The 120,145-nt window shown below is 44.3% G+C and overlaps 2 protein-coding genes across 10 annotated transcripts; both read right to left on the bottom strand.

The window, feature by feature from the left end:
- Positions 1-5,436: 5,436 nt before the first annotated feature.
- On the bottom strand, positions 5,437-38,786 carry MCM10 (minichromosome maintenance 10 replication initiation factor). Its single transcript, XM_038417929.2, has 20 exons — positions 38,637-38,786; positions 35,533-35,587; positions 32,837-33,163; positions 31,747-31,851; positions 30,900-31,034; positions 30,329-30,503; positions 29,092-29,257; positions 27,495-27,662; positions 26,360-26,476; positions 24,013-24,212; positions 22,849-22,949; positions 21,703-21,813; positions 21,499-21,616; positions 20,798-21,014; positions 17,235-17,376; positions 15,120-15,238; positions 11,264-11,377; positions 10,227-10,372; positions 9,696-9,738; positions 5,437-7,870 (listed from the first exon to the last, which is right to left on the bottom strand). The coding sequence occupies exons 2-20, from the start codon at positions 35,537-35,539 to the stop codon at positions 7,787-7,789; spliced, it is 2,595 nt and encodes an 864-aa protein (XP_038273857.1). The 5' UTR covers positions 35,540-35,587; positions 38,637-38,786; the 3' UTR covers positions 5,437-7,786.
- A 15,334-nt stretch (positions 38,787-54,120) lies between these two features.
- Positions 54,121-96,858, bottom strand: OPTN (optineurin). 9 transcript variants are annotated; one of them, XM_038378799.2, is made up of 14 exons: positions 96,575-96,858; positions 86,406-86,582; positions 84,068-84,255; positions 80,408-80,578; positions 78,931-79,010; positions 77,711-77,842; positions 75,878-75,968; positions 70,395-70,510; positions 69,411-69,560; positions 66,603-66,696; positions 65,710-65,868; positions 64,820-64,950; positions 55,415-55,497; positions 54,121-55,107 (listed from the first exon to the last, which is right to left on the bottom strand). In XM_038378799.2, exons 2-14 carry the CDS (start codon positions 86,569-86,571, stop codon positions 54,989-54,991), a joined length of 1,680 nt encoding a protein of 559 aa, XP_038234727.1. In that variant the 5' UTR covers positions 86,572-86,582; positions 96,575-96,858; the 3' UTR covers positions 54,121-54,988. The 9 variants fall into 9 exon arrangements, with proteins under 9 accessions (XP_038234727.1, XP_043354347.1, XP_043354350.1 ...); XM_043498412.1 differs by having other exon boundaries at positions 77,711-77,845; positions 84,053-84,255; positions 96,575-96,738; XM_043498415.1 differs by having other exon boundaries at positions 84,053-84,255; positions 96,575-96,736.
- Between the last annotated feature and the right edge of the window lie 23,287 nt (positions 96,859-120,145).

Raw genomic sequence — 120,145 nt, forward strand, 5'->3', positions numbered from 1 at the left:
TTAAATGCATCCTAGAATACTCAAGGAGTGACTGAGAAGATATCTGAGGCATTTAGCGATTATCTTCAAAACATCACGGAAGATGGGAGAGATTCTAGAGGATTGGAAAGGGCAAATATAGTGCCAATCTATAAATAGGGGACTAATGATAATCCTTCAGTACCTGGAAAGATAATAGAGCAAATAATTAAGCAATCAATTTGCAGACACCTAGAAGATAATAAGGTGATAAGTAACAGTCAGCATGGATTTGTGAGGAATAAATCATGACAAATCAACCTAATAGCTTTATTTGACAGGGTAACAAGGCTTGTGGATGGGGGAAGCGGTAGATGTGGTATATCTTGACTTTAGTAAGGCTTTTGATACTGTCTTGCATGATCTTCTCATAAACAAACTAGGGAAATACAACCTAAATGAAGCTATTAAAGGTGGGTGCATAACTGGTTGGAAAACCATTCCCAGAGAGTAGTTATCAGTAGCTCACACACAAGCTGGAAGGGCATATTAGGTGGGGTCCTGCAGGGATCCAGTTCTGTTCAATATCATTGTTGGTGATTTAGATAATGGCATAGAGAGTACACTTATAAAGTTTGTGGATGATACCAAGCTGGGAGGGGTTGCAAGTGCTTTGGAGGATAGGATTAAAATTCAAAATGATCTGGACAAACTGAAGAAATGGGTCTGAAATAAATAGGATGAACTTCAATAATGACAAATGCAAAGTACTTCATTTAGGAAGGAATAATCAGTTGCACACATACAAATGGGAAATGACCACCTAGGAAGGAGTACTGCACAAAGGGATCTGGGGGTCATAATGGATCACAAGCAAAATATGAGTCAACCGTGTAACACTGTTGCAAAAAAAGCAAACATCATTCTGGGATGTATTAGCTGCAGTGTTGTAAGCAAGATACAAGAAGTAATTCTTCCACTCTACTTGGCAATGATTAGGCCTCAACTGGAGTATTGTGTCCAGTTCTGGGCACCACATTTCAGGAAAGATGTGGACAAATTGGAGGAAAGTCCTGAGGAGATCAACAAAAATGATTAAAGGTCTAGAAAACATGACCTATGACAGAAAATTGAGTTTGTTTAGTCCGGAGAAGAGAAGACTAAGAGTACATGATAACAATTTTCAAGTACATAAAAGGTTGTTACAAGGAGGAGGAAGGTAAATTGTTCTCATTAGCATATGAGCATAGGACAAGCAAAGGTCTTAAACTGCAGCAAGGGCGGTTTAGGTTGGACATTAGAAAAAACTTCCTGTCAGAGCAGTAAGCACTGGAATAAATTGCCTAGAGAGGTTGTGGATTCTCCATCACTGAAGCGTTTGAAAAGCAGGTTAGACAAACACCTGTCAGGGATGGTCTAGATCAGGGGTTCTCAAACTGTGGGTTGGGACCCAAAAATGGGTCCCATCCCCATTTTAATGAGGTTGCCATGGCTGGAGTTAGACTTGCTAAGGCCCAAGGCTGAAGCCGAAGCCTGAGCCCCACTGCCTGGGGCTAAAGCTGAAGCCAAAGGGTTTCAGTCCTGAACATCAGGGCTCTGGCTTCTGTTTCAGTCCTCGGTGGCGGGGCCGAACTTACAGGCTCCCCTGCCTGGAGCTGAAGCCCTTGGGCTTTGGCTTTGGCCCACCTGCCCGAGGTGGTGTGGCTTGAGCAGGCTCAGGCTTTGGTCCCTCATCCTGGGGTTTTGTAGTAATTTTTGTTGTCAGAAGGGGGGTCACAGTGCAATGAGAACCACTGGTTCACGCAATTCTGAGTCCTGCCATGAGTTCAGAGGACTGGACTAGATGACCTCATGAGGCCCCTCCTCCAGTAACTTATCTAGTTCTTTTTTAAATTTAATTATACTTTTGGCCTTCACAACAGCCCTGGCAATGAGTTCCACAGGTTAATTGTGTGTTGTATAAAAAAGTACTTCCTCTTGTTTGTATTAAAACGTCTGCCTATTAATGTCATTCAATGAGCCCAGTGTTTGTATTGTGGAAAAGGTAAATAATACATCTTTTGTCACTTTTTGCATACCCTTCATGATTTTGTAGACCTCATTCATATCCTCCCCTATGTCATACCCCTGGTAATCTTTCTTGCCCTTCTCTGAACCTTTTCCAGTTCTACTATAGCCTTTTTGAGCTGGGGATGACCAGAACTGGACACCAGATTCAAGGTGTAGGTGCACCGTGGCTTCATAGAGTGGCATTATGATATTTTCCTGTCTTATTTTCTATCCCATTCCAAATAGTGCCTAATATATTGTTATCCTTTTTGACTGCAGCTGTGCATTGAGCGGATGTTTTCAGAGATTATGCACGGTGACTCCAAGATCTCTTTCTTGAGTGGTAACAGCTAATTTAAGAACCCATCATTGTATATGTATACTTGGGATTTTTTCCAATGTGTTTTATTTTGCACTTATCAATGTCATAGTTCATCTGCCATTTTGTTGCCCAATCAGCCAGTTTCGTGAGACCCCTTTGTAACTCTTCACAGTCAGCTTTGGACGTAACTATCGAGTAATTTTTTATCAGGTGCAAACTTTGCCACTACACTGTTAACTCACTTTTCTAGATCATTAATGAGTATGTTGAACAACACAGATCCCAGTAAAGATCCTTGGACACCGCTGTTTACCTCTCTCCATTATAAAAACTGACCCTTTGTGCCTACCCTTTGTTTCTTATCTTTTAACCAATTACTGATCCACGAGAAGACCCTCTCTCTTATCCCATGACTACCTAGTTTCCTTAAGAGCCTTTAGTGATGGGCATTGTCAAAGGCTTGTCTACACTATGTCAGCTACTAGATCACCCTTCTCCACATGCTTATTGACACCCTCAGAGAATTCTAGTGGATTAGTGAGGTCTGATTTCCCCTTACAAAAGCCGTGTTGACTCTTCCCCAACATACTGCATTCATCTATGTGCCTGACAATTCTGTTCTTTACTATAGTTTCACGCAATTTGCCCAGTACTGAAGTTGGGCGTACCAGCCTGTAATTTCCAGGATCTCCTAGAAGCATTTTCTATGGAGTGCTCAGTTATTGCATTTCTTACCCCTTTTGGTGCAGATCGTTTAGGGCCTGATCCAAAGGCTGTTGAAGTCAATGGGAGTCTTAGTCCTTTTACTATGAAGGATACCACTAGATGAATGTTTATAATTATTACCAAGCAGATTTAACAGGACTTATCAGTTGAATATCTGATAACATGTTCAAACAAAGAAATCTCTGTGCTTGCAGATATTAATTAATCCCTGACACAACCCTAGGATTGAGGTATGTTATCCTCCAGAGAGAGGGGAAGACAGAGGTTAAGCAACTTGGAGTCAGCCACACAGCAAGGTGAATTAGAACCAAGGAGTTCATGTCTGCCAGGTCCCACTCATTCCACTAGAGCCAGGTTTTCTAACTCCTTTCTCACCCAGACCAAATTGCCAGTTGTCATTTCTTGCTGTGAACCACAATCCTTTGCAGCCACAAAGGATTGCAGGATCTGGGTCGTTACAAACTGATCCTCTAACCCAGTGGATGGCCTGTTGCGAGTGGACCCAGTTGCTGGGTCCCACATGCTTCCAAGCCAACTGGATCTAGGCAACTAGTTCTAGCTCTGGGACTCGAGGTCACTTCTTGTCTGATGCCTCCCTTGAGACATGGGATGTTACCACCCAAACCCTGAAACCAGTGCCTAAGACCTCCTGATCCTTCATGCTCCCCACCTCGTCCATTGCTTCTGCAGCCTAAGCATGGCACTGTGCCACGTACCTATCACATTTGTACACAGGGAATTAACATTAGCGCTCCGAGCTGAGGAAATTAAATGCTCCTGTCTGGGATATTTCATTTTTGGCTCTCTTGAAAGAGTGATATCTAGGTATGTGCCTACCATGGTGACAGCAACACTAGACATTTGGAGAGGGAATTCTGTTTCCCCAAGCGTAAAAAAGTGCATCCACCTTTGTGATGGGCTAGACCCCCTGGGATGACACCTGGGATGCTGGGACACCACTGAGGCAAACTATTCTGCCAGCCTGGGCCCCCTTGTACCTGTCTTACTGGGCTAGGCTCCCCAGGCTCTTCCAGCCAAGCACACAGGCAGGGCCACACCCAGCTGCACAGAGAGACAGAGATCCACTCTGAGAAGGCTCAGCTAAAGGGGCCTACCATAGCACACAGATGTCCACCCCCCCCCCCTTGGAGTACAATCCCAAAATTATATGAAATTCACCCCCTCCCTCAATGTGGAGAGAGGAGTGCACACTTCTTGCCACCCCAGTTAGAAATTACAGAAACTGGGTTTAATAATAAACAAAACAAATGTTATTAGCTATAAAAGGCAGATTTTAAGTGGTAAAAGGGGCAACAAACAGAACAAAGCAGATGACTGAGCAAATGAAATCAAACATGCAAACTAAGCTAGTTTTACTTAAGAAATTGGTTACAAATAGTATTTCTCACCCTAGATATTGTTGCAGGCGGTTTGCAACCTTCTGTGGTTCAGAGTTCCAGTTATATTTCTTTTCAGAATAGACCCCTGTCTCAGTCTAGATTCCCCCCTTGCCTTCAGTTTTTCTTCTTGGGCAGACAGGCCATGGAGAGGAGGAGTCCTATTGCCTTCCTCCCCACCCCTAAATAGGATTTACATAAGACGGGACTCCTTTGTTTCCAAAAACTTGACCCCCCTTCCCTTCCAGTGGAAAGTTACAAGATGTCCCAGGAAATGTTTAGTATCAGGTGACAAGACCACCTGACTCTGTAGTATCACAGAGTCCATGAGTCAGTGGCAATATGGAGAGTCCACAGGAAGGCCAAGCTTTTCACTGTCTATTGTCCTCGCTGATGGGCCATCTGCCCTGTCTGGCTTTTCCATTGTTGTACCTGAAGTGTTAGTAGTGGGCATCACTCAAAGTAACACAGCTGAAATACAGATACATAGTCAATATTCCTAATTTCAGATACAGAAATGATACAGGCATACAAACATGATAATCGCATTCAGTAAATCACAACCTTTCCCATGACATCTCACATGAGCTATTTTGTATAAAGTATATCTCAGTTATGCCATATTCATATCATAAGCAAATTTTCATAAAGAATATGGAATGACACATCACAACCTTACTGATGGAATTTACAGACAAGCCAGAGATCTTTAACATCAGAAACCCAGTGCACCCAGAAACCCAGTTCTGGTTTTGGAATTTCATTAGAAACATTTTTTGCAAGGACAACTCTTCTTCCTTCAGTGCTTTACCTTGGCTGAAGAATGAAAGCCCAGAGCTCTTTCCAGTTCCCTAGCTGTACAGTGAGGGAAGCTATTAATGAATCTGGGCACATCTACACTATTGGGTGCTACAATGGACGGGGTTTTGCCATCACTGTAGGTAATCCACCTCCCCGACCAGCAGTAGCTATGTCAACAGAAGAATTCTTGCAAAGACTAGTCAGATCTACACCTGGAGATAGGTTGGCTTAACTACAGAGCTCAGGAATACGAATTTTTCATACCCCCGAGCAACACAGCTAGACAGATCTACATTTGTAGACCACGGCCTAGTGTTAATTCTTGTAGTGATAGATTTTGTGCACTGGCAGTGAACTCCTACCAGTCTGAGGCCATGTCCACACATAGGGCTCATCACTGATGTAGGAATTCCACATCCCAGAGCAACTTCCAAGAATGATGGAAGCATTCTTCTGTTGACATAGCTATGTCTATACTGGGAGCGAGGTTGGCATAGTTACAGCACTCAGAGGTGTGGATTTGTCACACGCCTGAGCTCATAGCTATGTCGACCTAAATTTTAAGCTCAGGTCTGGAAGAGAGAACGTTGTCTAGCAACTAGGGCCAGAGGCTGCGAGCCAGGTCACCAGTCAAGTGTATACTTAGGCAAACCAAGCTACTTTAGCTCCTTGTTTCTGTCAACCTGCCTAAAAGAACTGATCAAAAAAAAAAAAAAAGCTCTTCAGGAGTTATCATTTATTGTAATACAAACTGTAACATTTAAACCCCTGGAGCTCTTTATTGTGCAAAGTATTTACAAAATTCTGAGTGACCCCAAATATTTACAATCGTCAATAAATGGCAGTACCCATTTGTCAACTGTCCACACAGTGGATTAAAGGCAATGATTCTGAACCTCTTAGGATGGACAAGACTGAAGGCGACAGCATCAACTGAGGACACTAATTGTTGCGTAGTGTACAGATACGTCTTTACAATTCAAATTACTTACTCCTCATCTACATAGCTTGTGCAAAAAGGGTAACATGAGAGTTTTCGAGCTAGAAGTCCGCTGGATACGTTAGGATATGTCTATATGACGGAGCCTATGTTGGCATAGGTATGTCAGTATAGCTCCCTAGCATAGATACAGCTTTTACATCAACAGATTTTCTGTTGATGAAGGACCACCAACGCCCTGAACAATAACAGCTACATAGACAGAAGCGCTTTTCCTTTAACGTAGCTGCATCAGCACTAGGGGGTTTGGCGACACAGCTGTTAGTCTGGGAATGTTTTTTTCAGACCCCTGACCAACGTAGTTCCACTGACATAACTTTTAAGTGTAAACCAAACCTTATGTTGGTCTCTGGGAGTTTGGTCTGAGCGCCTATAAATATATTCATGGTTTTAGGAACCTGATGCCACAAACCAGGGCTGCTTCCAAGGAGATTGTCAAATAGGGTATCGTTTGCCAATCACAGCCAGTATTTCTAGGGAAACTATAGGAGACCTGGCATTCAAGAGCTCATGCTGCTCAATGTGAAGCAGATAATATCTCACAAATGGTTACTTCACACATTCAGGCCCTAGAGGGTCCTTAAGACTGTGGTATTTGTATCCATTAAAAAAAAAATAAAACGCTAGAGAAAGGGTTAAAAACTATCTAAAATAATCTGTTATTTGTCTGCTCATTAAAGCTAATGACAAAATTTTGGCTGATTCATTAAAAGAATTTAAATACCATTTTATAAGTGGCACGTTCTAGGTGTGCAGTTGTAAAGATAACAAGTCATTAGTTGACACCGGGCAGTTGGAAGGCGGGGTGCCACTTTCAAAAGCTCCTGAGTGGCTTAGATGAAACTCAAGTGCCTGTGCCACTCAGGAGCTTTTGAAAACTTTACACATGAAGAACTTCCACAAACAGCTTGAAATTTCCTCTGTGGATTTCTGGAAACAATGGAAAGTGTCATGCCACATCATGTACCTCTCTATAAGTTCAACCTGCTATAGGCTGCTGCTTATGTACCCTTATGTGAGGTAATCCTAGGGCTGGAATAGCTGAATTAAGACACCATGATGAATGTGTTCCCCATGATGGACCACTATATGAACCACAGAAATGCTATAAGTACTTGCAGACTGTTTCAAAGGTGCCTCCAAGATTATAATCGTTTACGTCTTACGAGTAAGCTGGGGTAGTTCTAATGAAATGTTCCACACACACTTCAGGATCCAGAGGAAACCACTTCTTGGTTCAGATTCCATGATACTAGATGTCTCTTCCCTAAATTAAATACTGTGAACAGCACGTTCCTAAAAATGAAGGGCATGAACAAGAAATTCACATGAGGTTTCTTCAATCAGTTTAAAAAGTTCAAAGCTGGACATCCAATCCACATACCGGAGGAAAGATTATGGGACGACCTTGTCCCAAGAAATCGATTGCCCTGCTAGTTTGTTGCAAAACCCAGCACCCACTTGCTTTATGATAAACAAGTGATTCATTCGGAGACAAAAAATGAGGAGTATGTTGTGAAAATCAGTGGTGGATTACTTAAGGCTAGTAAGAAATTTGGGTTGCTCTTCCCCTCTTGGTAAAAGCGTTTCTCCACCAATCTTCGGACCTTTCTTCTCCTAGAAATATTAACATACAAAGAAAGATTTAAATCCAAGCTAAGGCAGCTGCAAAGGAGCTATCATCATCAAAGGAGCCATGGGTGGGCTAAATTATCTGAATATGTATCTACATAAACCATAAAAATCATGACAATGTTTCAAGAGTTCCTACAGACAATCCTGCAAATGCAACCTCCCACCATGCCAGTTAAAATAAGGAACCTACACAACAAAAAGCAAAGAATAAACTAAGTATGCTAAAAAAAATACAGAAACATACAATACTGAGACATTAAAGTGGAGGTTTGGTAGTCCCATACCACGATTTTACACATGCACACTACAATGCCTAACGAAAACTGGGTGAGTTAAAGGGAAACTGTCTAGTTAACATTCTCCCTGCTTTTTCAACCCAAACACATCACCACCATGTTAATTCAAGAAAAAATGAAATTGACTAGAAACTGGCTGTGAAACACAAAAGTGAAACTGATCAGTGTGTTTTCACCATCAGAACTGTTCCCTTCTTACATTTCTCCAAAACAACATGTATAGTGAAATGTTAAAACAGAAAAACCTTAAGTATCTAAAAATCTAATGTGTTATTTGTAAGCAAGGTAGCAATATATTTTTTATTTACAACAGTATCATTTTTAAACTGTCAGTGACCTTCCAGAACAGGACAGCAGTCTGAATTCTCTGGCTTTTGTTGGTTTAAGTCAGTGGGTTTCAATCAATGGACCTCTGGGGATCCACAGACTATGTCTAAAGGATCCATAAAAGGGGACTACAAAAAAAAATTTCAGATCCCAGAAAAGGCATTCCATTTTTCTGATCAATCAAAAGTACGCGAATACCCCACCTACAGGTCAAAACCTGGAAGTGTTGTTGTTACCATAGAAGCCCACAGTTTAATGCCCTTTCTGATGCATCAAATGCTGTGCTGAGCGCATGCAACATTTGTAGCTGAATTCTGTTCAGTCGGTTTTCAGTCCAAGACTTCTAAGGTAGGAGCCTGTAGACCACAGGTTGAATTTCCAAAGGGGCCTGTACCTGTGTTCGAAATGTTTTAGGGTTCCACAAATGACAAAAGGTTGAAAACCACTGGTTTAAGGTACATCTTGGAAAAACAAAGTCGTCATTGTAAGTTTGCATTAATGTCTACACGGAATGTACTACCCCTTTAAGAAACAGGCAGGAGCTCACAACCAAAGCAGCCTGGGTGTAATCAGGGGGGCTTGCCCTTGGGCTGGCCTCTTTAAACACTATAAGGAAGCTGAACAGGGGTGAGAGGACTAGACGCATTGTAGGCTGCAATGGGTGGTAGTCGTGCTCTCTCTCAGGGTCCAGGAAACCAGCCTGACCAAGCTCAGAGACTGCTTTGTGGACTTGCAATTTGGGAGCTCTGAGCCTGCATCCTGAGGTTGGCCGTATGATCTGCTGTTACAAGTGCTCCATCCATTTTGTTAGCTTGTGTTTGGCTTCCCCTCGCCCATGAATTTACTGACACCCATCAGAGAAAGTAAGGCTGGGCACATCCGCAGCACCACACCCGGACATAATGGGGCGTACAGTGACATCACAGGCCTTTTACTAGTTAACATATGGACAATTCAGCCGCCACATCATTCCACCACAGAGACTTCAGTAGGAGTGGAAGACTTTACATCTTACCGTAGCGTGTGGTGGTTTGGGCCCTGACTAACCATGGCTATTTTTTAAATAGAGAAGCTGTCCCCTTCTCAGACAGCTCATATTAGTGCCAAAACAAAGCTTGGGGAAACCCATTCACAGAAGCAGCCCAGTTCCCACCGTGCAACAGAAAGCTTTGGCCCAGGCTTACCTTGAGCATTCCATCACGTTCCCATTTGAAGAGGCCACAGGCGCTGAAAGAGGAAGATGGAGAGTTAGGGCTTGTCTTCACGTACAGCGGTGCAGCTGTGCCGCTGTCGCCGTTTAATGAAAACGCTACTACACCGACAGGAGAGAGTCTCCCGTCAGCATAGTTAATCCACCTCCACGAGAGGTGGTAGCTATGTCGGTGGGAGAAGCCTTCCTGTGGACACAGTGCTGTCTACACCAGGGGTTTGGGTGGGGATAACTGCCTTGCTCAGAGTTGTAGATTTTTCACACCCCTGAGCGATGTAGTTATACCGATATAAGTTTGTAGCGTAGACTTGGCCTTAGACTTGGGGTTCGCTTGGTGCCCTGTACAGAGGATCTCTAGCAAACCCAAATCCCTTTCATAATGCTTATCAGCAGGGAGTGACAGTTTTGGGCATTAGCACATGTTAATGTTACTGGGATAAAGCGTCCTCAGATTTTTGGTTGGTGCAACTGAACCTGTCAACATGTTCCCGAGAGCCTCTCCTACCTGCAGGTCTTTTTTGGTAGCTTGTCAAGAGATAGGGCTCTGTTTCCACAGGGACACTTGAAGAATCGCTTGACACCATCATGCCAGTGGTATTCATGATTCTCTTTCACACATGTCTCTCGGAGCTTGAAATAGGTGTATTTACACTGCAAGGAGAGAGAGAGAGAGAGAGGACACAATGAGACAGCAGAGACACTATAAGTGAAAGAAGTGTTATTCTGCTGTCCAAAGAGAACTGAGTGTTCATTCGGGATTAGCAGAATGCCACCCCTCCCCCTCATTCTTGCATGCCCAGAGAATGGCCCACTTGATAAGATCACTGCCTCTAAACCCTTCCCATTCTGCCCCTTCCCCTTCTTCACTACCACCTTTTGTCATGTTTGGCCCAATTCCCAGCGAAGTGCAGAGTACAGATAGCCTTCTGTGCAGCCATAGACAGATAGGAGGGAAAGTATGTCAGTGGTTCAAACTATTCAGGCAGAAAGAAACTTCCTTCTGTTCCATGGCATTTTAAATTATGGTAAAACACCACCTCTGCCATTCCAAATGGAGCCACTGAAATGCAGATTAAAAAAATCTAGTCATTAGGATGCCTTTTGCTATGTTCCAAGGCATCTGAGCTCATTCTTCACCCAGTCCTAGAATACTCCAGATTCCAGTACAAAGTTTCAGACTGGCAAGAATTATGAGAGACTATCGAGTCTGATCTAAGTGAAACAACCTGGTAATCAGTTGCTGGGAAGCAGATCTTCCCCAGAATGACTTAGGCACTGGGAACCCACAAAGGGGCACTTAACTTTTCTTCCGAAAATCTTAAATACAATACTAAAATCTGTGCTATTTCACCAAAGCTCTAACTTCTTCAATATCACTCACTGTTCCAGCTGGTATAATCAAGAACCTTCATAAGAATCAAGTGGTTTTCTCTCTAATCACCAATCCAGGCTTCAGCAGAGATAGCGGCTGAAGGCCTCACTCAAATCCAGTTCAAACCAGTCTGCATGCTCCACACACCTGCCTGCTCCAATGTCACTCACCGTTTTACACGTCACAATCCGACACTTCACTTCTTTAATGTTCTTCATCGTCTCTTCCAGTTGTTCTTTTTTCACCAGAGGTTCAAAGTACCGTTCCTGCAGTTCAGCCTCAGCCTGCCAGAGCACAAGAGAGGCACTGTCGTCTGATATACACACAGCACACCTAGAAACAGTGCGAGCAGCTCCGCATCTAGTGGGTTGGCCAGGACTGCTACATACAGTCCCGGAGAGACTGAAATCTCTGAACAACAGATGAATGTTCAGAAACTCCGAATAATCCATTTTGTGTGCGTTCCTTGTTTGAAAGAGTACAGTATGTAACGCACATGCTGCACTTCACCCACCGCTGAAGTGCAGCCATCACCCAGGCAGATCTCAGATGCTGATTAACAGCTAACGCACAACTTGGTTACACTCACTTCTGTACTGAAGTGTAAAGTGCAGGGAGGCAGGCAGAATGACCTGAACTGGGATTTGCCCAGGCTGCCATAGTCAGCATTCAGACACTTATGAAAAGTGCCGTGAGATCTTTACTGATTAGTATCTTAGGTTTACGCATCTCATCTCCAGCCGCACAGTGCCCCTCACATCATCCTGGGGAATTGTTACAGTACTGTTACCTAGGGAGGTGGTAGAATCTCCATCCTTAGAGGTTTTTAAGGCTCAGCTGGGATGATTGACAAAGCCCTGGTTGGGATGATTTAGTTGGGGATTGGTCCTGCTTTGAGCAGGGGGTTGGACTAGACGACCTCCTGAGTTCTTTTCCAACCCTACTCTTCTATGATTCTATGACACTGACTCAAAGGCAAGAGCGCCATCTACTGGTTCGCCTGTACCACTGCCCACATTTTAGTCAAAAGCTTGGGCTCTGCAACCCCTCTGCCCACAGCCATGGTTACAACACAGAAGTGGAACGAAATAGGCATGTGTCCATTTTCTTGCAAGCAAAGTGACTCCATAGATATGAATATTTGCAATAGCTGGCCCGCTATAAAACAACTGCTTAGATTTAAGCTCTTTGGGACAGGGACTGTCTTGTTCTGTTTGAACAGCATCTAGCACAATGGGGTCCTGGCCCATGACTGGGACTCCTGGCACTGATAACTGGCACTCTCAGTTGTGCACAGGGGAGAACTAGATTCCAGAGAAACCTCAGTCCACTTATGGTTTCTAGAAAGGGAGAGCATGGAGGCCACATGGATGGAGCGTGTGTGGGGAGCGAACCATCCTGGAGGAAGAGGAAGAGGGTCACAAGCTGATGTTGTTAGGACAGAGTGCATGTCAGGCAGGAGGGGACAGACAGGGTGCTAGATGGCAGCTAACTGCAGAAGAGTGAGTAAAGGGAAACAGTGACTGAGACTGACATGGTGTAAATGCCCTCGTACCAGGAACTAGTCCAGCTTTGATGTTTCAAGTCTGTGGCTCTGACTTCAGATCAAATTTGATCAGTTTAGCAGTAAAATGACAGGGAGTGGGTCAAATGCTCCTCTCTGGGTAAATCTACACTGCTGCTAGAGGTGTGATCAAAGCTAGCAGGAGAATGTCTACCTGAGCTGGAAGTTACAGCTCCAGCTGCAGTGGAGACACACCCACAGTAAAAGCAGTGTAGACCCAAAGTTCAGTGGAGATATTCCAGATTTACACCAGTAGCAGAGCAGAATCTGGAGCTATGCAAAGTCAACCTGGGCTCTCAAAAGCCTTGTCAGCCACACCAGAGAATCACATAATTGCAACCAGCACTGCTGTGACTGAACCAGTGCAAACTGCAATACTGAGTAGTGATCACACTAGCCATTCTATGTCATGCATACTGCCTCTTACAACGCTCCCTGCTGGAGCTTTAGGGCACAGGGGCATTGCACCTGTCCCACGACACCTAGGCCAGCACCCTGGAAGAGATTCATGATCGTTTGTTCCAGTGGGTGCCTCAATTGCTTTGTCTCGCATAATAATGCGCTGGTTTTAGTCACTCCTCAGAGCAAAGCTGCATTTCAGGGTGTGTCTAAGCATGTATGCTACAGGGGGGCACAGTACATTCAGTATCTCAGAAACACCCGCAGGATTGTGCTTGGGCCAACAAAGGGAAATGAGAATTCTTATTCAAAAAGCTTTTATTAGGTGCCACAGCAGTTACTAGCCTTTAACAGTAAATTAAAAAAATCAGGACTTGTAGGTTCACCTTGAGACTAAACTGGTCTTTAGAACAGATGTCAATTTTACAAAATAAATAGGAAGTAAAGCATTCTGAGCTCCTCCCATGAAAAGTGCTATAAATACGCTAAGAATTATAACCAATGTGAGCATCTCCCTTATTACGCACACCCACACACCGTTGGAACTGTGTCTAAAGGGACACTGTCAAGTTAAAAATTTAAAGTCTTGGTGTTATCACCCCATCTAATATTAAACCCGACAGTATAATTTAGATATTCAATAGCTGTGTTTTCACTGGCTCTTTGCACCTCATGCACCTTGAACAATGATGCTAGACTAGTCAGTTTCACCTCCTAGTTTTCATACATTATACTCCTGGGGGAATTCTGCACCAAAATATTAAAAATTCTGTACACAATATTTTAAAATTCTGCACATTTTGTCAAAATAACACAATATAATCATATCAGTTTCAATTACTTTGGTAATTTTATTTCAAAATACCTGTCAGCAACTATGTCAGACACAAAAAATCATTCTTCCAGGAGTAGAGAGTTAAAGAAACTCCTAGGTCAACCTAGTTCCTGTTTCTCAGCTCCCTTCCCTCCCTAGCCCAGCCGCGGGCAACCCCCCAGCCCAGACACCTGCACCCCCTCCTCCCAGAACCCAGCAGTGACACCTCCCTCCAAGCCCAGACACTCGCACCCCTTCCTCCCACAACTCAGCTGCACGCCCCCACCAGCCCAGACACCCTCATCCACTACCCCCCAGCCCAGTCGCAGGGCACCTCCCCAGCCTAGACACTCACACCCCTTTGCCCCCAGAACCCAGCCATGCCCCCCCCCCCCCCCCCGACACCTGCACCGGCTCTTCCCCAGAGCCCAGCCGCAGGTTGCCCCCGGCTTCCCCGCTCCACCCCCCAAGAATCCAGCCACATCCCAGACACCTGCACTCCCTCCGTCCCCAGAGCCCAGACACGGGGCACCCCCCAGCCCAGAAACTCGCACCCCCAATCCCCAGAGCTCAGCCACAGGGCACCCTCCAGCACAGACACCTGCACCTCCTCTCCCCCAGAGCCCAGCCACAGGGCCCACCACCAGCCCAGACAACCTCACCCACTACCCTCCAGAGCCCAGCCCCAGCCATCCAGCCCAGACACTTGCACCCTCCCCTCTCCCCCAAGAGCCCAGGGATCCAGAGAGAGAAACAACCTGATGCTGGGTTGTTTCCTACACGTAGTGTCCTTCCTTCAGCCAGGAACTGTAGCTGCTGGGATCCCTCCAGCTCCCTCCCCCTCCCCTTAGCACTGTCTTCTTTATGTGAGCTGGGCTGTGCCAGGTCAAGCGGCCCCCTAGTGGCGGCCAGCAGCTCTGCAGCCCATTTCTGTAAGGGATGGGGGGGAGGGGAGACAAAATTCTGTGCAGAACATTAATTTCTGCACACATTCTGCATTGTGCAGTGGTGCAGAATTCCCCCAGAAGTAATATTAGCACAATGCTGCAGTGTCTAAAAGAGAATGTGGAAATTCAAACAAACGAATTTCACTGGAATTTTTTTAAATTGTGGAAACATTTCTAGCAAATGCATATTTTGTAAAAGCTCATGTACACAACACCTAGGTTTGGATGTTAGAGAGTGTCTAATTATTTGTAATGATCCTGAACTTTCATTCTCAGTGCAATTATATGTACAAAGCAATTACCTCCTTAAGGACGCCCAGGTGCTTGGACTTGGCATTCAGGATTTTCTGGAACTCTTCAGACTCCAGATATGCCAGCTGTTCTCGATGTTTCTTTTGGGCAGGTTCTAGTTCATCTGCAGCTAGAGAAACAAGACAGGGTTGCCGTTTATGCCGGTGGGTAAGTTTAAAATCATGCTCTGCTTTCTAAGCATAACCATCATTTTGTACTTTACAAACAACAAGCACTCGAAGCGATGTCTCAAGTCATATGAAATAACATTTGTAAAGAAGTGAGTGAGAATAGGGTGTGTAATTAGTGCAGTAGCTACAGACCTTAGGCCAAATTCCAATCCAGTCATCACAAGAGAAAATAAAATGCTACTAACAATGTCAGCTTCCTCTTCTGCAGATCTCAAAGCACTTTACAAACAATTAAGTTTCATAACACTTTTATGAGATTGGTTTTATTCCTGTCATGCAGAGGGGAAAACTCAACCAGAGGTTAAGTGACTTACCAGAATACACATGGCAAGTCAGTAGCAGAGCTGGAAGGAGAAGCTATGTCACTCTCGCGCTGTAGCCACTAAATCCCTTTCCTTGATGAGATTTAGCCAAGTATGTAATTTGTGTACAATTACAAATACTATAATACCTTGAGGCAACGGGAGGAAAACAGGCCTAGAATAGTAGGTATCGTACACACTGAGTGAGGTTCCTTGCCAGAGCAGGATCAAAGCCCAGTGGATTCTGTAGCAAGCTGGACCTACATTCTGCAGCATTATCCCTGGATTCTGGAGACTAGAAATTCTGCAGCAGCCTCATTAAAATGAAGAGGCTTCAAGATTTGTGCATACCCTATTCATCATGATGAAGTGTTAACTCTGAAAATTAAGGATGACATTTCAGGATGGGATTAGGAGATTTAGAAAAAGAAGCCTCTCAGGGTCTGTGGGACTCCTGCTCCTACATCAGTTGGGCACAATTAGAATTCCCACCCTAAATTGTCATCTCTTGGTTTCAGAGTTAACAATCCATTGTGACAAACGGAGCAGTGTGCACTTCAGGGAAACGGGGAGAACATTTATCTCACAGGACAACTGTGAGGCATTATACAATGCTTTGCTCTGCTTGAACATCTTCCAGCCAGCAGTAGCAATATGCTTGATGTGTTCATGAATAAACATGTTGATGTTTTTACCATGCTCTCAGCTCTTGCATCATATATGATCCAGGAGCACTTAGTAACAATACACATTAAAAAAAAATCACGACTAGAGATCATGACTAGGTTTAAAGATTTAAAACCAGAATTACAAATTTTGTGTTTCTATTCCTTCCAACAGCAGAAAATCCAATAGCACTCATCTTATTTTTCATTTTTTTAAAAAATCTGGGCATGATCTCTGACAGATTAAATCTAACAGAATGCGGAGTATTTAAAGGTAGTGATCCAGTACCATTTCAGCTATATCATGTTCCATCATGCAACAACAGGACAACTGGAAAGATAATATTGATATCTATTTTAATAGTCCATTCCAAGCGGAATTTCCACTATTAGGTTAAAAGGGAAATCATTGAGCTACTGTTCCACATTATGCAAAATGAGCAAACCCAACTCAGAAGAAAAGAGCACTGCTTTTATACAGAAACCCAGTTATTTGCTGCTTTATTATTATTTAGATTGCATAATATCGGGCAAGTCCTTTAGTATCAGTTCCCTATCTGTGAAATTGAGCTCAGACTTCCCTCCCTCGGGGGAGTGTTGGGAGGATAAATTCATGAATGTTTGGGAGGTGCTAAGGTACTGTGGTGATGGGAGCCATAGATGATAAATATTTGAGGCTGGAGCTATTAAAGCCTAGAGCTTTCAGGCTCTGTTTCCATAGCAGCAGGATATCCCACCTTCTTCACCAGATCCATCATGGAATTAGGCCTTTTATAATCAGGTTGAAAACCTGTTTTAGTTCCAAATCTCTTTGACACAGTCTATGATTTCAGTTACAAAAGTACTTTTGTAATTCATCAGCAACTGCTGAGCTGAACATGGTTGGTCATCAGGCACCTGGTGATACTTGGAGGGTATTGTATTGTACAACGCACTCACTTTTTAAAGTCAGGTCTGTGCTTTCATACCTTGTGATGAGGGGATGTTTTTCTCAACTCTCTCTGTGATCTCCAGAACTTCGGCAAGATCAGATCGTTTCCGTTTAACACTGTTTGGGTTGGTTTTATTGAGGATTTGGCCTTTTGCTCGCAGTTTCCTTATAGCAGCCAACTAGAAGATGGGAACTAAATGTTAATGTTGAACACAAGTATCCAAGGTCACACATTCCTAATTCCAAGGCAGATGGGAAAATGTCAACTGGAAGAAGCAATAAGGTGTTCTAGACTTAGCATGGGCATCCCAACCAAATTCTAATTCCAACTCTGCATTTCCTAGTAGTGTAGCCTTTGCCAAAACACCCAACCTCTGACTCAGTTTCCCAATCTGTAAAATGAGGCTGATAATTCTCACTGGTGTGTTACGGGGCTACGTGTCTGAGATCCAGACGAAAGTGCTGGACATGATAGAGAGGAGCTAGAACAAAGAAAATTGCATTTTCAAGGCAGAAAGGAAACATCATTGGAGATTTCCATATAAATCACTCTAATAACTGGGCACTAAAAGAAACTTGCAGATAACCCTCCAAATCTATCCAAAAATGTTAGATTCCTCTCTTCTATCTCACTAGTGAGGAGTTGATTTTCTCTTACAGACAAGAAATTAAACCCCTGCAAAGGAAAGATGTACCTATTCTCTGCTGGCTGGGAACCAGACTACTAAAGCTCATGGTAGTGAGGATGGAAAAATACAGATTACAATGAATCCTCTGTGCTGCTGAATGTACAAGGTACATCCTAGCACTCCAAAGATTTCACTTGGATGTTAACTGACTGAGGCAAAGGATCCAGCCACGAAGGGGTTACATTTAATAAAATAATCAAGAGCTAAGTTCCCTCTAAGCTGCACAGCCACGCAGCTGCCTATTAAACCCCCCGCTGGGGCTCAGGGCTGCGGCAGGGAGAGATGCCTCTCCCCCGTGCAGACCTGCAGCAGCCGGGGGAGAGGCAACCCTCCCCAGGCCTCAATATGGACCTGCCCCAGATCTGCTGTGGCCAGGGGAGAGGAGCCCCTCCCTCGGCCCAGCCCAGCCCCGCTAGAACTGCCGCAGCCGGGGAGGGGCGCCTCTCCCCCGGCCCCGAGATGCTGCGGCGAGAGAGGGTTGGGGAGAGTCCTCTCTCCTCACCACAGGCCTGCAGCCCAAACCCCTCATCCCTGGCCCCACCCCAGAGCCCACACCCCTGTACCCCAACCCTCTACCCAAGGCCTGAAGCCCTCATCCCTAGCCCCACCCCAGAGCCTGCACCCCCAGTCAGAGCCCTCATCCCCCCAAACCCTAACCTTCTGCCCCAGCCCTGAGCCCTCTCCCGCACCCCAAACCCCTCATCCCCAACCCTACCCCAGAGCCCACATCCCCAGCCAGAGCCCTCACTTCCCTCCCACACCCCAACCCTCTGCCCCCTCCCACACTCCGAACCCCTCGGCCCCACCCCCACCACATTAATTTTGTTATGTGCACCAATATGAAAGTGATATGTCACACATCACCTCCATATTGGTGCACATAAAATTCATTCCGTACATGGACGTAAAAAATTAGAGGGAACACTGATATTTTTATAACATTTCTGAGGAGCTTAAAACTCAAAACATCTCTCAAATAAAATAATAATAATAAAACAGGAAAATAAAACAGGCTTTAGTAAACAGAGTGCAGATAACACTCTTGCTTTCTGTGCAGAAACTGCAGATCTCCCAAGTTTGTCTCAGAAACCAGGGCAAACAAGAATTTATGTTTGCACAGTGCACAATATGAGCTTTCAGGGAAAGCCTTTGGCCTCTGGGAGTGAATGTGCTTATGCACCCCATCCTGGTACATATACTGAGCTTGTTTTCTGGTGCTGACGTTTTAAATCCCTGCTGTGTACTGTCCTAGAAACGCACAAGTACGTCTCCTTCAAAGCAATCTCCAAAGAATGGCCACTTGTTGAAGGGGGAGTCAATCCCACCTTCAGATCAAAGGAAACTAAAGTTCAGCAGGTTTGTGACTCAGCTTCTTTTTTAAAGTCAATTTCACAGTGTGAGGTGCCAGACTGACGATCAGACACAGTGAAGTGCTAGGGGGTGCAAGCTCCCCCTACGCAAGGCAGTGGGCCTCAATCCTGACCTGGAGCGGACCACCCCCAGGAGTAGGAAGTACCCAATCCATGCCCACTCAGTCCTTGGCTAAGACTGACAGCAAGGGTGCCAGTTGGAACGATGGCTTCTGTGATGCTGATACTTGTGCCTTAGGATTTAGACTGAGAGCAAATCATTTCTCATAGGCCAGTCAGTAATAACTCACTCAGGACTGACTCAGGCAGGATTTCAGCCAGCAAGAGAATCATAGAATCATAGAATATCAGGGTTGGAAGGGACCCCAGAAGGTCATCTAGTCCAACCCCCTGCTCAAAGCAGGACCAAGTCCCAGTTAAATCATCCTAGCCAGGGCTTTGTCAAGCCTGACCTTAAAAACCTCTAAGGAAGGAGATTCTACCACCTCCCTAGGTAACGCATTCCAGTGTTTCACCACCCTCTTAGTGAAAAAGTTTTTCCTAATATCCAATCTAAACCTCCCCCATTGCAACTTGAGACCATTACTCCTCGTTCTGTCATCTGCTACCATTGAGAACAGTCTAGAGCCATCCTCTTTGAAACCCCCTTTCAGGTAGTTGAAAGCAGCTATCAAATCCCCCCTCATTCTTCTCTTCTGCAGACTAAACAATCCCAGCTCCCTCAGCCTCTCCTCATAAGTCATGTGCTCTAGACCCCTAATCATTTTTGTTGCCCTTCGCTGTACTCTTTCCAATTTATCCACATCCTTCTTGTAGTGTGGGGCCCAAAACTGGATACAGTACTCCAGATGAGGCCTCACCAGTGTCGAATAGAGGGGAACGATCACGTCCCTCGATCTGCTCGCTATGCCCCTACTTATACATCCCAAAATGCCATTGGCCTTCTTGGCAACAAGGGCACACTGCTGACTCATATCCAGCTTCTCGTCCACTGTCACCCCTAGGTCCTTTTCCGCAGAACTGCTGCCGAGCCATTCGGTCCCTAGTCTGTAGCGATGCATTGGATTCTTCCATCCTAAGTGCAGGACCCTGCACTTATCCTTATTGAACCTCATTAGATTTCTTTTGGCCCAATCTTCCAATTTGTCTAGGTCCTTCTGTATCCTATCCCTCCCCTCCAGCGTATCTACCACTCCTCCCAGTTTAGTATCATCCGCAAATTTGCTGAGAGTGCAATCCACACCATCCTCCAGATCATTTATGAAGATATTGAACAAAACGGGTGAAGAGGTGAGACTCCAAATCCCAAGTGCCAGAAGTTTGCATAGCAGAGATTTTCTTTAGCAGATATCCTACTACTTTGAATACTTACTAAAGACAAACTAGTAGCATGTGTCTTGGACACGAACAGCTAATCGGAATTAGAAGCTTATAATGGGGCACAACAGAGCTTAACACGTTGATCTCGGAAGTAAAGGCTGCATGTTGCAATATGACCCATGTCAAGAGCTCAAAGTCCAACTGTTCAAAGGGATTGTTACCTTTTTAGCTTCTGCTAAATCATTCAGTTTTGGTACTGGAGGTGGAGAATCAAAGAAGAGGACGTCATCGCCCTCAGAGAAGCCTATCCCCAGCCTGGGTGTTTGAGGGGTTGACATTTTTGCAGCTTTGGGAAATTCAGCTCCTGGGGTTGGAGAGCGGAGCCCTGAGGAGGATGGTAAAGCTGGGTTATTGGTTTTTGCTGTCTTCTGAAGAAACCTAAAAGAGGCCAAAAACACTGAAGTATAGTCATGATTCATCTTGGCAAATCAAAAAGCTCGAAAATAGTACAATTGACTTTAGAAGACATGTTGTAAGCCATTGTTCAATGAGAGAGGCCTTGCCTGTATTGCTATTAAAGCATTCTGCATGTCACCCAGTTGGATAGTGCAGTTAAGCCCGTCAGTTTCCTTTTAATCAGACTCAAACCACTCTGCAAACATTAAGGCTCACCGCAATCCTGTGAGGTGAGTAAGTCAGTCACAGAGTAGGCGGATCCCAGGAATCCCCTAGCCTCCTGCTCTAACACTCTCCCTACATTATCCTTTCTGGTTCTCAGGCACAATGATGCGGCATTTGGCTGTTCACTGAAATAAGCCTCATGATATTCCTAGTTAGATTAGGTTTCATAAAACTTTAAACCCTCCCATCCTACAGGACATTCTGTCTGTAAAACATCAGCAAATGCTGGAGAGTGTTTTACCGCCTCTGTATATCTTCTGATCGCTTTTTTCTGGCCTCCAGCATTTGCTGTTTCTGTTGTTTGAGCAGTGCTGACGCGGAGATAGACTGGAAAGCAGATCCTTGCTTCCCTTGAGCATCTGAAATAAATATACAAACACTGAGACTTGCAAGGAACAAGACAAGGCTCAGTGAAGGGGAGTGTCACGGGAGTACCTGGACATACCTGCTGCATCTGCTTTGGCCAAGTGTTTGCAGAGGTTTCGTGCTCCAAAGGTTGGCATTGCCAACAATTCTTTGAACTCATCAGTACATGGCATGGGTCTTTTCACCATACCTGGAGCAGCGTACAAAAAACCCAAGACTCAGAACCAGGAAGGGAAATGTAGGTCTGGCTTCAGCACTCACACTTAATGCATCAAACACTTCTAACACGAGAATGGCTATGAAACATAATATTCAGTGCTCACATAGTACTCTCATCTTAACAGAGATCACAAACTAGCTTCACAACATCCCATCTCTTTATTTCGGTACTTAGATGGCTCCATTACTCTAGTATCTGAGCACTTCACTATCTTTAATGTATTTATCCTCACAACACCCCTGAAAGGTAGGAACGTGTTTTACAAAGGGATAATTGAAGCAGAGAGATACTAAGTGACTTGTACAGCATCACACAGAAATACATCAATTGAACCAAATCTCCCAAGTCCCACACTAGTGTCCTAACCACTAGACCAGCCTCCCTCTCTCCCCTTTGAGGCCCAACAAGGGCTATCCTATTTACAGAAAGGGAAATGGAGGCAGAGAGATTAAGTGACTTGTTCAATGCCATGAAAGAAGTGTGTCAGAGCCAGGATTAGCACTCTTGAGATCCCCACCTCCCAGGACTGTGCTGGGACCGCCCCAGCATGCCTCTTTCTTCGGGGCATATTCAATATCCACAGAAATCATGAAAACCTTCTTCCAATGGTTCAAGTCATTTGTTTTCAGCCCAGTGATTCACAATTGGAGATCTTAGAATTACCAGTGCTTCCTCGTCTAGCAGTAACTTTTTCATGCTGGCCAAGGACTGGATGGAGCAAGTTCCAGACTTTGGCCAGTAATTTTCTATCCCAGAGGTATGTGCGTGCAGGAGGTTGTATAATAAAAGAGAGGTACAAAACATACTCTGAAGAGAGCTGGACATTCTCTGTGCAGCTGTGATACCAGTGGGAGGAGTTTAGATCATTTGGGGAAGTGAATTCAAACTGGCCATCTTTGTAACTACAGAATTTCCCAGAGGCTCTAAACTAACTCACACATCATGGGCTCCACAGACATGTCATATAGCAGGCGGAAAGCACATGATGGGAAAAAAGAAAGTTACCTATTTTCTTTCTAGTTTCCTGTACAATTGTGTCGGTTCCCTTTACGACCAGATTCGTGAGAGTGGTTTGTATCTTCTTCTTAGGGCCTGCAGCTGCTGCACTACAGAGACAAAACCCCATAAAAAATGAGTGCTGCTCCAAGATGTGCAGCAGTAAAGGGTGAGGAACAGTACTGGAGTTTGAGTACCAGCTCAGCGACTCCCCAAATGCTCCAATTACCCATCATTCACTCTGAGCAGGTGCTTCCTTCACAAGTAGGGACATTGTGCTGTAATCTTTTGTATCTCAAAGACTTGGGCTTCCCATTTCTGCCTAGATTTAGATACGCATTTCTGAGTATTAAGGAGACACAGAGACTTTGATGAAATCTGGCTAATTTTAGCTCAAGAAAAAGACAGGAGAGATTGCTACATACAGCCACACATGTCATTTAACGAGGTAATCAGGTAGCATTGTTAGGAGAATCCTAAAAGTGATTTGCAAGCATTGGGCATGATCCAGCTTCCACTCAAGTCAATGGGAGTCTTTCCACTGCTGACTTCACTGGGATTTGGAAAGGGTCCAGTTAAGTCTCAGAACCCATGTGAAGTAGAGACCTGATACATACAGCTCACTTCACCCACCACTCCCAGGTGGGAGGCAGTAGCTATTTAATAACACACAGCATCATCATATCATTTAAGTTAGGAAGTGAAGAAATACAAGATCCAGGGATATGTCATCAGAATGTAATGACCCAAGATAGCATTTGGCCAGGACACAGTGGTTAAAAGTGCCCAGGGATCTTTAATGACCTTAAGTGCTCAGGACTTAAACTTACCCCTCCTTTGAAAGAGGGCAGCACAGCATCCCCATCCTCACAATGCGGTATTGTTGTGGTACAGATTCTGAGGTAAGAACATCACATACCAACTCACCAACACCACCTCAAGGATAGGAAGATGTTTTCCATCCAAGCACTGACTGCTTACCTTGGATGGCCATGCAGGCTCCCTGCCAAATGTGGTGTGGCTCAGAGCAGTTTATTCCTGTTTGGTTAATTTAGTTAACCCAAAGGAATGCTGGTCTCTTTAAAGGTAACTTGAGGCACACTTATAAGTGGTCAGAAAGTGAATTCTGTCCAAGAGCCAAGGGCTGCAAGGAAATTAAGCAGTTTCTCTTACACTGAGGCTGCATAGGCTGCCGAAGAAACACCTCCATAGTAAAACCCATCCTGACAGAGCCTCTCCTTCAAGCTGGGATTTTTGCGAGCTATCCTTTTTGGAGCACGGCCACTGGAGAAGCTAGACTGCAAATCTGCCCGCTTCGAGCTGAGCCTCTTGTACTGGGATTGTACATGGTACTGGCAATATTCACAGTCATTCTGAAGGAAAGAAATAAGGGAGATCTGTAATTGATGACTAACTGGAGATTGATAGATAACATTTCCCCTGAGAAAAACAATATCTTTTTGTAACTAAGCTGTGCTCATACAGACATGATGAGTCACCAGCAAGTATTGAGCTTGACCAACACACACACACAGGCCTCTACCACTGTGGGTTGAAGGCTGGTATAGTGCAGGGACCAGTCACTAGAGGGAGACAAGATCCCACACACTAATGTCTTACATATTCCCTGTTAGAATAGCTCATTCTCAAAGTCTGCAGGTCCAAGGTTTCACCTCACTGACACCTGGGTCATCAGTATGTATGTGGCCATGGCTCATGACCTTCTGTTACACGGCCTCTTTACAAGCACAGACATGGAAGAAAAGCAACACTAAAAATGAGATGTTTCCTGCAGCCAGTTTAAAAAGTTTACAGACATGTTTCAATATAAACCCAAGAGAGAATAGAGATTAAAATCAGTGATTGTCCTAGTTTGTCTGTTGGGAGGGATCAATATTGTGAACAGCACCCTCCACTCATGGTGTTCATTAACTTTCCATCAAAACTGAAATAACATCATTATCTATATAGTTCTATGTACAGGGTTTCTAGTAGCAATAACTTCCAGATCAGGCACGTTGTGCCTGTTAGCCAAGAACCAGTCACCTCCTCCAGCCAGGTTAGCCGCCAGGAAATGTCCTCCCCACGGCTCATTATTGCTGGCTCTAGATGTTTATTGGTGCAGTTGAGGTTTAGGATACTGCACATCCATGTCTCCATGTGCTGACGTGTAAGCACGTTCCAATGTTGTTGCAAATGTCTTATACAATTACTGTCTTCCTCCTCCATCTCCAAATGCTTCTATCCCACTTCCAATCCTCCCCCATTCTGCTGGTATCCTTCAAGGTTCTGTACTAAGCCTGTACTCTTTTCCTTCTACACCTACCTGTGGGTGCTCGGCTCTGCTCTTACTGGGATGATTCCCCTCTCTGCTCATCCCCACATCTGTCTGATCTCTCAGCCTGGATGAACTACCACCAACTCAGATGCCAGTGGAAACTAGAATATTCCCCACACCCAAACCCTCCCTTCTTCACAACTCTATACTCTTGATACGTGGTCTTGACATCAGAGCTGTGAGCATGTACTGAGTCTTAGTCACATGGGAACAGATTTCAAAATGCATTTGCTTGTGTATTTATCTGGGTAGAACTGAACCCAAAGATTATCAGAGGGGCTCCTCTCTCATAGGGTCCCTTGCAGAGATGGCAAAGCTCACATCTTAACATAGCATATGGTGACCAAAGGATATTTAGATTAGATTAAGATTTAATTTACTCCTTCTTGACCTTCCCACTTTTAATGGAGTGGCCTGCCCCTAAAGGCCGCAGGCCTGGAGCAGCCAAGTATCATACCATTAGCCCTGACTGCCACACCGAAGATGAGGTGTGGGGTTTAGTTAGTAGAACCAGCTGGGTTAAGAGCAGGTGAGACAAACACCTGTCAGGGATGGTCTAGATAATACTTAGTTCTGCCATGAGTGCACAGGATTGGACTAGATGATCTCTTGGGCTCTCTTCCAGTCCTACCATTCTATAATTCTCCTATAAAGAGCAGCAGGAAGCTGCTGAGAAGGGGGGATGCTCAGGGAGAGAGAGACTGCAGAGTCTTTGGGCATAAGATGCTTCAGCAGAGGCCTGAGACAGCAGGGAATGGCTGCAGGGAGTAAGTAGACTCCAGCAGGGAGCCTTGAGTTTTTGAGTAAAAGGCTAGAGGCAGGGAAGGCCTGGGAGACCCCAAGCAGGGAGATGAGGAGTCAAGATTTGATGGGGATTTGAGAAAGTTTATTTTGAATATTCTGTTAATAAATCCTGCGCCAGGGAGGTGCGTTTCTGGACTTGAGAAGAGTTTTAGCAATTTGATTGAGAGAGCCCTAAAAATGGGGAAACTGAGGCAGAGCACCAGGTGAAGGCCTGCCCATTGACACAACTAATGACACACACATTAGTTATAAATTACGACCCAATAATAAGGCACAGAATCAGAGCACTGGCTCAAAGGCACCAGCCAGATGATCCATAAGTGATCATCAGTGATCCATAAAAAAAAACCAACAGCCTAGAGACTAACAGATACATACCAGGTTAACAGTCTGTGTACATGGGTCACCATTCTTCTTCCTAGCTTTGCAGGTTCCCAGGTCCAGAGCTTCACCCAAAAGTAAGATCTTTTGGGGGTGATCAACAGACAAACATATCTAAAAAGAAACAGCACAAAGAGTAAACCCAAGGCTCAATAAACAGACTTCTGGAGAGGGGCTGGATGGGTCACAGGATGGTAATGAAACAGAGCCCTTGATCTCCAGGTCATTGGTTCAGTTCTTGTCTAGGTCAGTAGTGACCAAATGTAATTTACCACAGGACAGCAAATTGATGGATTATGAGCCAGTAGATGGTCTCAGTCCAAATTTCTAGTGAACATTGTGTTCGCAGGACAAAAAGCTACCATCAAGTGGTCCGGCTGCTGGAAGTCTCCACAGAGAAGCCAAAGACTGAACAGGCATGGAGATCAAATACCTGCTCAGCCCTGAACATGGTCATCCTTGGAACAGAGCTTAGCTATATTGGATGAATAGGCTGCATTGCTATGGACCATGCTGTATGCATTCTGTGGATAGACAGATGGCTTCAGATGTCATTACTGGAAGTTAGCACCTTTTACAGTTCACTTTAATTGAAAGATTTATACCAGGCTAGCCCACTGTACACAAGGGTTCAGACTAGCTCACTGTCCACCGCAGTTCAAGGCACCGCCTGTACCAGAAGGGGTGTTGGCGTTCCTCAGAAGCGGATTGGCAGTCATAGGACAAGGGGTCAAATATCACTATATGCCCATAAATGAGGTACAGGGAGAATTACTGAAAGACAGGGGCTCTAATGGAAAAGAGGAGGTAAAAACTCCTAGCCTTTTGGAAAAAGAAAGAAAAGAAAGGGGAAAAACAAGAGACTCTCTCGACATATAATCTGTTTATTGTCAAGTGAGGAAAAGGAAATCCCAGCTTTATATGCTCAGGGTTCCAGGGAAACAAGACAAGGAGCTGTGGTAAGGCTGGAGGTATTTTATAGAATGCATTGCAAGGTGGGATATGAATTTCCGAGCACTTTTCCTTCTGAGGGCACTGTGAACTACAACATCAGTTGGGCAAAGTGTTTTGAAACATTTCCCAGTGACAGCCCAATAAAATTATGAGTCCAAGAGAATAAGAACACTCTTACCTCATCCGAGCCCTCTTTAGGTTTCATGGGATTAGCATTGAGCAGCCCAATGACCATGCCTTGGTCTGTCTTCCAGTGTTCTTTGTGGACATCACCGAACAAAAACAACGAGACACAGCTGTTCAGATCACGCAGGTCGTTCAGCCGCCAGATACTGAAAGTTTTGCCCTGGAACAGACATTGGTTTTCCCTTTAAGATCTTAAAAAGAAAACCACTGATATTGCCCAGGCTTACAGCAATCTGCACGAAACTTGTTACTCTTTTGCCTTTGTTCTCTATACTTAGTACAGGCTAGGGAATACTATGACAACGTTATTTACTTACAAAGGTAATTGTTAAACATGTAATTGTGACCGCAGTTCTTGCTCCTGTTACCAATACTTAATAGCTATACAGCACTTCACACAGACTCTTATTAATCCATAATAATCTTGTACAATGCATGTTAACCCATTTTACAGATGATGAAATTGAGGCAGAGTTTTGCCTAAGGCCACCTATCTCAATCTAGAACACAGACCTTGTGTTCAGCTCTGTGTCTAGCCATTAAACTTTTGCTGATAAAATACTAGCCTGTAGAATAACCACAAGTGAACTGGTAGAAGCCCCATGACTTGGTACTTTTAGAACAAGATTGAACAAAGCCCTAGTAAGTGTATGATAAGTAGGCTTGGAAGGATTGAATTTTAATTGGTAAATGTCAACAAACATCTATTTCACCTTACACAGAAACCAACAAAAAATATTTCCAATAATGATAACCGAAATTTACAAATGCGCAAAGAAAGAAAAATTCTGCTTGGGAACTTAGAGTTTTACGGCTATGTACTTTGTATATTTTGACACGGGATGTTGACAATTTGTTTTTTTAACAGTTATAACCCTTTAACTTTTTGAATCTCAACATCTATTGTCATTAGTTATTGCTTGTCCCCTCCATAATTTCCTGCAACTGTGAAAATTTAAATGGATAAAAATAGGAAAAAAAATGCTTAAAAATTAATATTGATATCTGTCAAAATTATAAATAATAAAAATTGAATTCTGCCAAGCCTTCATTGGAAGGAAAAACGAGTGAGTGACCTAATAGATCTTTTCTATCTTGTGATTTCACGAGCTAGACATCAACTCACCTTTTGGGACTGCAGGACCATGTGATTGAAATTTGGAGGATAAAGAATGAAAATGAAGTTTGGAGGTTTTATTTTTTTTGGTGCTATTTAATATTGTGACTTCTGCTTTCATAGAGGTAGCTGCTCTTCTGGGGGCCAAAACTAGTGAATTTAGCAATTCATAACAATGTAAGTCAGAATAAAGATGAAATAATCCTACAGAATGCATGTACCACAACAGAATGAGCAGATTTATACATCATTCTGTAGGTGACAATCTTATGCCATGCATCCAGGTTCTCATATGAGAGCTGTCACTAGCAGCATTGAATTAACCTAGACTACCTAGAATATTCAAACATAATATAGTAGCTTGTTTTAATTAAAACAAGAATGTGGAGTTGGCTGACAAAATTTGCAAAATCTAATCAGCCTGTCAGTGAAAATACCCTCATTTAATTGAGAATAGAACAAAACTGCTTACGTTATTTGAGCTCTGAGGGGTGATTTTCTTTATTATGACTCCAAATGTTACCCAGTCTGTTTCCTCCAGATTCCCCCCAGCCAGCTTGCCTTGAAGTTGAGACAGTCTGATCAGTTTCCGTCCAGCCATTTTCCTGTCTATTTCCATTGATGACACACGGGGTTTTCTACATTAAGAAGTAGAGCATATAGAGACCACTAACATTAGCACCAATACATGGAGATGACCAATAGCTTTTACATTCATGAAGTTACAGCAAGAGACCTATTAGACTGTCTAGCCCATCCCCAACCACCATCATTGCAGGACTGTTCTTGGGAGTACAGTATGTAGTACTCTGTTCTTAAAGAACCCAGCATCCCCCCGGTAGATCACTCCACCGTCTAATAGGAGTCAATGAAAAGTATGTTCTGCACCTGATTTCATCCCATTCCTCCTAGCTGTACAACCTTAGATCACCTGAAACAATTCCTGTCAGTTACTGGTGTTAAACATACAAATATTGAAGGCTGCTGATGTAATTAGTTCTGTCCAAATACCAACACAGCAAGTTAAACTTGTATCTGTGGTTAATTCTATTCATTTCAGCAAGGACTGAACAATATTGCTGCCCAAGCATGAGTGCGGGTTTGAAATTCACTGCTCTTTCCAATGAGGAAAGCCATTTCAAGTAAAAGAGACCTTTTGTGGTCACAAGTATTGGGAATATGGGGTCAACTCCTGAGAGCCCTCTCGTGCTCATGCTGAAGTCCATAGCAAGACACCCATTCATTTTGGTTGGAGCAGGAGCAGACTCCATCATGTCTCCCTTGCCTCCCCACCATCTCTGAACATATTATGACAGAAGCAGTTCTAAGCACACTGCCTAATAAAATGACTGCTACATTGTTAGAAATGGACTCTAGGAGAGAACAGCACGGTTAGCATCTGTAGAAGAGGACAAAAAATGGTAAATAAGCCAGCAGAGATGTTGCTGTCTAATTATTAACTACTGACCAGTGCTGCTGCTAGATTATTAACATTCCACCCTGATCAGAGAATATTCATTCTGGGATGGGAAAGCTATTTATAAAATACAGCCAACCACAAATTTCACCCTGGTCTGACAGCCCGAGATCCCCATTCACAATACATTTGACAAAGGAAGAATCTTTGGGACAGTCCATTAGAAGGATCACATCTCTCCCATTATTTAAAAATGTTCCCTTGACATCCAGAACAGCTTTGGGTCACTGACCTTAATCTGAGTCCAGAGAAGGTTTCCACAGAGACTGGCTGATCAGTCACACTGGAACTCTCTTGCACGTGAGGAGTCCAGTCTCTGGTGGCCATTTTGGGCCTGTTCCCAGGAGTAGATCTGAGTGGTTGAAATGATGAACTTGATATTGGCCTTGGAAGAGGACTCTTATTCTCTGTAAACAACAGGTGGGGAAAAAGAAGGAAAATCTGCATAACGAACAAAAAACAATATTCTCAGTTATAAAATTCAGCAACTTAAAAACTTAACAAGAGACACCAATCTAAGACCATATTACCCACAGTAGCGATGGAAAAAAAACTTATTCAGCTAGTCAGCTGTGCCTCCTAAGTACAGGATTGTTCCCTGTAGTGGAATCTCAAGGACTAACTCCTGCTCACTTGTAAATGACTCAAGTGATGCAGTTTCCTTTAAGAGACTAAGCCAGTGCCTCAGATCTACAGTGTAACTTTCATATTCTCAGATGAGAGCCCAAACTAATATTTACCAGACAGCAGCATAGCGCTAAGGCAGCTTAACTGCACCAGAACCTAGTTACTAAGAACTATACCTGATGGTGAATGTTTTGGTTTCTGGGCTCCCTGTTTGGTTATTGATAAAGGGCTGTTGAGCTGAGCAGAGAAACATGGTGACTCCTGGAGTTTCGGAGTTTTCCTTTCCTTGAAGGGAATACAGGGTGATTTACCTGGTCAGCAAAAACAAAGAATATTAATGAGACCTCATTGGCTGGACACAAACTCTAATAACTGCTCCAACTAAACACATCCTAGTATAAATTAAATACAGGACTCAATGTGGAACCTTTCCAACAGCTGTCAGCTCCTAAAGCCTGCATTTGAAATGTAACAGCTGGGTAGAAACCAGCCATTCATCCTCCAGTGACTCAAGACAGCAGGTACAAATGAATCATTGAGCTGTATTAAGCTGGAGCACTGGCAACACACACTTTGCTAGCCCTAAATATGACCCTCTTCCCTTTTATCCCTACCACATTCACCACACAGCTGTATCACTCACAGTAACACCACAAAGCAATGTGATCTGTATGTTGTGTGAAACGTACCACTGCCTACCAACAATGGGCTCCAATGTAGCGCCTTCCATCAGAGGACCTCAAAGAGCTTTATTTACACGAGTCAGTACAACACCCTCCAGAGCATCATCCCCATTTTACAGATGGGAAAACCGAGGGTCAGTGATTTAGTGACTTGCCCAAGGTGACAAGAAATTTGTAACAGCAAAGAACAGAACCCAGGCCTGTGTTCTCTCAACCGCCCCCTTCTACTAGTTGACAGCTTTTGCCTAGTTGCCTAGACACCTAGTTGTCTGCAAGACTTTCAACATCCAAACTTGTATTTATAGTAGACATGAGAAATGTATTTAATTAACCCAGTTACCAAGGGTTTTTTTCAGAGGTCCTGAGCTGGATGGCTGCCCAATTGCAGTCATTTGTAACTGCTCCTGTAACTTCTTCATCTGCTCTTGCAATTTCCTCAGCTCATCTAGGAGTGAAAAAAAAAAAAAAAAAGAAGCTAGCAGGAAACCAGCACGGATTAAGATTTACAAGATTACTGGAAGCTTAGTGGCTTTACTAAATCATGGGAATTTAGAAGTGATTCTAAGCGGAGAGAGAAAAAGGACTGACGCCATGATAAAAAGGAAGCTCAAGTTCTGTAAGGCTCACAGGGAGCACAGACTTTCCCAATAGCCCCACTGGAGCTGAATTTTTCTTTAACAAAGGTATTTCTTTATACAATCAACACTACTTAGGTGAAGCTATCCCATGTGCATTAATATTTCCTCTCAATACAAGCAATGAAGTGAGTACTCAGTACCAGTTTCAAAAGTACCAGCACTGGATCGTACACCTGCAATTGGTAACAGGTGTGTGTCTCCAAGGCTCAATTTAGCATAGTCACAATAGCATTGATACTACCCCTTTAAATTACTCTGATGCTCATTTTTATATTAAGACTTTAACCAGTGCAATCAGATTCAGCCCCAAAGATCAATAAACACACAAGAAGCAGTTCTGATGAACTGCCTGTTGTTGAAGTTTAAGTGTGTGATTATTTTTTTTGTACTGGTGAAAGGTGCCAGAGTGACAGCCCTAGAGGGTGAAGAACTCTTTATCCATAGAACGGGCTCATTCAGTCCTTGGTCTCTCTGTTGACAAAGATGGCATTTGGGATGGTAAATTTTGCCATGTGGACATTTAAAACTGTACTAAACCCTATATACTTATTTAATCCAGGCCACTCAAGAGTCTTCATGAGCGCTTTCAACCACTTCCCAACAGGGTTGGAGTTGAATTGGAGACTTGAGAGGAAGAGCTCTATATCCCTAACCAATCACGTGAGCCCTCTGGTACGCCCCAATCAGCTCTCTAGTGATCCCCTCAGCTTGTAAAGAGACTATATATATATATTTGAAGGTCATGAGCTTGAAGGGCATGACAAATCAGACAAAAATTGCCGTTTAGCAAACCTTGCAAATCTTGATTGTTTTTTTCCTTCTCCTGATTGAGAGCTGGAGAACAGGGTATTTCCTGTACAGTTTCTTCCTCTTCCTCTGTCAGGTCATCCACATCGCCAAACAACGCAGATGCATTTTCCTTCTGCTCATTGGCTTCACTCTCCTCAGCATCAACCTCCTCGGTGTAGGATGCATCATCCTCTGCGTCAAACAGCTCATCATACTCATCTGGTTCTCCAGCCTCATCTGAGTGAGCTGTGGTCTCTTCAGGAGTCTTCTCATCCTCAGCTGCCTCATTCTCTTCTAACAGGGAAGCCAACAGCTCCAAGTCTTCATCACCTGGAACAAACCAATTAAACCAAGAGTCACCACAGCCCAATTAAAGGAAAACTGCAATGTGATATGTGTCCAAGATATTGCAATCACATCTAATTACAAAGAAAAGTAGATCGCTAATTAGATGTAATCAGAGTACTGATTTTTTTTATAAAACCATAAGTTAGCCCCAAGCAAATCTGCTGTTGGTAAAAGGAAGACAACAATGGAATACAGAATAGCTTCCAATCTCTTTGTCTAATGTAAAACAATGTGTCTTAGACACTATTTCTTTAAAATTCACTATGTATAAAAAAAATTACATGGGAAACAACGAACCAAGGAGCAGAAATTGTCAGCTATGTTGATCAAGAAAGGTAGACTGGAGCTGCAGGCAGAAACACAGGGAATGACAGGAGATTTCTACAGCTTGTTAGGTATGCTCTATATTATTTTAGTTCTAGATTAATTTTTGTTTTATTGCCCAGGCTTCCAAACCGTAGGTCCATCAATGGCCCGCAGAAAGCTGGCAGGCCCCAATTTGCTAGCATTTCCTTGTTGGCAGCCTCATTACAAAGAAGAGCCTGGAGGTCTGAAAAAGTAGAAACAGGAGCTGTCCAAAAGGATTAGAGCCACTAGTGGGGGTGGAACTGCCAGTCATCAGCAGGAAATATCAATGGGATCAAAGGAGAAGGAGAGCATATCCAGGAGAGCATGAGGACCAAGCAGATGGGCAGCAGGTCTGGGGAAGAAGGGAATCAAGCACCAAGGAAATATGTGCAGGGCCAGAAAGGACCAGGCAGTAAAGAAACATGAGTAGAGAGAGAGGAACGAAACAGACTGAGGGGAGATGAAATTCAGAGGAAAGAACAATCACGTGATTTAGCCTTTGATGCTGAAGACTGTTGGATCATATTAAAGAAGTTCTGTATTAAAATCACAAATGAGTTTGATTCCCCATAATTAGTAATACCCTGGAATTTAAACTAAGAGGTCTCTTGGTTTTTGGTACTGTTTCTCTCCCTCTATGTGTGAAACTTGCAAGCTGCTAATTGCGTTAGTACATTCTAAGACAGAGTCTGTTCTCAAAGCAATTCTTTGTAACAACAACTACTCACACAGAGAGAGACTCAAAGCAATACTCTGTAACAACAGAAACAGCACCCAGAGACTCCCCATCCTTTTGTTGTATTCATCTAGCTTTGTTAACAATTGTGATTAAAATAGAGATAGAGGCTGTATGTGGATGGATGCTTGGTGTGGATAATAACTGAATGATCAGGGAGGTGCCAGTCTAAGAATCCAGTGTCCATCGGCTGAAGAAGGCGTCAAGTGGAAATAACCAGAGGACCCCCAGAAGGCAGACTGGAATCCACCCAACAGCCTCAAGAATGGGAGAACCAAAGAACAAGATAACATCTGGCAGCACAGAGCCATCAGGAATGTGCCATCTGCTGATTGATTCAGCAACAGCATGATGAAGCAATTCCCATAGACTGGCATAGGAAGAAACTCCAATAAAAATGGACTCTAGAAAGTGAGAACTTTGGGGTCTGATTCTGCAAACCAACTTCCAGGAGCGTCAGATGAGCATCTGACAAGGCCCTGCTCCCTCCTCATGTCCAGGCCACCTGGCAAGTGGCTTGGCATGAGCAATTCTAAGGCTGGTAACTATAACAACAACCTTGCAGAACCTGTGTGTGTGTGTGTGTATGAATGAATGGTGTGAATAAATATGAAATTGAATGGAATGTTATAGCTATAACTAACTGCTTACTATGATTCTTTTTGTATTCACGATAAATGTGGCATTTTGCCTTTTCCCCTTTAATAAGATCCTGCTGGTTTTTATTTTATTGGTATAACAAGATGTGCCAAAGCAGCCCAATTGAAGATGATTTTGATGGAGGCATTTTGTATAGATTGGTAGGGGATTTAGGATACGTCTACACTACAGACCTTATAGCAGCACAGCTGTACTGTTGGAGCTGTGCCACTGTAAGGTCTCCTGTGTAGCCGCTCTATGATGGCAGGAGAGAGCTCTCCGGCCGGCATAATTAAACCACCCCCGACGAGCGGCAGTTACTATGTCGATGGGAGAGTGTCTCCCACCAACATAATGATGTCCACACTGACACTTTTGTTGGTGAAACTTTTGTCAGTCAGGGGTGTGTTTTTTCTACACCCGATCGACAAAAGTTTCAACGACAAAAGTGCTAGGGTAGACATAGCCTTAGTCTCTGGACCTCAAAGGCATCTGCTAATAAACAATTACTGTGATTTAATTTTACACTAGTTAAATGCAGTTTACAACCACGAACTCATTAACTCCACTCATTTATTGGCCCTAGGTGTAAAAGGAAGGCAGGGGGAAGGAAAACTGCATTTCTCACCATCCATGATTTCAACAGGACTTCTTCAGCAGAGTCCCCAAAGGAAGAATCTCACCTGTTAGGGAGAGAAAAGCAGCAATATTGTTAACTTGCATGACAAATAAAACAAGGATTCAATGCATAAACTGGGGACACAAATCCAAAGATTTCTTAATGTGTTTAACTATTTAGAACTGCAGTGGTTGCAGTCTTGGCCACTTTCTTATTTCACCAACCCTCTATGCACAGATGATAATAATCCTCTCAAAGCTTCCAACTGAAATAGTTTACACTTCTATACCACCATTAATGGCAGAGCAGGGATGAGAATCCAATCCCATGATTTAACCATTAGACAACACAGCCTCCCTCAGCATGGTAATCTTATCTCCTCTACTTTGCATGTACATATGATTTCTTAGTCCATAAGCTATGGACACATTGGTTTCTTATTGTAGGGACACTAAATTAGACACTGAATTACAGGCTCACATTTATACCAAAGTAACTCAGAAGTAACTTACAAACCATGCCCACCTCCCTTTAGTAAGTGTTTCTTCCCCCAGTTCCTCTATTTACTATGCTTACTTTTTGTGTCTCATCTTATGTGAACTCTAATTTTTGGTTTAAGATCTCTATAATGTTGCATTTCATTTTTCTGCATTTAGATTCTGATCCTGCAGTGAGCTACATGCAGGCCCAAGGTCAACAACTGAAGTCAATTGGGCTCCATGCTGAGCTCTTTGCAGCATCAGAACATTAGGTTCCTTATTTAAAAAACAAACCACCCAAACACTTTAATAGATTCATAGATTTTAAGGCCTGAAGGGACCAATGGCTCTCCTATTTGGACCTCCTGTGTAACACAACCCATAGAGTTTCATCCACTTACTCCTGTATTGAACCAAATAACTTGTGTTTTATTATAGAGTATCTTCCAGAAAGGCATCCAGTGTTAATTTGAAAGCTTCAAGAGATGGAGAATCCACCACTTCCTTTGATAGTTTGTTCTAATGGTTAATCACTCTCATTCTTATAAACCTGTGTCTTACTTCTAGGTTTCTTGTGCTTCTTTCAACACACAGTCATTAAAATAGATGGACCTGTTTTCATTTCAGTATATGATGATCCAAACAGATGGACACTTCCCTAGAAATCTGGAGTACCAAACTTTGATATTATTAATTAGACAGGAAACAAGTGGTGGTGCATGGAAAGAACTCAGTTTCTCCTATCGCTTATTATAGGTTACTGGACAAGCAGATTTCTTCAAAGACATTGAACATTGCTTTAGAGATCATCAAACAATAATCTGGAAAGTTTATTTCCTGGGGAAAACATCATTTGGTCCGCACTAAAGAGTCAAGTGGATAAATGAAATTGGGCGAGGCACCCAAAAGCGTGCCAGGAGTATTACTGAGAAAAACAAATATGGTCCCATGCCCCAAAGAGTTTAACTCCTGAAGTCAGAAAATAAGATACAAGGGACAGCAAAAACGGAGTGGGTGATGGGAGAACAAGAACTACTAATATCAAGTAGCACAGTTTCTTATACACACACACAGAGATGTATGGTTATGTAGCGCTTCAGTGTAGACATCACCTATATCTGCTGGTGTAGGTATTCCATCCGCCTTCCTGAAAGGGGTTGATGGAAAAATTCTTCTGTTGACCTAGTGTTGTCTACACCAGGGGTTAGGCTGGTATATGTACATCTCTCAGGGGGGTGGAATTTTCACACCCCTGAGAGATGTACTAAACCCATGTAAGCTCCTAGTGTAAACCACCCCTAAGAAATGTTTGCTGTAAACTGTAAAGGTGCTTGAGAAGTTTCAGCCAAAGTGATAATGCTTAAGGCTGCAAGTTTGTCAAGGAGGTCACGGATCCCGTGCCCTCCGTGACTTCTGCAGCGGCCGGTGCGCCTGGCTCAGGGGCAGCTCAGGCAGCCCCTGCCTACAACAGATGCACTGGCCACTGCTGGGGCAGTCTCGGGTCACCATGCCACACCCCACCCCCGTGTGGGAGGGAGCAGGGGCTTGGGGCACCGGAGGGGGTGAGGCAGGCTCTGGGAGGTGCTTACCGGGGCGGCTCCCCAGAAGTGGCGACACCCCCCCCCGCTCAGCTGCTAGGCAGAGGCACGGCCACTGCATCGCTGCGGGCTGCCTCCACGCAGAGCTCTAGCTTCACAGCTCCCATTGGCCAGGAACCGCAGCCAACAGGAGCTGCGGGGGAGGCCTCCGCAGGCGGAGGCAGCCCGCAGAGCTGCCCGGCCGTGCCTCCGCCTAGCAGCTGAGCAAGGGGGATGTCACCTCTTCCGGGAAGCCCACCAGGTAAGCACCGCCCAGAGCCCGCCTCACCCCATCTGGTGCCCCAACCTCCTGCCCCCTCCCACATCCAAACAATGCTGAGGTCCATCCTGGCACACAGCCACCCCCAGCAAGGCAAAGGGAGCTGGAGCCATAACATTTTATTCATCATCCCCTGTACAGGGAGCACATCAGGAGATCGGGTGCAGCGTGGGGCCCCCTGGTGACCGTGCAGGGTGTGCGGGGAGGAGTCAGGGAGGAGCTGGTTTCATTTCTGACCCACTCCCCATCTCTCTGAATCACCTGCGAGATGCTTCACAGCGGTGACCGGCCTCGTGAGCATTCAGACAGAGACACCCCCCCAGAACTATCCATGACTCTTCCCCCCCCCCCCGCCCCTTCCCTGGGCGCCGCCAGAGCCACCCTCGCACCCCCACTCCACATCCCCCAGCCCCGAACCTGCCCCCCACTGGACTCCCCCTCCCGCCCCCAGCCATCCCCAACCCCCTTCTCCCACCCAGGGAATCCACAGCCCGGATCTCCGCTCCGCTCCTCCCCGACCCGACCCGACCCGAGCCTTCCCCCCGCGGGACTCCTCCCTCAGCGACCCTCCTGAGATGACCAGGGGATCCCGCCCCCTCCGAGAGCCCCGATCCTTCCCCACCTGGGACCCCTCCCCCCAGCACAGACCCCGTGTCCCCCTCGGAGACCCCTGCCCAGGGAGCCGCCTCCCCGATCTCCTCCCCCGCGCCGGGACTCCCCCAGATCCCCGACTCTAACGGCCCCAGAGCCCCTGCTGCCGGCAGGCCCCGCACTTACCGCGCCCAGCTCCGCTCCCCTCCGCCGGCTCACCCGCCAAAATTCTAACTAGGCCCCGCCCCCCCTCGGGGCACACGCAGGCGCAGCTGCCGCCCCGGCCATGGGACGGAAGACGGAGTGCTGCGCATGCGTACAGCGTCTCTGGCCCGCTAAACGGCGAGCCGTGGGAATCTGCGCCATCTTTATTAAGGGCGGCACAGTCCCGCGTATGGTAGAGTACTGTTGTGAAGCCAGTGGTGCCATCTTGCTTAGGGGCAGGCCTGCACGCTGCTCGAGGCCTAGCTCTTTGGCACTAATGTTGGTTAAATGCCTGCCTTGAGCTCCTCGTTCGTTCACCTGCAAGCCTTGGCACAACCTTCCCCCGGCAAAAACCACTAAAGCACTGGCCGCTGACCAAGCACCATAATGATGATGTCATGGGAAACTGCCTGCCGCTGTCACAGAAAGCAGGGTGATGACATCAGACCAATAGGTCACGCTGCAGACTGCCGCATGTCACCAAGTGCAGTAGTGGTGCTACACAAAAGGGCTGCCATATTGCCACGCTCTTACCCCACTGCAATGGGACATCCCGCGTGTACGTCAAACCCATCCCCAGTGGAATGCCTCAGCATCCCAAGGCGTCACCATGCCCCAAGGGGCAGCTGCATGGCCCCCTCGCATACCAACCTCTGTGCCTCAAGAGAAAACTGCTGGACACCCCAGTATGATGCCCCCTGCTCCTAGGGAGCTGTCTGGCAGCTGGCCTAAACCACTGCCCTGCAGCCACACAGGCCACCATTCCCCAACTCCATACAATTTTTGGAACCCAGATCAGCTCAGCTGCCAGCCAGCCAGCAGCAGTTTGCTCTGCTTCAGATTGTAATTCCAAGGGAGAGAATTACAGTCTGCCTATTTAAAGTAGCATTTAGGGATTATTGTAATTGAAAAAAAAAATCTCATTTTCTAATTTGCTTGCATTGTGAATATGCCAAAAAAAAAAAAGTGTGTAGTCTGTTTCAACATTTACCATGTATAGTCAGGCATGATCCTGCAAACACACATATGAATAGTGCAACTGAATGTGTGTAAGCCTCTGAAGAGGGCAGAAATAATCAATTGTTAGCTGCAAGGGAAAAGTGTCATACTACAGCTATTTCTACCAAGCTTTCTCACCAATGACTTTGTCTGCCCAATCACAAGCATGCGTGTCATGCTTTGGACTTTAGAGTCACTCCAGAATCCACAAAAAGAGATAGCATGAAAACGTCATTGTTGAAACAATGGATTACACACACACAAAACGGAATTGTCAGACACATAGATGAACATAATTTGTTAGGGAAGAGTCAACATGGTTTTTGTAAAGGGAAATCATGCCTCACCAATCTACTAGAATTCTTTGAGGGTGTCAATATGCATGTGGACAAGCAGGACCTGGTGGATATAGTGTACTTAGTTTTTTAGAAAGCCTTTGACAAGGACCCTTACCAAAAGTTCTTAAGCATAGTAAGCTGTCATGGGGTAAGAGGGAAGGTCCTCTCATGGATCAGTAATTGGTTAAAATATAGGCAACAAAGGATAGGAAAAAATTATGAGTTTTCAGAATGGAGAGTGGTAAATAGACCCAGGGCTCTGTACTGAGACCAGTACTATTCAATATATTCATAAATGATCTGGAAAAGGGGGTAAATAGTGAAGTGGCAAAATTTTCAGATACAAAACTACTCAGGATAGTTAAGTCCAAAGCAGATTGCAAAGAGCTACAAAGGGATCTCACAGAACTGGATTAACTGGGCAACAAAATGGCAGATGAAATTCAATGTTGATGAATGCGAAGTAATGCACATACCAAAACATAATCCCAAGTATACATACAAAATGATAGGGTCTAAATTAGATGTTACCTCTCAAGAAAGAGATCTTGGAGTCATTGTGGATAGTTCTCTGAAAACATCCACTCAATGTGCAGCGGCAGTCAAAAAAGCAAACAGAACATTGGAAATCATTAAGAAAGGTATAGATAAGAAGACAGAAAATATATTGCCTCTATATAAATCCATAGTACACCCACATCTTGAATACTGCATGCAGATGTGGTAACCCCATGGGCACTCTCATTTGCATGGACGCACCCACCCTGCCTAGCATGATGGACTGCTTGCCCAAATGATCACTTTGGCTGCTGTGGGATTCCCAGTCTCTCTGTTATTGGGGCAGGAGTCATAAAGGGTTGTTATCCTGGTTATGTGAATCAAGGACAGTAGAACTGTACTTGGCATTTTATGACGGAGGGACTCGCCCTCAACTATGTAGCACTTGCTAGGCAAGGGACATGGGTTCCAAAATCCAGTGAATGGAGAGAGGCTGGGAATAGGTATGTTTACCTGGTAGTGTGGGTCTATTCCTATTCTGAGGCCCTTAAAAACTATTTTGACCCCTCCTCTCTCCACTGTGTAATAACAGAGCTAATTTTGGCTCCATTAGGAGTCTTGTTACATGCTGCAGAACTGAAATCACTGTTACTTAGGTCTAAACACTAGGACCTACTTTGGGCTAGTGGTGCATCAGCACTGAGGCTCCCCTACTACCAGCTGAGAGTCACTGAGAGCTGAAATCACTGAAGTTACTAAAAGTTGAGATCACTGAGAGCTGTGTTAAGTAAGGGGTGGGAGGGCCTGAAGACAAGTTGGTGAGCAGACAGCAGGATGGCGCGCGGGGAGTGGAGCGGATAGCCGGGTGGTTGGCAGTGAAGACTGCAGCAGAACCCCACGGAGAGGCATGGCACTTGGCCATCGACCCAGCATTGGAGCATGTAAGATGCCCCCACATACCTCCCTCCACTTCCACCCAGGCTGGGAGATAAATTCTACAGATGAACTTCTGGACTCTGGGGGGCTGCACTGATCAAGGACAAACTGGGGGGGGGGTGACTATTGGGTTGCTGGACTTAAGACCCTGAGGGGAAAAGGACACTACCAAATTTACTTGGGGTGGGTCTTTTGCTCATGGTTGGTGTTATGAATCCTGTTTGTGGTATTTCTCCAACATCATGCCACATTGTTTCCCTCCTTTATTAAAAGGCTTTTGCTACACTCAGACTCTGTGCTTTGCGAGCGGGGAAGTATTGCCTCTTAGAGGTGCCCAGGGGGTGGTATGTAATTGTCCCAGGTCACTGGGTGGGGGCTCAAGCTGGTTTTGCATTGTGTTATTGAAACAGAACCCCTAGATACTGAACCCAGCCCTTGTTGTTGCCAACTCTGATGGGCAGAAGGGTTACAATATGCTTAATCATTTTTCTTGCCCTTTTCTGAACCTCTTTCAATTCCAATATTTTTTTTTTTGAGATGGGGTAACAACCCTTTATGACTCCTGCCCCAATAACAGAGAGACTGGGAATCCCACAGCAGCCAAAGTGATCATTTGGGCAAGCAGTCCATCATGCTAGGCAGGGTGGGTGCGTCCATGCAAATGAGAGTGCCCATGCAAACGAGATCAGCCCCTGAAGTCCTGGTGGTGAGATGTGGAAAAGATGTCGCAGTAGAGCCATTCTGGCTCTGCTTACAATATGGAACAGCTTCTGTATGAGTAGAGATTAATAAGATTGGGACTTTTCATCTTGGAAAAAGAGATGACTAAGGGGGGATATGATAGAGGTCTATAAAATCATGACTGGTGTGGAGAAAGTAAGTATTATTTATTCCTTCTCATAACACAAGAACTAGGGGTCACCAAATGAAATTAATAGCCAGCAAGTTTAAAAGAAACAAAAGAAAGCATTTCTTCACACAATGCATAGTCAACCTGTGGAACTCTTTGCCAGAGGATGTTGTGAAGGCCAAGACTATAACAGGGTTAAAAAAAGAACTAGATAAATTCATGGAGGATAAGTCCACCAATGGCTATTAGCCAGGATGGGCAGGGATGATATTCCTAGCCTCTGTTTGCCAGAAACTGGGAATGGGCAACAGGGGATGGATCACATGATGATTACCTGTTCTGTTCATTGCCTCTGGGGCACCTGCATTGGCCACTGTCGGAAGACAAGATACTGGGCTGGATGGACCTTTGGTCTGACCCAGTATGGCCATTCTTATGTTCTAGGGACAGGAGTCTCGAGAATGCACCCCAACATCTCCCTCTATCATGAGTTTAAGTTAGCACAACTCATCAGCAGCTAATCCAATCACCCTGTGTAATTCAAGTGTTGCAGTGCAGTTTAGCCTGTCACTAGCTAAACTAGCTCAAGCAGGGAGTAACTCAAATATAGAAACTGGGGGTAACCGTTTCAGAGAAGAACAGACATAGCTAACAAAAAGCGTAGCTGCAGACTCTGCTTGAAGATAACGGGACTTGGTGAGTGGTGCAATTTTTCCATCTCTGAGTTGGTTGTTGAACTGCTTGTTTGCAACATAGTTAAGCTGAGCTAATCGCCAATGAACACATAGCTAGGTACCTACCAGCCTAGCCACTACCTCTTTGAAAGGTAGATCAACTATCTTGATGGAAAAACCCTTTCCATCAATGTAGGAAGCATCTACACCAGGGTCTCAAAGTCCCAGACCGTGGGCTATCTGTGTTACACTAATAAAATAACACCAATAGGATCTTATAAGAGGGATAAGGCAAAATGCTGCATTTATTGTAAATACAACAGAAAATCAGCAAATGCAATCACTATTCACTCATGCAAACATTCACACAGGTTCTGCGGAGTTGCTATAGTTACCAGCCTAAAGGTTGCTCGTGCCATGTCACTAGCCAGGTGGCCCGGACACGAAGGTGGAGCCGAGTCGTGGTCAGATACGCATCCGATGCTCCTAGAGGGTGGTCGCAGAACCAGACTCAAAGAACCCAGTCCCTTGGTTCTGTCTTTATAGGTCTTTGGCCCAGTACAAGTCTATGGAGGTTGCTTCATCATGCTGACGTTGCTTTCGAGATAACCATTAATCAGTTCAATCAGCAGATGGTACATTCATGACGGCTTCATGATGGCTGGGTGATATCTTCAATTCTTCTGTCCTTCCTTGATGCGCTCGGGTGGATTCCGGTTTGCCCTCAGGGGGTCTTCGGTTATCTCCACTCTGCATTCTCTTCAGCCCATCGATACTGGAGTTATAATTCTTAGGTTTAGGCTGGCACCATCAACAACCAATCAGTTACCTGTTTCAAATACTCACTCCCATACACTTATTCTTCTATTTCAAATGCAATTTCATGACTTTTAAGGTGTAACAAATTCAATCCAATTCCCTTTCCATCTCTTGTTATACAAAAATCTACATAGACATGATAAAGCACCTAAGGAGTGAGAGTATCAGTGTGTTGCTTCAAAGAGCAGCATTGTTTTCTCAAAGCTCTTATCACTCCTTGGTACAGACTCTGTCTTGTAACGGCCATTCTTATCACTTTCTAACACAAACTTTAACTCAGTCCCCGTAGCAACCTGAGATAATTAGTGTTTTGGCCTTGCAATTCTTACAGAGGTAAGCTCAAAACGGGAATACAGTTTGTGCAGGGACAGAATGAGAAAGAAAGAAAGAATCCTTATAACATATATATCTATATATCAAATGGCCTGCCACTACTTCTTATATATAAATACAGGGGTGATCCAACATCTATGGCCCGAGAACCTCCCCGCTGCGGCCTGTGGAGGAGAGACGCAGGCAGACACGCTGCTGGCAATGTCTGCTGCAGGTGCTGCCCCTCCGGCCATTGGCTGGGGGACAGGGACAGAGATACCATCATTAGTTGCCAGGCAGAGTCAGCCATGGAGGAAGCACCACTTTTTTCCCCACAATGAATATAAACAAGTCAAAATACCGAACACAACTACGTGATAACCACCTCGCTGCAAATCCTGAAGGTTTCAACTGCTCAGTCAGTCACTGAGGTCAAAAAACTGACAGAACTGAAGCGTTGCCAGGTGTCTGGCAAACACTAAAAACTCTCTGGCAGGCAAAGAACTGTATAAAGTCGTATGACAGTTTTATGATTTCTAAGAAATTTGAAATAAAAAGACAATATAAACCTTTTATTTTCTGAACACCATCTCCAGTGACATTATTGGTCTGCTGGGAGGATTTGAGGACTGGCATTGGCCCTAAGGTAAATTGAGTTTGAGACCCCTGATCTATACTATAGTGCTACAGCAGCACAGCTAGAGCCCTGTAGTTATGCAGCTGCAGTGTCGACATGGCCGTTGCAGATGCACTTCACACCAAGCCCCCCACTTAACTCAAACCACTTAAAAATGATTATCATTGGCTTGATTGTTGAATAGGTAATTCTCACTATGACCTTTTGCACTGATTTTCTACGTTCTAAGTAGGATTAATGTTCCTTTTTTTTATTAAATCAGCTCCATTAACCTTCTATCAGAAGACTGCTGAATTACAGTACTTCTATCAAATTAATATCACATGCAAAATCTCTAACAACTGGGTTTCTTCATTTGCAAAACAGACACAAAGTAATTCATCGTTAAAAAATTTATGACAATTTGGCCTGGTCTACAAAGCTAGGTCAACATAAGCTGCTTTGCATCGACCTAGTTGTGCATGTGTCTACACCTTACAACGATGGGAGACAAATTTAAGTGCCCCATTACACTAACATAGTAACATTACCTCCTCAAGCAGCATTGAGCAACAGTCAGTGTTCAGAGGTCGATACTGCGCAAACACAGACGGCATTACTCATGTCGACCCTAACGGCCCTCCAGCAGCTGTCCTGCAATGCTTGACACTGACCGCTCTGGTCACAACTGAGAGCTTCATTGTCCAGGTATCACGTAGACCAGATACCACCCTCCCTTTAAAACTTCTGCACATTTTTGAAATTCCTTTTTCTGGTTGTCCAGATTGGTGATCACACTTCTATCGGCTCTCCATTGTTATGCATAGCTGCCCAACTGATCATGCCAGCTGGAGCATGTAGCTGCACTTCTGCCTAGTGTAGACAGGAATTACTACATCTCTTGGGCATGCATGGAGAAGAGGCTATGCAGGCACAGCTCCAAACCAGCTGTAGAAACATCAACATCTACGAGCAGTTTGTTCAAGGGATGCATGTTAAGGGATACAACAAGGACCAGCAGCAATGCTGCGTGAAAGCCAAGGAACTGTGGCAGGGACATCAACAGTTAATCTGGTGCCAAGCTACAGATGTGTCACTTTTACAATGAACTGCATACCATGCCTGGCGCAGATCCCACCACCACCCCATACACCACCATGGATACTTCTGATGAATTCTGGACCAGATGATATGTCTGGGGGGAGAAAGCAGAAGGAGACTCCGCTGGTTGGGAGGCATGAGATGCGATGTCCTGAGGTTGGGGGTTCCACGACCACCACTCCCAAGAGGAGAAGGCGGGTGGTGGTGGTCGGGGACTCTCTCCTCCGGGGGACTGAGTCATCTATCTGCCGCCCTGACCGGGAAAACCGAGAAGTCTGCTGCTTGCCAGGGGCTAAGATTCGTGATGTGACGGAGAGACTGCCGAGACTCATCAAGCCCTCGGATCGCTACCCCTTCCTGCTTCTCCACGTGGGCACCAATGATACTGCCAAGAATGACCTTGAGCGGATCACTGCGGACTACGTGGCTCTGGGAAGAAGGATAAAGGAGTTGGAGGCGCAAGTGGTGTTCTCGTCCATCCTCCCCGTGGAAGGAAAAGGCCTGGGTAGGGACCGTCGAATCGTGGAGGTCAACGAATGGCTACGCAGGTGGTGTCGGAGAGAAGGCTTTGGATTCTTTGACCATGGGATGGTGTTCCATGAAGGAGGAGTGCTGGGCAGAGACGGGCTCCATCTTACGAAGAGAGGGAAGAACATCTTTGCCAGCAGGCTGGCTAACCTAGTGAGGAGGGCTTTAAACTAGGTTCACCGGGGGAAGGAGACCAAAGCCCTGAGGTAAGTGGGAAAGCGGGATACCGGAAGGAAGCACAGGCAGGAATGTCTGTGAGGGGAGGGCTCCTGCCTCATACTGGGAATGAGGGGCGATCAACAGGTTATCTCAAGTGCTTATATACAAATGCACAAAGCCTTGGAAACAAGCAGGGAGAACTGGAGGTCCTGGTGATGTCAAGGAATTATGACGTGATTGGAATAACAGAGACTTGGTGGGATAACTCACATGACTGGAGTACAGTCATGGATGGTTATAAACTGTTCAGGAAGGACAGGCAGGGCAGAAAAGGTGGGGGAGTAGCACTGTATGTAAGGGAGCAGTATGACTGCTCAGAGCTCCGGTACGAAACTGTGGAAAAACCTGAGTGTCTCTGGATTAAGTTTAGAAGTGTGTGCAACAAGAGTGATGTCATGGTGGGAGTCTGCTATAGACCACCGGACCAGGGGGATGAGGTGGATGAGGCTTTCTTCCGGCAACTCACGGAAGCTACTAGATCGCATGCCCTGATTCTCATGGGTGACTTTAATTTTCCTGATATCTGCTGGGAGAGCAATACAGCGGTGCATAGACAATCCAGGAAGTTTTTGGAAAGCGTAGGGGACAATTTCCTGGTGCAAGTGCTAGGGGAGCCAACTAGGGGGAGCGCTTTTCTTGACCTGCTGCTCACAAACCGGGTAGAATTAGTGGGGGAAGCAAAAGTGGATGGGAATCTGGGAGGCAGTGACCATGAGTTGGTTGAGTTCAGGATCCTGACGCAGGGAAGAAAGGTAAGCAGCAGGATACGGACCCTGGGCTTCAGGAAAGCAGACTTTGACTCCCTCAGGGAACAGATGGCCAGGATCCCCTGGGGGACTAACATGAAAGGGAAGGGAGTCCAGGAGAGCTGGCTGTATTTCAAGGAATCCCTGTTGAGGTTACAGGGACAAACCATCCCGATGAGTCGAAAGAATAGTAAATATGGCAGGCGACCAGCTTGGCTTAATGGTGAAATCCTAGCGGATCTTAAACATAAAAAAGAAGCTTACAAGAAGTGGAAGGTTGGACATATGACCAGGGAAGAGTATAAAAATATTGCTCGGGCATGTAGGAAAGATATCAGGAGGGCCAAATCGCACCTGGAGCTGCAGCTAGCAAGAGATGTCAAGAGTAACAAGAAGGGTTTCTTCAGGTATGTTGGCAACAAGAAGAAAGCCAAGGAAAGTGTGGGCCCCTTACTGAATGAGGGAGGCAAGCTAGTGACAGAGGATGTGGAAAAAGCTAATGTACTCAATGCTTTTTTTGCCTCTGTTTTCACTAACAAGGTCAGCTCCCAGACTGCTGTGCTGGGCAACACAAAATGGGGAAGAGATGGCCAGCCCTCTGTAGAGATAGAGGTGGTTAGGGACTATTTAGAAAAGCTGGACGTGCACAAGTCCATGGGGCCGGACGAATTGCATCCGAGAGTGCTGAGGGAATTGGCGGCTGTGATTGCAGAGCCCTTGGCCATTATCTTTGAAAACTCGTGGCGAACGGGGGAAGTCCCGGATGACTGGAAAAAGGCTAATGTAGTGCCCATCTTTAAAAAAGGGAAGAAGGAGGATCCTGGGAACTACAGGCCGGTCAGCCTCACCTCAGTCCCTGGAAAAATCATGGAGCAGGTCCTCAAAGAATCAATCCTGAAGCACTTAGAGGAGAGGAAAGTGATCAGGAACAGTCAGCATGGATTCACCAAGGGAAGGTCATGCCTGACTAATCTAATCGCCTTTTATGATGAGATTACTGGTTCTGTGGATAAAGGGAAAGCAGTGGATGTATTGTTTCTTGACTTTAGCAAAGCTTTTGACACGGTCTCCCACAGCATTCTTGTCAGCAAGTTAAGGAAGTATGGGCTGGATGAATGCACTATAAGGTGGGTAGAAAGCTGGCTAGATTGTCGGGCTCAACGGGTAGTGATCAATGGCTCCATGTCTAGTTGGCAGCCGGTGTCAAGTGGAGTGCCCCAGGGGTCGGTCCTGGGGCCCGTTTTGTTCAATATCTTCATAAATGATCTGGAGGATGGTGTGGATTGCACTCTCAGCAAATTTGCGGATGATACTAAACTGGGAGGAGTGGTAGATACGCTGGAGGGGAGGGATAGGATACAGAAGGACCTAGACAAATTGGAAGATTGGGCCAAAAGAAATCTAATGAGGTTCAATAAGGATAAGTGCAGGGTCCTGCACTTAGGATGGAAGAATCCAATGCACCGCTACAGACTAGGGACCGAATGGCTCGGCAGCAGTTCTGCGGAAAAGGACCTAGGGGTGACAGTGGACGAGAAGCTGGATATGAGTCAGCAGTGTGCCCTTGTTGCCAAGAAGGCCAATGGCATTTTGGGATGTATAAGTAGGGGCATAGCGAGCAGATCGAGGGACGTGATCGTTCCCCTCTATTCGACACTGGTGAGGCCACATCTGGAGTACTGTGTCCAGTTTTGGGCCCCACACTACAAGAAGGATGTGGATAAATTGGAAAGAGTACAGCGAAGGGCAACAAAAATGATTAGGGGTCTAGAGCACATGACTTATGAGGAGAGGCTGAGGGAGCTGGGATTGTTTAGTCTGCAGAAGAGAAGAATGAGGGGGGATTTGATAGCTGCTTTCAACTACCTGAAAGGGGGTTTCAAAGAGGATGGCTCTAGACTGTTCTCAATGGTAGCAGATGACAGAACGAGGAGTAATGGTCTCAAGTTGCAATGGGGGAGGTTTAGATTGGATATTAGGAAAAACTTTTTCACTAAGAGGGTGGTGAAACACTGGAATGCGTTACCTAGGGAGGTGGTAGAATCTCCTTCCTTAGAGGTTTTTAAGGTCAGGCTTGACAAAGCCCTGGCTAGGATGATTTAACTGGGACTTGGTCCTGCTTTGAGCAGGGGGTTGGACTAGATGACCTTCTGGGGTCCCTTCCAACCCTGATATTCTATGATTCTATGATTCTATGATGTGGGCTCGAATCATGACCTGCAAGGAGGAGAGGTATGGAAGACAGGGGCCTGGGGATCCAACTGTTCCACAAGCCAGGACCCGTTTTTAACTCCACTGCAATGCAGCCAGTCCTGCTAGTCAACATGGGTGAGCCCGATGCATTGGAAGGAACTTCATGTAAATGTGTAAATAAATTTTCCATTACAGGGATGGCACCACAAATTAGCAGGACATTTTTTGACTTTTCATTATTTTACTTGTAGTGGAGGGAGTGGTACACCAAAGAAAGGTAGAGTTGTTATCTTCTTTTCATTTCCCTCTATCTAGAGTTAGGCAGAGGGAGGGCACACAAAGCAGTTTATTTTTGTACACAGGGACATCCCTTGAATCCTCTTGAGAGATCTCAATGGAACTTCCATAGAGATACGCTGCAATCCTCTCCCAAAAGTTTCTAGTGATGGCAGCCTTATTTCTCCTCCTCTGGTAAGACATTCCCCTGCAACAGGCAGACATCATAGAATCATAGAAGATTAGGATTGGAAGAGACCTCAGGAGGTAATCTAGTCCAACCCTCTGCTCAAAGCAGGACCAACCCCAACTAAATTAACCCAGCCAGGGCTTTGTCAAGCCGGGCCTTAAAAGCCTCTAAAGATGGAGATTCCACCGCCTCCCTAGGTAACCCATTCCAGTGCTCGACCACCCTCCTAGTGAAATAGTTTTTCCTAATATCCAACCTAGACCTCCCCCTCTGCAACTTGAGACCATTGCTCCTTATTCCGTCATCTGCCACCACTAAGAACAGCATAGCTCCATCCTCTTTGGAACTCCCCTTCAGAGAGTTGAAGGCTATCAAATCCCCCCTCACTCTTCTCTTCTGCAGACTAAATAAGCCCAGTTCCCTTAGCCTCTCCTCATAAGTCATGTGCCTCAGCCCCCTAATAATTTTCATTGCCCTCTGCTGGACTCTCTTCAATTTGTCCACATCCTTTCTGTAGTGGGGGCCCCAAAACTGCACGCAATACTCCAGATGTGGTCTCACCAGTGCCGAATAGAGGGGCAATAATCACTTCCCTCGATCCCCTGGCAATGCTCCTACTAATGTAGCCCAGTATGCCATTAGCCTTCTTGGCAACAAGGGCACACTGACTCATATCCAGCTTCTGCTCCACTGCAATCCCTAGGTCCTTTTCTGCAGAACTGCCACTTACCCAGTCGGGCCCTAGTCTGTAGCAGTGCATGGGATTCTTCCGTCCTAAGTGCAGGACTCTGCACTTGTCCTTGTTGAACCTCATTAGATTTCTTTTAGCCTAATCCTCCAATTTGTCTAGGTTACTCTGGACCCTATCCCTATCCTCCAGTGCATCTACCTCTCCCCACAGCTTAGTGTCATCCACGAACTTGCGGAGGGTGCAATCCGTCCCATCATCCAGATCATTAATGAAGATGTTGAACAAAACCAGCTCCAAGACTGATCCCTGGGGCACTCCACTTGATACTGACTACCAACTAGATATCGAGCCATTGATCACTACCCATTGAGCCAGACGATCTAGCCAGTTTTCTATCCACTTTCTAGTCCATTCATCCAATCCAGACTTTAACTTGCTGGCAAGAATACTGTGGGAGACCATATCAAAAGCTTTGCTAAAGTCAAGATATGTCACATCCACCGCTTTCCCCATATCTACAAAGCCAGTTATCTCATCATAGAAGGCAATCAGGTTGGTCAGAAATGACTTGCCCGTGGTAAATCCACGTTGACTGTTCCTGATCACCTTCCTCTCCTCCAAGTACTTCAAAATGGATTTCTTGAGGACCTGCTCCATGATTTTTCCAGGGACTGAGGTGAGGCTGACTGGTGTGTAGTTCCTCAGATTCACCTTCTTCCTTTTTTAAAAAATGGGCACTACATTTGCCTTTTTCCTATTATCCAGGACCTCCCTGATCACCACGAGTTTTCAAAGATAATGGCTCTACAATCAGATCAGCCAACTCCCTCAGATGCATTAGATCCGGCCCCAGGGACTTGTGCATGTCCAGCTTTTCTAAATAGTTCTTAACCTGTTCTTTCACCACTGAGGGCTGCTCACCTCCTTCTCATACTGTGCTGCCCAGTGCAGCAGTCTGGGAGCTGACCTTGTCTGTGAAGATCGAGGCAAAGAGTACTTCAGCTTTTTCCACATCATCTGTCACTAGGTTGCTTTCCCCATTCAGTAAAGGCCCCACACTTTCCCTGACCTTCTTCTTGTTGCTAACATACCTGTAGAAACCCTTCTTGTTACCCTTCACATCCCTTGCTAGCTGCAACTCCAATTGTGCTTTAGCCTTCCTCTTTACTCTTCCTTCCTCTTCCTCTTCCCCTGCATGCCTGTGTCTGCAGTAACTTGGTAGACAATTACAAAACTGATTGGACTCCAATTCTCTCCCTGTAACACATTTTCTCCAGCCTTCAAATAATGTGTGGCTCTTTTCCGCCCCATCTCCAGATATTGGGGATATTTTTCTCACTGAGATTCAGGTGAGTAAACAATGCCAGCGGCTTTTCAATCTACAACAAGATTCACATTCAACTGCCATTCTGCACCTGCTGAGTCTGTAGTCGCATCTCTCAGTGGTGCTGTTTAGGTGGCTGGTGTATGGCTTCACGAACCAGGCGAGTAAGGGGTGGGCTGGATCCCCCAGGATCATTATTGGCATTTCAGAATTGCCAGTGATAATCTGACCATTGCAAAAGAAGATCCCTGCTTGCAGCTTTCTAAAGAGTATTGTGTTCTTAAAGATGAGTGTCATGCTCCTTCCCCAACCAGTCAGTCAACACCCCAGTGATCCATCAGCACTTGCATAACCATGGAAAAGGAGCCCTTTCCATTGGTCTGGGGCCAAATGGAGATTGCATGCTATTGCTCCACTGCAGTTCGGGAACCCTACAGCTGCAAAGCCATCCACTATGTCCTGCACATTGCCAAGACTCAGCTCCAGCTACTCAGGACTGTGATTGCACATTTGCATGACAACTGTCCACACAGTAGATTTTTCCACTTCAGAATGACTTCCCACTGACCAGTAGCAATCTGGCTTTCAAATTTCCACAGTACGATCATCACTTGCTTTTCCACTGTCAGTGCAGCTCTCAATTTGGTATCCCTGCATTGAATGGCTGAGGCAAGCTCGGCACACAGATCTGGGAATATGGCCTTGTGCATATGAAAGTTCTGCGGCCACCACTCATCATCCCAAATCTGCATTACAATGTGATCCCATCAGTCAGTGCTCATTTTTTGGACCCAGAAGTGGCACTTCACCATTTGCAGCTGCTCTGTGCATGTCACCTACAGTCTTGAATTGGTTCTATGTCCTAGAGCAAACTGACCACTAGGAAATCATCATGTTCCCCATGATTCTTGTTGAGGCTCTGTGAATGCCAGAGGACGTGTCCTATGCTTGCAACACTTATGACACTAATGCTGAGCTATGCAGTCTCCATACTCCTATCAGAGACGGTAGATAGCGACAAGTCCCACGTGGGTTTGTGGGAAAGTGAAAATAGGCAAGAAAATTATGGGATAGAGATAATATTATGAGATGGAGAACATTATGAGACCCCTTGCTCCATGTCACCACTGCACAAGTCGTTTCTGCCCCACCATGCATTGCCAAAACCATCCAAAAGACAGCACGCTGAACGATGGTGGGTTCACAATGGGATACTAACCCATGGTGCGCCACACTGTGAATTGACACATGCACTTCTGGTGAGTAAATGCAGAAGGAGCCAAATATACATATGACAAACAATATACTAGCTGTGGCACCTGTATGCCGATGTAACTTGTGTCAGAAAAAACTTTGTAGTGTAGACTTGGCCTTAGTGTTGGTAAAGTATCCCGAGGATCCTTTGATGAAAATGTACACCAAGTGCAAAGTATCAGCTATAAAAAAAAACCCAAAAAACAACGCTTTGCTTGCACATTGTTCCTCACATTTGTGTAGGAGTACTGCCTTCTCTACTGGATGGCGTGTCATCCTACTGCAGTACATGTTCCTGTGTGCTTGATTTTTCATTGGTCCAAGTACTCACAGCTTCCACTGACTGCAATAGAAGTTCAGCACTTGTGAAGTCAGTCTTTCTAAGGACAGCAGCTAACAAGGACATAAGCTTTAATACTACTGCACAATACAAATGTGAGCAGTAATGGACTGGAACATTTATGGTTATTACATAATGGTTAACCTCAAAAATATAAGGGCAAACCAAGAAATAATTAATGAAGTGACATATGAAAAACACCGACCATCTACATCTGATGTGTACAATTACCCATCCCCTCAACTTTGGAAAAATAGCACAGTGCCCATGTTTTTTTTGTTGTTGTTGCTGTCACAGTAGATTTTGCATTCTAGATTTCAATGGTAATTCAACAAAAGCAGCAGATTGAGAGGCTGAGCTAGAATCCCATCACAATCCCAAGGAAGATGGTGATAGTTTTTAGATTTGGTATTATATAAGCAAAGAATACATGCACACACCTCTGAGAGCATCAAAAGACCTAGCCCAACACAGTTTCCTACTGGAAATACATATGAACGAAAAGCCAATCCAGAATATAATAAAGATCTAAAATATGCAGCACAAATTGCAAAGTTGGTTCTTGTGTTTTACAACAGATTTATTTTTGTCTCGTAAACATGAAACTCAATTAACTCTCCTAAATGATTAAGTTACATCCACCATACCGGTTTCCAGCAAACTATTTTGAGATCTACTGTACAAGTTCAGGTGAATTTATTACAATTGAGCGGAGTAAAGACAGCTTCTTTAAATTGTGAATTGTTCTCTAAAAACAAGTGACTTTAATATAGCAGCAGCTACCTATATCAGACCTAACTGGTTTAATCTTACACTTTGCCCACATCTGGTAAAAGCAAAGAGTACACAAACTACAGTATCAAGAATCTAACATCAGATTAGCCTAGTTACAGGGAATTCAATAAAATGGCTATTCAGCGCAAGAGCAGGATTCATTTCAAGTGTGTAATGAATACAAAACTATTCCATTTTATTAAAAGCTTCTCAAACATGAGTTAGCTTCCTGATTATATATGAGAGGTGACGTAGTTTCAGGCTTAAACTAATCAGCTATATCTATCTTGTTTCTCCTTTGACTGCATTAATTCAGCCAGATGCTGTGAATCATTCTCTGCTCTGAGTGATCATAAACTATGAGAAGTCGAGCTTGTTGTTAGAGGATGGTTAAAGATTCCACCGCAGGAGGTATATGTGGAATTCCGTAAATTAGCAACTCATTTTACAATATGAAAATTCTCTCTTCCCTAAAGCAAATGGAAATGCTAAAAAAAAAAAAAAAAATAAAGTGGTGTTACCCTGTTGTCAATGAAATCAGTGGAAAAACCCTGTAAAACTTCATGGGGAGTCGGATCAGGTCCTATTCTAGAGGGAAAGAATGCATTTGCTTGGCAGGTGAAAGTTTCCATTTATGAAGAGTTGGAGATCAGCATTCAGATGATACAGTCCATAACGTGGATCTGAAGCGTGTCCATGTCAGGTAGAATTTCTCCACACTTGGGACAGGAATGTACTGGAATATTCCTCTGCCGCCAGTCCTGAGGATCAGTTCCTGCAGAGAAAGAATTAAAACTATGTTAAAACTGGATTTTCACTCTTTTATGAAAATGTGAATTAAGTGCTGGCAAAGATGCCAGATTGATAACCCTGTGGACTGTAGCTAGGGAGTTGCAATTGCTGGCCTATCTTCAGTTACAAAAAGGCCCTACAGGCTGCTGGGCTAAGACAAAGCAGTCCTGAGAGTGCTTAGTATTGTGCCACTTGACTGGCCCGGCAGCAATGCGAAGTTGGCTTATACTGGGCACAGCAGGGCCAGGCCCAGGGTTTGATGCCATAACAATTATCTTCTGTTAATTTACCTCGTTGTACAAGATGAGGTGAATGATCTTGATCCACTGATGCTCTGGCTCCATGACGACTCTGCATTTCCACCAAAGAGTTTCTGCAGAGATTAAAGAAGTTAAGAGGGTGCTCATTGTCAAGCACACACACAAAGCCTGTTAGGAAGAGAAATGTAGTCTAACCTCGAACAATAGGGAAAGCAGAAGGATTGTCTGATACAAACTGCTGAAGGGAAGAATTTTAAAGTGGGAGATTCTGTGGCCTGCGTCGTACAGGAGGTCAGACTAGACGATCATAATGGTCCCTTCTGACCTTAAATATGATTCTATGAAAGTAGTATGGCATCAACACAGAGGTTTTTGCCCTGGGACAAGTGCCGAGAACTCTGTCCTTTGGAACATTCTCAGGACTCAATTCAATGCACAATTGTAAGTGTTAAAAGACAAAGTTATACAGGAAAATATTTTGGGCTACATGTCTTGGAGAAGATGGGGATTAATACGAGAATTGAAAGGTGGGTAAGGAAATGTGAAGACTACAATGGGTCATGCTGAAAGGTGAACTGTCAGGCTGGAGGGAGGTTACTAGTGAAGGATCTGTCTTGGGACAAATCTTATTTTATATTTTAATTAATGACTCTGTAGTGTAGTGGGGTGGCTGCCCCACTCCTGGAGAACAGGGGTTAAAAGCAGCCAAGCTAGGCTGATTGGGGAAGCAGCCACAGCTGTGGCCAGCTTAATTAGGTCCCAGCTGGTCCTGATAAGAGGGCTGTGGGCCAGAACCCGAAGAGTCGTCTGACTCTAGCCCTGGAGCTGGCTGCCTGGGAGCTGTGCAGAGTACCTGAGGTACAGCAGCACCGAGGAAAGGCAAGAGAAGCTGGGGAGCTCCAGCCTGGCAAATCCCCAGGCTGAGGCCTTGGATAAGGCCCAAAGCAGGTACTGAGGCTACAGAGGTGTAGCCTGGGGTTAGGCAGAGACAGCTGGTCCAACCCCTTGCCAATGATGAGTGGCCGTGACACTGCAGTCTGCCCCAAGAAGCGGGGGCTAGATGATGACTGGCAGTAGCCACTGAGGCAAGGTGGGTTTAGAGGGTTTGGGGCTAGAGAAGACCTAGAGCGAAGGGGTACTGCTGGGTCAGAACTTTGAGGTAAAGGGCACCGGATCTGTGAGGGACATGGGGCCAGCAGCAGGTGAGCCACCATCCTGCAAACAGCGCTCCGTGTGCTGGAAAGAGCTAATTCCCGAGATGACCAGCAGGAGGCACCGCGGCAGTGAGCCGTAGCTTTGCTACACCCTGGCACAAAAGTGGAAGTGTACCAATAAAGTCGGCTGGGGAACAACGCTGGGAGATAGTGTAAATATGGAAAAAGAAAAGGAGTACTTGTAGCACCTTAGAGACTAAAATTTATTTGAGCATAAGCTTTCGTGAGCTACAGCTCATTTCATCGGATGCTGTAGCTCATGAAAACTTATGCTCAAATAAATTTGTTAGTCTCTAAGGTGCTACAAGTACTCCTTTTCTTTTTGCCAATACAGACTAACACGGCTGCTACTCTGAAACCTGTAAATATGGAGAGGACCAGAATATCATATAAGGAGTTTTGGATGACCTTGAAAACTGGAGTAATAGAAATAGGATGAAATGCAATAGTGAAAAGTGCAAGATCATTTACTTGGGGACTAACAAGAATTCCTGCTATAAGTTGGGGACTTAAGTTGTAAACAGAGGAGGAGAACCACCAATGCACCACTGTCAAGCGATTAAAAAAATTAATCGTGATTAATTGAACTGTTAAACAATAATACCATTTATTTAAATTTTTAGATATTTTCTACATTTTCAAATATATTGATTTCAATTACAACAGAACACAAAGTGTTCAGTGCTCACTTTATTTTTGATTACAAGTATTTGCACGGTAAAAAACAAACAGTATTTTTCAATTCACCTCATACAAGTACTGTAGTGCAATCTCTATCATGAAAGTTGAACTTACAAATGTAGTATTATGTACAAAAAAACCTGCATTCAAAAATAAAACGTAAAATTTTAGAGCCTGCAAGTCTATTCAGTCCTACTTCTTGTTCAGCCAATTGCCAAGACAAACAAGTTTGTTTACATTTGCAGGAGCTAATGCTGCCTGTTTCTTGTTTACAACGTCACCTGAAAGTGAGAACAGGTGTTCTCATGGCACTGTTGCAGCCGGCATCGCAAGATATTTACGTGCCAGATGCACTAAAGATTCATATGTCCCTTCATGCTTCAACCACCATTCCAGGGGACATGCTTCCATGCTGGTGATGGGTTCTGCTCGATAGCCATCCAAAGCAGTATGGACTGACGCATGTTCATTTTCATTATCTGAATCAGATGCCACCAGGAGAAGGCTGATTTTCTTTTTTGGTGGTTCAGGTTCTGTAGTTTCTGCAGCAGAGTGTTGCTCTTTTAAGACTTCTGAAAGCATGCTCAATATCTCGTCCCGCTCAGATTTTGGAAGGCACTTCAGATTCTTAAACCTTGGGTCAAGTGCTGCAGCTATCTTTAGAACCCTCACATTGGTACCTTCTTTGCATTTTGTGAAATTTGCATTGGAAGCATTCTTAAAATGAACAACATATGCTGGGTCATCATCCAAGAATGTTATAACATGAAATATATGGCAGAAGGTGGGCAAAACAGAGCCAGGGACATACAATTCTCCCCCAAGGAGTTCAGTCACAAATGTAATTAAAGCATTTTTTTTTTAAATGAGTGTCATCAACATGGAAGCATGTCCTCTGGAATGGTGTCCAAAGCATGAAGAAGCATACGAATGTTTAGCATATCTGGCACGTAAATACTTTGCAATGCCGGCTACAAAAGTGCCATGCAAATGCCTGTTCTCACTTTCTGATGACATTGTAAATAAGAAGAGGGCAGCATTATCTCCTGTAAATGTAAACTTGTTTGGCTTAGTGATTGGCTGAAGAAGAAGTAGGACTGAGTGGACTTGTAGGCTCTGAAGTTTCACACTGTTTTGTTTTTGAGTGCAGTTATATAGCAAAAAAATAAAAATAGAGAGGTCCTCCAAGCTGCCTAGAGTGGCTGTGTGGGGAGCAGCCAAGCAGGGCCCAACAGATCAGTATAAGAAGAGCTGCAAGGGACAAGGGAGTTCAGTTCCTTGCTAGAACTGGAGAAGCATGGATGGTGTGTAGCTGGCTGAGGGAGCTGCAGAACCTCAGACGAGGTAAAGCTGTCAAAAGCCAGAGAGAGCGAGAAGGAGCCTTGAGCTGGTTGCAGGGACTCCATCAGGACAAGACTCTGAGGTAAGAGTGAAGATAGCACAGGGCCATGGGGAAATGGCCCAGGGAATCAGAGCAGCAGCGCGACTTAAAGGGACACAGCAGACAGCTGCTATCTACAGGGTCCCTGGGCTGGGACATGCAGTAGTGGGCAGTCTTGGGTCCCCCCCAACTCCCCATAAGCCCCAAGGTGGGAATAGACTGGACACTGAGGTACCCCCAAAAGGGGGGGAAAATGGAACTGCAGTGGCCCAGCTGGAGAGTTGTGGCTGGAAAGGCCCTACGAGGGCGAAGACATTGCCTCCAGAGAAGGAGCCCTGGGGCACCGCTCTATTCTGGAGCGGGGACAAACTGAGACATTATAGAGGGCACTCAGACACCCTGTTGGATTTGTACCCCAAAAGGGATTTGCTTTGCTTTTATCTCACAGACAGACTGTATATGACTTGGATGGAGGGCTGAGTGAGCAAAGGCCCACCAAAAACAGGGAGTGTGTGTGTGCAGGCGTATACACTCGGTCAGGGGGTGCACGTGAGAGGCGAGTACAACCCTGTTACACTGGAACCAGAAGTGGGATATATTCAGACCAGCCCCCACAAACAACGGGATCATGGAAGAGTTAATAAGAACTCTCAGCCAGCAGCAGCAGGCTGCAGAAGCTGCAAAATCCCAGCAAGCTGCCCAGCAGTAGCATGGCAAAACCCTGGAGGGGCTTTAACAGCAGTAACTCCAGGATCACCAGTCTTAGGCGTGGCAGGGAGCTTGACAGCCAGGCCCAGCCACCGCAGATGCTGCAAAGGAAAGGGTCAGAAGACCCCATCGTGGAGCTGCAGGTACTATGGGCAAGTGGGGCAGGTGAGATGGGTTTACCCTGATACAACCATGGCTTGTAAGGCCAGGCCAGTTGCTGTGAGAGCCACTGAGACCAGTGAAGGCCAGGCTGACCAAGACACCCGGCTACAAATGGCTGAGGCTCAGGCTATAGTGAAGGTGGAGCAGAAGACCATCAGGAGTCAGTTTAGGGCTTGGAAGACTACCCCAGGGACAACTGGTTACCATTACAGGGAAATGGGTCACATAAGAAGGTATTGCCCTGAAGAAAAACCTCTAACTCAGGAAGGCAGTACTAGTACTATCACAGACCCAGGCCTCCCCATAACTGGCAAACCTGGGCTAGAAAAAGAAGCAGGATTGAGGCCCACAAGACAGAAATGAGAGAGCAGTTGTGGGGTTTGAACTACGCTTTTGCTGAAGGAAAGACCCAGTCTCTGTTATGTGGGAAGAGAACATGGGGAATGTACCTAATGTGTTGCAGGAACTGAGGCAGAACCAGGGCCCTGAAATTACTCTGGTGGAGAAGAGCCCAATGAGAGGACAGCGGGGTTCCCTGATGGGAGGTGTCGGACAGAGGGAAACCTGTTTCACAGGGCCCGGGAGCTCAGAGAATGACTTATAGCCAGGACTCTTGGTTGGGCACCAGGCATCCCTACAACCTGCCAAACCAGATGAATGCTCTCTGGCATGAACTAAATAACAGGTTGAAGGCTTATGAGACCTAGATTCAGAGAACAGAATGGAGGTGGTTTCAATCAGTAAAATGGGAGCAAGAGCTGACCCACCTCAGAGTGGAGAAGGAGAAGAGGAAACAGCAGTGCTTTCTGCTGCAAAAGGAGCTGACTAGGCTCCAGAACCTGCTCAAGGTCCAGCCAGGATCAAAGTGCAATTTGGCTAAGGAGAGAGCTGGAATTATGTGATCTGAGGTCACTACAGAAGGAAGATCGCTTCAGCAGGAAGCTGTATATCCCTGTCCAAGCTGAGAGCTGCCAGACTGTGGCTATAAATCCCCAGAATCTTGAAGTGGTGGCACAGCAAGGCCACAAGCAGATCTCTGTTAAAAAGAGAAGCACTTCTCAGAGGAAAAAAGAAGGTAAAAGTGGTCCTAACATGCTGGATGTCATACAATAGTGTGGGTATGAAAAGAACAAAGTGGGTGTTGCTAAGCCAGGTATTGAAAGCAGTGGGCAAAACAGTACAGTCCCTGGTCTTTGAAAACCCTGGAAGGGATCTGAACCTGAATAGAGAGATCCTTAACTCTGAAGTGTGTGCAAGCAGTTGCATCCACAAGGACTCCTCTCCAGATCAGGAGGCCACAGTAAGAGTTTATTTCAGGGGAAAACCCAGCTCTGTTAACCACCCTAAAGGCGATAAAAGGCTTTGACGATTTGAACGCCCTGCATGTAGTAGATTATGACATGCCACTGAATATGACGGGTTATGTTCACAGTCTGGGGTCCCTCTTCTTATAGGTAGCCATACAGTGGTCACTTCATATTTATCTGAGGAAGACGTGGGTATTGCCAAGGACCTGGTTAACTTCCTAGTGTCAGCCAAAACAAGAAGTTCCCCCTTGGCTAAAGAACATGGCTAATGAGTAACTTTGGTCGAGCCCATCTTTGAGACAGGTTGGCTCCAAATAAAAGGAGCTCCCAGGGAGCCTGAGCAATGAAAACCTCTCCAGACAAAGAGGTCAGAGGAACCCTGACTAACTGGGGCAACGCAACTGTTAAAAGCTCTCCCAGTAAAGAGCCCTGGAAGAGAAACCCTGATAGACAATGGCAGAGACTGCAGTGAATAGCTCTCCAGACAGAGGTCTGAAAGGAACCCAGACTAAGTGGGTTAAAAGCTCTCCCGGTAGAGAGGCTTAGGAGAGAAACCCTGAGGCACCAGGGCAGAGATTACCATGACTAGCTCTCCAGGCAGGAAGGTCTGGGAGTGAAGTACCCTGTAGAAGCAGGGCATAATTGATAGGTGTGTAACAGAGCTACTTAAGGAAGGAGCCTGATCTGAAAAAATCTCTTCAGGCAGAGAGGCCTGGGAGGGAACCCTGACCAAAAGTTGCAGAGATTATAAAAGCTCTCCAGGTAGATAGACTTGGGAGGGAAGACCTTGAGCAACCAAGGCAGAAAGTAAATAGCTCTACAGGGAGAAAGACCTGAGGGAAAGACCCTGATCCACTGAGGTGAGAGACTGCCAAATCTCTCCAGGCAGAGGCGCCTGGCAGGGAAACCCTGAGAAACCAGGGCAAGGACTTATAAAGCTCCCTGGATAAGAGAGACCAGGGAGGGAGAACCATGACAAATGGGGGTACAGGCAAAGGAACTCTTCAGACAGAAAGGTTGGAGAGAGTAAATACCCTGTGAAACTAGGGCAAAAGCCTGGGTAAGCAGAGCTATTACCTGCAAGAGCAGCACTTCAATCTTGTCTGAGGGGAGAGGTGTGTGAGGGGGTGGACTAGGCTTTGAGGCCCCCGGCTACATCTCGCCCCAGCAAAGGGCAGTTGAGAGGTCCTCCAAGCTGCCTAGAGTGACTGTGTGGGAGGCAGCCAATCAGGACCCAGCAGGTCAGTACAAGAAGAGCTGCAGAGCAAGAGTGAGTTCAGTTCCTTGTCCAAGCAGGAGAAGCATGGATGGTGTGTGGCTGGCTGAGGGAGCTGCAGGACCTTGGACAAGGTAGTGCTGCCAGAAGCCAGGGACAGCAAGAAGGAGCCCTGAGCTGGTTGCGGGAACTCCATCAGGACAAGGCCGTGGGGAAGTGGCCCAGGGAATTAGAGCAGTAGCATAACTTTAGATAAAGGGACGCAGCAGACAGCTGCTAACTACTGGATCCCTGGGCTGGGACCTGGATCCCCGGGCTGGGACCTGGATCCCCTCCAACCCCCATAAGCCACAGGGTGGAATGGCCTGGACACTGAGGCATCCCTGGGGCGGAGGGGCATGGGGGACTGAACTGCAGTGGCCCAGCTGGAGACTTGTGGCTGGAAAGGCCCTAAGGTGGCGAAGACATTGCCTCCAGGGAAGAAGCCCTGGGGCACTGCTCGATTTTGAAACAGACATTACAGAGCTGGACTTGTACCCTTTGCTTTGCTTTCATCTCACAGACAGACTGTGTGTAACTTGGCTGGAGGGCTGACACAGGTAGAGTGTGTGTCCAGGCACATGCACTAGGCCAGGGGGTGCTCGTGAGAAGTGAGTGCAAGCCCATTACATGGCCCTAGTACAGATCCTTGGGGGACACCACTGTTTACCTCTCTCCATTCTGAGAATTGGCCATTTACTCCTAGCCTTTGTTTCCTGTTTATCCCCGACTGCTTTTTTGCTTATGAGCCTTTGATAAGGCACCTTGTCAATGGCTTTCTGTAAGTCCAAGTACCCTATAGCCACTGGATCACCCTTGTCCACATGTTTGTTGACCCCCCTCAAAGAGTTCTAGTAGATTGGTGAAGCATGACTTCCCTTTACAAAAGCCATGTTGATTCTTCCCCCCCCCCGAAACAAATAGTGTTCATTTATGTGTCCTCATTCTGATTGTTCTTTACTGTAGTTTCAATTTGCCTGGCATTGAAGTTTGGCTTACCAGCCTGTAATTGCCAGGATCCCCTTTGGAGCCCTTTTACTAATTGGCATTACATTAGCTATCCTTCAGGCATCTAGTACAGAAGCTGATTTAAGTGATAAATTACATACTGCAGTTAATAGTTTTTTGCTATTTCACATTAGAGTTCCTTCAGAACTCCTGGGTGAATACCATCTGGTCCTGGTGACTTATTACTTTTTAATTTATCAATTTGTTCTAAAACCTCCTCTACCACCACCTCAATCTGGGACAGTTCCTCAGATGTGTGGCGTAAAAAGAATAGCTCATGTGTGGGAATATCCCTCATATTCCCTGCAGTGAAGACAGATGCAAAGAATGTATTTAGCTTTTCTGCAATGGCCCTGTCTTCCTTTAGCACCTCTATTGTCCAGTGGCACCACTGATTGTTTGGTAGGCTTTCTACTTCTGATGTACTTGTTAAAAACAAACAGCAAACTAGGTCTTTTGCCAGTTGCTCTTCAAACTTTTCTGGCATGCCTAATTATGCTTTTGCACTTTACTTGCCAGAGTTTATGCTCCTCCCTATTTTCTTCAGCAGGATCCGACTTCTAATTTTTAAAGGATGCCTTTTTGCCTCTAACTGCCTCTTACTGTTTTTTAGCCATAACGGCATTTTTTTTTGGTCTTCTGTTTTTTAATTTGGGGTGTATATTTAGTTTTGAGCCTCTATTATGGTATTAAAAATATACTTCATAGATTATATATATACCCAGATATTACTCCACCCGATTGATCTGCACTTGTCTCTTAGGAGCGGCACTAAGTAATCACAGAACTACCAGCATTATAGTTTAGGACAGAAATGGAAGAAAAAACTATTCAAATGAAAGCGCAGGGGGAATAAAACTTATATTGGGTCTACTTATCCAAATTGTTTGTTCCTGTGTCTAGGCCAAATTTCAATCTTATGATTTAAGTACAGATTATTATAATAAAATAAAAACTTAGATATCAATTTGGTTTTTTCCTCTTGAGAGGTTAACCTAAGAGGAAGAACAGAAGTCTACAGGGAATGGATCACTTGATTACCTGGTCATTCCCTCTGGGGCACTGGCCAATGTCAGAAGACAGGATACTAAGCTAGATGGATCTTTGGTCTGACCCAGTATGTCTGTTATGTACAGAAATAACTAAGACCTTTCTGCTCTTAATTCTTGCTAATTATTAGACATCTTGGTGGTGAACAGAATGGTTGGTTTGTTTTCTTTTAAGATATAAACTGTATCTATTGACTTGATTTTTAAGAGAGACCTGAAAAACTTGAATAAATGGGGTTTCAGATGAAGCCAATTTACAGAGAGTCTCCTTAGGTGAAATCCTGGCCCCACTGAAATCAATGAGGCCAGGTTTTCACCCACTGAGTTTAACTGTATCTCTCAAATAAGTATAATACTTCCATAATTCACGGGGGGGAGGGGTGTCACGTCTTAATTTTGGTGCTTTGAGTTCTTTGGATGATCAATCTCGCGCACACGCTCACTATTGTGTCATCTGGCTAATTCCTTGTTTAAATCAGCTAGCTCACTATAGAGCAGAGTGGTTTTTTAACTTTATTGATGAGCACAGATATGTTGTGGCTTTAAACACTCATTTAAGCCAATGTTGATTTTAATAAGTCCCTAGCCAGCTCCAACACAAGTGACAACAAGACAATCCAGACAGCTCAGTCAGAAACATGTTTGGAATTTCCCTTAATCAGTTTCTCACCTGCCAAGATTGTCCAGAGTATGTTTCTCTTGTAGCAGGTAAGTCAGCTGTACAGCTAACTGTTCTTTTTCCTCATGTATCTTCTCTCTTGCTTCTCTCTCAGCATGGAAGTCAGAACAATAAACCTCCATCTGTTCAGAAAAAATAAAATCATGTTCAGCATTTACTATTTAGACTAGATCTAACTATCAGTGTATAAATTAATCCCATTTGCCAACACAGCCAACCTGTGTGGTGGTTGTATTGAAATAGCCCTTATAAGCCCCAACCAAAATCAGTGCCTGAGTTGTGCTAGAAGCTGCACATACACATGGGAAGACCTAGTCCAAGACCTAAAGAGCTAATAACAAAGAAAGGCTGGGAGAAATCAGGCATCATCTCCATTTTACAGGCAGGACTGATGCAAAGACAGTGAGCAGGTGACTTGTCCAAGGTCACAGAAAATCTCTGGCAGAGCTAGAAACTGGTCCCAGAACTCCAGAGTTCCAGTTCAAGACCAGCCTTCTTCCTAGTCACACTTTACACCTGTGATTTCACTTAATTTGACTAAAACTACCACTCTAACATTAAGGGAGCCAATTGAAAATAGATTCTTTTTGTTCTATATCAACTACCAAACTTTATTGGTGGTGCAAAACTATGTTACATTCCAGACTCTAGTTCCCAGAAATCCCATCCATTAAAGGTCAATAGTAGCTGGGAATTCACAGAAGTACAGATTCTACAAAGATCTATAGGGGAAACTCAAAGGGAATTATATATCTGGATTCTTATAAGTCTGTTTTAAACTAATCAGAGCAATTGCTCGAGCCATTAAGGTTTTTCTTTCAATTTATGAACAGAAGGAAGGAGAACTATCCAAGCCTCCCTGATTTTTCTGAAGCCCATACCTGAGCTCTGAGGACAGCCATGGTTTCTAGGTCTTCCTCCTGCTTAGCAATAGTTTGCTTCATTTCATCCATCTGTAGCTGTTTTGTAGCCAAAGCTCTCTCTGCCAGCTCTAGCTTTTTATTCAGGTCCTCTACCACCGCCTTATCCACTCTCTCCAACTGCAAGGAAGAATTCATTTAAATGGCCTGACTTCTTCCCCCCCTCAAAATCTATCAGCTCAGGGCTACTTCCAGCTCCCAGATATACAGTGCCCACCAGTCCCCACTGTGTCAAACCCAAAAGGAATCTCTTTATGCAGTCTATGAAGGAGATCTTACTATTCAGTATTAAAAAAGAAGGGGGGGAGGGTCTCTGTTAAAAGTACTTTGAAAAGCAACCAAGTTCAAAGTTAAGGCTTAATTAACCCTATTGCAACATGTATTGTATAGTACTTTATTATGTATTCCAGGAGCCCCAGTGATAGATTGGGACCTGATCATGCGAGGTACTGTAAAAAAAACTTAACTAAAATGATGATCCCTGCTCCAAAGACCTTACTTTCTTAAGAGTACACTAATATTTAGATGCTTAACTTCTGGCTTGAGTTGGGACAGACTTAGAATTGCTCAAATGTATGCAACTGTGTCGCATTTCAGTAGCTTGCGGCCTACAGAGGATATCAATAGTAACACGGTAGAGATGTGGTGGTTCTTTAGTTCAAGTGGTGGGAGGTGGCATTTATGTTCTTGGAGCAGGAGATGTCTAGGTCTGTCCTTACTAATGACCATTAAACCTATGCAGCTATGGTATATGGTAAAGCTGAAAAATCATGAAGTCCTCGGCCAAAATATTGTTACAATCCACATTTCTCTCCCCTAAAATTAATAGCAATTTCTCTTCATAACCAGTTTACCTCATGTTTTTTTAGTTCTTCAATGGTTTTCATTGCATTAGTGAGTTCAGGGAGAAGCTTACTGTAGGTATGCTGCAAGTCAGAAAACTTTGCCCTGTTTAAGACAAAAAAAATTACATGGAAATGGTCCTTCTGTCATCTTCCATTTTGTTAAATTGTTCCACTGGCTCCCGCTTTAGGATTTCTTTAGTCATTCCTTCCCATCAAACTTGCAAATCCCCAGAGTTTAAGACATACTGATCCAGAATCCAGAAAGCTGAAGGACTAACTATATCAACTATCAGAATTTTCTCCAGTCTGACTTTTTACTTTTACAGGAGGGGGAAAAAAAGGAAGGGCAAAACACAGTCAACTTACAAATGATATTTCAGTCTGACAATAAAAAGTAGCCTTCTACCCCTCACCATATCCTCTCTCAAGGTCTCTGGTGCTGGTCTTCTCACAGATTTCAAGTCCAGAAGGGACCATTCCAATCACGTAGATCAGGCCTCTGCATTACAGGCCGAAGAATCTCACCCAATAATTTCAGCATCAAGCCCATAGTATATGAGAGAGAGAGAACGCGCGCACGTATCTTTTCAAAAAAAGAGAGCTAGTCTGGACTTGAAGGCTTCAAGTGAAGGAGAATTTGCCATGTCCCTAGGTAAAGAGTGGCTAGTTAACCTCATGGTTAAAAATTTGCCCCTTATTTCCAGTCAGACTTTGTCTAGCTTCAGCTTCCAGCCATTGGATCTCATTATGTTTTTTTCTGCTAGATTAAATTGCCATATACTATCCAGGTAGGTGCTTATAGACCATGGAACAGTCACCTCTTTAACATTTCTTCATTAAGTAAAACAGAATGAGCTAAGCTTTTGAATCAGTGTCTCAACAGCTTTTAATTCTTTTATGACTCTTATTTGTGGAGCATCTCACCAAAACACTGATCCCAGTAGAGTTTGGAGGCACTGGTGTTTCCCATGCCCTCTCTCTTTCTGAGCAGCTTGGTTTTTCGCCTTCCTCTGCAGCATAGGTCATTTGTAGGTTTAAGCTAGTGTAAATGATGGATTCTCTATAACTTGAAGTCTTTAAGCCATGATTTGAGGACTTCAGTAACTCAGCCAGAGTTTAGGGGTCTACTACAGGAATGGGTGGGTGAGGTTCTGTGGCCTGCAATGTGCAGGTCAGACTAGATCATGATGGTCCCTTCTGACCTTAGAGTGTAGGAGACTTCATCCATTCTCCTGGTGCCTTCTGGGCCATTTGGGTTGCATCCTCTAGAGCAGGGGTTCTCAAATTTTATTGTACCGTGACCCCCTTCAAAACAGCAAAAATTATTATGTGACCCCAGGAAGGGACCTAAGCTCGCCCAAGCCTCTGCTACCCTGGGAGGGGGAAGCCTGAGCCCTGCTGCCCTGGGCTGAGGGAGGGGGGGCAAAGCCTGGGTCTTCAGCCCAGGCAGGGGGCCTGTAACCTGGGCCCTGCCATTCAGGACTGAAGCCCTCAGTTGTCAGCTTTGGCCCCAGGCTCCAGCAAGTCTAATTCCAGCCCTGGTGACCCCATTAAAATGGGGCGGTGACCTACTTTGGGGTTCTAACCCACAGTTTGAGAACCGCTGCTCTAGAGCACTGTCCTTATGACCAGAGAGCATCCAGTAACAATGTGAACATGTCTACAAACATTTGAGTATCCACAGTACTGGCTTGTTCCCACCAGAGTAATGCTCAGTTCCCAAGCCTTTCCTTAATGTAACTATGTTCAAGCCCTGCATATAACTGATTGCGGCTCTTGGGTCCAAGGAAGTGACAAATTAGGGAACTACTTAGGAGAGCCTGTTATAATCCAACTGATCTGCCTTGGTACTGAAATGCCTGGTAGACCTTGGTCAGTATCCAAGCATAAACTGCTTGTCTTGACTTTCAAGGCCCTTCACAGCCTATCCTAAAATTTGCATCTATGTATGTCAGAGTGGAGTAGTTCAGTTTTATGGCTGGTCACATGTATCCATCATTTGGATGTAACCATCAGAGAGAACATTCCTCAGATTTATCCTTAAAAGAATTCAGCTGTTTCTCCACTTTCTTTTGTAAGCCAAATGAAGAAAATGCCTACTGTGTAACAACCTGGGGAAATTAAACTTAGTCCAGGCAAGTGAAATTATTAACTGGCTGCTGGACAAAACTACCAACCTGCCGATTTGGGAGATGGGCTCCATGCTACATGCTGGGGACAGCATATGGGTAACTAGCCAAATGCAGTATTACACACAATGCAGTTTTGAATGTTTGTGCAGCTCCATAGGAAGAATTTAGTAAAATACAGTAACACTTTGCCTAGCCTATCCATTTCTTCACCTTTTGTAAGGAAAAAGCCAAGACTGGAAGCCAGTTTGCATTTCTGTCCTCAGGCTAGACACACAAAGTTAATGTACCCAATGTTTGAAGGCAGGGATCAGTTTAGATCTGCAACATGTCCCCGAGATAGCAAAGTACAACTTGTATACAGCTACAGAAGGGCACAAGTCAGAGGTTAGAGCTGGGATTTTCCCAAAGGTGAGGGCTCTTTGACTATGAAGATCCACTTTGGGCCTATTTTAGAGAGAGGTTTGAACTGTCAAAACTTTGATAGCCTCAGTTTATCTGGATCCAGGGTTCCAGTTCAGATTAATTTCTACAAGCTCAATTTAATGCGGGGGGGGGGGGGAGGGAAGGGGGGAAGAAGAGCGCGCACACAGTCACATCTGAGATTGTTACTCATTGGATACATTACCATAGATTCTCCCCCACTTGACCTATCTCTTTGTAAGGTTCAAAATCTTGTCACACTCACTTTTCTTCCTCTGTTTTGGCTTGTTCCAGTTTGAGCTCTGATTGCATGCTCTCCACCTGAAGCTCCAGCTTTTTAATGGCATATAGGAGCTGCTGCCTCTCATCCAAATCTGCGGAAGTAGCAGAGTTTTTTCTTTCAAGTATCTGACACCTGACAAAAAGGAAGGAGAGTGGTTATCTTTGCTATTTCCCTTTCTTGATGAAAATCATCATGATGGCTATCAGACAAAGAACCTACATTTGTGACTAATTTACCCCCAAAGCTTATTTCATGAGACTGAAGGAAAAAATCCATGCACAACTGTAAACAAATAAAGGGACTGAACCAAACCCTTTTCCTTAGGTTATACGCTCTCAAAAAGATGGGAATCATGGCTAAAAGTTTTTAAAAATGGGTGCCTAAAGTGAGGCTCTTACATTTCTTTTTTTATGCACCTAATTAAGTGGCCTGATTTTCAAGTGTGCTGAGAACTCCTGTGAATAATGGTTCAAATTGGGCCCTTAATTGCTTAATTTGTTTTTTTTAAGACTGCAAATCCCTTCTTTCAAGGGATTTCATTTATTTTAAAATGCCCCTTCACACCAGGAAGGATTAAATCCTCAGTCTGTAAATCAGGATTCCTGTGGTCTATTTCTAACTCTGCTTGACTTGTGGTGGCATCTCAGATCTTGCAAAAGCCACTGAGGACTAGATCCTCAAAAGGTATTTTAGGTACTTAACCCCACTGAAATAAATACCTTTGGATGCTGGGCCCCCGTTTCCCCACCTGTAAAATGAGATTAATACATATCCACTTCTCAGAAATATAAGGTTTAATCAATAATACCTAGCTTTAATATAGTGTTTTTCATAAGTACGTCTCAAAGCACTGGTTAGTGCTTGTAAAGCTTGTTAAACTCCCCTGATGGAAGTGGTTATGAACATTAAGATTATCATCAGCACAATCAAGCATCTCAGCAGAACATTTCCTTTTCTGAGCCTTACTTTTCTTGAAGCCTCTTCTGGATCAGCTCTGCTTCTTTTAATTTAGCATGCGCCTCCTGAAGCTCTTTGAAGAGGGATGACACCTGCAGGTTCAGGGTTTCTATTTCACTACCAACCTGTTAGAAAGAAAGAAAGCAAGCATACTCAGGCAATTCAAGATTTGAAAATTGCAAACACTAGACAGATATATCGGGCAAAAACCATTCTTTTTCTAAAGAGAATAGCACAAATCATTCAGCACCAGTAAACTCTACTCCACTGTGAGATTAATATAAAGATCTTGCAGTTACTGAGCATTCCTAAAGAAAGCAGAGCTGCAATTTTGGGCACCCCAAACTTCTTTAAAATTGTGGGGAAATGGACAATAACTCAGACAAGAGTGTTATTGATTTCCAGTAGTGCCCATAACATGCTAGGCCCTGTCCAGACAGAAAAGGCACCATATCAAAGAGTTCACAATTTAAAGACTATCAAAAAATAAAGATTCAGAGTCGTAGAAATGTAGGGATGGAAGGGACCTTAAGGGGTCATCTAGTCAAGCCCCCTGTGATGTAAAATAGGCCAAGTAAACCTACACCATCCCTGATGGGTGTTGTCCACTGCTTAACTATCCTTATAGCTAAAGTTTTTCCCAATATCTAACCTAAGTCACCTTTTGCTGCAGACTACTTCTGGCCAACCTTCAGGGGACATGGAGAGCAATTGATCACGGTCCTCGTTTTAACATCCCTGAACATATCTGAAGATTTATCAGCTCCCCACCCATTTCCTCTTTTCTCAAGACTAAGTGCACACCACCCCCGCCCCATAAGTCTGGTTTTCTAAACTTTTTATCATTTTATGGCTCTCTTCTGGGCTCTCCTCAATTTGTAGAGCAAAGTGGCTAGAGTTAGTGATTGACCACCTCTTATAAATACAATGCAATTTAGTTTAGATATCTCTTTGAAACAGTTATTCCCAAGTATCCCTCAAACTTGCTATCCTCAGTCAGATGTTTTCATGTAGGCATCACAGCAGAAATAGAACATCAGGAGGGACTTCAATGTAGAGAGGTTAGGTGCCAAGCTGAACTACAATCCTCCCAATCACCAGTTCTGAATCACTAAATAGCATGTCTCCTTCCATAGTAGGGGCAGAAACTGAGGATATGGGGAGTGTTTATATTTTATTAGATACCTAAATTAAAAAACCCCCAAACAACCCCCAATCTAAGCCAGTCTCATACAGCACATCTTTGTACCATGATAGGAAGCCTTCAGTTCTGACATTTTAAAAGGATGAATAGAATGAATTTAAAATTTATTTCTGGATTCTCGTGGGATCAGCAGCACAAGTAGAGAAAGTGAATAAAGAAGGTACTGGGGGTAACCGTGTTAGTCTGGATCCACAAAAACAATGAGGAGTCCGGTGGCACCTTAAAGACTAACAGATTTATTTGGGCATAAGCTTTCATGGGTAAATAACCCTTTTTTATTCATCTGAAGAAATGGGTTATTTACTCCTTCACATAACACAAGAATCAAGGGGTCACCCAGTGAAATTAATAAGCAGCAGGTTTAAAACAAACAAAAGGAATTTGTCTTCAGACGACGCACAGTCAACCTGTGGAACTCATTGCCAGGGTTATCATAAAGGCCAAAAGTATAACAGGGTTCAAAAAAGAATTAGACAAGTTCCTGAAGGATAGGTCCATCGATGGCTATTAGCCAAGACGGTCAGAGACACAACCCCATGCTCTGGATGTCCATAGCCTCCGATTTCCGGAAGCTGGGAGGGGACAGGGGATGGATCCCTTGATTGCCTGTTCTGTTCATTCTCTCTGAAGCATGTGGTAGTGTCCTACAGTGGGACTGGGATCCCACAGGACCTGCTGCCATAATAGCGAGAGCAGATAAAAATGTATTTTGTTGCGAGTGGGATTGGGTGGGCTAAAAATGCAAATTGTAGTAATTTGCGGGCAAACACTAAATCTCGTCAGTTTGTCAGAGTTTCAGCAATGTAAAGCAAGTTTTACTTTTTTTAAAAAAAGGTTTTAATACTTAAAATTTAAGCAAGGGATAGAAAGATTTTATTTCTATTACAGGAGTTAAAGTATTTTTTTACATGGTTTAAGCAAGATTTGTTGTTATTTTAGTGGTAAATTTTATCTGAATTCTGTAAAATAAAATTAAACAGACTATTTTTAGAAGCATGAGGGAAATCTTTCCGTCTTGCAGGATCCAAGGTTTTTGCGGGTGGGAGTGGGATAAAAATGGAAGAAACAATGCAGGAATGGGTGGGAGTAGGTATTGCAGGGCAGGACAGGAGCAGGATTAAAAGAAATTGTCCTATGCAGAACTCTAGCACCTAGCATTGGCCACTTTTGGAACAGAGAATACTTGGCTAGATGGACCATTGGGCTGAACCAATATGGCCACTTTCATGTTAGTATGTTATGTTCTTTACCCAGAAAAGAAGGAAAAGGATTTCTAGCAAAACTGCATACATCTGCAACAGATTATCCCCACCATGAGAATCTCCGCCTCCAGGCTCTCTCATTATGGCTTCAAACCACTTGTAAATTATTTAGACAAAATATTTCTGAAGTTAATGAGAAATAATTTGTTTCCCCTCGACCCCAAAAATTTGTTGTATTGAAAACGCATATGCAAAAATAAAGCAATCTCACATAATTAAAACAAAACACTGATTTGAATTAGGCAGCTGTCCACATTATTGCAAGCCAAGTTCAGTGCCTGGTATCAGAAGATAACTTCTTCAAAAACTCATGGTGATGAATCCATGGGTCAGTCACTAACAAAACCAGCACCATTCAGGATCTGCATTTGGACAAGATGTGTATGCCGCACCAATACCTGATTTAAATCCAGATTCAGCCCCCTCATAACACAGCTCATCCTCACACACTACTTAACATAACACAAACTGAGCAAAATCCTAGGAGACAAAGGAAAGAGCTGCAGAAGTTGTGTTCCCCTCCAACTTCAGAAGCAGAAGATACTCCAGACCCAAATCCTTAGAATTGTTCCACATGGTCTCCAAAGCTAAGGACAAGAGAAATCTAGGACTCTTGGCTAGTCTGCAGACTTCTAAACACAGACCCTGCAGGTTTCCTGGAGGAGCAATTGGACCTGCTACCTAGTATGGCAATTAAAAATGCCCAATTTAATTGTCTCTAGTTACTGTGACTTCCACAAATGCCAACACATCATAATATCAGAGATCCTCAGGTGCATGGAAACAATGAGATTCAAATTAACTCACTCCAGCCCCATGCAACCAGCCTGGCACATACTGGATTGGATCTTCATTCTTGGAGTAGACACCTTTAAGTTTTCAGCCATTTAAAAGGCTCTCTCATTTCATCTAAGGTGCTGACAAGCTAGTAGAACACTAATAATTTACTGATGACTGCCATTGACTCCTATGACCTACTGAAACCACAATGGTTCACAAGCTACATCAGATGAAGCACAAGGCCAGAACGCAGGCGGTGTAAGACCCACTCCAAATCCATCCACCAGCAGCACAATCCCACTTCCAAAACAAAAGCAAAGAACATTCTACTCCTCTGCCATCACAGCTACAAAACAGCTAGCAGCAGCTGACTCCAAGACCAAAGCACCAGCCACCAAAGGAGCTTTCTTTTTAATCTGCAGAAAATCAAATACTAGAGGAACTTGCCATGGCAGCAAACTGAGAAGCAGCCCAGTCAGTATTAACCACTCCTTACAGAAAAGAGTTAGGCCCTAACTCATGCATAATAAAGTGCTGGAAGCCCTTGGAAACATTTGAATGCTGTGCTTTGTCACTGGTGAACACCAGTGAAGATCAAGTACTCCCATTAGCACTGGGCACAGTCAACACAGTCTCCGGAGAAACAACTCTGCCATCCTCACTGCAAAATGCAATAGCCCAATCCTCAACAAAACCCCAACACTTAGCGCAGACTACCTCTCCAACACCTGCCTCCAAACAGGAAAGTAACGACAGGCAAACTCCAGCATCATGTGACCTCTCAACTTCCTAAAAACTTCAAGACCAGGGAACAGCACAGCCACAACCTTAGTGGTACTTTAAGACAACTCTCCTCCTAACAATTGACAAAGGCCATCTTCAAGCTGCTGCTGACCCATCTACATGACACAGCTGGAGTAGATGGTACAGCACTGCAACAGCTGCAGTCTTGCCTCTCACACCAGACTCAATGGTGATGGGCAACTGCTCCTGGTCCCAAAGGGCTCTCACCTGCATAGTCTCCAAAAGATCCACCCTGCTCTCCTGGCCCCCTACAACATCTGCATTGGTGAGAAGATGCTTGGAGAGTTGGTGAAACAACAGAAGCTCTGCTGCCAACAATACATTGAGGAAACCCAGCTGTACACTTTGTTTTCACAGATGCAGCCAGCACAGTCATAAGTATGTCACAATGCCTATATCTGGATTAAGGGCATCTGACTCAACCTGAACCAGACAAGACTGAAGTAGTCAGAAGAGGAAAATACTTGAAGAAATTTGCTGGGACATCTCCCACTCTGTTCATCAGACTGGTATGGAGAGGTAGTTTGCCTGGGATACCCACCATCCCCTAAAATGACTCCCCTACCCTTCAAGTGGTTTGTGGCAGCAAACTCCCCCCTCCCCCCCAAAAAAACCCAAACGAAAAACCAACCACACACCACCACCACCTTCAGCTGCTACAATCCTCTACCCCTTCTTCCTTGAAGATCAAGCCCCAATAATCCATATGTTTGTCACCTTCAGACTTGATTATAATTCACTGTACTTGTAGCTAAACATTTGAGCAACAGAGAAACCAACTTATGCAGATATAACTGCCAGCCACTGTGAGCTTACTACTTTGTTCTCCATTGGCTCCCACTGTCAGTTCAAGGCCTTAATTCAAAGGATTAAGACCCAGCTGTATCTGCAACTGCATCTACGTCCAAGATAGTTGTGCTCCTCCATGGCAATGAACTCACCAAAATCAGGGGGAAAAATACATTAATGCTAGGAGAGAAATAACTCCCATCCAAACATTGATTCAGGCCTGAACTCTGCAGCTCGGGTCTGTTTTATACCACATTGCCAGTGGCCCAAGACATGGGAGGATTACTCCAAATTAGAGAGATCCTCTGTGGGCATAAAAGATCCTATGTAACTCCTTCGTGCCCTGTTTAGAGGGCATAGTCAAGGTTGCTGGGCATGAATGTGACTCCACTGTGTCCCACTGATTCCTGGCTGCAACTAACTGCTTCTTGGGGCTATTGGTAGTTTGTGTAATTTAGAACAACCTTCAGGAGAACCAGTCCAGGATCAGAGAAGTATAGAGTCCACCTTTGTATCTTCCTCTTGAACCTTGCCCAATTCTTCTCAGGTGCAGCCGAAGGGCTGGACCCTGGTATCATTAACACTAAACTTGCCTGCCCCAACAAGTTCTTTGTAGTTGCTCAGAATCGTGTCCCCAGATGACTAGTACATACTCTCTTTGCACTTTCATCCTCTTCTTTTGCCCATTCCGTTTGAGTTCCAGTCTCCAGATAATCAGCCACTTCCTTCTCCAACTTCGATAGCCTGAGAAACATAAGGAGTCAATGACGATAGTTTCAACACACATTCAGTATGAGATAATGAACATTTTAAAAAGTGGGAGCATTCAGAGACCATATGCTATTGCTGTATATATTACTCGAACATTAACATTTCCTGTACAAAATCAGAATTAAAAATATATAAGCACACAGTGAAATATGAAGACATGTCCAGAAGCTGATTTATTTTTTTGGATTCTCCTGCATACCTTGCCCTTACTTCATTTTATATATAAAGTCACAGAAGTTTATTTTCATGGTATAGGAATAAAGTGGGATTCAGCTGTAGTGATCATTGTTCATAGTGATCATGCCACAGTACAAATGAAAGCTACTTTCCAAAAAATCTTTTTCTGTGGGTATGGATGCATCTGTCCCTTGCGTCTCTTGGAAGTTGGGAATACGATCAGAAATATTAATTCTGAATCTATTTTTTCCTTTGAGGTTTTCAAATGGTAAGGAGAATTTCACACTTTTCTGAGGATACATCTACACTGCAAATTAAGGTGAAAATTATATTGTGGGTAGGTACACCCATACTAGCTTTAATATAGCAGCATGGACTCCAGTGTGGGCTAACAACCTGAATACATAGCGTCGCAGGCAGTCTTTTATTGGGGCAGTTAGCCTATGCGGCAACCTGTGATGACTGCGTCTTCACTGCTATTGTTACCTGTGCTAGCCAGGTTAAAGCCAGCATGGGTACACCTGCCAACACTACAAAAAAACAACTTAAACTGCAGAGTAGACATACCCTGAGGATATGTCTATGCTGCTATTAAACACCCTCGGCTCGCCATGGTCAGCCTGAGGGGCTCTGGCCATGGAACCGTTTAATTGCGGTGTAGATATTTGGGCTCAAGCTGGAGGTGTTTAATTGCATGGTGCTTAACTGTAGTGTAGACATATCCAGAAAGTAATTTGGCTATTGGCAAAGCTTATCACTTCTAAGAAGGCTGTTTAGAACCATTATGTGACTGATTTGCACTGGTATAGTGTCTACTCCAAACAGATCTCACGGCGTCCTTGCAAAATGGAAATTGTGCAGCAGCTTCGGCTCACACCAGTGAAATTTCAGTAACGTGAACAGTTACTTCCAATTTACACCAAAGTGATTGAGCTGATGCAGGTCTCATCTGGAACATTCACTTTAGGTATCTGGAATTAAATTTTAGGCATTTCTAAGGAGCTTTCAAAAATGATGCATTGGAAAGTCTCAAACTTTAAAGAATTAAAGCCTGGTGAAGTAACTTATTATTTCCACTATATAAAATTTGACTTGCCCAAGGTCCCATAGAAAGGACATCACACCATGAGAATATTTCATTGGAAAACTGCAGTGACAGTGAATCAGCAATTCATGAGCTAAAATGTTCTCAAAAATCCATCACATCATTTCACTTCAATTTTGGGAAACTGCAAGCCCAGAGAGGGCAACGGGAAAAGGATCCTGAACTGCTGTGTGTTAAGAGAATTAAGAGAACAGAGTAGAAAATAGAAGGAGAACCTGTGATTTACCACTCCCATGGCTACAATAAAGGAGTCATTATGAGATAAATATAGGTCAATGCACAGCAGCATGTACTACAGCCTGTATACTACCGTCAACATCATATTGACATTTGAGCTTGTCCCTGTCTACCCACGGGTTTGATAGCTTTGGCTGAAATGGCTCTGATGGATAATGGTTGCAATTCAAAATATTTGTTACCATCTATTTTATACCTCTCCTTGTGTTCTTGAAGTTCCTTTTCAAGGCTCTCTCTCATCTGAGTCTCATTTCTAAGGCAACAAAGAAGTTGGCTAACAGTAAGCTCTTCAGATTCCAAATTCTTTGGTTCATCCACAGATCTGCTCCTGCTTTGATAAAACATGCTATTAGTACAGGTGATTACAAATTAATTTTTACAGTCCACCATTCGCCCAGCTGAATGCCAAGATTTTCAGAAGTGACTAGAGATTCTGGATGCCCAACTTGAGACACTTTATAGGGACCACATTTTCAGAAATTGTTGAGAACCAGCTCTCTGAAAGTCAGGCCCCATTAGAGTGTCTCAAGTTGGACACCCAAAAAATGAGTCTTGCCAAAAGGCTAAAATAGTGGCAGCCCATGATCCTCAAGATCTGGCTCCATGACCACGAGTGCAGTTCTTACTTCAAGCACCACTTCAAAAACAGCTCACAACAAGAGGGAGGATGTATTTAACCACTTAACCGAGTAGGTATATGCAAAAACAGAAATCTGACATTTAAAATATTCACAAGTATATTATGGGTCATTTTGTGGAACCAAAAAAGTGTTGCTTTTCATGGTGGATGTCTTCACAAAATGGCTGTTTTTCCAATTAAACATGCAAAATTTCACCTCTCTCTACAAAACAATTCCCCCCCACCCACAAAAAATTACATTTTCATTAAAATTGCCTTATTTTTGAGCCAATAAATCCTGTAGTATTTCACCCCCATAAAGTGCTTTTTAAATCAGATTATGCGACTGGAAAACATACTAGTTCATGACATCAAATGTGAAACCTCACTACAAGTAATAGGGAAATTAATTTTCCTGGGATATGACACAACCTTCCACTCCTTGTGGCTTAGGAGTATGTGTCTGGGTATTCATTATGTTCATACTCCCCAAATTTTGTGATAGGATATACAGGAATCACATTAAATGCTACTGAAACGTAGCTAGCACGTCACATGGGATTATCTAAAACAGTCCTTTCTACTAAATTGGACAGCATCCAAAATGGAAACTTTAATAGTATCAGCTGCCTAAACCTATGAAGAAGTACAAGTTCAGCAAGGAAAAAAAAGTCTCAGGCATAAAGTTCATGTGAAAATAGAATTGTGGGAGGAGTCTTAAGCAATACATTCTGTGATTTTTGGTTTAAAAAAAAATATATATAATCAAGCTTGAAACAGCACCAGAATCCACATACATGTTGGCAGCTGCGTTGTTGGTCCTTTGGTCATTAACAACATCCTGATTTTCTTTTAAAGCTGCATTTGGTTCTCCTTCCTATTGGGGATAAAAAGAATATTAGCTTTGGTATTTCCAAGTTGTCGCTAGCTAGCGTATCTGCTTTTATTTCATTTCCTTTTTAAATAAGAGAAAGGTGAGGAAGAATCACACCATGACAACACAACTACACAAGATTCCAGGGAATAAATCTCACATTTGGAAATTTTAGAAGTTAATATTTAACGTGTACTCTGGCCATCCCATTAGTACAGATCAAATGAGAAGGACAACAGAGGAGCCATCCTTTCCCCCTACAAACTTTTGCCACTAATTTTTTCCCTAGCAAAAAAAATCAGAGATCAGGTAGTTGACATGCTCATCAATATCAGAAATGACTTCCAGTATAGGTCTAAACCACCCATTTATGGGAAGCCAACAACCTGCCCTCCCATAGGGAATAATTTCTCTCTGCCAATATAGAGCCCAATGCCTTCCTGATTGAATTTTGTAGCCATAATGGGGCATAAGTTGAGCTCACAGCTTGAAGCTTCCCCAGCAACTCTAGAACCTCAGTGAGTGATAGTGAATTAAACCCTTTCAGCCTAACACAGCTATTGCCCTTCCAGGCATGGATCCACTACCATAAAAATGATAAAGAAAATTGATTTTGTCCATGAAGAAGCCTCCATATAGATTCAATGGTGATAGCAGAAGTAGCTCTCTGTCTCTAGCACAGTTACAGCACAGAACTTTTGAACATCTAAAATTTGAGCTAAATTGAGTTTGACAGCATCTTAATTTCTATCAACAGAAAATGGAACCCTTTCCCTGCCACCGGGGGGGGGGGGGACCCAAAACCCACATATACAAGTTTCCCCTGAACTAAATACAGCACAAAAGTGAACCTATGGTATGCAATGCCTGCTCCAAGCATCTGCCTGGAGTGGAGTCAGTGCAGTGTGCAAGAAACAGACTGAACAGGAGAGAATGGAGAACAGAAACGCCATCTAGTTCTCCAGCCCTCACTCACACAGGCATAAGGGCCCTCATTACTATAGGAGAAAGTAGACAAAAATCCCTTTAAAGAATAATCCCCAGCATCAAGTCAACTACTCAAAAAAAAAACAACCCAGTATGTTATTCACTCACACTAGAGTATACCTTCTGTGCAACGTGTGTTGCTGCTATTAGGGCTGGGGTTGCTAGTCTCCCTCTCAAAGTAGCATACAGTCTTTTCAACACATTGCACAAGGACTGAGTTGTGCATTTACCATTACAGGAAACTGCACTGCTAAATCCCTCATGGATCACACAGAAATTTGCCCTCAAAAATATACTGTCTGAACCACAAAAACTTTTCAGCTTGTGCTTTCCTTACTGTTCCTGCAATAGGCCAACTGATACTTCTTGAAGCAAAAATATGGTGCTGTTAATGGTTTGTTCCAATAACTTACACTCATTCTGATCTCAACAAAAGAGTCCTCTGTCGACGGGACATTGAGTTTGAGCTGTAGTTCTGAAACTATGGCAAGCAGATCTGCCTTCTCAGCCTGGAGCCGCACCACCTGTGTCTTCAGCTGCTTAGTTTCCTGGGTCATTTCCTCCCTAGGAATGGTGCAGTTCCCCTGGGAAAGATGTAAAATACACACATTAGCCAACCAAGCAGAAATCCAAAGCTACTCAAGCAGAAGTGCTGAGGCAAAGTCAACACAACAGCATCCCAAACACCCTCACCACCATTAGGTATGCACAGAAAAAGTCTGAATAAACTATTAAAATTTGCTTTGATCAAACTGCATTAAAACTAAGTTATCAAATAACGCAACCATCTCCTGCAAGGCTGGAGTCCAGTTTTGAAACATGCACCTGATTCTCCTCAACACTGCTGAAAACCAGGAGCAACACCACTCAAGTCAGCAGAGCTACACTGGTGTAAGCAAGAGGAGACTCAAGCTCATTAAGCCCAGTTCTCCTCTATCTACACTGCAAGAACAAACTGTGTTTTAAGTTAACCATGTCAGGGAGACAAACGTGTTTTCACCAGGTCCTTCAATACGGTAAATTCCATAGTGCCGACAGGACTATTTTAAATAAGTGGACAATACAGTGTGGGGGCCATGTAAATAGGGAGACTAAATCCACTCTCTTTGTTCCTCATTCCCCACCATTGATTCCAACACTCTAGGCCCCATTCCCCAATCCCCACCAGTCTCTCCTTGGACTTAGAACTATTCCCTCTCCTGTGTAGCCCCTTCTTCCTCACTTCTCTTTCTCCAACTCATCTGGGATCCTACCTCCTCTCTTCCTGGAATCTCTCCAAATGCCCCTCTGTCTGCCCCTTTACCTACAATCTCTCCCCCTATTTCCCTTCTCTTTGCTGAAGGCTCTCTTCACATCTGCGATTTCCCCCATCCCTTCTTCCAAATCTCTCCCTCCTATCTCTTCCTTGGAAGGCCTCTCCAAATCCCCCCACATCTTGCCCAGAGTCTTTTCTCCCTCCTCAGGGAGAGGGGGATTTGAGAACCCCTTTTTTTGGCTTCTACTCAACCATTAAGCTCCAGTTTCTACCCCTCCCTATGGCGACTTGCTCAACTCCCAATCCTTCCCCTTGAGTTTGTCTCCCTCTACCCCAGCTTTTTCCCTCCTGCCTTCCGCACTGCCACTTTGAGTTCTGAGCAACCCCCCTCAGTCTCCTCCATTCCCTTCTATGCTGCATCCTTTGCCCCAGTTCCTTCCCCCACCCCACTATACCTTCCCCAGCTCCTAAAGTTTTGCCATGCTGGCATCTGCTCTGGTGCTGTCACTCCTCATATAGCATCTCCTCCACCTCTTGTTGCCTCTGATTTTGTGTTCAGACCAGGAGGGGAAGTAGCCTTATCACAGCCCTTGCTGGCAAGAAGGCAGAAGTGTAGGGGTTTTTCCTCTCAAAGCCATTCTGAGTGCTAGTATTTATAGCCTGTGAAGGCCAGAGGATGGATTTGGGATTCATCAGTAGTTGAAACTGTGTGGGCACCTGAGGTCACCTAACGAGCAGCAAGTGGCTATGATGTATTTTATTTAAGAAAATGCTAAAGTAAAAAGATAGGATTCAAAGTGGCACTAAGGAGTTAAATGAAGTTTATCTTAAATAAGAGACTGTTTCATATTCTCTCTCTGAAGAGAATTTAGGTTACAATCAGAACAATTCCTGAAGAGGGAAAATAGTCTTGGCTTAAGTGATATTGTCAGGCTAGAAATCACAAACAGTAATAAGTGTCTTTGCCTAGGTCACCACCACAAGAGATTCTTAACCCTGGAAAAAAAAAAAAATCTACTTTTAACTTCTTGAATGTCTTTTAGTTCAGACAATGAAAACAAACTTGTCTTTAGTCACTTTGATGTGTTCATGCCCTGGCAAAAGCTGCAAGACTTACTTTGCAAATCCTGCAGTTGGTTGTTGGTTTGCTTTTTTGAACAGAGTTTTTACAGGAAACAAAATAAAATTTTAAAAGAAAAACCTCTTTGTGGCAGGCTTTGCAAAAAAAATTAATTTGGTGCAAAGTTCGACCTGACAGCATCACTTTAAAGAGGGGTTTTGAGAAACTAGTTTAACATACTGTGAATTAAAAAAAAAAAATGAACAGTTTTTCCTCCCTGAGAGCTCATCAAGGTCTATACAGACAAACTCCTGGGCCTGCCAAGGGCACCAATAACTTCCGCCTATGTAGAATTCATTGCAGGATCAGAATCTTAGACCCCATGTTAGACCAGAATCCTAACTCCCATTTCGTTTTTCTGTCTAAAAGATGCTCTCATTCTTTTTACAAGTGGTTTGTCATTTTCTGATTTGATCATTCTCTCTTCCCTCCATTTCCCCATACACCCCACTCCTTTGGGGTTGGAAGACAGAGTCCTGCCCACCAGTCAAATGCAGAAAAGTATATTTCAGAGGGCAAACAAGTCACAGAGTGAATTTGTGGACATCAAACTTTGAATGACAGTGAGATGTCGGCTTTGAATTTGAATGAACATAAGAACTGCCAGATTGGATCAGATCTGTAGCTCATCTAATACAAACTAATACTAACAAACAACTAGTATCCTGCAACATTGGCTAGCACTAGATGCTTCAAAGGAAGGTGCAAGAAGCCCCTTAGTAGGCAGATGGGCAATAAACTGCCCCCATGAAGCTCTCATCCTAATGCCTAACAGTTGGTTTAAACCCTGAAGTATGAATTTTAAATAAACATTCTACACCTGAAGGTGCAAATCCATCTCCACATACATATCCCAGTACAATCCTTAAATAGGTTTTTTCAATATAGGCCTCCTGCATGACAATACATGCAGGTCAATATTGCCAACCTCCTAGATAGCTACCTCAGGGGGCAGAGCTGGTACTAGGCATAAGCAGACCTAGCAATTACTTAGGACCCTGAGCAGCTCAAGAGGGCCGCCTGTATGGGTGGAGGGGGCAACAATATTCCTGCTTAAGGCACCCCAATGAGCTAGCACCACCTCCTACCCTGTTGCAAACCACTCAGTTACAAAGCAATTTTTCCCATTACTTAGAGGGATGCAGACAGGCAGTTTAGATGGACTCAAAATATAGGTACTGCAGACCAGAGACACATTTGGCCCAATATGAACAAAAGTATTTTTATGACTTAAAAAAAAAGTTAGATGGAAATAGTGGGAAGGGTTTCTGGTGGGGTTTTGTTTTTTGCATTTAAACTTCCCCCTGTAACACTGGAAGCCTAAACGCAAGAGCACTAAACTAAACTAGGAAAAAAGAAGGAAAAAACTAACTAGGAAAATAAATGAAAACAAAAGAGAAACCAAAAGAGGAACATGACTAACAGAACAGAGAATGAAAAGTGAATGAGATGTCCGAAGTTCAGTTTTAATTCTCTCAGCTGTGGCCTGATTTCTCAAATCTCCTGTAAGTAAGTTACTTTTGGAAAAAAATCAGGCCAATGATTTCCATTATGATACAATCCCTTTAAAGTAAAAACAAAAAAAGAATGGAAAAACATTAAAAAATACAATGTAATAAAGTGATATGAATGCTCCTCCCATTAAAAAATAAAAAGTTGATTGGCCACTTTTTTTTTTTAAACCATTTCAGACCCTACCTCTTTCTCTTTTAAGCTTTGAAGTTGTTTCTGCAGCTCTTCGTTTTCAAGGCACTTGACTTGCAAGTAATGTTTAGCTTCTTTGAACTTGGACTCGTAAAACTCCCGCTCCTCTTTCTGTTTCTCTCGCCATACAGAAAGCTCCTCATATCGATCCTTCATAGCTTGGTTATGTATCTTCATGGCTTCTAGAGAGTGTTCAGAAACAACATATGAATAGATACTAATCCCTTGCCAGAGAAATAGAAAAGTGAGCCAGCTCAGTGACAATGTTCTGCACAGAAGAGCAGGGTATTTTTAGTTAGATGGTCAGCTATCTGGGATAAGGACTGTACTATAGGTTTGTTGTATCTAGCACAATGGGGTGTTGATCTTGTTTGGGGCCCTCTTAAAAAAAAAATAGTATTGCCATAACACTAAATTACCTGTCCATGGTCTCTGAATCTCTTGGGTTACCACTAGATCACCACTTACCAGTGAGGCATGACTTGCTTCTCCACTGCCTTTCAGATTGTGCAGATGTAAATGACTTTACAAGGTACAAGACAGGGGAGAATCAGACCATACTCTTGAGTCTCAATGGAAAATCCTGGCTACACATTTACATAAATACAGTCTGAATATTCAAAACCTAAGATACTTTAGGATCCAATTAAGTGCTCAGATACCCATGCAATTTCCATTGACTTCAGTGAGAACAACATGTAGAGGCCAATGCTGATCCTTATTTAAATAACGAGCAATCTAGCTAAAGGAAATTAAAGAGCTTTGGGGCAACTACACAAAATGTCAGACTCAGTCAGGGATCATACATTCTAACATCCACAAAAAAAAAAAGTCACCGAATTTAAAAGACACGCTGTCAATCTGAAAGTCACATCTCTGTCAAAGTGACGAAGTTATACCAATGCTTACTATGGCTGAAAGTGGTTTGCTATATTATTTCCCTGTTTGATTAGACACAAAGTGCTGTTAAACACACAAAGTAAACAGCCTCATTGCTGCCCTGTATATAGTCGTTTTTTTCCCTTGGTGAGAAGACTTTTATAAACATCATCATGAATTTGTGAGGATATATAATTTTAAAGGGCTCTGACAAATCAATTAAAATATTTCAGGTCAGAGCCACTTTAAAGACTCACTTCTTTCAGGATTACTGGATTTCAAACACAATGTACTTTTGTTTAGCTTCCAATAGTAAAGTGTGCTGGAGCTGTAATATACACGGAGGACTATTTCTTCTTCTGGTATAAATCCACTGAAGACAATGGAGCTATGCCAGTTTACATGAGCTGAAAGTTTGGTCCTGAAACTTTACTTTATATGGTATTGGACTGCCCAGCTGGTATTGAAAAGATACTAATAAAGTTATTCTACACATTGCTTCCCAGACCACGAAAGATACCCTTGGCTTTACATCCTAGAGGACCTGATGACTCTGGAAATCTCCGACAGCTGTAAAAATAAGAGCTCTTACAGCTAAAAAGGTGGTACTCAATTAATGAGCAGCATTAATGATGTTGCATCTACAGAGACAACATCTTACAAGATGCTAGACAAATGGTATGTGTGTACAGATATCTGGTCTTCATTTTTTAACCTCTGATGAATTATACATGTTGCTCTAGCTTTCCATTTGCCCTAAGATCTGTCCAAGAGAGCTTTCTTATTTTACCTCAACATAATTCCTATGTATAGTATTGATTTAAGGCTCTGAAATGTATCCCTTCATGTAAGCCATGTAATTAGTAATGCACGATTAGTGCTATAAGAATTAATCTAAATTTTAAATACAGAATATTGTTTTGAAAAATAAACTTTGAAAGCCTAATGGCTCATGGAACTCTTGCCATGGGTCACACTAACCCAGCCTTGAGGAGGGAAAACACACTTTACCTGACCAGGGCAAATACATTTGTTTCCTTGACGAGGAAATGTCATGTTTTTTGTATCAATCATCATAGCCAAACAGATTGTGTGCCTGGTCTGGTAAGTTTTCATACTAATTTTGCAAAATTGTGCTAACTGTTTCTATAATTCTCAAGAAACCAAGTTATACTTCAGTCTGGTTGTTTCCCCTTATTCTTCCATACAGATTCAATTTCATAAGTTCACCTGAAATATTACCATATAGCATGGGGCAGATTCTGTATTGCCTTACACTTGTGTAGTCATTTACACCTATGCACAGTGCAATGTTACCACACCACTGTGGTTGGGTGGGGAATTCATATTTGATAGTGTTTGTAAACCCACTTGGCACAGGTATAAAGGACAACACAAGGTACAAGACCATGGAGAATATAGCCTCTACATTTCAAGGCAGGTTGTCATTCACCTTTTAATTCATTGTTCTCTGTAATCAGCTCTTTCATCTGTTGCACCATCTCTTCCGGGGTGTACGTGCCAAGTGTAGGAGAAGCCAGATTGTGGGGTCCATTTCCCGTTTCACTCTTGTGACATTCACCATTTTCAGCAGGATGCCTTAGTGGCTTGCTGGACATCACTGCAGTGACTATAATAACATTAACAAAGAGAAATTTAATTTCTTGATGAAAAGTTGCATACCAAAAAAATCCAGTAGCTAGTCAACAACCGAGACATACTATGGATACACCACTGGATCGTTCTGCAGTGCCATGACAAAGGAGTGGTAAGCTCAATAGCAACACAACAGAGTATACCCCATAAATCCCCATAGATCTGTTTCAGAGTAGCAGCCATGTCCGTCTGTATTTGCAAAAAGAAAAGGAGTACTTGTGGCACCTTGGAGACTAAAATTTATTTGAGCATAAGCTTGTGTGAGCTACAGCCGTTGCATCCAACGAAGTGAGCTGTAGCTCATGAAAGCTTATGCTCAAATAAATGTTAGTCTCTAAAGTGCCGCAAGTACTCCTTTTCTTTTTGCAAAAGATCTGTGTGAGCCTTGAGCTATTTAGTTTATTCACATAACACTCAGCCCAGACTCATTAACCCTTCAGCAAACGTGGACTTGTCTCTTCATTTTGGGGCAAACACTACAAGTTGCACATGGCTTTGACTTGAAACCAGGCAGCACTTGGGTGTTTCATCCACATTTTGTTCAAGAGATTCATCTACAATTCTGGGCCTTGATACAGAACTTTGCAGCACATCTCCTCAGCAATACACAATCTACTGTGAACACATCAGGGCGGACAAAAATCAATGATTTTTTTTAAAAAAATGGTTTTTAAAAATCTGATTTTTTTAAATTTAAATAGGACTTTTTGGATAAAATGCTTTTTGAGGAAAAAAGCTATCTAAAGATGGTTTTAATTAAGATACATTATAGCTCAAAGATATGTCATCGGATTATAAATTCTAATTGTATAGTATGAGACAATATATTCATGTAATGTTTAAGAAAAGTTTTGTAAATGAGTTCCAATAGTTCATGGATTAGGGACCCAATTTTATGGGGTTCTACAGGCTCCTGTATAGATTTAGGTTAATCTTTTTATCTACCCAATGGGACTCAGTGCTCAGTCCAGAAGTTACGATCAGAGATGCTTAGTTTTGCAGGTCTCAAACTGTGGATGTGTGTCTCCAGAGATAACATGCTTGTTAACAGCAAAAATGTTTTTAAACAAATAAATATATAGAGGTGAGAAGTCACAGACCTCAACCCTATTGTCCCTTTGCAAATTTGTGTACACAGAGTCAATACCTTACCACTCTCTAAAAGTGCAAAGTTTCAAAAAGTTCAGTGAATAGAAGATTGTTGCGGGCGGGATAGATCTAGACAAGGAGAAGAAGTCTGGAGATAAATGTGAGAAGGGAAGGACAGGCAATAGAAACAAAAGTGAAACTGTTTGAGCAGCATACTCCAGAAGTTTTGAGGTCTTTCCAAGTGTAGCCTTCGTACCATTCTCTCACTAGAAGGGAAAACCTATAATGGCAGCAGGCCATAAAAGAGACCAAGTTTGGGAATAAGAATCATTCAAGAAATATATGTTTGCTGATGATGTTTTAAAGAAAGGCACACCAGTGAACTGGTGGAAGTCACTTAAGCACTTGGATTCAGAGACTGTTGAAGTGATAACCTCACTTTTAACAGTAGCTTCTTCTTCCGGTGTAGAAAGAATATTTTCTTCCTTTGGACTAATTCATTCCAAACTGAGAAATCGTTTGGAACCTGAAAAACTAGGAACGCTTGTTTTTCTTTTCCAGATTATGAACAAAGAGGAAAATGAAGGTGAAGATGACTGAGTTAACTGCAGAAGCCAATATTTTAAGTTTCTCATGTTGATCTGGCTGACAGTCTATTTAATTTTTGTTTTAAAAAAATATTTCATTTAACTATTTTAGTTAAAAACAATTTTAACAAAAACTAACTTGATATTAAAAAACTTGAATGTTTAACTAAATTCAAAAATTCATATGCTTGTTTTGTTAAATTATAGGTTTGCTGTGGAAGAAAAAAAAATCTAGAATACATATTGTTTTAGTTAAATAAAACAATTTAAATGTCTGTCTCGTGATGTTCTCCTCCTAATACAGCATTGCAAGAAAATTCTCCAAATATTACTGATTACACTGTTGATTTGTTAATAGTTCACCTCCCAATGACTTCATAAATTCATTGGGCTGACTTTCAAAAATTAAGGAAATTAGTTAGGGAAGTGGATTGGACTGAAGAACTTATGGATCTAAAAGTAGAGGAGGCCTGGGATTACTTTAAATCAAAGCTGCAGAAGCTAAGGGGAAAAAATTCATAGGCAGGAGTTGTAGACCAAGCTGGATGAGCAAGCATCTTAGAGAGGTAATTAAGAAGCAGCAGAAAGCATACAGGGAGTGGAAGATGGGAGGGATCAGCAAGGAAAGCTACCTTATTGAGGTCAGAACATGTAGGGATAAAGTGAGACAGGCTAAAAGTCAAATAGACTTGCAAAGGGAATTAAAACCAATAGTAAAAGGTTCTACAGCTACATAAATAAAAAGAAAACTAAGAAAGAAGAAGTGGAGCCACTAAACACTGAAGATGGAGTGGAGGTTAAGGATAATCTAGGCATGGCCCAATATCTAAACAGATACTTTGCCTCAGTCTTTAATAAGGCTAAAGAGGATCTTAGGGATAATGGTAGCATGACAAATGGGAATGAGGATATGGAGGTAGATATTACCATATCTGAGATAGAAGCGAAACTCAAACAGCTTAATGGGACTAAATCGGGGGGCCCAGATAATCTTCATCCAAGAATATTAAAGGAATTGGCACCTGAAATTGTAAGCCCATTAGCAAGAATTTTTAATGAATCTGTAAACTCAGGAGTTGTACCAAATGATTGGAGAATTGCTAACATAGTTCCTATTTTTAAGAAAGGAAAAAAAAGTGATCCAGGTAACTACAGGCCTGTTAGTTTGACATCTGTAGTATGCAAGGTCTTGGAAAAAATTTTGAAGGAGAAAGTAGTTAAGGACATTGAAGTCAATGGTAAATGGGACAAAATACAACATGGTTTTACAAAAGGTAGATCATGTCAAACCAACCTGATCTCCTTTTTTGAGAAAGTAACAGATTTTTTAGATAAAGGAAATGCAGTGGATCTAATTTACCTAGATTTCAGTAAGGCGTTTGATACTGTGCCACATGGGGAATTATTAGTTAAATTGGAAAAGATGAGGATCAATATGAACATCAAAAGGTGGATAAGGAATTGGTTAAAGGGGAGACTACAACAGGTCCTACTGAAAGGCGAACTGTCAGGCTGGAGGGAGGTTACCAGTGGAGTTCCTCAGGGATCAGTTTTGGGACCAATCTTACTTATTTTTATTACTGACCTCGGCACAAAAAGTGGGAGTGTGCTAATAAAGTTTGCAGATGATACAAAGCTGGGAGGTATTGCCAATTCAGAGAAGGATCGGGATATTATACAGGAGGATCTGGATGACCTTGTAAACTGGAGTAATAGTAATAGGATGAAATTTAATAGTGAGAAGTGTAAAGTTATGCATTTAGGGATTAATAACAAGAATTTTAGTTATAAGCTGGGGACGCATCAATTAGAAATAACGGAAGAGGAGAAGGACCTTGGAGTATTGGTTGATCATAGGATGACTATGAGCTGCCAATGTGACATGGCTGTGAAAAAAGCTAATGTGGTTTTGGCATGCATCAGGAGAGGTATTTCCAGTAGGGATAAGGAGGTTTTAGTACCATTATACAAGGCACTAGTGAGACCTCACCTGGAATACTGTGTGTGGTTCTGGTCTCCCATGTTTAAAAAGGATGAATTGAAACTGGAGCAGGTACAGAGAAGGGCTACTAGGATGATCCGAGGAATGGAAAACTTGTCTTATGAAAGGAGACTTAAGGAGCTTGGCTTGTTTAGCCTAACTAAAAGAAGGTTGAGGGGAGATATGATTGCTCTCTATAAATATATCAGAGGGATAAATACAGGAGAGGGAGAGGAATTATTTCAGCTCAGCACCAATGTGGACACAAGAACAAATGGATATAAACTGGCCACCAGGAAGTTTAGACTTGAAATCAGACGAAGGTTTTTAACCATCAGAGGAGTGAAGTTTTGGAATAGCCTTCCAAGGGAAGCAGTGGGGGCAAAAGATCTATCTGGCTTTAAGATTCTACTCGATAAGTTTATGGAGGAGATGGTATGATGGGATAATGTGATTTTGGTAATTAATTGATCTTTAAATATTCAGAGTAAATAGGCCTAATCCCCTGAGATGGGATATTAGATAGGTGGGATCCGAGTTACCCCGGAAAGAATTTTCTGTAGTATAAGTGGGACGCCAGCAACCACTTCCTTGCCGGGGGTAGCTGCACCGGTTTCGCCAACTGGCGGTTCATCCACTACGCCCGGCTCAACGGCATCCCACTCAACAACGGCGTCCGCCTTGGGAATCAAGACAAGCGTTGCAGGAAGTGCGGCTACTCCAACGAGACCCTGCCCCACTTCCTGTGCAGCTGCAAGCCCCACTCCAGAGCCTGGCAGCTGCGCCACAACTCCATCCAGAATTGTCTGGTGAAAGCCATCGCACCGTGCCTGAGGGAGGTCGCTGTGAACTCCACCATCCCCGGGACAGACAGCCAGTTGCGACCTGACGTGATAGTCACTGACGAGGACCAGAAAAAGATCATCCTCATCGACATGATGGTCTCCTTCGAGAACAGGACCCCGGCCTTCTGTGAATCCCAAGCTCGTAAGCTGGAAAAATACGCCCCCCTGGCCGACACCCTGAGAGCGAAAGGCTACGAGGTGCAGATGGAGGCCCTGATTGTTGGAGCCCTGGGCCTTGGGACCCCTGCAACAAGCGTGTGCTGCGGACCTGTGGGATCGGTCGACGGTACGCATGGCTCATGCGGCGCCTCATGGTCTCGGACACAATCCGATGGTCCAGGGACATCTACATCGAACACCTCACTGGCCACTGACAGTACCAGGTGGTGTGAGCCGGTACAACATCGTGCATCAACCATGGGAAAGGAACTGAGACTTCCCCCCCCCCCCATTGGGCCATATGAACTGGAACCATAAACTCACTGAACATTAAATCCCACCAAACGAGGGTAGATCCATCCTCCTCATCCGCTCATTACACTCCACACCTGAACATAGCCATTATATGGACAACATACCCCCATATCTCAATGTCTGTACTCTGACCCGTTAAACTTTTACCCCCAATCGGGGAGATTGCAGATTATGTATTCCTTATGCCACCCGCTCCTAAACTGAATTTCGCACCCCTGGATAATCTGTACCTTATTCCCTGATAACCAGAAACTTCTATGCCTAAACTCTGTATCGTTTTCTTTTTACTTCAACATTATCTTAATAAAATTATTAAATCTGGCTGGTGAATCTTGCCGATATGCTCAGGGTTTAGCTAAATCGCCATATTTGGGGTTGGGAAGGAATTTTCCTCCAGGGCAGATTGGAAGAGGCCCTGGAGGTTTTTCGCCTTCCTGTGCAGCATGGGGCACGGGTCACTTGAGGGAGGATTCTCTGCTCCTTGAAGTCTTTAAACTATGATTTGAGGACTTCAATAGCTCAGACATAGGTGAGGTTTTTCGTAGGAGTGGGTGGGTGAAATTCTGTGGCCTGCGTTTTGCAGGAGGTCGGACTAGATGATCAGAATGGTCCCTTCTGACCTTAGTATCTATGAATCTATAAATATCTGCTTCAATTACCTTTGGTAAATGAAATAACCAAACAATCATTCATTTTCTGATATAGCTGTAAAACTAATCTGAAAAGTTTTCAAAATAAATCACTTATAAATGTATAGTGTGTACCTTCTAAAAATGAAACCTACATCTATCTCTGAGTTGTGAAGAATATGTATTAAGGTTATAACAACCAACAAGAATGCACTTTTATGTAGAAATCCATGATTAAATCGAGTCTTCCTGACTAGTGATTTAAATCACATCCACCCTGGAACACATCAAATCTGTTCTTGGCTCCCTACACCAAATCCCCATATAATACTGAATCAAGTTCATGGTCTTGGTCCTTCCTCAGAAGGAGCTCCATGGCCTAGGCCCAGAGTATCTAAAAGAGCGGCTAAAGCTCTGGGATGAACACCATGGTCAACAGCTTCTCTCCTCCGGTGCAATGGAACTTTCTACAATAAAGATAAAGTTCATCTGAGCAGGAAACAGCTTTCTTGGAGGCCAGACCAAGACTTTGGAATGAACTACCTCAGGAACTAACGAGCATTATAAATCTCACCAACTTCCACTCCAAAAACAAGGCGCATTTCCTTGACTTGACTTCTCCAACATACACACACACTTCAAAAAAAGTAAACAAAACCCAAAACACCACACTCCACTGTCCACACTTCTTCCCCTGAGGAGAGCATGAGAGAACACAAACATGACGGCTGTTAGTTACATTGCTCAATGTACTGCTGGAAGGTGCTCGGACACTATGGTGATAAGTGTGGTACACAAAACTATTTAGAATAGAATAGTGTAGGCACATCACATTAAAAGTTCATTCATTCACAGCTATGGTTGGCCCTATAGCATGGAACACATCCATATCCCCACTCGCCTGAACTCCATATTTTGTCCCCTTTCACCTTATTTTAAATTAAAAAAAAAAAAAAACATTTTAAAGTTTTCTGTCCCTCCCTACACCAAAAAGGTATTTATAGAACAACCACAGCTGGCCTTATATTATCTAATCTATTGTTCCTTTCTACCCCTTTTTAAATCAGGCCTTCTCATAAGTTTCTGAGCATTTGGATATTAAGAGGCTGGTATGGTATAATTCATAGTGTATTTATTTCTATTCCATTAGGAGCACCGCCAAGCATTTGATGGTTGCCACAGAGGTCAAGCTCAAGAGACAGACAGCCCTGTCAGAGTGGTGCTGGCATGCAATATGTAATTATTGAAACCAGAAAATCAAATACTCAGGAATGTGGCCCTGTGGCTGTAATTCTATTGTCAGGGACAGATACTGCCCTTTTCTTATATAGCACTTTTCACCTGTAGATCTCAAAGCTCTTTACAAAGGAAGCCAGTGTTATCATCCCCATTTCAGATGTGGGGAGACACAGGGAAGGGAAGGGAAGGAAAGGGACTTGATCAGGGTCACTCAGCAAATCAGCATCAGAGTAAGGAATTGAATCCAGGGCTGCCAAACTGGGTCTAAGTCCTAGCCCGGTGCACGACTCATTCTCACCTACATAAGTTAATTGTAAGGGAGGGAGGGAGGGATTTTAGAACTAACTCCATAATCACAACAAAATTAATGAAACTTATGATGATGCCCCAAAACATTCTCAATTTTAAAAAGTGAGAGTTTAGGATATGTTTACAGTAGATAGTACCTGCTCTTTTATCCTTCCCTTTCCTAATTCTTTTCTTTGTTGATTACCTTTATTTGCTTTGTCCAATACAGATTTTAAGTTCTCAGTGCAGGGACCTGGCCTTCAGCTCTGTAAAGCCCCATACAAAGTTTTTGCACTATATATATTTAACATGTATTATAAATAAATAAAATAAATAAATAAATAGCAACCCATTTATAAGAAATTGTTCATATGGAAACATCCAGAACAGAAATAGCTGCAAGCTGCTCAGCAAAAAAATACCCATGTGCTTCTGCTCTCCACAATCATGGTGCAGGTTTGAGTCACATGGCCCGAATCTCCACTTCACGACACTGGTGTCACTCCAGTGAAGCAACATAGGTGTCAAAAGCAAAAAGGGGAAGAAAATTCAGGACTCCAGTTTCTTGTCCCTGGTCTGTAGGGAGCTGTAAGGGCTGGGTTCAACAGGTAACATGAACAGTTCTACCAATAGGTTCCGGTGAGAATCTCAATTATTCCTTCTCATCCAGGGGAAGGGCGGCCATGAAACCAAAACCTTGAGGTCATGTAAAGGGGAGGGCTTGATCAATCATAAAGAGATGTGTCATTAGTAAGGCTGTGTGTCTGTCAGAGGTCACGGATTTTGTGACCTCCATAACTTCTGCAGCGGCTGGTGCGGCTGGCTCCGGGGCTGCCCGAGCAGATCAGGCAGCCCCTGGGCCAGCCACACCGGCCGCTGCTGGGGCAGTCTCAGGCCACCATGCCCCTCCCCCCAGCAGCAGTTTGGGTGGGGCTGGGGATTGGGATGTCACTTACCTTGGGGTGGGAGGACCCCCCCGGAAGCATCTGGCACATTTCGTTAGCTCCTAGGCAGAGGGGCCAGGGGGCTCTGAGCACTGCCCCCACAGCTCTCACTGGCTGCGGTTCCTGGGCAATGGGAGCTGCGGCACCAGAGCTCATGGCAGAGGCAGCATGCGGGGGCCCCCCTGGCCTTCAATCCCCCTATGAGCTGCAGGGATGTGCTGGCTTCTTCCAAGAAGATGTGTGAAGCTGTGTGGGGAGCCTGCCAGTCCCACCAACCCACCCTTCCTCCCAGCAGGGGTCCTGGGCCAGTGGGAGTCCCAGACGGCATGCCGCTGCCCCCTCCAGCCCAAGTTTTAGTTAGGGGTATATAATACAAGTCATAGACAGACCACAGGCTGTGAATTTTCGTTTACTGCCCGTGACCTGTCCGTGACTTTTACTAGAAATACCTGTGACTAAAATGAAAAGGAGTACTTGTGGCACCTTAGAGACTAACACATTTATTTGAGCATAAGCTTTCGTGAGCTACAGCTCACTTCATCGAATACATCCGATGAAGTGAGCTGTAGCTCACGAAAGCTTATGCTCAAATAAATGTGTTAGTCTCTAAGGTGCCACAAGTCCTCCTTTTCTTTTTGCAAATACAGACTAACACGGCTGCTACTCTGAAACCTGTGACTAAAATGTAAGCCTTAGTCATTAGCAATGCAGTAGTTCACGCCCCTTTGGTTTGGTAAAAATCATTTATTCTTTAAATACATGGAGGTGGATGTAAGTCATCTCTGGACACTGACTCTTATCATGGGGCCTTTAATTTTTATTCCACAGCCCCAATTACCTGACATGGGTCAAGGCTAGGAGAGCGCAGTCTCTTAGCAGCATTCCTGCGTGTCACAGCTTCATGACAGCAGGGAGAGATCTCGTTTCAAAAGCGAGGCTGAAAGACTAAATCAAGAACTACGCAATTTGTGTGTCTCCTCTCCCAGCTCCAGCCACCTGCTACCAGGTTCTCTTTACAGAGGTACAGAGCAACCCACAAAACACGCCGCCGATTCCCCTGGTGCCTCCACCCCAAGGCCACAACACTCAGTGCCTGTTTTAATCGCAAAGCCTGCAGGGCTCCGAGCCGTGACTGTGCAGTACGATCATTTTTTCAGTAATGGCTATTTTGAAGCACGACGGGGACCGGTGACATACAACAGTGACTCCGACATGCCAAACCCACCACCACAGAAATTGGGCTTGTTTTTGGTTTAATTGGCTTGCGATTGCTTGTTGGCTAGTTTTTGGCTTGTAGCTTTTTTTTTTTTTTTTAAACCGGCAAGCGGGGGGGGGGGGGGGGGAAGAAACAGGGGGCCAACCGCAGCCCCAGACTGCATGCCGGGGGGAAGGGGGGAGCTAGTCACATAGAGCATTGGGGGTCCTAGCGATTGGCTGGTTTTGAAATGGGATGAGCTTGATTTTTTTGGTGTGAAAGTTGGCAACGGCGCAGTGGCTGTGGTGTAAACAAACAAACAGCCACCACGCTATATTCCAGTTCAAATAGGAATTATTGGGGGGGGGGGGTTTGGCCTGTGGTATACGATAGACGAGAGGGTCCCTTCTGGCCGGGGAACCTATGAGCAAGGAGGAGGCTGAGCATGCCCCCAGCTCGCAGGGTCTCCAAACGCCCCCCAGCCGCCGAGCACTTTCCCCCTCCGCGGGGGACCCAGGCGCGAGGGGGGCAGCGCCGGGCTCCCCCCGGGGGGCAGCGCCGGGCTCCCCGCACTGGCGCAGTGCCGCGGGGGTCGGCGTTTGGAAGCGGCACCCGCGGCTGCGGGGGTGGAGGGGGGGGGGGTTAGTTTCACTTTCCCTCGCCCCGGGCGCGGCGCGTTGGCGGGCGAAGCTCACCTGAGCTCCGGACCCCGCGCGTCCGGCCTCCCGCGCCCGCCGCCGCCGCCTCACTCCGCCGCAGGCTCCCGCGGACCGTCCTGCGCGGCGCCCCTGGCTGCGGGGGCGGCTTTGTTATGGGGCCTCGCGCCCCGCCCCGCCTCAGCTGACTCCCGCGACGCCGCCGCCGCCGCCGCCGCCGCGGGACTTTCCCGGGCCCCGCCCCCGGGGCCTGCCTTGGCGCCGAGCCTGGAGCGCACGGCCCGTGGCCCGGCGGCGAGCTGCCAAACAGCGGCGTCACCTTCCCCCAGCCAGCTCCTCCTCTGCCCCGCACAGCAACCCCCCGGGGCCGGGGAGAGAGAAATCCCTGCCCCGGGGCCGCTGAAGGACGGGGGTGGGCAGGCGTCAATCCTTGAAATTGGAGCCCCCTTTTCCCTCTTCCCCCCCCCCCCCCAGGCGCTTGCTGTGGGGCAGGCTCTGGGTCCCCTCTTGACGCTCCTTCGTGTGTCGCAGCGCGGCGCCTGCATTTGTCATTTTCACTCCCTGCCGCTGAGGAAGTGGGGTTTTTAGGCAGGGAAGCTTGTGCCCAAATAAATCGGTGAGTCTTTAAGGTGCCACCGGACTCCTCTTGAAGCTGTCCCCCTTTGTTTCATTATTGATCCAATCGTTGGCCCAGAGGGAGGGGCCCCCGGGTCTCTCATCTCGCAGGTGGGTGTCCTAACCCCCAGGCATAGGTGCTGGGGGTGCGGCTGCACCCGCTGGCTTGAAGCGGTTTCCATCATATACCGGGATTGCAGACACAGTTTGGTTCGACGGCTCTCAGCGCGCCCACTACGCACATTGTTCCAGTGCCGCTGCCACCAGGCTACGGCGCCTATGTCTACACAAAAAGAAAAGGAGTTGCATCCGATGAAGGGAGCTCTAGCTCCCGAAAGCTTGTGCTCAAATAAATTTGCTAGTCTCTAAGGTGCCACAAGTCCTCCTTTTCTTTTTGCGAATACAGACTAACACGGCTGCGACTCTGAAATATGTCTACACAGCACCTGGATGCCCACAGCTGGCCGGTGCCAGCCAACTCGGGCTGCAGGGCTGTTCCATTGCTGTGCGGACTTCCTGGCTCGTACTGGAGCCCAGGCTCTAGGACTCTGCCAGGTGGGAGGATCCCACGGGTCAAGTCTACACCGTACCCCAGCCAGGGGGAATTCTGCCCCACTGCGCCGGCAGAATTTGCGCAGAAACTAACGTTGTGTGTGCAGAAGTTCCTTCCCCCGCCCCCCGGAAATGGGCTGCAGAGCTGCTGGCCGCCTCTAGGGGCCGTTGAACCCGGCAGAGACCAGCTCACAAACAGCAGACGCTGCTGGGGGAGAGCTGGAGGTACCCTGGCAGCTGCACTTCTCGGCATGCCCTGAACGAAGGAAGGAAGGCAGCGTGCAGGAATCTCCATGCAAGCACTGGACCCAGCATCAGGCTGTTTCTCCCTCTGGATCCCTGGGCTCTCAGGGGTAGGGGGTGCAGGTGTCTGGGTGGGAGGACGGGACACCCTGCAGCTGGGCTCTGGCGGGAAGGGGTGTTTAGGCTGGGGAGGGGTCCACGGCTGGGCACTGGGGGGTAAAGAGTCAGATGTCATGGCTGGGGGGTGCCCTGTGGCTGGACTCTGGGCAGGAGGGGTGCAGATGTCTGGGCTGGGGGGGGGCATGGCTGGGCTCAGGGGAAGAGGGGGCAGAGAAACAGAAACTGGGTTGTCAGAGCGGTTTCTTTAACTCTACTTCTGGTGGAATTATTTTGTGTGTCTGTTGTTGTAGACACACTTGCTGACAGGTATTTTGAAATAAATTACCGAAATAATTGAAACTGGCATGATTATATAATGTTATTTTGTCAAATAAAATATGCAGAATTTTAAACTATTGTGCATAGAATATTTAATTTTTTGGCACAAAATTCCCCTAGGAGTGACACAGCAATGAAACAGCCCCACAGCTTGAGCCCCAGTCAGCTGCCATGGGTCAGCCACGGGTGTCTAGTGGCTGTGTAGACATACCCAGAGTCATTCTCACATTCTCTCTCTCTGACCTAATGATTAGTTAAATATTCATACAAAATGGAACAACTACAACATGTGTTAGAGGGGAGAATATGCAAATATATCAAAGAGTTTACCTTCATGGGGAGATCAGTCTCCTCACTTGGGGTATTCACAGTCCCATTCGCATTCGCAGCTGAAAGCCAGAATCTGTAGGACATCTGAGGCCTCAGTGCATCAATGTTGCAGAACTCTGTTCTCTGTTCTGCTTCAGTGAGGGCATGAAAAATGAGGGGAAGGCCCGTTGCAGCTACTAACCCTCACAACCTTGGTGCGAAGCACTAAGTAACTAAGGATTAGCTAGGGTACATAGTGTATTTAGCCCCATCTTGTGGTTGGAGAAACAGAGCAATTGTGCCCCTCCAAAGTACATTGCAGCAGAACTAGGACTAGAAGTCAGGAGATCCTAGCATCCAGGCTGCTGCAACTCAGATAACTAGACCATTTCCCTCTCTCCTTTACTAAAGAATTATGCACCCATAATCCACTGTGTTAACCCTTCTACTAGGGTTTCCAACTTCCTGATTGCAGAAAATCGAACACCCCTGCTCTGCCCCTTCCCCGAGGCCCCATCCCTGCTCACTCCATCCCCCCTCCTACTATTGCTCGCTTTCCCGCTCCCTTGCTCACTCGCTCATTTTGACTGGTCTGGGGTGAGGGTTGGGGTGGGGGGCGATGGCTCCGGCTGGGGGTGTAGGCTCTGGGGATGAGGGGTTTGGGATGCAGGAAGCAGCTCTGGGCTGGGGGGGTGCCGAGGGGTTCGGAGTGTGGAAGAGAGCTCCAGGCTTGAGCAGGGGATGCAAGTTCTGGGGTGGGGCCAGAAATGAGGAGTTCAAGGTGCAGGATGGGGCTTTGGGCTAGGGCAGAGTGTTGGGGTGCAGGGGAGGTGAGGGCTCTGCCTGGGGGTGCAGTCAGGGATGAGGGGTCAGGGATGAAGGGTTTGGAGTGCAGGAGGGGGTTTCGACCTGGGGAAGGGGGTTGGGGCCCAGGAGGGGGAGGGGGTTCAGGGCTGAGGCAGGGGGTTGGGGTGCGGGCTCCAGCTGGGCGGTGCTTACCTCAGGCGGTTCCTGGAAGAAGCCGCTATGTCCCTGTGGCCCCTAGGTGCAGGGGTGGCCAGGAGGCTCCACGCGCTGCCCTCGCCCACAGGTGCCACCCCCCATAGCTCCCATTGGCTGCAGTTCCCAGCCAATGGGAGCTGCAGAGACGGTGCTCGGGGCAGGGGCAGCGCGCGGAGCCCCCAGGCCGCACCTGCGCCTAGGGGCCGCAGAGACATACCGGCCGCTTCTGGGACCCAAACAGAGGTAGGGCAGGCAGGGAGCCTGCTTTAGCCCTGCTGCACCGCTGACCGGACTTTTAACGGCCTGGACAGCTGTGCTGACTGGAGCTGCCAGGGTCCCTTTTCTACTAGGATGCCTGGCAAACCCTATTAATGATACCATCTTTTCTACTTCATTTCTTTTGTGCTGCTTCTGTGCCTGCAATACCAGTCCTGAGGTGGCCAAGCTCTCCTCATTCAACTCCATCCTTGAGACCTCTTTGGGCCATAATACTCACAAGAAGTTGCTAACTAATTAAAAAGTTAGAAGGGCAGCTAGGAAATGGCTATATATTTAATAAACCACACTCCAGTAAAAGCCCATTGTGCTAACACTCTCTACTGAGGGGGAGATTTTCAAAGGCAAAATGCGCAATTTAGCGCCACCTTAGTTATTTTACTTTCAACATATAAGAGGAACACAGGCACTAGGCAACTGTAAGAGGGGCCTGTTCTAGAGCAAATCGCGTGTGGCACAGTGTGGCCCTGCTACCACCCAGCGCTCAGTTCCCTCAGGGCTCTTTCAATAATTTTCTCCACACCAGAATATTTATGGGGTCTTATTTATTAAATGTTTTCAAAATCCAGACTCTTTGGCCTCTCAGTCTCAAATCCTTCATCTTGTTGGTTCAGGACTCCCAGTGCTCCCACAGCTCTCCTGCTCAGGGCCTGTGTTGTGATTCAAGTCATCTTCCCCAGCAGCCAGTTTCCAGCCCTGCTTTACAGAGCACCTCTTCCCCATCTTGGTTCAGAGGTCTCCTTCTAAGGCCAGTAGGCATTCTCTTCTCTGAGTTGTCTGCCTGTTTTCTTCCTTTGGCTCTCTGGATGGTTCTCGTTTATCCCTAGGTGTGGACTGATTTAGCTACATGATCTGTCATGTTTCAGAGTAGCAGCCGTGTTAGTCTGTATTCGCAAAAAGAAAAGGAGTACTTGTGGCACCTTAGAGACTAACAAATCGGTGCATCCGATGAAGTGAGCTGTAGCTCATGAAAGCTTATGCTCAAATAAATTTGTTAGTCTCTAAGGTGCCACAAGTACTCCTTTTCTTTTTGCGAATACAGACTAACACAGCTGCTACTCTGAAACCATCTATAAGTAAAAATTGCTGAGGGGAGGACACGTTACCTTCCTCTGCAGCATGGGGCACGGGTCACTTGCAGATTTCAACAAGTGTAAGAAATGGTGAATTCTCGGTAACTTGAAGTCTTTAAAGCATGATTTGGGAAGTTCCGTAACTCAGCCAGAAGTTAGGGGTCTATTTCAGGAGCAGGTGAGGTTCTGTGACGTGCAGGAGGTCAGATTAGATGATCACAATGGTCCCTTCTGACCTTAAAGTCTATGAGTCTGTCTACATGGGGAACAAAAATGTGATAACAGAGGGCTCTTCAAACTAGCAGACAAGGGTGTAACAAGATCCAATGGCTGGGAGTTGAAGCTAGGCAAATTCAAATAAAGTGCAAATGTTTAACAGTGAGGATAATTGACCATTGGATCAATTTACCAAGGTTCTCACTGGAAATCTTTAAATCAAGATTGGACGTTTTTGTAAAAGATATGCTCTAATTCAGCCACAGCTATTGGACCTTAAGTAGGAATTAATTCCTGGAAGTCCTACGGCAAGTGTTATGCCGGAGGTCAAATTATATGATCATAATGGTCCCTACTTGCCTTAAAATCTACAAAGTGTATATCTAATCCAAGGGAACTCCACCTCAAACACCTCTGCATATCCCAACCATGATAGGGTTTCACACACTCATGCTCTCTCTCTCTGATCAAAACCAGTACTTTAAGCTCCATCGAGAAACTAACACGTAGCCAGTGCAGATTCTGGGAACTGGTGTCCTGTGCTCACACAAATCATCACTTTCTGCACTAGCATCTGTTTGGAATTAATATAAGATGTTGTCTCATGTCGAGTACATACCAACAGACTCATCTCTAAGTGACAAACACATAGATAATGATTGCAAAGGTGCCATCCAAGAGAAAGGCCATCCTGGCCAGATGCAGATATAAAACAACAGCCTTGGCCATGAACATCTATTAAATGAGTGCTCCTCTGAGAGACTTCTGTGTTCTCCTACGACTCCTATTGTTTTCTCTCATGCTACCCCAAAGCATGGAACTCCTTCCCAGCCCTTGTTCTCCAAGACACTACTCTCTTTCTTCATTCAAATCCATTAAGGATGATGTAGTTGAGTCTCTGTACTTTTCCAGTCCTTATGTTGTCCATTGAGACTGTCAATAGGAATGTCAGATGTGGTGGTGATTTTTGTGATGGAGGCCCTGGTCCACTATAAACTGGATTGAGATCCTCATTTCACTTAACCTCAGAACAGCCAGTGAACATTTTCACAGAGGTCATTTCCCGCAGGCCACTGAACAGCCAACAGATGATAACTTTATGTATACCAAACCCAAGATAGATAAGGACTAGAAAACTGTTGGTGAATGCCCCAATGAATACCTATGCCCCAAGACGACATATTGTGTTGAAGAGGAACATTGAAAACTTATTGAACTTAAGATGTGATCAAAAGCTCATTAGAGTCAATAAGGGTCTTTCCATAGAGAGCAGGAACTAATCAATCCCCTTACAGGACAGGCTCAGTTTAGAGTAAGAATCACTAACCCTCCTAGGGATGATCAAAATATTTTCTGTCAAATCCGTTTTATGTAGGAAAATCGGATTTTTGACTAAATGAAATTTAGCAAAAGTGTCTGCTATCCATAGAAACTTTCAATTTTTTGTCAAATAACCAAACCCCTTCTAGTAGGGTCCTCAGTGGGCTAGGTGGCCCAGGGGCTAGCATCCTCCCCAGCCGGGGGGTAGCGATAGGGAAGCCTGGGCCTCCAACCAAGGCCCCTACCAGGGTCAGGAATGTTGGCCCCTGGAGAGGATTGTGGGCAATCTTCCTTGTCCCGGCCATCTACATCCAAGCACCAATTTTGACGTGTTGGTAGAAGTGCCAATAGACCACTCCCCCCCAGTTGCTACAATTGACCACTGCAACCTACCCATTTGGCCACCAGTTGGTAGCTATTCCGCAGTACCTGGGAATGCATAATATCAGATTGATGCGTCCAAGAGATCGTTAACAATTATCGTTAATAGATCATTATTTTATCTCCCTACCCTATCCACAACACCCTTCCCTGTCCTCTTCAGGGATCCTTCTTATGAGAGTTACTACAAGAGGTAGATCATCTCCTCCAGTTAGAGTCATAGAATCAATACCTCAACATCTATGAGGCAAAGGGTTCTACTCATTATTTCCTAGTACCCAAGAGGAAGGGAGACCCATACTAGACCTCAGAGCTCTCAACAAGTTTGTCAAGGCTCAAAAATTCAAGATGGTGACTCTAGCAACGCTTATTCCAGCGTTGGAACAGGGAGACTGTTTTTTTGGCCTCAACCTTCAAGACACCTATTTTCATATCTCAATCCTATTGACTCTCAGACTATTTCTCAGATTCGCTCTAGGACAAGACCACTACCAATACAGGGTGCTCCCCTTCGGACTATCATCGGCCCCAAGCGTATTTTCCAAGGTTCCCTCAGTAGTGGCTCCTCACTTATGTTCCCAAGGAATCATGATTTACCCTTATCTGGATGATTGCCTCATCAGAGCCGGTTTCTGCAAGAGGCTCACTGAGTCACCAAAGCTGTAATGTACTTGTTTACAGAGCTGGGCTTACAGATCAACACCCAGAAATCAACCCTCACTTCAATGCAGTGCCTGGAATTCAGATGCTCCGACCTTGACTTTTTACAGGCCAGAACCTTCATTCCTCAACACAGGTCCCCCTCTTTGATCACACTCATAGACAGTTTAAAACAGTCCGCAAATATCAGCCAGACAGTGTCTACAACTCTTGAGGCATATGGCAGTAGGCACAGCGATAATGCCGTATGCCAAGCTTCATATGCAATGTCTACAGATGTGGTTCGGCTCGGTTTACAGACCAAAGAGGGACAGACTCGACAAACTCCTCTCCCTACCCACCAAGTCAAAATCTCCTTAGATGGGTGGAAAGACCTAGCAAACATTTGCAAAGGGATACCCCTTCTCGCAAACCCCCCTGTTGTTGCTTCTCACCACCGACTCATCGCTCAAAGTGTAAGGTCTGAGACCTTTTCCTGCAGCCATATTCGGAGAGTAGCAGCCATGAGCCAAGAAGCAGAAAGTCACCTCCTCACATTCCATCTAAATTCCATTAAAACAATGTAATATCGGGTTGTTCAGGAAGCGATCCTGTCCTAACAGTACCCACCATCGCCATATAAAGAAAGAGATCTTAAGATGTTTAAAGAAAACTTTGTTTAATAGCATTGCCGTCAAGGAATCACTTATCAACAGTTGTGCTTGTGAAATCTGTACTTCTTTATTGTTTTGTCTTTATGGACCCCACTTCTCTATTGTTTATCTGTCTGGTTCTTTGATTGTTTCTGTCTGTTGCATAACTAATTTTGCAAGATTTAAATCAGTGGTTCTCAAACTTTTGTACTGGTGACCCCTTTCACATAGCAAGCTTCTGAGTGCGACCTCTCCCTCATAAATTAAAAACACTTTTAAATATATTTAACACCATTATAAATGCTGGAGTCAAAGCGGGATTTGGGGTGGAGGCTGACAGCTCGCGACCCCCCATGTAATAACCTTGTGACCCCCCTGAGGGGTCAGGACTCCCAGTTTGAGAAACCCAGATTTAAATCAATTAAGGTGGTGTATGATTGGGTAAAGAATTGTTTCACAATATGTTAGGATTGGTCAAAGAATTATTTTGTAATATTTTAGTAAAATGCTTGGTTAAAGTATAGCTAAGCAGGACTCAAGTTTCACTATATAAACTGGAGTCCAAAAGGAAGTTCTTTGGAACCAACTCCAAGACACAGCCCAAGATCAGAGCTGCCAGATCTCAACACTCTGCCTACTATATCATGCAGAAGCCACGATTCTGACTAGCCACCAGGAAAAGTTCATCTGCTTTATTGGGAGTGGTGAGCATTGTATACTTACTGTATGCATTCTGTTTTGGTGATTGTTAATAAATAGAGATTAAGGATATTACTGTGTAGGGTTCTTTCACTGGTAAAAGACCCCACAAACCCACAGTAGGCTACGCCCTGAGCTCAAGGAATGAGGTAAAGGTGGGTGCCCTAGAGTGTGCGGATAACAATAAGGTGGGGTGCACATCTAAACATCCTTACAACATGAGGCAAATGGTCACCCATGGAGATGTTCCTTCACATCAACTTCCTAGAGCTAAAGGCGGTCAGGAATGCTTGTACCTGCTTCCTTCCACTGCTCAAAGGATCACACACAAGAGTCCTAACAGACAACATAGCCTGCATGTACTATATAAATTGATAAGGGGGAGCCAGGTCACCCTCCCTCTGTATGGAGGTGATGAGACTACGGAACTGGTGTATCTCCCATGACATCACACTGTCAGCAGCCTACCTCTCAGCACACAAAACTCCATAGTGAGCAGTCTCAGTTGCAAATTCCCACATGACTACAAGTGGGAGATAGACCCAGCCGTACCTCATGATCTATTCAGGCAGTGGGGCACACTGACTACAGACTTGTTTGCCAACTACCTGAACAAGAAATGTCCATGCTACTGCTCCAGAGCGGGGATAGGACAACACTCTCTGGACAATGCTCTCCTCCTCCCCTGAGGTGCGGACCTTCTTTACGCCTTTCCTCCTACTATTGAAGGTCCTGCTGAAAATAAAAAGAGATGAAGCACACATCATTCTGATCACTCCTACTTGGCCGAGACAGACCTGGTACCCTTATCTGTCACAGCTCATGACGTTCCTGCTGATCCCTTTCCCACTCACTCTGTACCTCCTCTCCCAGGACAGAGAACATACCCACATCCCAACTTGGGGTTTCTCCACCTCAAGGCATAGCTCCTTCTTGGTTCAAACACCTAGAAAGCTCCTTTTCGAAGGAGGTGCAAGAGGTACTATTACACAGCAGAAAGTTCTTGACATGACATACTTACCTGCAAAAATGGTTCAGGTTTCAGATTTGGTTTACTTCACAACAAATCTCCCCTACATCTGCAACTCTTCCACATATCTTAGACTGTGCACTGGCCCTAAAAAGATCAGGGCTATCTCTAAGCTCTCTCACAATCCTCCTAGCAGATATAACAGCCTTCCACCAACCAGCAGAGGAATCCTCAGTGCTGTCACACCCGACCACCAAAAGGTTTCCCAAGGGTATAGTAAACATCTTCCCACAACTTTGACTTCCTATTCCCACATGGGACCTCAACCTGATACCGAAAGGACTGACTAGGCCTCCCTTCGAATCTATGGACACCTGTTCGCTCACATACCTCTGAATGAAAACAGCCTTCCTGATTGCAATGATCTCAGCTAGGAGAATAGGATAAATAGTGGCTCTGATGGCACATCCCTCGCAACACAGTATTGTTTCAGGACAAGTTTATGCTCAGGCCACATCAAAAATACCTTCCTAAAGTAACCTCCCCATGTCACATGAACCAATTGATACATCTTCTAACCTTCTACTTCAAGCCTCACAAAGACAACAGGGGGACTGTATGATACACTGATGTCAGGAGAGCCCTAGCCTTCTACCTGGACTGGACAAAGGTTTTCAGGAAGTCCCCCAGGCTTTTCCTCTCCATTGTGGAAAGACCTAAGAGTTCAGCAATATCAGCCCAAAGACTCTCCAAGTGTGTCTCGAACCGTGTCTGACATTGTTACCAAGTTTGCAGATACTATTAATTTATTAGTCTCTAAGGTACCACAAGTACTCCTTTTCTTTTTGCAAATACAGACTAACACGGCTGCTACTCTGCAAACTATTCGTACACACTCCACAAGGTCAATCTCCTCATCCGTTGCCTTCTTCAAGAATGTTCCTATCTCAGAGATCTGTAGAGTGGTGACATGGGCGTCAGTCCATACTTTCGCAGATCATTATGCGATCACTGGGGACTCCACCTCCGATGCCATCTTCGCTTCCACAGTGCTGTCATCTGTAACTGACACGATTCCAAAGTCCCAGCCCTCCAGAAGGGATACTGCTGAGGAGTCACTTACAGTGAGGCACCCATAGGGACACCACTCAAAGAAGAAGTTACCTTGTGCAGTAACGATGGTTCTTTGAGATGTCTGTCCCTATGGGTGCTCCACAACTCACCCTCCTCACCTGTATTTCAGCGTTCTTGTCAATGACTCTGCGGTAGAGCAGGAACCCAGGGGAGTTTGCCCACGTGTGCTGGCTAGCCTCATGGCCAGAGCCATCTCTAACTATTCTGGGGCCCTATGCAGCCCCCCTGCTGGGGAGGGTATGGGGGCCCAGGCCTCCATGGGGGTGGAGGGGGCTGGCCCCAGGTCTCCATGGGGGGGAACCACCCCCCAGCACTCACTGGCAGCGCAGCTGGGGCCAGGTCCCTGCACTCACCGGTAGCAGGGAGTGCAGGCCCAGCCCTGCTGCAGTCCTCAGGGGTGGGAAGAGGTGGGGCTGGGGCGGAGCAGGGGTGGGAAGAGGCGGGTCGGGGGCCATGGGGAAGAGGCAGGGCAGGAGCTGGAGCTGCATGCACTGCACAGGGAACCAGGAAATTTGGTGCCCCAAGTTTCCTGGTGCCCTATGCAGCTGTGTACTTTGCGTATGGGTAAGGACAGCCCTGCTCATGGCACAGCACGAGGAGAGACAGAGCATATGTAGTGCTAGCAGACACTGCTACTGAAATTCTCCAATCAGCAGTGCAGGGACACAAGTACAACCTACAGTGGAGCACCCATAGGGACACACATCTCGAAGAGCCATCGTTACTGCACACGGTGAGTAACTTCTTCATGTTGGGCATAACATTTAAACATAAACTAAAAATATGTTCATGTTTGCACGTCTCCAGCAGATGGTGCCAGTGATCTTTTCAGGTCAGCTGCAACAGTATCGGTCAAATAGAGCAGCTTGGCAATACTGGAAATATTTAAAAACAAATCAGGACATATCTGTCCTTTTCCTTTGCACTATCTGAGTGTGAAATTTGGACCCAGAAGGCAACAGACGGAGAAAATGAAGTTTTTGGAATGTGGCACTATTGCCAAATACCGCGGTGTAATGAAAATAAAGACAGATCAATCAATGAATATTAATTAATATTACAGGGGGAAGGAGGGTAGTTGGCTTTTTGCTAGGGAAGATCACCAGGTAAAAGTTGGGATATTTTAGGGATCTATTAAGAAGAAGTGAAGAGGCATCTGTACAGGAGCATGAGAAAACAGTGTTCCAGGCCAGATAGAGAAATGTGAGAAGGGCAGGAACAAAAAAATTGCCATATTGCATCAGAACATTTGTCCATCAAGTCTAGCATTTTGCCTTTGGTAGTGGCCACTGGTTGATGCTTCAGAGTGTGAGGATACATGCACTGTTTCTTTAAAACAGGAATAGGAAGCCAGACAAGAGTGGGATTGGGAAAAGATACAGGCAGAAACTGCAATGAAGCAGAGATAGTGAGAGAGAGAGAACAAGTATGGCTTTAGGGCTAATACAGTTTTTCCTTTATGCTATTAATGTTCCTTGTTCAGTGTTAAAAGAAAACAACTCTGGGATTCTTTACCATCATCACATGACACATAGGAAGATGAACCCCTTTTCCCATAGCCCATGTTGACATGCGGATGGTGGAGAAATTCCTTCCTGACCAGTGTGGGGATTGATTTATATCCTGAAGCATAATATGCAATTAACCTTATCTTAGAAGGCATTACATTATCCATTATGGCTGGGAGTTTAAAGGGAACCTAAGAGAGTTAGGCATCCAATGCATTTTGTTGGAGTTAAATCCCTTTGAAAAATCTCAGCCTGTGTTATTGGTCATAAACGTATCCAATCTTTTCACAAATCCAGCTACAATATTTGGTCAACAACCTACTGTGCCAGTGAATTCCACAGGCTGACTACATGCTGGGTGAATGTCACCTTTGATTTGTTGTAAATGCAGTCATCATGACTTTCCATGGGTGACTCCTTATTTACATGGGGGGGGGGACACAAACAAAAAGAGGTAATGGGCAATAATGATACCATGGTGAAGAGTGCAGTATGAACATTTTAGATAGAATGAGTGGAAACCAAAAGAGCAAAGCACATGTCAGAAGAGATTGTAAACCACGAGGAAAACTATATTACAATACAAGCAAAAGATTGTAAGCTTTTACTTAGAATGTCAGCTCTTTGGGGCAGGAACCATCTTTTCACTAATATGCATGTACAATCCCTAGAACAATGGGGCCCCAATCCTCAGTACACATAATAAATACTGTGTGAGATCCTACAAATCACTAAGAAAACTTTCTGATCTCAGCTAGTGATCCAGATTATGGATAAAGTTTTCAAAAACACCCTAGGGAGCACTTAAGAGCCATTGAAGTTCATAGATTTTAAAGCCAGGAGAGACCATTATGATTAAATTGGACTTGGGAAATAGGACTAAAACTTCTAGATCACTTAGGCACTTTTGAAAATGTTATCCTATACAGCTCATCATACTGACCAATTTTTTCCTTGCAGTGATCTGTCTGTCCGTATCCATCTATTGTCTCATGTTGTATTCTTAGACTGTAAGATCTTTGGGGCAAAGACCATCTTTTTGTTCTGTGTTTGTACAGCACCTAGCTTAGTGGGGGTCCTGGTCCATGACTGGGGCTCCTAGGTATTAGGTAATACAAATAATATATAATAACAAAGGACTATTCATAATGTATAACATCTACCACCTTTGGCGCAAAAATCCAAGGTACAAGTACAAGGACAAAAACTGCCTTTACCCTCCCATGTGGAGAATGGCACACATCAGAAATTATAGGCTCTACAAGAAAGAAAAATGGAGATTTTCCAGAGACTATTTCTTCAAGGTAGCAAAACATACAGAAGTTAGAATTTTTCTATGAAATCTTTCTCTGGGAGTTGAGGGGGCTTAGCACTTCTAGGCAGTTCTCAGCACATTAAAGCATGGACCGCTGAGACATACTACGAAAAATACATTGAGACTTGAATTAAAGATAACATGCTTGGTTCACAAGCCTCTACCAGAGATTAGAATCTAACACTATCAACAAAATGCAGCTAAGAAGTAAAAGGCCTTCACCTTATTATCTCATTCTTGGATCAGTGTGAATTTAACACTTTAATTTTTAACACCATTTTAAAAGAACTCTTTGATCACATACTTCCCTTAAGCAGCAGAAGTGCTTTTTTTTTTTTTTTTAATTTTACAGTTTTGAGTCTCTCTGTGTGAAGTTAGCACTGAAGAAAATTGCCGGATTGGCACCCCTGGATATTTATACTCTGAAGAAGTGTAGCCGGAGCTGTGGCAGGGAAAGTCTATTTGTAATATCCTATCAATGTGCTTCAACTCTCTTCTTTAGGGATCACCTCTAGGCATAAGTGTGTAGGGACCCACTCTTGGAATAGGAATCACCACGAGGAGAAGCAACAAAAATGAGAAAAGGTTTAGAAAACCTGACCTATGAGGAACGTTTAAAAAAACTGGGCATGTTTAGTCTTGAGAAAAGAAGACCCGGGAGAACCTGATAACGGTCTTCCAATATGTTAAGAGCTATTCTAAAGAGGGTGGTGATTCATTGTTCTTGTCCACTGAAGAAGACAAGTAATTTGGAGAAAAAGTAATGGGTTTAAACTGCAGCAAGGAAAATTCAGGTTAGATATTAGGAAACACTTTCTAACTATAAGGATAGTTAAGACCTGGAATACACTTCAAAGGGAGGTCGTGCAATCCTCATCATTGCATTTTTTTAAGAATAGGTTGGACAAACACCTGTCAGAGATGGGCTAGGTTTATTTGATTCTGCTTCAGTGCAGGGGGGGTGGACTTGATGAGTGCTTGAGGTCCCCTCAAGCCCTATATTACTATGATTCTATGTACATCAGTCCTGGAGATGCCAAACTGGACTCCAAGAAAGTTGGAATACCAGCTATGGTGGTGGATTTTGTGACATGAACACTTACCACTAGGAATCCACACTGATAGCTCCCAAATTCATTTTGCATTGGCCACAGCTAAGGGTTTTTTTGCATTGCAAATGCAATGCTCCTAATTTATCTTCCATACATTTATATAAGTTATTATGATCACTAAAAATCCTCTGTGATCTTTCTTCATTCATTGATATTCTTTGGCAAATGCTCAGTTAACTAATCCTTGTAAGGCACTTTCGGATCCTCAGTGCTACAGAGGTGCAAATTATTATCAATCTTATTTCTCTTTGTACAATTGCCACAAGTTTCCTGTATAAACAACAAAGTTAAAATTATACTTGTTTCTTTTTTTAAAAAAAAGAGGTAAAATAATTAATTTTAAAATATTAAAAGATCTGCCTCGCTGGGCATTTCTTTCTGTGTCCTCAGGAAGAAGGATTAATCTAATTATAATGGAAATGATTTCTATTCTTGTTTCAGCACCAAGGGACAGCTTATTTTAGGAAATGAAGTAATGGATGTTCCCATTTCTAATATAGTCTGGGTCAATTGTCACTGTGGGCTTAATTTTCAAATGCTGTCCAGTTTCATATTTGGAATAGAAATGATCAAATAGGCACTCATTTATCTCTTTCAGGTACTTGTGTACCAATTTGAGTGCCCTAATGCAGAACCAATCGAGGGGTTCAAGTATGAAAACTGGGCTCTGAAAATCACTTCTGTCTGGGAGTTAAGAGCTCCATGTAAAGAGTAGCACATATGTAACCATTTATAGTGCACAATAACAAAAAGTTTTATTGGCCCAACAAAACCCAGGAACTACGCTACATATTCTTAAGCAAAATCTACTGGCACATTATCTAACTATTTACATATACACGGAATGGAGCACTCCTGGGCTATTTTGTGCTTAGAGAACATTAGCCTTCGGGGCTCTTAATCTTAAGCATTACAATGCATTAATTTAAGAGAAAAATTGTATAAATGTTTTTAATGACTTGGGGTTCCAGAGGGTATGTTAGGGATCATGACAAACATTTTATTCATTATGGGATCTTTAGTCCTCTTTACACAGGGCACATAATTAAAATGAATGGTCACTTAGGTACAAGTGATCATGACTCAATCACATTTATAATGAGCAAACAGACTAAAATCCAAACGAGTAATATATAAACTTGGTGCTTTAAAGGGACCAGCTTCACAAAGCCGAAAACAATTATGAGCCAAATCAGCTGGGAGGATGAATTTAATTTAAAAAAGTGAATAATACTTGTAAATTGTTTAAGAACACTTTACTAGTTGCCCAAAAAGCCACAATTTCACAATCAGGAAAGGAGGCAGTATTGGTTTAAAAAAACTGATTTAGAGGGGAAGTGAAGGCAACTATAAAAATAATATATATATGAAAAATACATATATATTAGGGCTGTCAAGTGCTTAAAAAATAATTGCAATTAATCGTGCAATTAGAAAAAATAATTGTGATTAATTGTGCAATTAATCACACTGTTAAACAATAGAATACCATTTATTTAAATATTATTGGATATTTCTACATTTTCAAATATATTTATTTCAATTACAACACAGAATACAAAGTGTACAGTGCTCACTTTATACTTATTTTTGATTACAAGTATTTGCACTGTAAAAAAAATAGTATTTTTCAATTCACCTAATACAAGTACTGTAGTGCAATTTCTTTATCATGAAAGTTGAACTTACAAATGTAAAATTATGTACAAAAAAACTGCATTCAAAAATATAAAATTTTATAGCCTGCAAGTCCACTCAGTCCTACTTCTTGTTCAGCCAATCACTTAGACAAACAAGTTTGTTTACGGTTGCAGGAGATAATGCTCCCACTTCTTGTTTACAGTGTCACCTGAAAGTGAGAACAGGCATTCTCATGGCACTGTTGCAGCTCGCGTTGCAAGATATTTACATGCCAGATGCACTAAAGATTCATATGTCCTTCATGCTTCAACCACCATTCCAGGGGAAATGTGTCCATGCTGGTGACGGGGTCTGCTCAATAACCATCCAAAGCAGTGTGGACTGACACATGTTCATTTTCATTATTTGAGTCAGATGCCACCAGGAGAAGGTTGATTTTCTTTTTTGATGGCTCAGGTTCTGTAGTTTCTGCAGCAGAGTGTTGCTCTTTTAAGACTTCTGAAAGCATTCTCCATACCTCGTCCCGCTCAGATTTTGGAAGGCACTTCAGATTCTTAAACCTTGGGTCAAGTGCTGTAGCTATCTTTAGAAATCTCACGTTGGTACCTTCTTTGCATTTTGTGAAATCTGCACTGGAAGTGTTCTTAAAATGAACATGTGCTGGGTCATCATCTGAGAATTCTATAACATGAAATATATGGTAGAAGGTGGGTAAAACAGAGCAGGGGACATACAATTTTCCCCCAAGGAATTCAGTCACAAATTTAATTAACACATTATTTTTTTAACAAGCTTCATCAACATGGAAGCATGTCCTCTGAAATGGTGCCTGAAGCATGAAGAGGCAATGAATGTTTAGCATATCGGGCAAGTAAATACCTTGCAATGCCGGCTACAAAAGTGCCATGCAAATGATTGTTCTCACTTTCTGTTTGTTTATAGTATGGAGCAGTTCAGATTAGGATTCTCAAGGCATAGTTGACTAGTTCCCTGGATAGGCTGTGGCTGCACTTAAAAGTGAAGCATCCCTCTCAGATATCTCTTCTTAATCTGTCATTAGGGTGACCAGATGTCCCAAATTTATAGGGACAGTCCCAATTTTTGGGTCTTTTTCTTATATAGGCTCCTATTACCCCCCACCCCCTTTCCTGATTTTTCACATTTGCTGTCTGGTCACCCTATCTGTCATCAATCTGTATTTGGCTTCAGAATGGCTCTGGGTTAGGAGGAATTCATTGGTTGCTAACACTCTAATGATCTGAACATGAGAGATGTTGAGCGCCATCCACTCCTACTGAGTTCAGCATCCCGCAAGTTTGGCCCTTACATAGTATAGGAAGAGTTTGTAAGTATGCTAAAATGAGGTAGGTAGGTATTTCCCTCATCCCCATTAACCTTCTAGTTCTCTCTGCAACTTTGATTTTCTTCTTTCAGTAGCTTGAACCAGTTCTATCTTTTAGAGGATAACAGTGGTCATGGTTATATAAAGGTTTAATTTATAAATGGTTTATAAGAGGTTAATAAATAACTAATAGATGTAATAACCATGTTAGACATGAGTACTACGTGTCATAGATGGTTATAAATATCACTGGAAAATCTTATAGCAAGGTTATTATAAACTATGGTTATGAACAACCTATTGATCTGTTGGACTCTATAATAATCAATTAACCATTTATTAAAACACCTACTAATCAGTTATTAACACTTTTAAAAATGGAACTGTAATAATGTTAGCCACCTCCTATGTGCCCTGTTGTGGCCAGTGGTGGTTTTGCAGAGCCATGCCTCTGTTTCCCCTCTGGCTTCTTTAATAAATGCAAAAAGAGGCTTTCACCAATCCAGTAACAGCCCTTGAGCTCTGGTTTTATTATCACAAAGGTCCAAAACAAACATAAAAAGTCTTCCACCCAGCCTTAAGTTGGGCACTGCCTCTCCTTCCTGCCTCTCTTTCCTGCTCTTGAGAGCTGGAGAAGATATAAGGTCTGGCCTGCGTTCTTTGTCTTCTCCCTAAAAGGAAAACAAAATTTTAGCTGGGTCTTCCTACCCAGCCACAACTCCCTTCCTGTGGGACCACTGCAGGAGACAGCGTCTCTCTGCAGTACCCCACTTTTGGCTGTCTATGGGCCTCTGTTTCTCTATTGCCTTAGAAGCCCGGTTTAGTCACATGACCATCTGTCACATGACTTTCTTTGTTCTGTCTACCTGGCAAGGCAAATCAGCTGTGCCACAAGTGGGCTCAGACCTATCTCCCTTTGGAAGGGCCAGCTACCCTGTGACAGGAACCTTAATATAAAGTGTGACTGTTAGCTTTAGACACACTTTGTTATTTCCTTCTCTTCATTTCCCCACTCCCTTGTCCTCCCCATCTGACTCCTTTCCTTTATGCAGGTTGTTGGAGGATATTATACAAGGACCCAAATCCTGTTGTCATATCTACCTGTGAAACTCCTCTGAAGTCAGATGAGCTACACAGATGGGACCAAGAGCAGCATTGGACCCAAGATGTCCAACTCCACTTACAGCTTCTTTCCCATCATTTTTCAGAGTAGCAGCCGTGTTAGTCTGTTTTCCCAAAAAAGAAAAGGAGTACTTGTGGCACCTTAGAGACTAACAAATTTATTTGAGCATAAGCTTTCGTGAGCTACAGCTCGCTTCATCGGATGCATTCGGTGGAAAATACAGTGGGGAGATTTATATACACACACAGAGAACATGAAACAATGGGTTTTATCATACACACTGTAAGGAGAGTGATCACTTAAGATGAGCTATTACCAGCAGGAGGGGAGGGGGAAGGAGGAAAATTTCCAACACACCTCTAACCAACGTATTAACCCACAGGGACCTTCCTACCAACACTACAAAAAGGATTCTGGGTGGACTCCTCCTGAAGGTCAAAATAACAGACTGGACTTCTACATAGAGTGCTTCCGCCAATGTGCACGGGCTGAAATTGTGGAAAAGCAGCATCACTTGCCCCATAACCTCAACCGTGCAGAACACAATGCCATCCACAGCCTCAGAAACAACTCTGACATCATAATCGAAAAGGCTGACAAAGGAGGTGCTGTCATCATCATGAATAGGTCGGAATATGAAAAAGAAGCTACTAGGCAGCTCTCCAAAACCACTTTGTACAAGCCATTACCCTCTGATCCCACTGAGGGTTACCAAAAGAAACTACACCATTTGCTCAAGAAACTCCCTGAAAAAGCACAAGAAAAATCCACACAGACACACCCTTGGAACCCCAACCTGGGGTATTCTATCTGCTACCCAAGATCCATAAACCTGGAAATCCTGGATGCCCCATCATCTCAGGCATTGGCACCCTGACAGCAGGATTGTCTGGCTATGTAGACTCCCTCCTCAGGCCCTACGCTACCAGCACTCCCAGCTATCTTTGAGACAACACTGACTTCCTGAGGAAACTACAATCCATCTGTGATCTTCCTAAAAACATCATCCTAGCCACTATGGATATAGAAGCCCTCTACACCAACATTCCACACAAAGATGGACTACAAGCCGTCAGGAACAGTATCCCCGATAATGTCACGGCTAACCTGGTGGCTGAACTTTGTGACTTTGTCCTCACCCATAACTATTTCACATTTGGGGACAATGTATACCTTCAAATCAGCGGCACTGTGATGGGTACCCGCATGGCCCCACAGTATGCCAACATTTTTATGGCTGACTTAGAACAACGGTTCCTCAGCTCTCGTCCCCTAATGCCCCTACTCTACTTGTGCTACATTGATGACATCTTCATCATCTGGACCCATGGAAAAGAAGCCCTTGAGGAATTCCACCATGATTTCAACAATTTCCATCCCACCATCAACCTCAGTCTGGACCAGTCCATATAAGAGATCCACTTCCTGGACACTACGGTGCTAATAAGCGATGGTCACATAAACACCACTCTGTATCGGAAATCTACTGACTGCTATTCCTACCTACATGCCTCTAGCTTTAATCCAGATCACACCACACGATCCATTGTCTACAGCCAAGCTCTACGATATAACCGCATTTGCTCCAACCTCTCAGACAGAGACAAATACCTACAAGATCTCTATCATGCATTCTTACAACTACAATACCCACCTGCTGAAGTGAAGAAACAGATTGACAGAGCCAGAAGAGTACCCAGAAGTCACCTACTACAGGACAGGCTGCCAACACCTTCAGCCCCCAACTAAAACCTCTCCAACGCATCATCAAGGATCTACAACCTATCCTGAAGGATGACCCATCACTCTCACAGATCTTGGGAGACAGGCCAGTCCTTGCTTACAGACAGCCCTCCAACCTGAAGCAAATACTCACCAGCCACCACACACCACACAACGGAACCACTAACCCAGGAACCTATCCTTGAAACAAAGCCCGTTGCCAACTGTGTCCACATATCTATTCAGGGGACACCATCATAGGGCCTAATCACATCAGCTACACTATCAGAGGTTCGTTCAGCTGCGTATCTACCAATGTGATATATGCCATCATGTGCCAGCAATGCCCCTCTGCCATGTACATTGGTCAAACTGGACAGTCTCTACATAAAAGAATAAATGGACACAAATCAGACATCAAGAATGATAATATTCAAAAACCAGTCGGAGAACACTTCAATTTCTCCGGTCACACGATTACAGACCTGCGAGTGACTATCCTTCAACAAAAAACTTAAAAACAGACTCCAACAAGAGACTGCTGAATTGGAATTAATTTGCAAACTGGATACAATTAACTTAGGCTTGAATAGAGACTGGGAGTGGATGAGTCATTACATAAAGTAAAACTATTTCCCCATGTTATTTCTCCCCCCACCCCATCCCCCACTGTTCATCAGACGTTCTTGTCAACTGCTGGAAATGGCCCACTTTGATTATCACCACAAAAGGTTTTCCTCCTTCCCCCCCTCCTTCCTGCTGGTAATAGCTCATCTTAAGTGATCACTCTCCTTTCAGTGTGTATGATAAAACCCATTGTTTCATGTTCTCTGAGTGTGTATATAAATCTCCCCAATGTATTTTCCACCGAATGCATCCAATGAAGTGAGCTGTAGCTCACAAAAGCTTATGCTCAAATAAATTTGTTAGTCTCTAAGGTTCCACAAGTACTCCTTTTCTTTTTTCCCCATCATTCATATTCTGCTTCCTATTTCCTTTATCACCTTCTCTTTCTATCCTTTCACCTCTCTCCACAAGGTGCCTAGTTCTCCCCTGCAGGATACATGTCTCCTCCTTTGAAGTCAGTAGGGAGAAGATAAAAAGGAGAAGTGGTAAGTAACTTCAATGGGAGTTACTCATACCCTACCGGGAGAGAACACGCTCCGCAGGGTGATGTAGGCTTTGGTTTAATTGTATTACATTGTGGAATAATGATCTGAGAAATGTCAAGTTTCTGTTCATACAATGTATTTATTAGAACCATAGGTGGCAGGTATAATAGGCCAGGGGAGGCTAAGCTTCCCCTGGTGCAGCCACTGCCGCCAGATGCCAGGTCGTGAGTTTTTGTGATTGGGCTGGGAGTGGGCGGGGCTTCGGCCAGAAGAAGTTTTTGCTTATTATTGTGTGCCATGCAGGTTCTTGATGGCTACGGAAGGCAGTATGTGCTGCTCCGCTTCCTGGGTTCATCAGTAATCTCCCTGGACTCCACTGATGAACCCGGGAAGCTGAGTAGCAGATACTCCCTCCTCAGCTTCCCCAGAACTTGCATAGTGCATATAAAAAGCGCAGTGTTCTTCGGGAAGAGTTTCTGCTTTTCCCGCCAGGTGGCTCAGGGTCTCAGGAAGGGAGGCGCGGCGCGTTTAGGGTGACCACGTGTCTGGTTTTGGACCAGAACACCTGGTTGAAAAGGGATCCTGATGGCTCCGGTCAGCACCGCTGACTGGGCCGTTCACTGTCCGGTTAACAGCGCCACGCAGCGGGACTGGCAGGTTCCCGGCTAGCCGCCACGCCGCGCGGCTCCTGGGTCGGGAAGCAGCCCTCGTGTCCGACTCCTAGCCTTAGGGGCTGCCGGGGGGGTCCGCATGCTGCCCTGCCCCCCGCCCCGCAGCTCCCATTGGCTGGGTCAGGGCAGGGGAGGAACTAGTGTGACTTGCGAGCGCTCAGCATTTGGCTGTTGAGGCCGGGGTCGCGTGGCGTGCGCCTCTCCCACTGCTGCCCGACCCTCTTCTCCTCACGCTCCTCGTGTGGCTGGGCTCGAGCTGTAGTGCGTGCCCTGCTGTCCCATTGCCGGCTCCCAGGAGTTGGAGGTATGTATCCCCATCTCCTAGTGCTGGGAATGGGGCTGCATTATAAAAGGGCCAAGCAACCCAACACACTTTAGGGGCAGGAAGCAAAGAAGAATAATGTACAGTATTTAGTTAAAGCAACGGAGGAAGTTGAACGGATGTGTGAAGACTGAATACAACTTTATAGATTAATAAGGTAAAATAATTCAGTGTCAACTTGGACTATGTAGAAATGAGTCGCTTTGATACTAGACCTTACTTTTTTGCTCCTTTGCATATCTGTTCAGTTTTTCATTACCTGGCACAGAGAGCAGAAATCAATAGTACTCTTGCATTAATTATTGATAGTAGCAGCCAGCCAACTGAATACAAAACTTCCCTAATTCAGAATCAGATCCATCACTCTCATAGTTTGAGCTAACATATCTGAAAAATAAGTGCAGTGAGAGGTCTAGATTTAAGGTGCAATAAACAACACTAACCCCCCCATAAAACCCTGCAAAGCAGTCAGAGCATGCTGTGATGTCATAGCGCTCACAAAAAGAGCTGCAGAAGTGAATAATAATGCAGTCTCATATTTATTTATATAGCTCCTTTTCTTTAAAATGATCCCATAGAATTTTAGGCTGGGGAAACGATCTCCCACAGGATTTAAGAACCATCTCAAATGTCACCACGTTCTGTTCCAAGTGCCAGGCACTCTCCTTGGATCTCGTCTTCGGTAACAAACACACATAGCACAGTTCGCGTAACGTAAATTAGAAAACCAAAACCAACACTCACATAATTTTTGACTTGGAGAGAAATTGGGAAAAAAGGGAAAAAGAATCTAGTCACATTGTTTAATGCACTTCTGGAGGTTCTCAGATATGACCATGATCAGGGTAGTAGAATTTTACAGTGCATATGGGGCGGAGGTCACTTCACACACTGAAATGCAGCCACCTGTAGAGTGGAATGCAGCAATCCTTTAATATCCCACTGTAAAGCTGCAAAACAGTCTGAGAACAGGCTGTCCTCTCCAAAACAAACTATGGGACAGATGCACAGTGCGGAAGGAGTGTTAGGTCATTTTAATCATGATACCCTTTGCAATTTGTGTAGATATTTCACGCATGGCTTGAGAATGTGGAGGTGCTAAACCTGAAGGTTTTGTGGTTGATCAGGTTACAGAGACCGACATTTATTACACTACGTTTAAATGAAAATGCTGTAAACAGGAGATTCAATGAATAGCCTGGGTTTTTAATGAAGGATTTAT

Source organism: Dermochelys coriacea, chromosome 1, assembly GCF_009764565.3.
Source record: "Dermochelys coriacea isolate rDerCor1 chromosome 1, rDerCor1.pri.v4, whole genome shotgun sequence".
Taxonomy (NCBI): Eukaryota; Metazoa; Chordata; order Testudines; family Dermochelyidae; genus Dermochelys; species Dermochelys coriacea.

What these genes read in the sequence shown, in the direction of transcription:
- MCM10 (XM_038417929.2), bottom strand. An exon ending in AAACAATCAAGATTTGCAAG is followed by an intron (nt 31,852 to 32,836) that starts GTTTGCTAAACG and finishes TTTCACTCCTAG; the next exon opens with ATGAGCTGAGGAAATTGCAA. An exon ending in CTAAAGAGGGCTCGGATGAG is followed by an intron (nt 26,477 to 27,494) that starts GTAAGAGTGTTC and finishes GTTTCTTTTTAG; the next exon opens with ATATGTTTGTCTGTTGATCA.
- OPTN (XM_043498384.1), bottom strand. An exon ending in AGGATGAAAGTGCAAAGAGA is followed by an intron (nt 70,511 to 75,877) that starts GTATGTACTAGT and finishes TCTTTCTAACAG; the next exon opens with GTTGGTAGTGAAATAGAAAC. An exon ending in ACTCTGGACAATCTTGGCAG is followed by an intron (nt 55,498 to 64,819) that starts GTGAGAAACTGA and finishes TAATCTCTGCAG; the next exon opens with AAACTCTTTGGTGGAAATGC.